The sequence below is a fragment of the Drosophila santomea genome, chromosome 2R, assembly GCF_016746245.2.
Source record: "Drosophila santomea strain STO CAGO 1482 chromosome 2R, Prin_Dsan_1.1, whole genome shotgun sequence".
Classification (NCBI taxonomy): Eukaryota; Metazoa; Arthropoda; class Insecta; order Diptera; family Drosophilidae; genus Drosophila; species Drosophila santomea.
This window is the reverse complement of record NC_053017.2, coordinates 18,207,776-18,324,175: the sequence shown is the minus strand read 5'-3', so window position 1 is coordinate 18,324,175 and position 116,400 is coordinate 18,207,776. Positions and strand designations below refer to the sequence as shown.

At 45.1% G+C, this 116,400-nt stretch overlaps 22 protein-coding genes across 28 annotated transcripts; 16 read left to right on the top strand and 6 right to left on the bottom strand.

The window, feature by feature from the left end:
* Nucleotides 1-2,292: 2,292 nt before the first annotated feature.
* On the top strand, nt 2,293-46,496 carry LOC120444259 (protein Shroom). 3 transcript variants are annotated; one of them, XM_039623765.2, is made up of 10 exons: nt 2,293-2,428; nt 9,633-9,926; nt 20,206-20,441; nt 21,270-21,658; nt 22,174-22,939; nt 23,012-24,008; nt 24,098-24,279; nt 44,030-45,494; nt 45,558-45,815; nt 45,885-46,496. In XM_039623765.2, exons 2-10 carry the CDS (start codon nt 9,720-9,722, stop codon nt 46,146-46,148), a joined length of 4,764 nt encoding a protein of 1,587 aa, XP_039479699.1. In that variant the 5' UTR covers nt 2,293-2,428; nt 9,633-9,719; the 3' UTR covers nt 46,149-46,496. The 3 variants fall into 3 exon arrangements, with proteins under 3 accessions (XP_039479699.1, XP_039479701.1, XP_039479702.1); XM_039623767.2 differs by lacking the exons at nt 2,293-2,428; nt 9,633-9,926; nt 20,206-20,441; ... (2 more) ...; nt 23,012-24,008; nt 24,098-24,279 and adding an exon at nt 26,709-27,254; XM_039623768.2 differs by lacking the exons at nt 2,293-2,428; nt 9,633-9,926; nt 20,206-20,441; ... (2 more) ...; nt 23,012-24,008; nt 24,098-24,279 and adding an exon at nt 36,668-36,903.
* A 324-nt stretch (nt 46,497-46,820) lies between these two features.
* Nucleotides 46,821-50,324, top strand: LOC120445858 (spermatogenesis-associated protein 20). The gene is made up of 5 exons (XM_039626499.2): nt 46,821-47,127; nt 47,189-47,326; nt 47,642-49,108; nt 49,172-49,377; nt 49,440-50,324. Exons 1-5 carry the CDS (start codon nt 46,976-46,978, stop codon nt 49,901-49,903), a joined length of 2,427 nt encoding a protein of 808 aa, XP_039482433.1. The 5' UTR covers nt 46,821-46,975; the 3' UTR covers nt 49,904-50,324.
* Nucleotides 50,325-50,432: 108 nt separating this feature from the next.
* On the bottom strand, nt 50,433-52,171 carry LOC120446470. Its single transcript, XM_039627473.2, has 2 exons — nt 51,799-52,171; nt 50,433-51,629 (listed from the first exon to the last, which is right to left on the bottom strand). The coding sequence occupies exons 1-2, from the start codon at nt 51,859-51,861 to the stop codon at nt 50,850-50,852; spliced, it is 843 nt and encodes a 280-aa protein (XP_039483407.1). The 5' UTR covers nt 51,862-52,171; the 3' UTR covers nt 50,433-50,849.
* Nucleotides 52,172-52,362: 191 nt separating this feature from the next.
* On the bottom strand, nt 52,363-54,858 carry LOC120445809 (activity-regulated cytoskeleton associated protein 1). Its single transcript, XM_039626422.1, has one exon. It carries the CDS (start codon nt 54,765-54,767, stop codon nt 53,997-53,999), a length of 771 nt encoding a protein of 256 aa, XP_039482356.1. The 5' UTR covers nt 54,768-54,858; the 3' UTR covers nt 52,363-53,996.
* Nucleotides 54,859-56,112: 1,254 nt separating this feature from the next.
* LOC120445159 (activity-regulated cytoskeleton associated protein 2) lies at nt 56,113-56,911 on the top strand. The gene has a single exon (XM_039625333.2). It carries the CDS (start codon nt 56,254-56,256, stop codon nt 56,836-56,838), a length of 585 nt encoding a protein of 194 aa, XP_039481267.1. The 5' UTR covers nt 56,113-56,253; the 3' UTR covers nt 56,839-56,911.
* Nucleotides 56,912-57,035: 124 nt separating this feature from the next.
* On the top strand, nt 57,036-59,520 carry LOC120446072 (general transcription factor IIH subunit 1). Of its 2 annotated transcripts, none has more exons than XM_039626850.2 (6): nt 57,036-57,159; nt 57,283-57,551; nt 57,613-57,951; nt 58,011-58,976; nt 59,033-59,208; nt 59,266-59,520. In XM_039626850.2, exons 2-6 carry the CDS (start codon nt 57,398-57,400, stop codon nt 59,389-59,391), a joined length of 1,761 nt encoding a protein of 586 aa, XP_039482784.1. In that variant the 5' UTR covers nt 57,036-57,159; nt 57,283-57,397; the 3' UTR covers nt 59,392-59,520. The 2 variants fall into 2 exon arrangements, with proteins under 2 accessions (XP_039482784.1, XP_039482785.1); XM_039626851.2 differs by having other exon boundaries at nt 57,059-57,116.
* Nucleotides 59,521-59,638: 118 nt separating this feature from the next.
* LOC120446074 lies at nt 59,639-60,919 on the top strand. Its single transcript, XM_039626854.2, has 5 exons — nt 59,639-59,824; nt 59,881-59,997; nt 60,052-60,227; nt 60,284-60,394; nt 60,517-60,919. Exons 1-5 carry the CDS (start codon nt 59,735-59,737, stop codon nt 60,698-60,700), a joined length of 678 nt encoding a protein of 225 aa, XP_039482788.1. The 5' UTR covers nt 59,639-59,734; the 3' UTR covers nt 60,701-60,919.
* Nucleotides 60,915-61,903, top strand: LOC120446073. Its single transcript, XM_039626852.1, has 5 exons — nt 60,915-61,022; nt 61,082-61,198; nt 61,267-61,487; nt 61,549-61,659; nt 61,723-61,903. Exons 1-5 carry the CDS (start codon nt 60,915-60,917, stop codon nt 61,901-61,903), a joined length of 738 nt encoding a protein of 245 aa, XP_039482786.1.
* Nucleotides 61,904-62,077: 174 nt separating this feature from the next.
* Nucleotides 62,078-63,126, top strand: LOC120446627. Its single transcript, XM_039627687.1, has 5 exons — nt 62,078-62,179; nt 62,240-62,353; nt 62,490-62,725; nt 62,791-62,901; nt 62,955-63,126. The coding sequence occupies exons 1-5, from the start codon at nt 62,078-62,080 to the stop codon at nt 63,124-63,126; spliced, it is 735 nt and encodes a 244-aa protein (XP_039483621.1).
* A 200-nt stretch (nt 63,127-63,326) lies between these two features.
* Nucleotides 63,327-64,397, top strand: LOC120444928. The gene is made up of 4 exons (XM_039624929.1): nt 63,327-63,422; nt 63,487-63,603; nt 63,660-64,063; nt 64,127-64,397. Exons 1-4 carry the CDS (start codon nt 63,327-63,329, stop codon nt 64,395-64,397), a joined length of 888 nt encoding a protein of 295 aa, XP_039480863.1.
* On the bottom strand, nt 64,395-65,133 carry LOC120446465. Of its 2 annotated transcripts, XM_039627468.2 has the most exons (3): nt 64,999-65,133; nt 64,856-64,939; nt 64,395-64,798 (listed from the first exon to the last, which is right to left on the bottom strand). In XM_039627468.2, the coding sequence occupies exons 1-3, from the start codon at nt 65,092-65,094 to the stop codon at nt 64,433-64,435; spliced, it is 546 nt and encodes a 181-aa protein (XP_039483402.1). In that variant the 5' UTR covers nt 65,095-65,133; the 3' UTR covers nt 64,395-64,432. The 2 variants fall into 2 exon arrangements, with proteins under 2 accessions (XP_039483402.1, XP_039483401.1); XM_039627467.2 differs by having other exon boundaries at nt 64,395-64,939.
* An 84-nt stretch (nt 65,134-65,217) lies between these two features.
* Nucleotides 65,218-66,084, top strand: LOC120446461. Its single transcript, XM_039627459.2, has 2 exons — nt 65,218-65,515; nt 65,572-66,084. Exons 1-2 carry the CDS (start codon nt 65,315-65,317, stop codon nt 66,082-66,084), a joined length of 714 nt encoding a protein of 237 aa, XP_039483393.1. The 5' UTR covers nt 65,218-65,314.
* Nucleotides 66,085-66,335: 251 nt separating this feature from the next.
* On the top strand, nt 66,336-67,061 carry LOC120446462. The gene is made up of 3 exons (XM_039627461.2): nt 66,336-66,471; nt 66,532-66,630; nt 66,695-67,061. Exons 1-3 carry the CDS (start codon nt 66,370-66,372, stop codon nt 67,058-67,060), a joined length of 567 nt encoding a protein of 188 aa, XP_039483395.1. The 5' UTR covers nt 66,336-66,369; the 3' UTR covers nt 67,061.
* A 91-nt stretch (nt 67,062-67,152) lies between these two features.
* On the top strand, nt 67,153-67,888 carry LOC122756395. 2 transcript variants are annotated; one of them, XM_039627462.2, is made up of 3 exons: nt 67,153-67,294; nt 67,348-67,443; nt 67,500-67,888. In XM_039627462.2, exons 1-3 carry the CDS (start codon nt 67,208-67,210, stop codon nt 67,836-67,838), a joined length of 522 nt encoding a protein of 173 aa, XP_039483396.1. In that variant the 5' UTR covers nt 67,153-67,207; the 3' UTR covers nt 67,839-67,888. The 2 variants fall into 2 exon arrangements, with proteins under 2 accessions (XP_039483396.1, XP_039483398.1); XM_039627464.2 differs by lacking the exon at nt 67,153-67,294 and having other exon boundaries at nt 67,359-67,443; nt 67,505-67,888.
* A 26-nt stretch (nt 67,889-67,914) lies between these two features.
* On the bottom strand, nt 67,915-68,411 carry LOC120446464. The gene is made up of 3 exons (XM_039627466.2): nt 68,328-68,411; nt 68,092-68,269; nt 67,915-68,033 (listed from the first exon to the last, which is right to left on the bottom strand). The coding sequence occupies exons 1-3, from the start codon at nt 68,409-68,411 to the stop codon at nt 67,915-67,917; spliced, it is 381 nt and encodes a 126-aa protein (XP_039483400.1).
* A 238-nt stretch (nt 68,412-68,649) lies between these two features.
* Nucleotides 68,650-69,606, bottom strand: LOC120446463. Its single transcript, XM_039627465.2, has 4 exons — nt 69,324-69,606; nt 69,151-69,270; nt 68,935-69,091; nt 68,650-68,877 (listed from the first exon to the last, which is right to left on the bottom strand). The coding sequence occupies exons 1-4, from the start codon at nt 69,420-69,422 to the stop codon at nt 68,663-68,665; spliced, it is 591 nt and encodes a 196-aa protein (XP_039483399.1). The 5' UTR covers nt 69,423-69,606; the 3' UTR covers nt 68,650-68,662.
* Nucleotides 69,607-69,975: 369 nt separating this feature from the next.
* On the top strand, nt 69,976-70,834 carry LOC120445521 (inactive peptidyl-prolyl cis-trans isomerase shutdown). The gene has a single exon (XM_039625980.2). The coding sequence runs from the start codon at nt 70,098-70,100 to the stop codon at nt 70,671-70,673; it is 576 nt and encodes a 191-aa protein (XP_039481914.1). The 5' UTR covers nt 69,976-70,097; the 3' UTR covers nt 70,674-70,834.
* A 1,412-nt stretch (nt 70,835-72,246) lies between these two features.
* LOC120446034 (diuretic hormone receptor) lies at nt 72,247-79,697 on the top strand. The gene is made up of 12 exons (XM_039626797.1): nt 72,247-72,792; nt 76,496-76,793; nt 77,024-77,222; nt 77,313-77,406; nt 77,549-77,723; nt 77,783-77,856; nt 77,928-78,038; nt 78,261-78,449; nt 78,524-78,639; nt 78,896-78,952; nt 79,016-79,226; nt 79,299-79,697. Exons 2-12 carry the CDS (start codon nt 76,529-76,531, stop codon nt 79,323-79,325), a joined length of 1,518 nt encoding a protein of 505 aa, XP_039482731.1. The 5' UTR covers nt 72,247-72,792; nt 76,496-76,528; the 3' UTR covers nt 79,326-79,697.
* Nucleotides 79,698-84,991: 5,294 nt separating this feature from the next.
* On the top strand, nt 84,992-86,544 carry LOC120446035 (lysosomal aspartic protease). Of its 2 annotated transcripts, none has more exons than XM_039626799.1 (2): nt 84,992-85,877; nt 85,950-86,544. In XM_039626799.1, the coding sequence occupies exons 1-2, from the start codon at nt 85,107-85,109 to the stop codon at nt 86,319-86,321; spliced, it is 1,143 nt and encodes a 380-aa protein (XP_039482733.1). In that variant the 5' UTR covers nt 84,992-85,106; the 3' UTR covers nt 86,322-86,544. The 2 variants fall into 2 exon arrangements, with proteins under 2 accessions (XP_039482733.1, XP_039482732.1); XM_039626798.1 differs by having other exon boundaries at nt 85,938-86,544.
* Nucleotides 86,545-99,707: 13,163 nt separating this feature from the next.
* Nucleotides 99,708-101,234, bottom strand: LOC120446036 (zinc finger protein 239). The gene is made up of 3 exons (XM_039626800.2): nt 101,002-101,234; nt 100,384-100,943; nt 99,708-100,049 (listed from the first exon to the last, which is right to left on the bottom strand). The coding sequence occupies exons 1-3, from the start codon at nt 101,068-101,070 to the stop codon at nt 99,842-99,844; spliced, it is 837 nt and encodes a 278-aa protein (XP_039482734.1). The 5' UTR covers nt 101,071-101,234; the 3' UTR covers nt 99,708-99,841.
* A 263-nt stretch (nt 101,235-101,497) lies between these two features.
* Nucleotides 101,498-103,533, top strand: LOC120446254 (stress-activated map kinase-interacting protein 1). Its single transcript, XM_039627126.2, has one exon. It carries the CDS (start codon nt 101,593-101,595, stop codon nt 103,309-103,311), a length of 1,719 nt encoding a protein of 572 aa, XP_039483060.1. The 5' UTR covers nt 101,498-101,592; the 3' UTR covers nt 103,312-103,533.
* A 6,690-nt stretch (nt 103,534-110,223) lies between these two features.
* On the top strand, nt 110,224-114,716 carry LOC120446266. Its single transcript, XM_039627142.1, has one exon. The coding sequence runs from the start codon at nt 110,991-110,993 to the stop codon at nt 113,601-113,603; it is 2,613 nt and encodes an 870-aa protein (XP_039483076.1). The 5' UTR covers nt 110,224-110,990; the 3' UTR covers nt 113,604-114,716.
* The last annotated feature ends 1,684 nt before the right edge of the window (nt 114,717-116,400 follow it).

The following is a 116,400-nucleotide window of genomic DNA, read 5'->3' as shown; positions in this document are numbered from 1 at the left end:
TTTCGCTTGTACCGTTAAATCTGCGCCACTCTCTTAACACGGCCGTAAACAATAAATTAGCCAAAAGCAGAAACAAAATGCCTCATTAGCACCTGGTTTGCGTGCGATATGCGAGAGCTTTCGATTTAACGGTTCGGTCATGCCCGATAAACTGATTGAGGCCCAATTCGATTTGGCCAAAAGGGTTCAAGTTCGAATTTAATTAGATCCTTTCCTTGGAGCTCAGCCTATTATGTGTCTAACTCTTACTTCCTATTACAATATAATTGAACTACTTCCTAGTTCTAAGAGTTATAAATTATCTTCTATCAGTTTTTCGTGGCTTTGTTTTCGAATAATCCAATAATTTGAAATATGTGTCAGTACCTAAACTGTTTTTCCGTTTCTTATGTCTTAAAATGCCTATATACATATATAATTATCACTTTGTTAAAATCTAAATTATATGGATGTGTATTCCAAAGAAAAATACCTTTAAGAACATTTTTCCAAGAACCTTTGCTTTGAACCCAACCGAAAGGTAGGAACCATTAAAGATTTTTGCTAGTTTCACTCATAATCTATCAAGCCAGTTTATCCCATCGATGAAGATTTATTATACAATAACTGTGTGCTCATGGGAAACGATTTATAAAAACATCATATATGTCGCTTTATCAATCAAACTCTAGTGACGTTTGTCCAAAAATATGTTTCACGTTTTTGATTGATAACTTAGCAGTCTATTTTGGACATATGCTTATATAGCTTAAGAGGTAGAACTAATAAAATATATTTTGGCACTCGGATAACTAATTAATGATGATTTCAGAAAGTATATATAAAGATGATATGGATAATGTCACCCTATACTAAGTGTTTCGGTCGTCACAACAATACTATTTCTGTTAAAACGCTCTATATCAATGTTGCACGAATTAGGAAAGGCAATAAATATTCCTGTTAGCTGCAATCCAAAACGTGCAGTTTTCAAAGAAACACATCGCATTGTTCTAAGATCGTTTTTTGGTAAGGAGTTCAAGTTCAAAACCCCGACTTCGTTGGTGGTCTTGGGTCTTCTGCCACATCTTCTGGTTCTCCTGAGAGCACACACACTTAATTAAAATCGACTTGCGCTGAAAATGAAAAGTGCAAACAGAACATAAATCAACTTTGAGTGAATCGGAATAAGAATCAGATTCGGAATCGGAATCGGGAGTCCTCAAGAACTCAGTTTTGAAAGGCTGGACGCAACGGCCTTGCTTATCAACCGTTTTCCCTTGCTTTCCTCATTCGCTGGCTCTTTTGGCTGTTCGCTCTTGCCACACGATCTTCCTATTCCCTTTGTTTTCTTTTTCGGGCTCACTTTTTTTTTTTTTGGTTTTTGGCTAAGTTGCAGGCCATTTTGCCGCAACAGGTTCTTGGCTCGCTTCTTGGCCCTATCTCTCTCTCTCTCGCTCTCTCTTTCTTTCGCTCTCTCTGTCCGTCTGGAAGTCCGTCAATCCCACTTTCCCCCCTTCCATGGATGAGAACTGGACAGCGGCAACAGGTTCTGAGCGAAAAGAGCCGACTCTCTCTCGGTTGTTCCCTCTGCCACTGAGATAAGTGACTTTCAATACGAAATACAAATATACCTGTTTGCGTTGGCTCTACTTGATAAGAGGCTCTAACCCCCATTATTTAGCACTAAATTTACCACTGGGTCTTAACCCACCTCTCGCTCTCACACGCACACACTCTCGCACTCTCGCAGGTAGAGCTGCAACAACAACAGCTTAGAGGTGTCTCAAGACAGAGATACACTCTTTCTCCGGCTCTCTGGTGGTCTGATTTCCAGCTGGCCGCTTACGTGGCCTAACTGAAAAATTAAAGGTATGATAGACCGGTAAATAGGGATGTAACAGAACGGAAAAATGGTCATGTGATACCAAAATATGGTAGAAAAAACGAGCAATTCTTAAATAAACAAGGATGACCGCTATTAGACGTATATAAAAAGCATTGCCTACTTTTTGGCGAACTGATGTGATATTCATATGGATGCTCTATTTAAAATATTTACTTCTTTAAAAAGTCAAATTTATAATTAAGATCGTTTATATTCATAAAATAATTATCGGTTATTCAGCGTAATTCTTCAAACACATTGTGTACTTATATAACAGGGTAATCGGAAAGTCGTGCATTGGAGTGCGCTCAAAGAGGTCTGCGGCATTTTCGCAATCGCCGAGAGAGAACGAGCCCGATTGGGAGACGCATGTGGCACTGGCACACGAGCTTTGCCTGATCGCGAGTTTCAGTCTTCTTTTGGCTCTCGCACCGTGCAGTTCGTGAGGAAAAGCGGAAAACCCAAGGAAACCCAGAGCGTTGCATGCCCCGCGATTCGGGGCTCGTGTCCGTGTACTGTGTACCTGTGTGCCCGCGTGCTCGTCTGTGTGTGTGCTAGCTTGTGAGTTAACAAAAAATGAAGCAACCGAAAATGATCAAAAAATTAAATGCAGTTTCTACTCAATGAAAATGCTGTGAATAAGTTTAATCAGCTCTCAAGCTCGTGTAAAAACCAGGGGTGAAAAAACAAACAACAACAATTAGTGGCCAAAAGCACGAAACGGCATAAAAAGCGACAAAAACAAAAGGTGTCGTGTAAAAATGCGCCCGAAAAATTACCAAATTCAGCAAACATAAACAAAAATAAAAAGAAACCCGTGTACAAAGATCAACCTTCAAGGCTAGAAGAATTCTTCCGCCATAAAAACAGAGCTTATGGTTTTGCCTTTTAGCGGGTGGCAAGAAGTTTCTTATTCTCCTCCTTCTTTATCTTCATCGTATTCTTCTGCATCTTCTCAGTTTTTTACTTTTCGTGGCTGCTTCAACAAGTTTTTCCCCCAACAGCAGGGATTTTCCAACCAGTTTTTGGCGCTTGCCATTTTCCGCGCTTCAAAACTTCTGCCCCTTCTTCTGCTTCTTCTTTCTTCCTTCTGCAAGTGAGGAGCCGCAGAAAGAGTCGGGAAGAAAGAGCGCCAGAGAGAGACAGGAATATAGACAAGGTGGAGCTGAAAAGCAGCTGCAAATTTGGCATGGGTCAGTTTAGAAGACGAAACCATACCGATCTCGTTTGCATTTCCACACCTTTAACCATAAAACCGGGCATACGAAAATTCCCCAACCTCCCCCATAAAAATAGGTGTCGGGACGTAAATGTTTTGGATTATTTTCGACGGGTGCCGCCAGTAAGAAAACACATTTGCGGTAAGAAACATAATTCATTCAGCAAATGTATCTTTGTATGGTGGTTCGTGTGACCACCAAAGAAATGACATAAGCAAATGCACCAAAAAGATTGAGAGAACTCGAAACTGAAGGTGTTTTCTTCCAGACTTGATTAAGGAGTGTTAGAACTCGGAACAAAGAAGGTTAGGAAAACACTAATGCAATTGAAAAGCTGATAAGGCAGGTAGAGTGAACTACAGAAAAAATGGAAACAATTAGGTTAGTGATACAGAAAACGAACAAAGGTGCTACTAATAGAGGAGAACTTGCATGCTAAGGAAGTTCATTACATGTTAATATATGGTTCGAGTTGCTCTAACAAATTTCATCGTTTCATATTGATGGCAGTTTAATAGGGTTATTTTGAATACATTTTAACACAAGACACAAGTTTTATTACTGCCTTAGTTATTAGACTACCGTTTAATCGACCAACTGGCATGATAAAAAGAATTCAATGTAATTTAAATGCAGAGTTTGGCCTAAATTGGCCTAAACAATAACCGAGGCAGAGGAACCGAAGACAGTGGAAAATTTGCATAGACCACAAAGCTAGGAGAAAACAAATTCTCGAGTGCTAAAGAAATCCGATTCAGATTCTGCCAGCGATAACGGATGATAAAGAGCGTGAGGGGCAGAAATAATAATAATTCAAATCCCCACCGCCCAGGTGACAGTTCTGCAGTGCAATCCAGGGAAAGTGGGCGTTAATCGGCGACTCTGGGAATGGGCGGGTCCCATTCTGGGGGGAAGGAACTCGGAGCAGGCGTAGGGTTTCCATGTCGTTTCCATGTGACGACTTATCAACTGTCCCGTCGGCAGGAGGAGAGGGGCTGGGCTGGGGGGATCGCTTAGCATCAACATCAAATACTACTCAAGAATTTCAAAGCAAACTTGTTTGCTCAACTTGCCAGCGATTTGTGGGAGGAATGGGGGGTTTGCTGCACAGAAAGAAAAGTCCATAGTAGTTGGTATTGAAAAGTATAACTCTAAGATGTTTCTATGGAAAATAGTGATTTATTATAATAAAAGAGTTTTAAGAAAACTTCATAGATTAAACAACACATATAATATAACATATTTGTGTGGTATATTATTGAAATGCTTTCCAAAAACTGAAGGGCACTCCGATTTTTTCGCCGTGTAGCCAGGAAGGTAGGTAGGTGGATCTGGTGGTAAAGGTGGAGGTGGAGCAAAGACCGAGTTCAATACACTCGGCGGCATTCAGTGACGAACATTTGGCTTTTGGGTGTTTTGAACTCATTTCGAAATGCGTAAAATTTGTTTTGTCTTTGGGTCTTTTATGTGCCTGCCGTTGGAAGATTGATTAAATTATAGAGATGTGTTGTGTCGAGCGCCAATTGGTTTGCCGATGATCTATTTAATTAGGAAGGCATACAAAAACATCCGTGGAATGCGCTGCGAGGCGACCTTGCCATATTTGACGACTGGCTTTTCTATCTGCTTTCCACTCGCAGCCTTCTCGAGTCGTCAACTTCATTGGCAACCCGTTTCTGCTTCACATTCCCAGTTTCCTCCCCCAGTTGCCTCATTCCATGGAGAGTTTTATCTTATCGGCCGCTGTTACCGGCTTGCCAGGCTAAGACTAATTATAATCTTATCTGTCACAACTAAGTAGTGCAAACATCAGTGGAACTGTAACCGAAACAGAGCGCCAGTGAAACACCTACAGCTGCGAATTTGGACTCAGATCTGTTCCGGTGGAGTTGTAAATTCCTCACATAATAAGCTGAAATTTCGGGAAAGCAACATGCACAGTGTTTTCCCAAATTTCGCAAAAAAATATGAATGTGTGTGTGCTTGTGACCGCCTTGCCAGCTAAGCAAATAAACAGTGGCAATGATATAGGGGCGAGCACCATCACCAGAGGAATTCAACGATTCCGAGTCCAAGTCTGAGTCCGAAAAATAACTTCCCAAGAAATTGCCATTTCATCATTATTTGAGATAGAACGGAATGTGAGGTGGTGAAGATTTACCAGAGGTAAAAGCCACAACAGTTGTGTACGAAGCGATCAAACTTTCTAAGACTGCGGGCATGCTTAAAGTGAATTTCATAAGCCTTCCAGAGATGTTCGGTCATAAATAGTTGTTTTAAAGATTATTTACTTAAACTAATACTTGGACTTATAACGCTTAATTGCTATCAAAACTACACGGAAATACGCAAGCTACTGCATCGAGATCTCTGGAGCTAACTGCATAGTTTTATTGCAGATCATTTGCAGATCTTAAGTAGGTTGATTTAATATAAGCAAGCTAACTATAGTTGTTTCTAAGATATATTCCAGTATCCTACAGGTATGTTTACATGCCAGAGGTTTATAATATAATAGGTTTTTTTACATTTGTGGGGTTTCCAAGTTTTTACAAATGTGTACAGGCTTTGCATAGAGTGCGAGGAATTCGCTAAGCAAATATTTGTGCTCCATACCACTTGTACGTGTGTATTTGTATCTGCTGTATCCATACAGCAGATACTTTCCACCTTGGGCCAGCATCTCACTGTTGTTGTGGAAATGATAAGCGAAACGAACGACCTTGTTTCTGAAGCCAACGACCTTCGCAATTTACCAAACCAATTACAACTTCCCCGGGCAAACGAGAGAAGTAGCATCCTGCTGCGAGATTGTGATCTGGGATCAAGGATGTGGGCTCTGGGATCCGAAAACCAATGGACGAGAGCCGAAAGCCGAGATCCGAGATCCGACGGAAGTAAGGTGGAACAATTGACGGGATCGCGGGATCTGCTTAGGTAGTTTTCAGTTAACAGGATCATAAACAAATGCCGCTGCAGAGCTGCAGAGAAGAATGAGTTTCAAATCTGCGCCTTCCCTCTCTTTCACGCCGTCTCCTGCTGTCTCTTTCACTCTACATGGGGCATTTTCGCGAGGGTTTCTCGAGCGGTGGGTGTGGGTGTGGGTGTATTCAACATTTGCAACTACCAAGAAGCGCGGCTTGGGAATATCTTTTTCCCATTTCGTTTTCCATCTTTTTGTTATTTGCTGCAAGCCAAGCGCGGCGGAGCACTAAAGAAAGCGTTGAACTTGCAGCAGGTTGCAATTGCCCATGTTGCCAGGCCCTTTTTTGCGGAAATCCAGCGAACGAATTGCATTTAATTGTAAATTTATGCGTCTGCTTCCGCCCCCTCCCATCCCTCGCCTTCTATAATTTTGCATTGCTTTAAACTTAGTGTGTAGTGTGAATGCCGCGCGATCTTCACCTTTGTGTGAATGTTTCTGCAGCAGGTAGTTGTGTGAGAATTGACAAAATTATAATGAGTCGACAGTGTTGAGAGTGCACAGGAAAAAATGTTAGAAGTCTTTAAATGCACTACAATGCATACAATTTAAAATAAACAAAGGTTAACTAACAAATGCAATTTGGATATAAACCAGTTTAAAGTTACATAGGCAAAAAACAGAAATACCAAAAGACTGTACAGCGTTATACTTTAAATAGACAAAATTAGTTGTTAATATGGAACGCATTGCGGTTTTTGTATTTTTGGGTGGATTTTTCCAAGTGTGCCGCTGGAAGCCACCAAGGCAACACCTCCGCCCAGGTACATAATCATAACACATAACCGGGCAGGTAACAGTTTCCATTCATCTTTGCGCTGCTTTGTTACGCTTGTTAGTGGCTGACACCATGGTGCGGAGTACAACTTGGATTTACGACGACCTTTTGGCCGCTTTGCATGCCGCTGGCTATCAGGTATAGGTATATTTATATATCCGGGCAACTCAATCTGGGATCAGTCTTCTCCGGAATGCGACCGACCACCTATGCAGCGGTTAATACTCGGCAGATACTTTAAGCTGATAGGCAAACAGTTTCAGTTGGCTAACTGAAGTGGAAACCGGGGTCACAGTTCAAGAAGAGAACCGAAGGTTGCCACAACAATATCTCTGTGATTTATTGTCCTTTCAAGAGATCCTCGTTGCGGAGATTAAGATATCAGCCGTCAAATAGGAAGTTGTTGAGGTCGTATTAAATGCAATGTTTACTTTGAGCATTGTATCTTCGGGATCTGCCGAACATTATTGCTAATAGAGATCAATGCGTTTCGCTTTGGCGGGGTTTTAGCCAATTGTGACCTCGCCATCGATTGGCTGGCCATAAAAACCCGTTCTGGGGACTCGAACTGGGGAGCTGCTAACTGGAATTGGAACTGGGCACTGGGAACTTGGAACTGGGAACTGGGAACCGACTAGCACTTGGTATTGCTATTGGGTATTGGGTATTTGGTATTGGGATTGGAACTGCAATCGTGTGCTGGGGTGTGTGTGCTCATTTCGCTGGCGCCACTCCGATTTTGCATGTTTTCCGCATTATTTGTTGTGTTTTTTGTCATTTTGCGTTTTGCATATTGACGTGGAATTTTTGTGGCCAGCAAAAGTGTCTAATTTCGCTGGCAGAAATATCGAAAAAACCGAATGGCCAAAAAGCCATCACACAGCAATCACGCAGTGATTTTCCAACGGAAAATCGAAAAATTCTAACCAAGGCCATAATTAACAAATTGGCGATTAGTTGGTGAGAGTTCGCAGTCGAAAGTCGAGGAACCAGGGGGCATGAAAGTGCATTTAGCAATGTCATTGCACTTTTGAAGCTGCTGCAAGCAGATTTATCTACCAGGTACTTTGCCCCCATCCCGAAAACAGGCTTCCTCTTTGGAGGCTTCTTGCTTGGGCCTAGGTCTTCTGACTGTGCACTGGGAGAAATTTAATTGATCCTAGACCTTAATAGTATAAATATTAAAAGGATGTGGATTTAACAGAATACTCAATACTTAAGAACACGCTTTGAACTAAGCTTCTTATAATTCGTTAGCATTAGTTGTTTTTAGTTACTATTTCTTTTAGAAGTATGATTCCCATGAACTAACTGGTTAAGGATTACATAGGATGGAATAAAACTACTAAGACAGAACTTGAAATGCAAAGAACTCGATTCCTGGCAACGAAAGGATTATCTTCCGGCCAGTGTAGCTCAGTGTTCGTTTTGTGTCTGGGTTTGTCAACAGCCTGGCAGAATCCAGTTTTCAGAGCCTAGGAGTCGCTTGGCAGTCCAAGTAGGAGCACTACTCGATACCGATACCAATGGCGATGGCGATGCCTTCCGATGCTGAAACTGAAGCTGAAGCCTCTGCAGTTCCCAATTCCAGTTCCAGTTCTATGGGCCGGCGCAGCAGCAGCTCATAATTATGCATTAAACACTCGAAGTTTACGGGCGAGAAGTGGCAGCTGCAACTGCGGCTTTAATGGACATCAATTTGCATGGAAACCATACAGAAAACGATGACATTTGAAAGAGCCAACTGCGTGGGCCGTTTTCTATATGCTATATGCTATAGGCTATAGGCTATAGGCTATATGCTAAATGTGGCTATATGCTGTCCAACTGAAACGAAACGAAATGCAGTCGCCAAATCGCATTTGAAAATGCACAACAAAAACTTGTTTATTGGCTTAGGCCCCTCGGCGTCGCCTCACTGCATATTGGTATCGTCTCGACTTGACTTGACTCTTCTCGCGTCTCGTGGGTCAATGTTATGTAAACCTGGTTCACTTTTTTTATATATATGTGTATATATTTCTTCTGCTTTTTTTCCTCGCGTTTTACCGCACACATAATACGCTCAACTTATTACACAAAAACCCAAATAACTCAACAAATATTTACGGACGCAGTCAACAGAAATCGATTCAATTTTCCCTCCTCATCCACCGCGAACATGCTTCTCCCGTCTCTTTCTGCCGCCATATAGCCGTCTCTTTCGGCCGGCGTCTATGTGGATTCGTCTTACTGGTTTGGCTGCACTGCATTCCAAAGATGCGAGTTGCGGACCGGACCCGATAACAGATATAAAAGTGCAAAGCAGCCACATCCAACGATCCCAGAGTCCAGCCGCCACGGAAAAATGTCGCCAGACCAAATTAAAATAATTTAACACATATAATTTCGTGTATTTTTCGCTTACATCATAACTCTTGTCAGAAAGGTGGCCGAAAAATGAGATTGAAATGAAAATCGGGCAGCTCTAATCGCACAATCACATCAGCAAAAAACCAAAAAAAAAAGAAGGGGGAGAAAAAACTCAAAAATAATTCCTGGCCTCGTTGCAAAACGCGATAGCCAAGAGCCAATTGTTTAGTGTGGAGTTTTGCATAAATTATTTATTTATAACAATAATAATGTCAAAGAAACTTTTGCTTTTACCCTAAACATACATAAATGCCATAACTGAAACTAGCAATTCTAGCAATTGAAAACGTTCGGACCTTTAACATACAATAAACATAAACAACTCTTTGATACCATCAGCCTCATAAACCTTGTCTGTCTGACCCTTCTCAGAGGTGGCCGAAAGATGAGATTGAAATGAAAATCCGGCAGCTCTAATCACAGCCAGCGATCGTCAGCAATAAGCGAAAGAAAAACTAAATGAAAATGCGCAATCACAAGGAGAACGGAAACGGCTCCGAAATGGGCGAGTCCAAGAACTTGGCCAAAATGGAGCCGGAGAACAACAACAAGATATCGGTGGTGTCCGTATCGAAGCTCCTGCTCAAGGATAGCAATGGGGCTAGCAGCCGGAGCAGCAACAGCAATGCCAGCTTCAGTTCCGCATCGGTCGCCGGTTCTGTACAGGTATGTCTCTCTCTCTATTTTATCCATTTTTCTTCTTGGTTTGCTTTTAATTTTTTTTTCGTTTTTAAGCAACCGGTTTCGGTTTTCTTTTCTCTGACTCTGGCCGCCTGACTTGTGTGTGCTTCTTGTTTTTATTATTCTTGTTAATAAATCCTCAAAAGCGCGCAGAATTCAGAATTCCAATAGCACACGGTCTGAGTCACAGCCCCACAGCCACCAAAGAGCCGGCTTTCGGCCAGAAAATGAAACAAAAGTGAAGGCTCGTACAAAAATCGTCCAATATCGAAAAGCAAACAAATGAAACGAAGCGAAATGAAACCCACGCACAGTGGTTTTGAAGTCTGGGAATTCGATGTTCGATATTCGGACCACTGCAGGTTCCTAATTGAATTATGGGCCTGACCTCCATTTGCATTGCCCAACCCGGGAAGTTTCGTTTTCGATACTCGTATATGTATATGTTACTTCAGGCATATATACTCGTATCCCCATCGCCCCAGCCCTCCAGCATCCACTCTGTGTCACTCAGTTCGAAGAACGGTACATTTACCACTGGAAGAGTTGGGGAGTTTTGTTTATTTTTGGGGATCATGATCATCCGGGGGAATCCGTTGATCGATCATCAGGCGACCACTCCCCATCTTTCCCCATCTTTCCCCATCTTTCTCCTCCGCAGGATGCGAGTTATTAATTGGACAAGTGGCCATGAATGAAGCCGTAGGAATGTCGACTTGCGTGTGAAGTGGTTTTCTCGATGCCAAATGTATGAATGAGTGGATTGCTTCTTGTTTTGGTGCCTTTTTTTCTGCACATGAGATAAAGTATGCGGCGTTTGATAAGGAAGCTGTAGAAATGTGGCCCAAGGTGTGGTTCCGAGAATAAAGCGAAGTCATTAAACTGGTATTACTTTCAAACAGAAAATATGCATTTAAATAGATTAAATCAAGCATGAACAAATATAATTAAAATTTATTTTATGAACTGGCGTTGCTGGCCTTTGAAAAGAAAGTTGCCCATATTTGTGTATTTTTCTCGGCTATACGCTTATTATAGGCGAGTATCTTGTGGTGCCTCGCATAATAGAATAATTACTTTTAATGATTACGTTGTGGCTGCCAAATTCCCAGAATATTTTTGGAGTCTTTCACTTCTCCTTTACGTGCCCCCAATGATCCCATTCTCCATTGGACACACCGAGCCACACATATGTGGGGTTTCGATTCTATTTGATTTGCCCCGTCACCCATTAACCTTAACTGAATTATTTGGAGCCAGGGCCGCTGTGTAATCCCCCCATTGGCCGCCAATCGATGCTCCACTGCTCCACTGTGTGGCAGTGAATGCCACACGTTGGAAAATGGATTGGGTTGCGTCTAAAATGCAAAATAATTTACCAAATTAACGGTACCATTATCAACAGCGACGATCCGATCAATCAAAGTGAATCCGATCAATTAAATGCTGCCTCCGAGCGTGGCACAAAGAATCGAGGAAACCCGAGAAGAAAAATGAGCTATGGCAGGAAAAGATGTTGTGAACAGAATGGAGCAGAATGCTAAGAACATGGCTCGTAGATGATCAGTGTACACTGATACAAACCAGGGGCACCTTGGCGTAATTAATTATCTTGCAACAGACATAAAATATAGAGTTCTTATCATTCTAGAAATTGTTAACACATAACATAAGAATGTCGCTCGTAATTTGTTGTAATACCCCCAATCTTCGTTCCAATTTCCCTCGATTTCTCGCAGTGCAGCCGATCGTGTTGATGATAGCTAGGGCGAAGCTGGAGAAATGTGGCTGAGAATTGGAACAGCATTGACCTTATCACCGAAAGCTCCGTCTGCAGGGGGCTTTTGATTAATCATCTCCATTCTTAATTGTGGCCCCATCTTCATCTTCGTATGCCGATTGTTATCATCACTGCGGCTGTTCCTCTTGGCTTTGCAAAATAGCAAAAGATATGTTAGTATTTTCCATAGCCTTTGGGCCTTACCTGGCCTGGCATAGAAGTCGAAAGAGAATGGCCAAGCGGCGATCGATAGATGGATCGATTCGTGGATCGATGGCTGGATAGCTGTCTGTCGGGTTATTGAACCGCTTTATTCTCGGCCATTTGTAACGTTTTATTTTTTTTCATATTTCTCCATACATTTTTAGCTTCTCCGCAAACGCTAATTACTGGCGAGGCGCACGCTTTAGTTCCAGTTATTAGACCAGACTCCAGCTGGCTACAAAGTACTTGAGTACCTCCAGTCCATTGATGGTGGTGGTGGTGGTCGCACCACAACGCCCCGTCGATCCTCCGAGCTTAGAACTAGTTTCGGGGTCTGGCTCAGATATTTTTGCATCGATTAGGCCACATTCCACGCACCTATATCGCGCCGCTGGGCGTTGCAATCTCTTTGGGGCTATTTATAGCTGCAATCGAATTAATTGTGGCCACGCCCCAGCGTTAGTGCCGGAATCTCTGACAAAACAAACTGTAATGGTAATGGGCCCACTGGGTAATGGATAGAAGTAGAAGGTAATGGCTATGGCTATACCCAATGGCTAGTGGGCAGTTTCCAATGGGCTTGACGAAGGTCGTCGCTGTCCATTCTTCTTCAGCCTCTTCTTTGCTTTAGATGAATGCGCAGATTTCTAAAGAAAAATATTTTGGTTATAGATGTAAAGATTTTTTCCTCTGTTTTGCTTTTTTTTGGGGGGGTTTTAGTTTTTTTTTTGCTTCACTTGGGTCTTATGTTTTGTTGCTTCTTTTTTTTCTGTCGAATCAGCCAAAGCACTTGACGCTGCACTGGAATCGTTTTTTATACCTACCTTCGTATAGTTCAAGTGTTTGTTGGGTCTAAAGCCGAAGCGTGAGCTGATCAAGTTGAAGCCAGTGGGGCACCTTAATCGTCGCTTCATTTCCGCGCAGAGCTTTCCTTTTAGCGGCGGAAATGATCGCATATTTCGCCAAAAGAGATCTCCGCCAGCCGAAGTAGCCCATTGAGTTGCGCAATTAGGGGCGGCTAAGCGGTCTGGGTTACGCCCCCTTGGTTGGCACTCTGGGCGGAATCGGAGGTCTTTACATTTATAAATAGTAAGAGGTGGTCTTTAGGGTGTCACTAAGTGATTGGTTTAGCTTAAAACCTAAAGTTATTAAAGATTCACTTTTCAGGAACAATACTTGGCGCCCCCGTTGGGGCGCTCTTTTTGTTTGATGTTCGTGCTTATAAGTGTCTCAAGTGGGTACTGTTGGATTTATGAAATAAGTTTAAGTTCTAGATATTATAGAAGTTTCAAGTCTTATGTCTAATGGTACAAATTGATTGGATTTTCCCAAGTTGTTATAGCCGATTCTATTGTATAGACTTTCCAAACGTATCTCAGCATCGTGTTCGCCGGCGTTTCCTCAGCCTGTCTTCTATTTCATTTTAATTTCCAATGCCTGTCGAACGCTTCAAGCTCAGCTCAGTTCAGCTCGACTCTTAACGCTCATTAGTTCTCTAAGTCCAACTTGTTTTTCTCACACAACACACACCACACGCCACATAGGAGGCTTCAGCTCTGCAATTAATTAATGCCAACAGTCCGGCAGCAACATAAACAGCAGCAGCAGCAACATCAGCAACAGCAGCAACATCAGCAACATGAACAAAAAGCTGCAACAATGCCGCCTGCCAGCGCTAAATTCTAGCCAGATTCCAGTTAAATTGTTTTGGCTTGTCTTTGAACTCGAACCGCCGGCGGTTTTTAGCTTTGGCTTCTTCCCTTCTGCTGTCGATGGTTTGCATTTTTTCAGCAGAAAGAGAAGAAAATTATAACAAATAATTGTGCTGCTCTTGCGACAGGTGCACAACAACACTCCTTCATGTGGCATTCTGCCCGCCGGAAAAATGTGATGGAAAATTTCACCTATGTCGCTATGCTGCTGCTGACTTAAATACGGATTCGGTGTGGGAATCCATTGTTCCGGACATGGAAATGCCGAGCACATTGTATGCACTTCTTCTGGCCAACGGGCATGAAGATTTCTTTATGAGCGAGCACTGACTTAATTAATTAACAAGCCAAGTGAAAATGCATTGGGCCAGGTGCCGTTGGTGCCGTTGTTGCTCTGCTCTCTTAGCCAACTTCGATTTCATTTTCCGTTGGCTGTGTTTTTTTTTTTCGGCTAGTTCTTGAACCCACACGAGCAAAGAAATTTCACTTTTGTTTCTCCTCCAGCAAAGCGGCAGACAAAGCGACATTCGAGCCACGAAAATTTTGAGGTCAACAGCAAGAAACGGTGACGGAGACGAAAGATACTCGTTCCCATTGCCGGAGATTCATTCGTCTGGTGGCTGTTTTGGCCAAAAGTGGCCGCAAACATTGTGGCCATCTGACGTCTGCGGCCTGTGGAGTCCATTGAAATTCTTGCTCTCATCGAACTGAAACTCTTCGCAATTTAATGCCAACTTAGAAGCCTCGAGCTCGTCAACAGTCGCAACTGGCAACTTGGAACTTGGAACTTGGAACTCAAGAGACAGCTGCCCTTTCGATCCAGTTGCAATTTGGCCAAAATAAACATGATTTGCCATTTCGATTTTGTGTGTTGTCATCCGGCAGCCAGCTGGAGGATCGCATCGGATCGGATCCTCAACGCTGGAAAAACAGAAAGTGACCGAGTGAAAGATTTTCGGCTTTCTAATTGGATCTGTGCCGGGTGACTCTTTTTTGCTCAGATTTTTGTGGTATCTTTGTATCTTGGTATCTTGGCATCGCCTGGCCAGTGGGGCTTGGCTAATTAAGGGTCTCGCAGCAGGGCTAATTATGGCAAATATTTTCCATTGGCATATGTGTGAAAGTGAGTCCAAGAAGCGCAAAATGGGAATCAACATGAACTCGCCGTCTGCTCTTGACTTCATCTGTAGCCCCAGAGTTTTTGGTTGCGCTCCGCTGGTCGAACTAAACTGAACCAAGCCAGACTGGACAAATATATGTATATATATACATATATATATATATATGCATATATGAATTGCGATATGTGTACGTGTTCTTCTGACCTTCTGGAGCTGGCATTCTCCCGCATCTCGAGAACCAGTTGAGTTTGGAGCACTGCAAACAAATAATGCTTCTCATTTTTAAAGTAATTATGTTCAAGATATTTGGGTTTGCTGGAAAGATTCTGAAAGAATCCCATGTGACTAACAATTGTACTTTTAAAGTGAGATAACCAAGTGTTGGTTTTAATCCATTGTTGAGTCTAAAAGTTTGTTTTTTTTTTTTCCTGTGTGCCTGGGCAATTTATTTGTTCTTGTCGCAGGCTCCTTTTGGCCAGGCCCGTTGAGGTTGAGTTGTGTTCCTCGGCTGGCCATGTTCGTTCTTATTTGCTGCACGCCTGAAACTTATCACTGGCCATAAATCTAGCCGCATGCCAAGCCGGGCCATGTCGGCATACCAGACCAGTGGATACGATACGATACGATGTCAGTGGATGCAAGTGGACCAGACCAGACAAGACCAGGCCAGTCCAGTGGATAGCAATGGATCGGAATCGGACCAGTTGCCATGCCATGTCCATTACCAGTTCTCGGCCGATTGGCCGATCGGCCAGTTTCGCCAAAGTTATTAACGCCACAAGCGGCCATTGAGGTCAAGGATGCATCGAATCCTGATCCCCATGCCCATGCCCAGTAAATCCATTCAATTTCACTGCATTGCATAAACTCATTCGCACTAATGAGACTCACCCACCGCGAGCTGCCAAAAATTATTACTAATGAACCGCAGATTCACTTTCATCGGTGGCCCACTTAAAGGGATTCACCGCCAGTTGGCCAGTTGGCCAGTTGGCCAGTTGACCAGTTGACCAGTTCTCCAGTTTCCCGGTTGTCCGATCACTTGACAGCTGGCGAAAGGAGTCGAAATCGAAGTGGCAGACGTCATCGCCGCGGCGTTTCCCCCTCCTTGGCCTCTCCCTCGCCTTTTCCCCAAACTTTCCCCGAAAGTGTGAGGCTCGCCGGGACCTCCGGAGCTCTCTGGCCACTTTGATTTTGTAAAGCCAAGAGCTACGCAATCTGCGGCGTTGGAAACGAGCATAATAAGTATTCATGCTGCCGGCATTTGGACAGTGGTTTCAAAGGAGACATTTCTAGCAGGAAAGTGGGTTAACCAAATACTCCAGTCTTCTGTGTTTTGTGTATGAAATGTGGTAGCTGCCGATCAAAAGAAGATCGAAGCACTTAGACTTCAATTTATGGATTAATATATTTTTATTTAAATGTGCAATTGCAGTTACAACTTACCACAAGACGATCATGAGGTTCAACATAATTCAACCCAATGTGCGACCACTTTTGGCTCGGCTCGCACTGCCGTTTTGTGACTGTGTCCAATTTGGGCGCAGATTGACAGCGATATGCGTTTAATTTGACGATAAATGGCCAATATAGCACGCAAGCCAAGTTGGAACGAAGAGGTTTTGGGGAGGAAAGGACTCGGCTCTTTGGGCTCTTTGCAATTCAATTCTAATGCTCCAAGCCTGCGGGCTTCTCCGTCTTTTTCGTGCTCTCGCCAATTGCCAAATTCAAATCCGAATCGCAGCACGATTCAAGCTCAAGCTGAAGCTGAAGCTGAAACTGAAGTTGAAACTAAAGCCGAGAGGTTGAAGCTGAATCCAAATCCGAATCTGAAATTGAAGCTGAGACTGAAGCTGAGACTGAAGCTTGGCCACGTTGGCAACTGACACGTTTGCTCGCATTTTGATTGCAATTTCTTTTCTTTGGCCAGCCAACTCGCCGGTGGAAAGAGTCAAATTCGTGTTGGCCATTAAAAGCCAGCGACAATGGAAAACGCAAATCCAAATAGCTGTGCCACAAAACCAAACAAAATAAACTCAATCTTAAAAATTTTCCTCACGAAATCATTGTGGCCAAAATAAATGCCAGGCTGAACGGAGACACGAAAATCTCCAGTTGACTGTTGACTGCATTCTCGCTGCAAATTTCGCATCTTTTGCGAGACGAGACATGTGGGCGTCTGTCAATCTCTCTCTCTCTCTCTCTCTGTTCCCCCTCTCCTTCTCTTTCTCTGGCCCTGCTGCCGTCTCTTTCGCGTCTTCGACCAGCGACTTGCTGTCTTTTATCACGCGACAGAAAACGTCTGACAGTCTGACTAACTGACCTTCTTGCGAGGCATGAGTCAAGCGATTCGGCGACAGCCAGCGATACTTCCAAACAAAGTCTGCTGGATGCAAGCTGAAGTGAGCTGACTAATGCCGTACAGTGGAGATTCTGTACGGCCAACTTTAATAGGGAAACTCTAATAGGTTGTAGTAAGCAGCTTTACCTAAATCTAGTATCAACTCTATAGTCTTATTTGAAGAATAACTCACATCTTTATCAAATGCAATTAGAATGCATGGCGTTTAGCTTACGTTGCGTTGAAAGTAACTAAATTTTTACTTGCATATAACTTATTCCATGCCTAACTCAATCATTTGAAATTTTTTAAAAACAAACCATTCATCATTTTTTAGTAATAACTTTAAAGCGCCATTTAAAATCGGAAATGTAACTTGTTGGTTTTCAAATGCGTAAAGCGCTAATAGTTGAATAGTTAATTGTTTCCTTTGCATTTTAAATGCTTATCCCCTGTAAGCATTATCTTTCTTTTGGGTGAATAGGAAAAAAACAATTAGCCCAACGGAAATCGAGTTGAACAAACAAAGAAATGCTTTCTTAAGTAATGTGACTTTTGTCCCGCCAGCTTAGCCACAGGTTTCGCCGGCGGGTTTCCTCTTTATTGATATACATTTAATGGACATACGAATATTACGCATACGCCCAGTTGCCTGCAGTCAGTTACCTTTCCCCAGCAGTTTCCCAGGCAATTTGTTAGGCTTTTCCTGCAGGCCGCAACTCGGGCACTTAGCACAATTCATCAAGTGATTTATTTAACACGAGCCGCGCGTTCGGACGGAAGTTTGATTTCGCCCGTGGCACGGAATCATTAAGAATCCCACTCCAACAGATACAACAGATCCAACAGATCCAACGGATCCAACGGATCCAGCTGTGACCCACTGCACCAGTTTTGGTCTTTGGATCCGCGGATCCCGCTTGGGCCTGGGCTTCATCTCCATTTCCATCCCGGACTTGGGCCCTGGCCATTGATTTATGGTGCTGCTGGAGATGGCGGAGCTGCTCATCCAGAGCGATTTCACATGGGCACACAGCTGTTGCCGATAATTATGGGTTTTGGGCCACAGAGGAGAGGTTTCTCTAGGAATAAAATGGGCCAAATGCCGAAAAAACGGCGAAGGCAAAGTAAAGGGCCCCGTGGGACAGTTGCTGATTTAAATTCGTGTTAGAGAGACAAAATAATTACGGCAATTGGGCAGGAAAAAACCCCAAATCCAAATGAACTGAAATGAAACTGCACGACGATCGAATGACTGACTGACTGACTGACTGGGTGAGTGAGTGAGTGAGTGAGTGAATGAATGACTCCACTTTGAGTCGGATCAACGGAGACTTGGTCTTGGGAACATTCGGCGAGTGGCTCGGAACCATTAAAATTCTTGCCGATGAGCCCTAGGCAGAAACCAGAAACAAAAAAAAAAAAACTAAAAAATATATCATCGAGAGACAGAGTTGCGACCTAAGTAGTTGACCCAGAAAACGATTCTATTGCATATCGGCGAGTGTCAGTCATGTGATTCGTTATTATTGTTATTATATGTATTTGCCATTAAGCATTTATGATTTTCTGATTTATTTCAGCTGCTTTTGTGGCGCCAAAGTCAAAAAGACAATCAGCAGCTGCTGCCCACGTAGCTGCCAACAAAAGTAGTTATACATATGTACATATACTCGCATATACATAAAAATATCGTTGAAAAAACCCTCCACAATACCCAATCGCAATGCAATCGAGACTTCAAGCCAAGTCAGTCAAGTGGCTTAAGGCTTGGTCTTGTAACGTTTCGTTTTCGTTATTTTGAACGTTAGTTTTATTTTGAGCCGACTTATATTTTTACCCATTCGCTATTTCTCCATGTGTTTCGGCTTTATGCTCGAGTATTTACAATTCGATTTGGTTTACGAGAGTCGCAGGCGCAAACATCCAAAAATGAAGTATACGACACGAGGGCTGGCAAGCAAATTGACTTGATGAGTTGATGAGTGGTGGCAAATTTCGGTGGGTAAGCTTGCCTGCGATTGCAGTGGCAATAAATGTTTAACAAGCAAAACAGTGACTGGATTTATTGGAATCACTTCGTCGAGTTACCCATAAAACTTTTCCATTATCTGATGTTTAGTGAGCTATATCATATAAAGTAAAAGTATGGTTTTTAAAGATTATATAATTGACATAATAATTCTGTTGGTATATGTAAGCATTCAGAAGAATGATTAAGCAATGATTGCAATATCAATCTTTTATTGGTAGAAGCGCATTAATCAGTTAATGAATAAACACCCAGCTGATAACGAATAATGAAAGGAAAAGTAAACAATACTAATTAAGGGAAAATTATGAATCATTCTGTGTGTGAATGAATAAGCAATGATTCTAAACAATTAAACTACTTCCTGTTGTGTGAACAACCATAGTAATATGAAACCTCGTAGGGTTCAACGACTTCTATCAATGCATTCGAGAAATATAATAATACGCATTGCATTTTCGAAAACTAAATCCCTATTTACCCAAGCAACAAATACCAGCAATGAACATGTTATCGATCTGTTATTTCTTCGTTACCAAATTTTCGCCCCGATCCAGTGAACTTGATCACCGCCGAATCGCAGCATGAATCACAGAGCTCGAAGGCTTGGAGCCCTGCTCCAATGTGGCTCCATGGCTCCAATCCGCGCTCGCCTTGTGCACACCATTACTTAATCCGGCTTATTATGGACGCTCCGCTTGGCGGCGGTGTCTGCATCCGTCTGAGTTGCCATCCCCTGAGTCCCCATCCCCTCCTGGTGCCCTCCCACGAGCGGCCCCCTGGTTGTGTACATAATATATATGCTTTGGCAACATGGCAAGTTTGGCTATTGCCGCTGCACTTCAAATATGTTTGTTCGACGGCAATTGCATTGGCTGCACTGCAATAATTTTCACTTAATTATCTAACGAGCGACTCCATTGTTGATTCGCCCAAACTCTGGCCGTAATTATGGCTGCGGATCATTTGCAAATGTGAGCTATCCGGTCAGCAGCGGTCACATAACTAATGATTAAACCATTTAAATGCCTCGGACTTATGCAACATCGATTTCTCTTGCCCCATCTCTTGCAGGATGACCACAACAACAGCAGCAACCAACTGGGACAGCTGGGCCAGCACCACGGATCATCGATGGACCAGTGTGGACTGACCCAGGCCGGCCTCGAGGAGTACAACAATAGATCCTCCTCGTACTACGACCAGACGGCCTTCCATCACCAGAAGCAGCCATCCTATGCCCAATCCGAGGGCTACCACAGCTATGTGTCAAGTTCGGATTCCACATCGGCCACGCCATTTCTGGATAAGTAAGTTGTAGCGCAAAGACAGGGGGAATCACTTTTGTGCAGAGAGAAAAATAAGAGGGATTTATAGATAAATCTCTTTAAATAGATATAAAGATATTCCACTTCCTGCTTTTATATTATATTGAACAATGGATGTATATTGTGTATACACACATTTAACAGAACCACTTGATGTGCGATTGTCTATGTTATTTTCTGTGTAATTTTCTCTCCGTGTGGCTGCATTGCAAACACGTTTTCCGCGCACATACTCGCACCAAATGCCGAACGACAATTATGAATTTTATTTGTACACTAAAAAACGCCATAAAAAATTCTTGGTAACGCAGACACATGAGATACATAAGTCGCAGACGGAGCACCGAGAAATAAAACCGAAAACGAGCAGCTTAAGCTCGGCTCTCAAGGTCTTCTTGGCTCTGTCTCCATCGCCATCTCCATCTCCGGTTTTAGCTCTATTTTCTGTTCAAATGGCTGGCTGCTTGTCTATCTGACTATCTGACTATCTGACTATCTGTCCGTGTGTCCGACCATCCGACCATTCGACTATCCGCAGCTATCTGAACTTGCCCCAAGTACCGAAGAGAGTTCGCCGGTGGCTCCATTGCCCGAACCGAAGGCTAGGCAAGAAATTCAAGTAATTGCGGCCATGCGAAAAGCAGAAACCAGAAATCGCAAATTTCTGTAGCACGCAATGATTTGCCAAAAAGCTCGTCTCGGCTTAGAGTTGGAGTTACTTTGACGTTGGCTCCAACTCTAATGCCCATTTCGACGGCTCGTTCTATTTATTATTTCTATTTCTATTTCTATTGCTATTTCCACTTGCAGATTACGTCAGGAGAGCGATCTGCTGTCGCGGCAGTCGCATCATTGGTCGGAGAACGATCTGTCCTCCGTTTGCAGCAACTCCGTGGCGCCTTCGCCCATTCCGCTGCTGGCCCGCCAGTCTCACTCCCATTCCCACTCCCATTCTCACGCGCATTCCCATTCGAGCTCACATGGCCATTCCCACGGCCACGCCCACGCCCACTCCGCCTCTTCATCCTCATCCAGCAACAACAATAGCAACAGCAACAGCAACGGCAGCGGTACCAACAACAACAACAACAACAGCTCGGAGAGCACTTCCTCCACGGAAACCCTCAAGTGGCTGGGCTCCATGAGCGATATATCCGAAGCAAGTCATGCCACCGGCTACAGCGCCATCTCCGAATCGGGTGAGTAACTCGTGCCACGACTGTCATCCGGAATCAGAGTGTCACCACATGTTTAAGTCTACTCAATAACTAGGGCTATGTAAACGTGAACTCATAGAACTCATGAACATTATCCAAAATATTTTGTAAATGAAAGAAAGCCTACGTTCTGAATTGCCATTTCATTAAGTTTAGTTAGCTCTATTTACATTTTTATAATCCCCTCAGTTATATTGCACTTAAAACAAATATGTATATCAAACAACACAGAAACACATAATACTGCGCCCCAAGCATGGACAATCGTGGCCATAATTCGAGTGGGGTCACAGTTTTTGGGGTGAACGGTTGCCAAGTTGCTCAGTTGCCCAGTTGCCCAGTTGCCAGAAGAGAAGGTTGCCGAAAATGCTGGGCGACTGGCGGGCGAACCCCACTCACCCACGACCTTGGCTCACCGTTGGCCCACTTTTACTTGCCGCAACTCCTTTTTAGAATGGCCGAGGACACGCCCTAACCGTTCTCCCTTTCGATTGCAGTTTCCTCCTCGCAGCGGATTGTGCACAGCTCCCGGGTGCCGACACCCAAGCGTCATCATAGCGAGAGCGTGCTGTACCTGCACAACAACGAGGAGCCAGCCGACGACTCGCCCGCTGCGAGCAACTCCTCCCAGATGATGATCTCCGAGGAGGCGAGTGCCGAGGCATCCCCACCATCGGTGCAGCCTCTTCGCATCCAGCACCGCCACAGTCCCAGCTATCCGCCCGTGCACACCTCGATGGTGCTGCACCACTTCCAGCAGCAGCAGCACCACCAGCTGCAGGATCACCAGCATCCGAACCGCCACCACAGCAACCAGTCCCAGCTGGGCACACAAAGTTCCCTGCTGGAGTTGGCCTCGCCCACGGAGAAACCTCGCTCCCTCATGGGACAATCCCATTCCATGGGCGATCTGCAGCAGAAGAATCCGATTCAAAGCCAAATGCTGGGACGATCTTCTGGCCAGCAGCACAAGTCCAGCATTTCGGTGACCATTTCCAGCAGCGAGGCAGTGGTCACCATTGCTCCACAGCCCCCAGCTGGTAAGCCCAGCAAGCTGCAGTTGTCCCAGGGCAAGTCCGAGGCACGCAGCTGCAGCACACCCAATATGGGGGAGCAGAGTCCCACGAACAGCATCGATTCCTATCGCAGCAACCACCGCCTGTTCCCGGTGAGCACCTACACGGAGCCGGTGCACAGCAACACCTCGCAGTACGTGCAGCATCCGAAGCCGCAGTTCAGCTCCGGGCTGCACAAGCCCGCCAAGTAAGTGAATCTCTTCCACATAATTCTAACTGAACCAGTTAACTAATATGCCTGTTCCTACTCATCTATTAGACTTCCTGTGATAACGCCAGCGGGCGCCACTGTGCAGCCCACCTGGCACTCGGTGGCCGAGAGGATCAACGACTTTGAGCGCAGTCAGATGGCGGAGCCACCGAAGTTTGCCTACCTGGAGCCCACCAAGACGCACCGCCTCTCCAATCCGGCACTGAAGGCCCTCCAGAAGAACGCAGTGCAGTCCTACGTGGAGCGACAGCAGCAGCAGCAGAAGGAGGAGCAGCAGCTGCTGCGTCCGCACTCGCAATCCTACCAAGCGTTGCATGTGGAGCGCAAGTCGCTGCCGAATAACTTGAGTCCTATAATGGTGGGCCTGCCCACCGGCAGTAACTCCGCGTCGACGCGGGATTGCAGCTCACCCACTCCACCACCACCGCCACGACGTTCGGGTAGTTTGCTGCCCAATCTGCTGAGGCGCTCCAGTTCGGCTTCCGACTACGCGGAGTTCAGGGAGCTGCATCAGGCACAGGGCCAGGTCAGGGGACCGAGCATTAGGAACATAAGCAGTGCCGAGAAAATCTCCTTCAATGACTGCGGAATGCCACCACCGCCGCCGCCGCCACGAGGACGCCTGGCGGTGCCCACCAGACGCACTTCCTCGGCCACGGAATACGCACCCATGCGGGACAAACTGCTGCTGCAGCAGGCCGCCGCCCTGGCCCACCAGCAGCACCATCCGCAGCAGCATCGCCATGCCCAACCGCCCCATGTGCCGCCCGAGCGTCCGCCCAAGCATCCCAATCTTCGGGTGCCGTCGCCTGAGCTGCCGCCGCCGCCGCAGAGTGAACTGGACATTAGCTACACCTTCGATGAGCCATTGCCGCCGCCACCGCCGCCGGAAGTGCTACAGCCACGCCCACCGCCCTCGCCCAACCGGCGGAACAGCTTCGCCGGAGCATCCACACGCCGCACCGCCTACGCAGCACCACCGCCCACCGCCGTTGTCGCCGCCAAGGTGCCACCGCTGGTGCCCAAGAAGCCAACGAGCTTGCAGGTGGGTCGTCATGCATGAATGATGCAACTACTGTTTGGTAATTGGAATCGAATGTATTCTAAACATTCCCATTATTCTGCCGCCTGCAGCACAAGCATCTCGCCAACGGAGGAGGCAGCAGTCGCAAGCGCCCGCACCACGCGACTCCACAGCCCATCCTCGAAAACGTGGCCAGTCCCGTGGCGCCACCGCCGCCACTGTTGCCGCGCGCCAGATCCAGCGCCCATGACAACGTGATTGCCAGCAATCTGGAGAGCAACCAGCAGAAACGGTGAGTTCTAGTTCTATAGCATCTATGGTAGCACCAAGGGATGCGATCTCTCTAAATCGTACATTGGCATTATCTATATATTACCATTAAATCGTCAACCATCAAGTATAATTTTAGATGCTCAATTAGACATGAAATCATTTCCTATGTGCTGAATACCCTAGTATCTTGTGTTAGACAAGTTAGATATTAATCCAGTATGAGGGTCACAGCCTCCACCAGCTCCGCAGCATCCGTGGGCTGTGGACCACACCCTGGCCCATTGTTCTTGACCTTATCGAATCCAATTAACGCTGAATGGAGTGCGTGGCACGGTAGCCAGCGAGCTTTGCTGATCTTGGCTAATGAGCGGCTTCCTTAGCCGCTTGGCCGTCAGTCAGCTGTCGCCTAATGCTTAATTGGATTATGAAATACACTGCTCGCTGAGCAGCTCGACTTTCGCTTTCGACCCACTAAACCCGACGACCGACTCCAATTGTCAATCGCCAAAACGCCAATGGAGCCAATGGAGCCAATTGAGTAGCCACCTGAGCGGCCACAAAAATGTGTCAACCAAACAACGATTTATGCTTTGCTCCTTGGCGTGTGGGCAGCACCACTGCACCACTGTACCACTGTAGCACAGCACCACCCACCCCACCCAAGTTCTTTGTTCTGATTGTGCTGGTAAAAGCCAATCAAATTGAAAATCGAAATTTATCCGGCCAGCGGCACAAAGGGTCCATTCTTGGCCGGGCCAACGGCATGACATTGATAGATGAACGCCGGTCGGTTCATTAGCGCACCGAGCGCATACTTTTTGCATTCACTGTATGGCATCGCACCCCATTTTCGGGCATTAGATAACTCAAAGCCGCACATTGAGTTCAAGCAACAGTTGCACAGTGGTTGGCAACTGAAATATATGGTTATGAGTCATGGGAATGACTCGATTAAGTCGATTGTCAATAAGCTATTGAGTTTAAAATGGTTTGTCAACCATTCAATTTTAGTCTGCAACAATGTAGTCACACTTTCAATTGAATTTCGCCCACTGTGCCTTGTCCATGCTCAATAATTTCTATGGGCTGTCATGTTTTTTTCTCCGCTGCTCCTTTTTATTTGAGGCTTTTTGTTTTCGCCTTTTTTTATGTGGTGGCTCAGTTGACATCGGGGGAGACCTTTGCGGCACGATTTGTTGCAGCAGCAGCAGCAGCATCCAGCACGAGACAAATATTGACACAATTTGTGGCAAAATTTTTAGGCTGGCAACTTGTAAATGGGCTTGTCAGAGGCTTCGTTTGCCGTTTTAGCCAGGTTCGGGGGTTCAAATGCCGTTCACCGCGAACGTGGCTAATTTGCATTTTGAAAGTTTGGCGTGCGCAAAATGGAGCAAAGGGCAGTCATCGCTTGCATTTCTCGAACCGACTCACCTGCAGCCACTTTTCGAGCGACTTCAATTAGAGCAGATCGCCGAAAAAACAGAAACACCAAAGATACAACGAAAAACCCTGAGAGGTGGAGGTGTGCCATATGTTCTCTTGACAGCCTCTAATTATCGCCTCGGACAGCCGTTGGCCAAAAAATTCGCAAAGTGCAGGCATTTGCCGAATTAATTCCCTCTTTGGCCATTTGGCAACACTCCAGCTAGGTCTTGGCTGTATTATTTTCAAATTAACTGCAGCATTGAGCTGCGACCACAGACCACGCGTCGTATGCGCGCTATAAATCACTCATGCGCCGTGTTGCCAAGGCAGAATGGCAGAAAGGCAAAAGGAACAAGCGAAACATAATGGCAAACGCCAAGCCAGACAATTCAATTTATCCAGCCGCAAGTCGCGACTGTTTCGATGCAGTTGCCGTGATTAGGCGACGTCGCCACGTTTTCAGGCCAGCTCTCTGACTTGCTGGCCACATTTAACAAAGTGTTTGCCATAATTTCTGCCCGCTATCAACGGCTAAATATCGACAGTGCACACAATGATCGATTGAACTTTGCTCTCTGATGACGATGACGATGCAACAGCAGCGACAGATTGGCGATGAGAACATGCCAGTTGGGCCCAACAAAAGGCGATTGAATTTAATGGCTTTTGGGGCTTGGCGCTGGCAGATCCAGTACCTATAATAATAAAGCTTGTTTAATCCGAGAGAAATCTTGATAGTGCGGTACAGAACAGGAATATTACTATACCTTTTATGGTGTTTGCAAGGTTCCTTGCTCATGTCGATGCACACAAATCGTTGCCTACTTTAATGCGCTGCGGTGGTATATGCGCAATGCTAAATGGCAAGCGCTTAAAAGTGTGCTTTACTTTCTGCCTGCGGTTAACAGCATGTTAAGCAAATGTTACATGTTTTCTCCTCTCTTAATATTGGCTCTCTTAGAGTGTGTTTGGTGTGGCCGTGTTTTGTTTTTGCGACTGACGTTGCCGCAACTTCAACTTCAAACGTGTGAAAACGTCTGACGCGTTCGGACGTTCGCGCTAGTTGACGCGTGTGTGAAGATAAATCAATTGCGAATGCCAGCGAAATTGCAAGTTGCTAACTTTGGCAATTAAAAATGTAAAACTCTCGTGACACTTGCCTGCATGTGTATCGATTTCATGTGCTTCTCGCGGCCCCGACTTCCTCATCGCCGAGAAAAATCAAATTCAAAAATTCGAAAAACCCAAAACCAAAATAAGGAAGTTCAGCGCTCGGGTTCAAATGTTGGGCCAACAAACTGAAACTGCATAGCATTTGCACAAATAACTGGCAGACAAAAGGAAGCGAGATATCACGCAAAAGTTCGGTTTATTTTGTTGTCATTTCGAATTGCCATTGCTGCACACATACATTTATCAACAGAAACAGATACAAATATATCTTGCATCTTCGCGTAACCGGTGCGTGTGTGTTGGTGTGCTGCGCTTCCCAAGCAAATTGGATTTCACAATACTGGATACCGTCTACCACTTGAAAATGGTGTTCGGCGGCAAGTTCCGAATCAGAAGGTAAACATTCGCACAACTCAATTGCCAGCCAAGTCGGTTGCTGGTCAGTTATTATGATCTCAGCTGATAACGCCGGCTATTAACGATCGCCATTAGTCAGCCTATTAGCAGGAAATTCTCACAGCTCAGTGAACTACGTTTTTGGCACAGAGAAAAATACGACGTTTGTTCTAGGCGCATATAAAATAAGTTTTATTCGTTTTGCAATTAGTGGGAAGTATTTCAAAACAATCTGGGTTTTAAGTAGCTTTTCTACATTGTCATTTAGAGCTTGCTTTTTTTATTGATTGATCAAGTAATCTCAGTCGATTAAAGTTAGTTTAAAGTATTGTTTTCGCTTGAAAATGAATATATTTCATATAAAATGAGAGAAATCCCCGCATTGCTCAGATTCATATTTAAAAATCTCCTAGTCTCAATTGTTAGTTTTTATTTCATCTGTACGCCAACGGAGCTGCTTGAAACTGAAAACTTGACTTTTAATAAGAACGCGCGTCCAGCGAACGGAGTATTTCAGTTTTTCCCAAGATAAGCTCGTTTGTTAGCTGCATTGCATTGCAGTTCGTCTGGCTTTTGATCTGGGCTTATAGCTTATAGCCAGTTGTTGCCTAGTTGTACTAGTTTGTGGCGACGTTGTCGGCTAACTTCAGTGAAACCATATTTAGCATGCTCAATGCCTAACGTCTCCGCTAATGACGACAGTTGTTGCTGTCTGCACACGGAGAAAAACGATGGCAGTCTAACTTATGGAACAACTTTAATTATGACGCTAATTAGAAAAACAATTGGTTGTTTAAATACACATTTTAAAAGGTAAACAGGGTGTGCACATAATGATAAGTTTGGCATGCATGTTTTTTCGTAGCTCCGCCGCTTTTTTTCTCTCTGTGTGGATCTATGACTTGTCTGAGGCTCTAACAACTTTAGCCCGAGCTGATAAATTTTCACAGCTGTTGTCGCTCTGTGCTTCTTTCTCCGCATTATGGCCATTCCCTTTGGCAGCCACGTAGGCGGCAGGTGCAAAACTGCGGCACGTCTCCTCCTTCTCCTCCTCTGAGTTTACCTTTACCTGCTGCCATGGCAAATTGTCTGCGGAGCGGACTCACTGCCTCCATTTCTATATGTATACATGGTTCATTTCTATTTGAATTCCATTTGTATCGGTGTGACCGAGACACGCGTCATTCGCCATAATTCATAACGAGATCTATTGACATTCGGACCATAAAAGTGCTAGGCGGTGGTTCGCACTTTGTATGGAAAGCCGGCTATCAGTGCAAAGATCTTATCGATTTTATTTATTATTTCTTTTTTTTTTCTTCTGTATTTGCTTTATTTGCTGCATTTGCTGGAATGAGAACAGTGAGGACCTTTGTTTGGGTTGGCAAAAGCGGCTAGAACCGGTTTTTGGCCAAGGAACAGCTGGTGGTTGATTGGTGGCTCAGTCAGTTGGCCCATTTGGCTCATTGGTCACCCCTAGGAGTGGTCGTCGTATCCCCGGCAACTCTAGAGGCCAACAACCCCCGAGGGATGTAATAAAATGAGGACACCACTTAAGGAAACCCTGAAAAGCAAATCGGTTTTACTCTCACTTTAAATACACAAAAACTGTTCCTTTCGAAAGAATCGAACTACAAAGAATATATATATGTCCTTCTTAAGGAAGAATAAGTTTTCCAATAGTTGCAATAGTTTTCATTTGAGTTAAGGTTTCTTTCAGTTATGCAATACCTGTCCAAGGGGCTCCATTAGTCTAACAATTAACTTAGACGAATGGATTGGATTTGCCATAGCCATGAGCACTCTATAAAACAGCAAGAAATTGGAAAAATCACAGAACCCATACAGCTCATATGCCCAAATTCGTCGAGGGTATAAGCCATTAGCATAAAAAAAGAAATAAAATAATATTCAAGTGTGCCGTGTTGTTGGTTCGTTGGTATTTTTTTTTATTGAGGCTTCGCACGAGTTTCGAAATAAACGACCGGCAAAAGAATTCGCTGTCTACGAGTAAAAATTTGTTAGCTCAGCGACGACAGCAGCGAATTTCAGAGTTTCTGAATTTCTTTTGCAGCATAAACATAAACGAAACCGTAAACCGTAAACCGAAATAATCAATAAACATTTTTACAATATCAAAGCGGAGACAAGAATGCTCGATCGATCGATCTTGTTCCCAAGAGATCCGTGAAATCCATGAAATTACTTCGACCTTCTGGCCAACTTTGATTTGTTGTTTGTAGAGTGTGAGTGTGGTGTGTGTGCGGTGTGTGTGGTGTGTGCCATTCGCAGGGCTAAACGTTTATTGTTATTGTGACGGCCTATTCAATAGTGAGCAAACATCAAACAATAAATGTTTATTGCGGCCTGCGTCTGTTTTCATTGCCAATCAAACCGAGTTCTCTGCTCTGCTCTGAATTTATGCCTTGATTTGTTTGTGGTTTCCATTACGAAAGAGCGGGATCTGTGATTTCTTCAATGCTAATTATAAAGGCGGCGGCGACAAATGTCAAGAGTTTTCAATTAGCAGCGTTTTGATTGTTCTTTACACAGCTTTGATTAGATTTATGGGGCTTTCGTCTGCGACGCTTTTCGAGCTCTATTCCAAAAATTCAGGTCGCAGCACATCTTTTGGAAATGTTTTGCGACTATTTTTATGGCTAAATGATCGGCAACAGTTGAACAAACAATATAACCACGAATTTATATACTGTATGGCGTATATAAATTAACATGCTTTCAATTGAGACAACCAACAACAACCAACAACAACCAACAACAGGGAATGGGAATAAAGTACACGCGGCCATATTTCAGTCTTAATAAAAACGTATAAAAATGCCATTTTTTAATCAACGCTGACAAATTGACAATTTGAATAACATCGCCGATACGAGTGGCTTTCACGGAAGCTTCAGCTTCAGATTATCAGAGTATCAATTTGGGTAGCTTCCTGATGAAGAGATTCTCGTAATCAGCAGGGTTCAAGAATCTCACAATCTATCAATCAATCCGGTTTTCTGGCGGGCCCCTCTATTCTGTATTTATGATAATTAGCTGGTGCCATAAAACCAAAGAAATCGGTTAATCGGTTGGCTTCTCTAATGAGCTAGCCCTAACAACGATCAATTGTCGGGGTTCTGTGATTACGTATACGACGTGTAGTGCGTACTAATTGCTCGGCTTCTGGGTCGCCCACGACATGGAAATGGTGTTACCAATAAACCCGTGAAAAGCGCTCCATTATCGCCCTGCTCTGGAACTTTGGAACTTTGTAAGCGACTGGGAACTGGGAATTCGACATTTCCCCGCAGGTGGGCCGGTCCCAAGTGCAGAGAGCTTCGAAGTTCGAACTACAAAGAGCCGCTCCACAAATTGCTGGGGAAAAAGCGTAAAACAAAAGAGCTACCTACGTAGTAAACACGATTGCAATTGTAATACATTTTTTGTTTTTCGTTCTATATATGTGTACAACATTCTTACTTTCCCAACATCTGAAAGTGAACGGGCATTGCGATCGTTACTCATCAGTCGCAACAGAACGCAAAACTGAACACAAAAAGACTGGCTCAGCCAACCATCAAGTACAACCAGCCACATATCTACATATCTGCATGAAAGCCCGGGGGAGCACAGAACATATTTAAACAGATACCTATACCTATACCTATATGTTGTATATAGAACAAAAAGCCAAATGAAGCTAAATGAGTGCGGAGTGACAAAGCCAAATGGAGGTGGAGTTCGAGGTGGAGGAGTTCCCCGGGTGACAAAGGCGACTTCGCAATGCTCTACAATTCAGGCGGAAGTGTCAAGTGAAATGGGTGGTAAATAAAATGGGAATGAATATGGGAATGGTGGCCTTTGTAGAAAGCTGACTTTTCATTGGGCTGAATGAGCGTTGAGTGATTATGAATTTGTCTCTGCTGATGTTCTGGAAAGATAAGTCAGGGAACTGGGTCTGGTGGCTTAGGAAAACATTGATCTTCCCAAGATTATTGTAATCTGAAAGTTGTCATGATGGGACTAACAAAATGTCTTTAAAGGACAGGTGCCATTATCTGAGTGATTACAGTCATAAGTCATAGGGAAAGTAAATTAAAGTCACAAAGTCAAAGAGTGCACCTGTTGATCTAGGCCTAATTCCTTGAGTTTTGGGACCATTTTAGAGTGTGGCATGTGGGCAGGGTATAATTACAGCCACGGTGCCCCTTCCACACAGGGGCAGATAAAGTTGCGGGTTCCCCCAGAAGAATAACAGCAACAGCAACAGAAACAGAAACAGAAGAAGGCAACAAGTTCAAGTCGAGCGGGCAGACAAAGTACCGCAAAAGTCAAACAAATGAGGGAGATATGGTCTATATATACATGCATATATATTCCTATATAGGTGGGGGCACCGCCGATGGGTTGAGCTGATCGGAGTGGAGTTAAGAACATTTGGCGTGTATCTTTCGAGAGGAGGGAGACCAGGTCAACGGATGTGCTCGGGGCTCCAGCATATTTATATATCACCTCGCTACAAGGTCAGAGTCGTGGTCGAATTAATGGCAGCCACAGTCGATTCAATTAGCCACGAAATTAATGGAAAACAAAAAAAATAAATAAGAAAAAAAATCAAGCAAAGACTAAACGCTCCACTAACCTCCGGCTGCGAGCGACTTCCTTCTGAATTCGTGGCCAAAACGAGCCACGCAAATCATTAAGAAACAACTGAAAATTTCACAAATTAACTTTATAACACGAAAATTTCTCGACCGAAGATGCTACATCAGATACCACCGGCCAACACACACACACACACACACACACACACACACACACACACACACACACACACACACACATAAATAAGACAAAAATTAATAATTATGAGCTGAAAAGTGGCCAAAAGGTAAATAAGTCTGGCTTCCTACTCAACTTCAGTTTTTTCTCATTCGGCGGCTACTGTGGAAACCCGATTGGATCTTTGACGACTCCTCTGCAGGGTTTTTGGGCACTTCGATTTTCTGGTTTTGGGTTTTGGGTTTGGGCTTTTTATTTTATTTATGCTTCATTTTTTTTTCTTTTTTTTTTGTCGTTGTTGTCTGGTGTCGTGCACGAAAATTGCTTTGACACAAAAACAATGAAAAAACCTTTTTATTTAGTGGGTCACGCGCGTCATGAGCAAATGAAAACCACTGGGCAGTCAACCCAGTCAACCACCAACCCACCCAGATGATAAAAATCAAAACATGCGCAAAAACCAAAAAACCAAAAACAGAAATCCAAAAAGCCAAAAAGCAATGGAGGCAGTCTGGAAACCGAATTTAAATCGGAGCAGCACTTGGACTTGGCTTGGTTTTCCCGGCTTGAAGCGCATGCTTAAATTGTTTGCCTAATTTGGTTTTTTTTTTGTATTTCTGTTTTTTGCTTGCCCGCAAGTTGGCTCAAATGTATTGCAATTAACATTTTTTACATACAATTGTATATGTAGTTTTGAACGCAACAATTTCTCATCGGCCTGGGAAGGTTTTTTGGCCAATGAAATGCTCATAAAATATGCAATTTGAGGCATTTGCTGGGTTATTTGAAGTGGACAATAAAATGCAAGAAGTGGGAATAGTTTGACAAGACCACGTTTTATTTTGGGTGATTTTTATGGGACATAAGCTGTTTAATTGGCGCTCTTAATTATACCTGCTTTGTGGGCTATGAAATTAAAGTGGGTTAATTGCGCTTCGAGAAAACATTCCATCCTTGTGTTCGATTTTTATACTTCATGTTTATATAAACTTGTTTGAGCCGACTCAAGAACAATGCATCCCTAAACATTTAAAGACTTATCTTCTTCGATTTATAACGATTGTTTAAGGCAAAGAACCTATACTGTATACATATTTACTCAAAGAAATCTTATCGGTCGAACTCGTTTGGATTTATGGCAGCACAGACAGCTGCTTAATAAGTTTATTACTTTAGTTAATACCTTGCAAGCAGCTTGCACTTAGAACTTTGCCATAAATGTCACTCTAGTATTGAACAATTTGAGGAATTCCCCGTTTTTAAGCGAATATTGTGAAATTGCAAAGCGAGCAATACTCGTTACCTTTGCTTATATAAATCCGAGTTGGCTTACTGCGCCTTTGGTTTTAACCACTTTCTGTGGCCATGGCAGGCTCCCCTCTTCCAGCCCGAGTGTTAACGGTCTCAGTGTTAACTTGGCTATTGCCAAAGCTAATGCCCAAGTCGATAACCGCAGTCCAGCGCAATCGGGCGTGTCGCCTTCGCGGCGATGAGTGTCGCTGTCAATGAACTTGGTGGCTAAATTACGTGCCTGCAATTATTCTGGGGACCCAGGAAGAGGGCCTCCGAAAAACAAAAAAAATCTGCATAAATTTCTCAGTTGCGCAATGGGAATGGGAACTCGCTCGATGGGTGTACTTACACTGGAGTTTGTTAACGATTTTTATGGCCATACGTGTAGATCGCATTTGCGACAGTTCTGCGTCGCAAAGAGCCGTTTAAATGGGCCACAAAATCAAAAAAAAAATAAAAATTCGAGCTGATCTGAAATTCAATTAGCGCATGAGACACCCACAGGCCTCGGATCATAATGATCGGAGTCTGAAAACTTAAAAAGCAATTTCGTTTTATGATAGAACTCAAATTGACACCGAAAATGTGATTGCCGATCGCTCCATTTAGACTGTCTGGGAATCTCTCTGGGGGCTGGGAACGCTTTCAAATTTCAAATTTGGAATTTCATTGAAATGTGCGTCGCACTTGGGCCAAACACATCAAAAACATCAAATTAGTGCTGGAGAAATGCGATGCGATGCGTGTGCATTATGCATATTAAATGCTTTCACTTTCGTTTCAACCAGATTAAAGTATCTCTGTATTTTTTGGCAATCGCATATCGCATATCTATATATCTCGATCAGTCGGGCGGCAAATTGCGTGAAAGCCGAATCTCTGGGCCACAATTGAAATGCAAGACGCGAGATGCAGCTATTTCTATATTTACCCCCCTGACTGGCTATATCTAGGTATGTGTGTGTATCTATGTGCATCTGTATATCTGGCCATGGTCAGCTGTTCGTTGACTGATTGTCAACCAGGCCGATACATCGTTGCCTGCCTTGTGCTCAATCATTATTGCTAGTTGCATGTTTTATAACGCAGATGATCACATGTACTCGCACTTGGCATTGCATTGCCTGCAGAGAGAAAAACATCGGGGCACACAGTTTTACTCTATTATTAACTAAACTTCCAATTATTTATAATACCCATAAGTACTTGATTCAGGGCCCACGCAAACACAGCCTTTTGATAACGCAATCAAAGGATTTTCCAAGTTCTGCTTTATCAGAAAAAGCTAAATTACATAGGAAATACACAGAAGAGCCCATACTAGATGGTATATTTAGTAAGATAAGAGTGCTACTTTTTATAATTAGTTAACCCATTTACAACTTATTACTTATAGATGGTACTATTTCCTAGTGAGCTATGAATTTTGTGCAAGTGCGGCGTAACAAGTCGTAGGTTCGTGAGTCTAGACAAAGTCTGAGGCGCTGGCCAACTTCGTGATTGATTCCCACAAATGCAAATCGATGCGAAGGCAAATGAAATGCAATCAGCAAGGGTTTATATATAGGTATCCAACATATATATTCCCTATTCTACTCTGAAAATTGCCGGAGCCATAAGCCAGGGTCATTATTATGCGTGCAAGTTGGGGATTTTGCTTTCGTACGTGGCCATTCTGTCAGTTTGCCAGTTTGCCAGTTTGCCAGTTTGCCATTTTGCCGCCGCCTCAAGGCCAAGAGTCTGTCATTGCGGCCCCCATCCTCTTTTCACTCCCAACCCCTGCAAGACCCCTACAAAAGCGTTAACTAAGCTTTGTGCTGTTCCTCCCGACCACATGACGAATTCAGCCAGCCGGCAACAAAGAAAACAAAGACCACAAATATGCATCGATCGATCCGCTGATCCATCCAGAGACCAGAGACTCTTCGCGGCCTTTTGCGGCCTTCGGATCACGTTCTTCAGGGAAAACCAGCGGTGGAGCAGCTGGAGGAGCTAATGGTGGGGCAGATGGTGGAGCAAATGCTGATGCTGATGATGGGCCTGCAGAAGAAGGTAAACAATTTTCAATCAGCCCGGCAAAGTTGCAAGCGACCAAATACAAATCCCTTGGCTCGCCGACAAACCAATTTGCAATTTAAGCAAATGAAATGCAAACCCAAGCGTACAAATCTCAATTCTTCGCACACACCGCGCATCATAAATAAGAAATAAGAAATAAGGAACAAGAAAATAAGGAAAAGCAAACGCCCCTGACAATCTGCATTCCTCGGAGATATGTGCCCATCCAAATGCAGGGGTATATGAGCATTCTTAAGATCATATATGTATGTACGCATTTTGGGTCGGTCAGCCGCACTGAATAAATCAGAGCAGCCGCATTAAATGGTGGCCAATATGTCAGGCTGGCGTCTAATTTGTTGGCTAATCAGCTGCAGCTTCTCCCGCCAACTGGCGACTGGGAAATCTGTGTAAATGGAACGGCGCCGATGTCAACTTCGCCACATGTTCCCCACATCCCAGCAGCAACTCATCCCAACCCATCCCATCCCATCCCATCTCATCTCATCTCATCTAATTTCATCTCTTCTCATGTGATCCGTACAGAAAGCATCCCATTGCGACGCTGTCATCGTTGCCAAATAAATTGTTTAGCTGAATTATGCCATTTATTTATAGCCACTAAACAGTGTCGCTCTCGTTTTCCCAGTTCTGAATGGAATGTGTTCTAGAACATGGGGTTACCTTCTCTATGAGGACTTGTCCTACTGACTCATTACTTATGAAGGAAATGAACTTACCTTATCGCTGTGATAGCGACACTTACTTTACTGCTGTAAATGCACTGTGCTGTATTAGATGTATTTCATATCATCCATTGTATGGCCATATATTGTTCAGTTAGATTTATTCTGCCCCTATAATTATCTCTTCATTATTTCATGTCCATGTCTTCCTATATAATCACGTGTCTTTCTAAGTTTATTATACACATACAATCAATTTCCATATAATAGAAACTATAGATACGCCTTATAAGTTACAATATGATGATTAGATTCCACCTCCCCGTATCTCATTATTTTTAGAACACAAATAGACGGGAATGGAACAAAGGGTATTGCGTATTCCCATAGGGTCTCACGTTTTTCGCACACACTTTTATCGGTTTGCGTTTATTTTCAATTTGATGATGGCACATATGACTTTATGTCGTCTTCCCTCCCTGTCGCACCCCGATTTTCATGCGCCCTATCTCTGTCGCACCGAATGCCGAATGTAAATTTTCGCATTTTGCCAGAGTTTTGCCTTCAGTTTTGTTTTGTTCAATGAATCGCGTTGTCGCGTCTTTATTTTCGGCCGTTTATTTGATTTATTTTGCGAGGCAATTTGTTCGTGCCCCAAACGATTCGCTTTTCAGATACAGCAACAAAGATACATTATACAGATACAGATACAGATACAGATACAAAGTGCCGCGTGCTCAATTGTTTTGATCTTGCCCATCGACTGGGTTTCTGAACTCGGACTCGGACCGCACAATGGCTCAGTGGTTTCAATGGCTCAACTTTCGGTAAAAATTGCAAAAAAAAAAACCGTCTAGACAAAAAACCTATTATGCAGAAAATCATCAGCGGGAAAAGCTCCTCTGACGTCATGCGCTGGAAAAAAGGAAAAATTGGCAAAAGGCGCCGGTGGAATGCGTGAAAAGATTCATATTCGTTTCCTCGGCCATATGAGTATACGAGTGTATATGCCATATGTGTATGGCTTTTAATTGCAGCGCCAAGTTGGGCCATGCAATATAACCATAACAACCTTGAAAACGCAATCCATGCCGCCGTCAAATCTAGATCTCGTTTTTCGTTATTTTCGCTTGGTTTTATTTTTATTTTGCCATATAATTGCGTTTTTCATTTGCTCTTGGCATTCACAGACTGGAGTTGTGCACGGCCAGAAATTACCTACCTCTTTAGACTATATCTTTCTATTATTGTATATGTTATTTTATCAAAAGCAGTCTCTTCAAATATTTTTTGGGTTAATAGTTTCTGAGCAGCATATGATGTTATACCTAAACGTTTACATCTTTATTCACAAATGACATTAATTTCTTTCTGTGTACTGATTGTCGCTGCACGCGATCAACGCCAAATGAATGCCAAATGTGTTTGGGGCTTCATTTTTGAGTTTTCAGTTTTGTTTTTCCCCCTTAACCAATTTTGGGGCCCGGCCCAACATAAAAATGGAAGACAAAAAGTGATGGGGGATGCTTCCTGTCCTGCGGCATCCCAAAAGCTGCACTGTTGCACTGCTGCAATGTTGCAACAAGTGGCCACGCGGATTTTTCGAATTTTCAATTATTATTATTATTGTTATTGTTATTTTTATGCCGAGTTCGTTGAACATTTCGCAGAGGGGCGAATGTCAATTTCACGCTTTGTTTTTGGCAAACGCCAAAATAAAAAACAGAAAGAGTCAGTGGAGAATTATGTTTATGACGATGGCGAGTCAAAAACGCCCATTAAAGCCACACAAGACCATCATCATCATCATTGCGATCATTGTGATCATCATCATTAGGGGGGAAGACCATCGCGATGAGGTTGTGGATCTTTTATCAATAAACCGTTAATTATCAAAGCGCCCAAATGCAGCAAAACAATACGCGGATGTATTTCTGAATTTCTGTACTTTCTGGCTGGCTTTCTGTCTTTTCTGTCTGTAGTATTTCTGTAGCTATTTCGTTTTATTTTCCGTACTTTACTCATGCAGCTTTGTCTTATCCCCAGACGCAAAAGCTAGGAGTGCCACTCATCCAGCGGCCAGCCGCACAGTCCACATGGGGCAACGCTCGAGATCGCCACGTCCAAGGTTTTGTAAATAACCCGGCCATTGGCAACTGGAGATCGTGTGGGCGTGGGTTGGGTTTGAGTTTTGGGTTTGGGTTTGGATTTGGGTTTGGGTTGAGGTTTGTCAGTGGATTTGGAATGGAAATTGAAACGGGCCTGTGAATTGGGTGTTCCGCTCCACAAATCCTCAGCTTTGGCCAGCCGATTGCGACGCAAATGGCCAAGAATAACAAAGAACACTTTTGGCAATGCCGCTGCTGAAGATCTCTCTAAGAGCCAAAAGGGCGGGCCTCAAAAAAAAACAAAACCTCGGATGAGTTGGCAAGGTTTATCTGGGTGTCTTTTCTTTGTTGGACATTTTGCAGCCTAATAGGAGTGACCTTGTAGAAATACGGTTAGATTCTACCATTGTCATTGTTTTTATGCACTCATTCATTAAGCCAAGTTCTAAAGCTCTGAAAATTCTGAGGCTTAACCTTGTGACGTAAGCGACGAAGAACCTCTTTGTTTATTTAATTTTTGGGTTGACAGGCGCGTGACATGCTAAACACGATGAATGAGCAGGGGCAATTCTTACAAACTGCTGTTTCAATAAACTGCTATCTATATTGCCATCAGAAATCGATCAATCGATTCCGAAACGGTTCGGCAGCACAGCGTGAGAATATCTGAACTCTACGCCCCAACTTCTCACACAAACCGATCCAAAGAGAATTTGCATAAATAATTGCTGATTGATGCAAATATATAGTGCTAGTGTACGCCATGCTAGCCAATGCATTAATTACGCGGAGTTTCGGTTCGATTTCATTGGATTAACCTTGATTCGGATTCCCTTTGTTCTGCCTTACGACAACGATGATCATTGTTTATTCTCGCCAATCTGCGATCATTGTGGCTTATAAGCATAGTGATATATATATGTATGTTATGTGTGCTAAAGGTCACACTCGCAATTAAATGGTCCGAAACATAAACGCAAGACCATTCATCAATCTCTCACTTTCGTTCCGAAAAACAGAAAAACAAGAAACAAGCGTACTTGAAAGTACGCGTATCTGTATCTGTGGCACGTTCAGTGTATCTGTATCTGTATTCGCAGTTCCTGGTGATCTCAGCAGTGCTTAAGATTCCCTATGAAACTGCAGTTCTGCATAGGTGACATCATTTCATATGATCACGGCAATTTGTTGGCAAGTTTCCCGCATCATAAGGCAACACAATTAACGGCTAATGAAGCTTCATGACAAGGCCCTACTATACTTTATTATACTTTATGGTTATGGTGTAACCTAGGAACTTAAAGTTCTCTGGCTTAAATGTTTCCAGAATTCCATCACACTCTCTCTCTCTTGTAGTTGGTTGAGAAATTTGTCTGTTATTAAGAAATTAAGAGCCGCTTCGCATGCTTTTCTTTTCATTTCTTTTCATTTCTTAGCTGTGCTTTTCTTCACTTTTCTTTGCAGTACTTTTCTTTCCATTTCATTTTGTCCGCCGCCGGATCTTGGCTAATAAGTAAACGCTGGCCTCTGCGCTCTTTCGACCATTATCTTTCGCTCTTTTTCGCCAGAAATTAGTTGGCTAAAAACAATGAGAAATCCGTATTCAGGGCAGTTCCTTCAATGGCCGCAACACTTTGGCATTCGACAAACAGCGAGCAGCGAACAGCGGCTTTTGTGTAATATCTAAAACAAAACACAGAAACACTGAAAAACGCAAATGGCTCAAACTCTTGTAGCAACCCCCATCCCGCTCCACCATATCCCCACCATATCCCCACCATATCCCCAACTTTCGGCTGATCCGGCCATGGCGGACGTGTTGCGCATGCGCCCGAGGGCACTACAAGTTGGTCGCTGTGTGTACAATTTATATGCCAAGTGGGCTGAGAGTGAAAATGTCATTGGCAGATGTGTCGCGGATATTAGCAGTGCCCCCATTTACACGGCAAGAAAATCCTATCGAATGTGTACTACTTAGGAGCTAAAAACAGAGGTGATACTACTTACTTCTTTAAAGGTTTTCCCTATGTATATATTATGAACAAAGCTTCATTTGTGCTTCATTTGCTTTATAGCTTGTTGAACTACAGACTTCTTGGCAACTTTTTCTCGTTGTGCACCATTCAATCTGCCACTCCACTTCCTCTGCCTCTTCCACTCCCCTATCAACATCCAGCGGACAAAAGGCCCGCAGTTGGCTGAATAATTTGTTTATGCAAACGCAACTTGGCGAATATCAAAAGTAACCATTTAAAGTGCGGGAGGTGGGGCCTGAATTATTTACAAGCTTGTTGCTGTCGTAGTCCAGTGCGCACACATGTTTCCCCTGCTGCTGCTTGCAACTACTTACTGTTGCTGCCGTGTTCGTGTTGCTGCTGCTGCTGCTGTGTTGCTGCTGCTGTTGCTGCTGTGTTGCAGATGTTGCTGCCGTGTTCTGCCCCCTGGTTGAAGGCATCTTTTTAGCTGTAATTATGATGAGCTGCGGCCGTTTAGCTCACAAGTTAATTACCCCGTTTCATCGGATTCAATGGGACAGGCCGGCCACTTTCGACACTTTCAATGGGGCTGGGCCAAGAGCAGGAGGCATCTGTTGCTATAGCCATTGCTATTGCTGCATTTCCCAAGCCATCTATTTTTGGAGCTTGAGGGCCGCGAGCGAAAAGCGCCATTAAATCGATTTTACATTAAAAATATTGCACAAGCCATCATTGTTGGCGTTGCTGCCAGAATTAATGGATCATAATTATGGTAGCAGCAGCAGAAACAGCAGCAACGGCAGCAGCAGCAACAGAAAAAACCTGCAACAGTAGCTGCGGCATTAGAAAAGAAAACAAGAAACCAAGCGGAGAGGCAAGAAACACAATTGGAGTCCGATCACGAGGCAGATGAACAGATGAACAGGCACAAATTGCTCGAGAGGAAAAGTTTTCGATTCGGATTTAGGTTGCGCGGGGAAATCTGAGGCGGCAATTGTGGGATTCTCCGCCAGAAGGTTAGAAGTAAGTCTTTTTCTTGCCCATTCCCATATACCCATAGCCATTCCCAGACAAAGATGCCCACTTAGCTAAGATTTTCAGTGAAAGAGAACTTTTCATTTCTTTTCTTTTTTCGCTGCTGCGGCTGCTGCTGTTGCATTGTTTTTCCCGGAGTTTTCCAAGAGAAATTCATGGCATACTTTGATGGACGATGATGCGTGGCTGTCTTTGCCTGAAAAGCGGGGGGAAAAAAAACGCAGACAATTTGTTCTGGCCGCAGTGCTGACCTCTCCCCAAAGAAAGCTAACTGCGCTGATGGCCATCTGTTTTGTTTTACTTTTTTTTGGTCTTCTTATATTGTGTTTTGTATGTTGACTTGACGTCATTTTGCGGCAAGTGAAAATGTGTGCGATGCGGTGCCGACAAACCCGTTTTCAGGTTTCGGTTTCGGCCAGGCTTGTGAGATGTTTATGTTTTCAACAACAAGCGCTGCAGCAGCAACAGCAACAGCAACAACAGCAGCAACAGCAACAGCAGCAGCAACAGCAACAGCAGCAGTCGCAGCAGCAGCAGCAGCAACATTTGTTCGCTTTTTTTCGGTTCAACGTGGAGACGAGATGTTAAAAACGTGATTTCCATGCGTCGCCAGCGTTGTCGTCGTTGTCGGCATATTTAAATAAAATACTTTTACTATCAACCAAAACTAGTCAGCCAGCCAGCCAGTCAGCTAGCAGCGGCAAACAGCTCGTTATATTGGCGATCAAAAATTATAGTGCAGCAGTTGCAGCAGTTGCCGCAGCAACATCCATTGCTGCAGTTGCTGCTGCTGCAGTTGCATACGCAATGCGCAACGCAAAAGGCCACTGACCAAGACCTGGATCGGCAACACCACCCAAAAGCCACTGAACCCACCAATTATCCCATTCCAGGCGGGTGGCGACTAACCAATCCACTGTATATATATATATATATCCGATTTGATTCAGCCCTATAGACGAAGAGTTTCATTGTCGACATTGCCGACAGTTATGCAAGGCCAGGCAATTTATCAAATTTTTCATAATTTGCATCACATAACCAAATGGAACGCCCCGCTCGGCTTAATAATGCCAAATAGAGGGAAAGATAGCCAAATATACAAATGCACAAATATACAAATATACAAATAAAATATGCGTTAATTGTATGGAAATGTATTTAGTGTCCGAGCATTTCTTTTGACCCTTTCTTTTGTCATTGTCTTTCGGCCCGCCGCGTATTATTGGGAATTATACAATATTAGCGGGCAAAATAAAAAAAAACCAAAGTTATTTTCGATCTGTGAAGTGAATCATAATAAAGCTGTTGTTACATTTGTGTACGTACATATAATAGGCTTATGTTTGCTAAGTCCGGTGCTTGGATGTGGAATTCTGGGAGATTACAAGGGTTTGTGTTTCAAGGCCTCATCTTGGTCTTATCTATGCTAGCTGTTGGATTACAAGATGGTTACCAAGAGATACTATCAAGCGCCGCTGCAAGCGCAAGTCTTCTATATGTTCTGGAACTGCTTTCAATTAGCTCACGTGATGTCATCGGCCTGATATGCAAATCTATGCTAATGCAACCGCTTCTTGCCTTTGTCTTAGCCAAATTGGCAGTGGAGAAAGAAGAGGCGCTTACTCAACAGGCCGACGGAAGTGATTAAGAAAGGCGAAATGGCAGCATCCAGCCATCTCGCTCTCTAGCTCCATCTCTCCGAAGAAAGCAGTAGGGGGGAGCAATGGGGGAGCGGTGGGGATCTGCGATGGAACTAGACAAAAGACTGTGGCTGTGGCTTATGCAAATGCTAACTGGCCAAAGATACACACATACTACTCGTTCGTCCAACAGCTGTTTTGTCTAGCTAGCATGTGATGTAAGCCCGTCGACTTCCATTTCTTCTGTTTCACTCTGCTCTTAATTTATGCAAATGCGACAACATTTCTTCGACGGCTTTCTTCAGATGCAAAAACACCATAGAAATACCTATGGGTTATATATCATACACACATATGTATGTATACACACACGTGTGTAATGCAGAAACAATAAAGATTTTGGCAACCTGGGGGTGGCGAAGCCGAACGCTATGCGCCAAAAGTCCAAAAAAAAATCTCAACAAAACAAAAAGGGGGCTTTTACAACTTAAAAGCCGAGATGATTGCTATACAAAAACATAACAAATTAGTTTAGCACTTTTGAAAGTTGTCAAGAGGAAGCGGACGTCATACGCCTTGCACACTAAAACGACTGTGACTTTTGCTTTCAGCTTTTCTGAAACTCAAAAACTGAAACATAAAACTCTTTATAATTGCACTGTAAACATTTCACTTTCGTTTTTTATTCCGCCTTATTGTGCCCTGTGTCTTGGAAATCAACTTTTTAGCTTTTTAGCTTAACACACGACGAACTGTCGTCTCTGCGCGTCGTGCACAGAATAATTTCATCGCTCGTCGCTTTCGCCATCATATTACAATAATTTACAATATGTGGGTGCTTTGGCATCCAGATTGCATCGGATTTCGATGGCAACTGCCTGCGACTGCGCCTGTCCAGGACTCAATTAGCATCTGTCCAGATTATGGCCGCCCATTTGCATTAATGAGACTTGCGATTCGGGCAATATTTTCGTTGCTTTTGACTTTTTTCCCCAAGTCGTGGCGAATCGTTCGCTTACTGCCGATGACCCCATGGATGACCCAGGGGTAGGAGGGCACTCCTAAATAGCCTTTAGGTAACTAAGTATAAATCGCGCAACTGTAGACTAATTTAAATAATACATTGAACATAACTAGCCTGCTTCCATTGGTTTAACTTCAGCTAACTCCTTTGCTCTGATATCCTTACAGATCAAATTCGAAGGCCTCATACTTGCCGCGTCAGAGTCTGGAGAAGTTGAACAACACCGATCCCGACCATGGCATCTACAAGCTCACCCTGACCTCCAACGAGGACCTGGTGGCCCATACGAAGCCCAGCTATGGGGTCACAGGCAAGCTGCCCAACAATCTGCCGGATGTCCTGCCGCTGGGCGTTAAGCTCCATCAGCAGCCAAAGTTGCAGCCAGGATCGCCGAATGGCGATGCGAACGTGACCCTGCGCTATGGCTCCAACAACAATCTGACTGGGAACTCCCCGTCGTCGGCACCGCCCCCCTACTATGCGGGTGGCCAGCGGTATTCAACTCCTGTGCTGGGTCAAGGTTACGGCAAGAGTCCCAAGCCCATGACCCCGCAACAATACACGAGATCTCAGTCGTACGATGTGAAGCACTCTAGTGCGGTCACCATGCCGCCGATGTCCCAGTCCCACGTGGATCTCAAGCAGGCCGCCCACGACCTGGAGACGACGCTGGAGGAGGTGTTGCCCACTGCCACGCCCACGCCCACGCCGACGCCCACACCGACGCCCACGCCCACGCCGCCACGCCTCTCGCCGGCCTCCTCGCACTCGGACTGCAGCCTGAGCACCAGTTCCCTCGAGTGCACAATCAATCCTATAGCGACACCGATTCCTAAGCCAGAGGCGCACATCTTCCGCGCCGAGGTGATTAGCACCACCCTGAACACGAATCCGTTGACAACACCACCCAAGCCCGCGATGAACCGTCAGGAATCCCTGAGGGAGAACATCGAAAAGATCACCCAGCTGCAGTCGGTGCTGATGTCGGCGCATCTGTGTGATACGAGTCTACTAGGTGGCTACACCACACCACTGCTAACCAGTCCCACTGCCAGTTTCGTTAACGAACCACTGATGACACCACCACTGCCGCCCAGTCCGCCACCGCCACTCGAACCGGAGGAGGAGGACCAGGAGGAGCATGATGTGCCCGACAAGCAGCCGGAGATCGAAGAACTGCAGCTGATGCAGCGCAGCGAATTGGTCCTGATGGTGAATCCCAAGCCCAGCACAACGGATATGGCCTGCCAAACGGACGAACTGGAGGACAGGGACACGGACCTCGAAGCGGCACGCGAGGAGCACCAGACCAGAACGACTCTGCAGCCCCGACAGCGTCAGCCCATCGAGCTGGACTACGAGCAGATGAGCCGGGAGCTGGTCAAGCTTTTACCGCCAGGTGACAAGATCGCCGACATCCTCACACCAAAGATCTGCAAGCCCACCTCGCAATACGTTAGCAATCTGTACAATCCGGATGTGCCACTGCGCTTGGCCAAGCGGGATGTTGGCACCTCCACATTGATGCGGATGAAGTCCATCACGTCGTCCGCCGAGATCCGAGTGGTCAGCGTGGAGCTGCAGCTGGCAGAGCCAAGCGAGGAGCCGACGAATTTAATCAAGCAAAAGATGGTGTGTATTCCACAGCGATAGTAATGTATTCAGATATACTTATGCCGAACATTTTCCTTTCAGGATGAGCTCATCAAGCATTTGAACCAAAAAATTGTCTCCCTGAAACGTGAACAGCAGACGATCAGCGAGGAGTGCTCGGCCAATGACAGACTGGGCCAGGATCTCTTCGCCAAGCTGGCGGAGAAGGTTCGACCCAGCGAAGCCTCCAAGTTCCGTACCCACGTCGATGCCGTGGGCAACATCACCAGTTTACTCCTCTCGCTTTCCGAGCGTTTGGCCCAAACAGAGAGCAGCCTGGAAACGCGCCAGCAGGAAAAGGTGGGTCTACTCTAGGATTCGAATCCAATAGAATACCATTAACTAAACAAACTTTTTTTTAACTTTTAGGGCGCGCTGGAATCGAAGCGGGATCTGCTGTACGAGCAGCTGGAGGAGGCGCAGCGCCTCAAGGCGGACATAGAACGACGTGGAGTCAGCATCGCCGGATTACTGGGCAAAAACCTCAGCGCGGACATGTGCGCCGACTACGACTACTTCATCAACATGAAGGCCAAGCTGATCGCGGATGCACGCGACCTGGCCGTAAGGATCAAGGGCAGCGAGGAGCAGCTTAGCTCCCTCAGCGATGCGCTAGTCCAAAGCGATTGTTAGCCTGGCCAACAGCAAATGGCCAACAGCAAATGGCCAATGGCTAATGGGTATGGACAATGGGTATGGGCCGATTCGATTCTCCCTGCTGTCAACTCAAAGTTGAGAGCCGATCGAGAGAGTACGCAGGATCGGCCAGTCCAGTCCGCAATGTGAATGTGTATTAGTTTAAAACGATGTGCTTAATTACCACACCCACACTATAATGTATAAATATTGTATGTTCATTTGTGATTTTCAACTAGCTAGTAGGTTAATTATTCTATATATCGGCCGCATAGGTGTAAGCATTTTCTACATAATTATCAAAGCAAAGATATACCGTATGCATTAATAAAAGTATGAAAACTATCCAGCTGAACTTTTTCAATCGAACTGCCTGCTTCAACCGCCTGAAAGTAGGCTACAAAACTTTCGTCTTTGGCAAACTTAATTGGGATTTCCACGAGTGGCTTTCGGAGTTAAATCATGTGCTAACCGACTTCAAATTAGTTATGCTTTCCAGAAGCTGGGAACTTGATTTCAGCCTTATAAAATCAGTAATCTGACATTTTTGAAGTAAGCAAATAAATTAAATAAAAACAAGTTCGTAACAGTTAGTTTAAAATAAAAATAATCGATAAGTGCGCTGAAAAATCGGTTTCGCTTGAAACTGACCACCCGATGGTATCGCACAACATCGCCTTTGCTGCCAGCACTATGCCGATATGCTAAACAATATTAAAAACATTGGTCAATTCGCGTCGTTTGCACACGTTGCAGTTTTGTTGGCATTGGACGAGGTCGAGTGAAAGCACAGCGCAAGCCCCGAGAATCCCGATTCGTTTGCTATGTTCAGGGTCAGGCCGCTCCTCCCCCGCATACGAAGCCACCTGCAAACGACCTTGAAACTCCAAGCAGATACATCGCAATCCGAACCCGAATCCGTCTGTCGGAACCTACGACTCCTACACAACGGTTGTCGTAGTCGCCGCGTGAGCAAGTAAGTCTTGTCCGTCCTGTCAACCACCTGTTTTGACATCCGTTTTGTGCGTGTGACGCAGCCAGAAATTCCGGACAATGGCCACCGGAGGAGAAGCATCCAAGGAAGTGTCCGGAGAGGAGCCCGCCAAGCAGGGCAACCGCTTGGTCGCCTCCAAGTCGCCGTATCTTCTGCAGCATGCCTATAATCCAGTGGACTGGTGAGTAGCGAAGGACTGAGGCATCAAAGTGCGTGGGTGTTATTCCGTCTTAAACCGCGTGTGATAAGAGATAAGGTTGATAAAAATCAAGCACTTGAGTGCTTGAATGCTAATGAAAACAATAATATATGCGTACATATACTAGCACCTGTTACTACGAGTATAACTGGTTTTCGTTACCTTTTGATCTACATTTTGAATTACATTACTTACTGATAAGTCACGTCTCTTTGTTTATTATAGTTATAAACTTGTTATGTGGTCTTAATCTAAATATACATTGACTGTATTCAATTGCGACTTGACCCTTTGCAGGTACCCGTGGGGCGAGGAGGCTTTCGAGAAGGCTCGCAGCGAGAACAAAATCATCTTCTTGTCAGTGGGCTACTCCACCTGTCACTGGTGCCATGTAATGGAGCACGAATCGTTCGAGAGCCCCGAAACGGCTGCCATTATGAACGAAAAGTTTGTAAACATCAAGGTGGATCGGGAGGAGCGACCGGACATCGACAAGATATACATGCAGTTCCTACTGATGTCCAAGGGCAGTGGGGGTTGGCCGATGAGTGTGTGGTTAACTCCCACTTTGGCTCCACTGGTGGCGGGAACTTACTTCCCCCCAAAATCCCGATATGGAATGCCCTCATTTAACGCTGTTCTCAAATCCATTGCTAAGAAGTGGGAAACCGACAAGGAGTCCCTTCTAACAGCCGGATCGACTTTGCTCAATGCTTTACAGAAGAACCAGGACGCTTCTGCTGTGGCAGAAGCGGCGTTTGGAGTTGGAAGTGCTATTGAAAAGCTGAGCGAAGCCATCAACGTCCATAAGCAGCGATTCGACCAGACCCATGGAGGTTTTGGCTCGGAGCCCAAGTTTCCAGAGGTGCCGCGCATAAACTTTCTTTTCCACGCCTACCTTGTCACTAAGGACGCGGATGTCCTGGACATGGTGATTGAAACACTAACTCAAATTGGAAAGGGTGGTATAAATGACCACATTTTTGGCGGCTTTGCTCGCTACGCCACCACTGAGGATTGGCACAACGTCCACTTTGAAAAGATGCTCTACGATCAGGGTCAACTAATGGCGGCCTTTGCCAATGCCTATAAGGTGACCAGGGACGAAACATTTTTGGGCTATGGCGATAAAATCTACAAGTACTTGCTTAAGGATCTACGACATCCTTTGGGGGGCTTCTATGCTGGTGAGGATGCGGATTCTCTGCCCACCCACGAAGATAAAGTAAAGGTAGAGGGAGCATTCTACGCTTGGACCTGGGATGAAATTCAAGCTGCGTTCAAGGATCAGGCGCAGCGACTTGACGACATTACGCCCGAGCGGGCCTTTGAGATATATGCTTACCACTACGATCTTAAGCCACCGGGAAATGTTCCCGCCTACAGTGATCCCCATGGTCATCTCACTGGCAAGAACATTCTAATCGTAAGAGGATCAGAGGAAGACACCATTGCTAACTTTAGCTTGGAGGCGGATAAATTTAAGAACCTGCTGGCGACAACCAATGATATATTGCACGTTGTCCGGGAACAGCGACCGCGTCCGCATCTGGACACCAAGATTATATGCGCCTGGAACGGCCTGGTGCTGTCGGGACTCTGTAAGCTAGGCAATTGCTACTCCGCTAACAGGGATCAGTATATGCAGACAGCAAAGGAACTTCTCGATTTCCTGCGCAAGGAAATGTATGATCCGGAACAGAAGCTGCTCATCCGTTCCTGCTATGGTGTGGCCGTTGGTGATGAAACCCTGGAGAAGAATGAGTGAGTCTTAGATTCCTTGACACATTTTATCGATACTTGACACAGATATATTGCCCGTTGCAGATCGCAAATCGATGGATTCCTTGACGACTATGCGTTCCTCATCAAGGGCTTGCTGGACTACTACAAAGCCACACTCGACGTAGATGTGTTGCATTGGGCAAAGGCGTTGCAGGACACCCAGGACAAGCTTTTCTGGGACGAGCGAAACGGAGCGTATTTCTTCTCGCAGCAGGATGCGCCCAATGTTATTGTGCGACTCAAGGAAGGTGAATGGGATAGATTATACGTAAATTCCTTACCAATAATTAATTTGTTGAATTTTGTTAAGACCACGATGGAGCCGAGCCGTGTGGTAACAGTGTATCCGCCCGCAATCTCGTCCTACTGGCACACTATTATGACGAAAATGCCTATCTTCAGAAGGCCGGAAAACTGCTGAACTTCTTTGCCGACGTATCGCCCTTCGGCCACGCTCTCCCAGAGATGCTTTCCGCCCTGCTGATGCACGAAAACGGCCTGGATCTTGTGGCAGTGGTGGGCCCGGATTCGCCAGACACCCAGCGATTCGTGGAAATTTGTCGCAAGTTTTATATCCCAAGCATGATCATAGTACACGTGGATCCGTCGAATCCAGAAGAAGCCTCCAATCAGCGCTTGCAGACAAAGTTTAAGATGGTAGGCGGTAAAACTACAGTATACATTTGTCACGAGCGAGCTTGTCGTATGCCAGTTACCGATCCGCAGCAGCTGGAGGATAACCTAATGGCATATTTCTTCTCAAAACGTGATTAGATCCGGAAATTTACTCGAAATGTATTTTTAGAACTTCTAGATGTTAATTAATTGTTATTTGTTTGCTTCGAAAGCAAAAAGGAGTTCTCGGAACTACCTACATAGTGTTAAGAGCCTGTTATTAAAGACCCCAATAGACTTGCGCGTTCAGCTTCTTCCATTGTTCAGTCTCAGAGACTGCATGGCTCCCTAAGTGTCTAGAGTTGGTTAAAGTTGCTGTACGAAGGCCGCTCTTCTCATTTTAATGGTATAACGTATGTGGATTTTAAGCTGCAAGGTTCAACAAGTTTTCCCAGCTTAAAGTCTACCATTACCTTCCGTGTGAACGAGAAAACAAGCCTTACAGCGACCAGTAACCGAAATAACCTTATATGTATATGTTCATATAAAACGTTAATAAAGACCGCGGGAGAAAAACATATACTATGTTCTATATACTATGTATATTTGTTCTATATACTCAATTATATTCCTCATCATAAGGGACAAACACAATTCACATCACACCATAAATGAAACTATCGTCGTGTAATCTCTCTTCTCGAATACAACACGTTTTGTGCATTTATTGGAATCGTTCTGTTCGTGGAGCTATCAACCATTCGGTGGTCGGCTGCACCTGCTCCGCCCCAGAGGCGTAGGCGTAAAACTAGGCTTTAAACTAAATGCGTGCCCTGCGCTGCGTCCGCGATCCGCCACCAAACACCCGATTGATTGCAGGAGTGGTGCTGGGATCTCGAAGGCCACGGCAATCGGCGTACAAGGAAACTAAACGTATGGAGAGAACAGCTCGGTAATCGGTAATAATAATCGTAATAATAGTAGTTTGTAGCAATTAAAATAATTTAGTTGAAATTCACATTCATCACATTGGTTGGCCGACCATCTGCCATGCCTCATCCTCAACTGTTGCCGTCGTCGTCGTTCTCGCCGTGGTCTCTGCCTCTCAGGTGTCTGCATCATTGAAGCTCATGGCTGCATCGAAACTATCCACGATGGTCTCCATGCGCTCATGGTGCTCAAATCGAGCGAACTTTCTCGCGAATTTCCGTCCGGATCGCGCGGTACTGTACCTCCGCGAGAAGCGCGCTCGCCGAAAGAAACGGAAGCGCGTGTCCTCCTCCTCCTCGTCGTACTCCGGCGCCGACACCGAATCCTCGTCCGTTTCGCGCAGAAACTCTTTCGGATCCCGATGAATCTTGAAGATCTTGGTGGCCGTCGCCCCGTTTAACTTCGATATGGTGCGCGAGGCATTGAGTATTCCACTGGAATTCGAAATGGAATTGCTGCGGTTCTTAATAGCCGTCAGCCGGTTTGTGATGGACACCACGTTCAATAACTTGGACAGCTCCGAGTCGACGCAGCGCGATTCGCGACGCAGGTTCTTGCCATTCTTTACGTAGATGAAGTGGTTCAAGGGGCTCTGGCTCAAACTTTGGCTATCCAAGGGATGGCTTCCAGCAGAGCAGGTGGGCGAGATGGAGACGGATACGGAGTTGCTGCTGCCGCCGCCCCCGCTGGTCAGCAGAGTGGGCGTGGATGGCGGCGCTGGAGGTGGCACATGCGGCATTGTGTAGCAACGCTGGCGGCCCGAGGCCAAAGTGGAACCCCCTCCCGCCGGCCCATCGTACAGGTTGGTCACGTTGTAGCGGCTCAGGCGGCACAGCGACGTGGACTCCGGTTCTAGTTCCGCCTCCGGGTCGTGGCTGGTGGGCATGTCCATGGCCTGTGCATGTGTGTGCGTGGTTTTTGGCCAGGTTTTTCGAGTGGGTGGAGTGTGGCGAGCGGAGTGCGGAGTGGTGTCGTGTGGTGCGACGGGGCGAAAAGAAAGGGCGTTGTAGCAGCCTCTGGATTAAAACGATTCATTCATTCGCGGACGCATTGCATCCACTTACCTGCAGCAAGCCTTCGACCTCCATGTACTGGCTGTCGGTGGTGAGACGGTGTGTTTTGTGCATCAGTTGTTGATATCAGGTATATTGATTAGGAAATATATAAATAAAGACTGTCATCGATATTTGCTGCAAGCTATCGGGCTGCTGAACTTCGATATCAGCTGGCTTTATTTATATTAGACAATCGGCACCCATAGCACGTCGATACTTGCAGGCGTTATCGGTATTCAGCAAGGTGGATGTGTGACCAGCGCTTTGGCTGGCGCAACAGCTGACTTCTGATTGGGATGTTATTGGTACGCAAGCAAGTCCTGTGCAAATTTGAATCTGATTGGAGCGATTTGAAATTTGTTTTTATTTACAAGCATGAAGTTTGTAACTGGCTTTGAGCGTAAATTCAACACACAGTCAATGTTGTAGTCATTAAAATCTTGGTAAAAAGATTTCTAATTTTTTACTCTTTTCAAGATTTATAATATCAATTTTATTTTGTTTAAGATCAACTTAAAATTTCCTGTAAAAATGCTTTCCCAACCATCCCATCAAATAAAAACAAATGCACAGTTTGGCGAGTTTGGTAGTTTAATGTTTTTCTGGTTTCAGTCTTCAGTCTTCAAACAGTTTGTTTGTTTTTTTTGTTGAGCAAATTCCACGCAGCCACTTGCGGTCTTCCATAGGCCCCCACTCTTGGTTTCTGTGTGGGGATAGCGGGCCAAACTCTTGCTGTGCTTGTGGCCAAGACTCCGGTTGATGGCGCACGGTGCAAGTCTGGTCACCATGGTCCGGAATTGGTTCCGGGTCATATGGCTGGACGCGCCTATGTCATCTGCACAAGTGGCCGGTTTTGCATGGTGGGGGGCGGGGAGTGTCTGTGCCGGCTGGAGGAGCTCGGCAGTGACGTGTCCCAACCCCTGGCTTCAGTGTGATTTGTGTTAGATACTGGCGTGCCGAAACCTGTCGCGAAATCGCTGGGGTCGAATGTTAAACAGCCCTAGGCCCGTGATCTCGAAGAGACAATTTGGCGTGCCAACCGCACGGATGGCGAATCGTTAGCCATCGTGGTGCTATGTGGCCGATTCTTGTTGACAAAAAAGTCAAAATTGGTTGGTTTTTAAATTTCCGAAGAAATTTAGGTTTTGCCCGGTTCACGCCCACTGTAGCTCCACTCGCACGGGGGACATCGCGAAGGGTTGCGACACCGGAAACCGGAAGCAGCCGAAACCGCAACCGGAAACGGGTGGCGCCCGCCTTCGGGGCCGTCGAAGTCCCTCGGCAAAAGGATCTAAGTGGGCGTTCACCGGACGGGGGGTTTTTTGCCAGCTTCACAAAGGACCAGGATCAGGCGAAGGATGAGCAAAAAATTGGTACAAAAGCGATGATTGCCATGTTTCTCAACACAGCGATCATCTCTCTTGGTAGCCAACTAATCGCTGCTCCTCCGCCGACCGGCACAAAGTGGAGCCGGCGGTTGTGAGAATCAACGGTTGTGCGGGGCGACTGGGGATCAAGCAACATCCACTTCGGGACTCGCAATGTCAGAACATTAGATTCGAAGTAAATGGGGGCTCCGTGCCGAGGCACTTCATCCGCCATCTGGTTCGAATTTCACGTTCCTCCATTGCGAATAACCGATCTTACGGACGAAATGCGTGATCCTCAGCCGCTCCGCCCGATGATTCTCGAAATTTAGTTTCAAGTTGCAAAATGATTGTTCAAAATTCAAAGCAATTGAATTCAATTACTTTCCAAATGCTGGCGTTCTGTGCCAAAATAGCCGCACGTCGGCGTGAAATATTATGAAAATAGAGCCGTTTTCGAGGCATTGCGAAGAGCAATACAAAACAGCGTGGGTTTTATGGGTTTCAGATGCTAATCGAGGCTTGCCGGCACGCCGTTTGCCAGTGAGTATGAAGAGTGTGAGATGTGGCTGCTGCTGATGTTGCTGCTGCAGATGTGGTTGCTGCTGATGTTGCTGCTGCAGATGTTGCTGCTGCTAATGTTGCTACTGCAGATGTTGCTGCTGCTGATTTGGCTGCTGCTGCTCCACATCTATTCCTCTCCGGTTGTTGGGCTCTCTCTGGCGTCGATCGGCCGGCGAGGCTAGGAAAAGTTCTGTATTGATGGGCGGCGGCACCAGCGATGAGGTCACCAATGACGGTGGCTGGCTGCCTCTTGGTATTTGGTGGTGTTTCTGTCGCCTACTCCTCCTGCTGCTCCTCGTGCCGATCCTTCTGGCGCTTGCGGCAGTTGTCGAAGGTGTGGCCCCGGAAGCTGCAGTAGGTGCAGCGGGTGGTGCGCTTGGAGCCACGGGTGTTCTTTGATGCGGCGACGAGTTCTTGGTCCTCCTGGTTGTTGTGCTCAATGATGCGGCCCTGTTCCAGCAGATCCTTGAAGGTACGGATACTCTGGCGGGTGATGTGCTTGCGGTACTTGATGTTCAGCAGGCCGAACAGGAGATCCAGTTCCGTATCCTCGTCGTGGCGGCCGCTGGGCAGCTGGGCCAGCAGCGCTCGCTTCTGGATCACGAAGGTGTCAATGGGTACATGGTCGTCCTGCTTGTTTTGGAAGAACTCCATGTAGACCTGGTAGGCGGGCTTGGTGGGCGAGAAGTGGTCGCGGATGAGATCGATGGCATCTTTCCACGTCACGGCCTCCTTACGAACGCCCTGCCACCAGGTGCTGGCCATTCCGTAGAACAGCAGTGAGATGCCCTTCAGGGCGTTCTCGTCGCTGATCCCCTCCAGCTCCTTGTACAACGTGATGTTGGCAAGGAACTCCTCGACCACGTCGTGATCGCGCGCTCCGCCGAAGCTGTGTGTGCACGTGGAGAAGCTGCCCTTGCCTTTGGTGGGGTCTGCTCCTTCGGCTGCAGCTGCCGCTGCACTTCCGGCGGCGCCCACGGCGGCCGCCCTTACCGCTTCGATCAGCGCATGGAGCTGTTCGTTGGTCATCTGTGTGAGTTGAGCCATTTTCGCTGCTCTTTGGGGTTGGGTGACAAAGTTCCTGGTGGTTCAGTCGGCGGACAAAGCCAGTGTAGCGAATGTGGCCGGTGATGTGAACTGAGGAGCTCTCTTCACGCGTGAGGCCTTTTATACCCGCCGGTTGTGAAATTCGAAGTTCGAAAAAGCTCGGCGAATTGGGGAGAGCCAATGTGAGAGATGTGGTCTATGTTTTTGGTTTTGTTATTCCATGAATCATCGCTATACATATAATAATAGCAATTTGGAAGCCGGTAACTATACCCGCCACTGATCCCAAACCTGATTGTAAATATGGCCCAAACTGATAAACAAACCTTAATTTGTGAAAACTGATAGCTCCTATTGTTTGATACAACATACTGAATTTATAGTTTTTAGAGGGGTTTGCCTGCAGATTCTAGGGAGTTTTCCTCAATACATATCATTACATTTTCATGTGAAATTGTTACAATATAAATATGTAGCTACATACATATGTACGTATATCATACATAAACTTAATAATTAAAATTTTATATAAGTTGAGTACCAGATTATGAAAAAAAGATTACCAGCATGATTAAATATGATCAATTGAAAATCTATTAAATTAATCGATTTTTTATTCCTGTACTTTTTAACATATAAAACTGCTCATCTGCTTGTGATTTATGTGAGTTTCCTATAGCAAATAGTTATTCATTGTCGTACGAAATTCAATAAACTGACTGACTCATAGCCTAATTACTCATAGCCTAACACGCAATGGAACATTAGTCGACTTTTTCTTGATAAAAACGACTTTTTGGTGACTTACTAACATGAAAATCATTTGAATGTAATAATATTCTGAATAATCATAACATATCAACAAATGATTTGTGTAAAACTACTGAATTAAATTCCAAATTAAGTTTATACAAAGGTACAATTCCTATGTACATAAACATATCTGACTCTGAACGAATAGTATTTCGCTTTACCTAGTGACATCATTAAATGTATTAAAAAGTCAACAAATGACGTCACTAATTTGAAATTTGTACCCCATGTGAAGTAGTTTTTACAAATAAATCTGAGTGAAAGTAACTAGCATACGTATAATTCCATCAATTATCAAAATGACATGTTTGAATGCCACCTGTTATCTGGGTGCATTATCTATAGAACAAATTCGTGTAAATCGGAATGCAGATAGCAGTAGGGAACCCCCCAGAGAACCAAACAGTGCTCTCCAATTAAACAAAAATGTTAAAGAGAGAGGTATATTTTCCGAAGTCGAAAAAGCTTGTACTCACAAAGTGAGAGAGAGAGCGGAGAGCCAAGTTGCTTTTAATTTCACAACAAACGAAATTGCTGAGCAGGCCAAAATTTGCGCCAGTTGCCCCCCAGTCATCAAACGATTGGGGCTTGAAATCGGATTTGAAGCTGCTCCGTTTCCGGCGTTTGTTTACTTTCCTTAGAACCCAAACAAACCCAAGAAACCGGCGACAAAATGACGCAGATGTCCGACGAGCAGTTTCGCATATTCATCGAAACCATTAAATCGCTGGGGCCGATCAAAGAGGAGGAGCCGCCATCCAAGGGCAGCTTCAACAACTGCACGGTGAGATTCAGTGGCCAGCGGGATCACGATGCCGTGGACGAGTTCATCACTGCCGTGGAGACGTACAAGGAGGTGGAGGGCATCAGCGATAAGGATGCGCTCAAGGGACTGCCGCTGCTCTTCAGAAGCATTGCGGTGGTGTGGTGGAAGGGTGTGCGCCGGGATGCCAAGACCTGGCCGGATGCACTCCAGCTGCTGCGCGATCACTTCTCGCCCACCAAGCCCTCCTACCAGCTCTACATGGAGATCTTCGAGACGAAGCAGGCCCACGGCGAGGTGATCGACTCATTCGTCTGCAAGCAGCGAGCCCTCCTCGCCAAGTTGCCGGAGGGACGACACGACGAGGAGACGGAGCTGGACTTCATCTACGGACTGATGCAGCCCAAGTACCGGGAGAGCATTCCCCGCCACGAGATCAAGACCTTCCGGGAGCTACTTGATCGCGGCCGTAACGTGGAGCGCACAAAGTACTGATGTTAGCTAGGTTACTTATGTAAAATTATTAGGGAAATAAGCGCTGATTACAATAAATAAACCTGTAAAGATAGCCATTAAATATACACTACCTCAAATCAGAAAAATTTAAATCGTTTCAAATAAGCAAAAAGTGTGTGAAAGGCCTATAATTCATCAGCTGGCAGAACAATCATCGATTGCTAAGCATCGATATCAAAAAAAAACATCGAAGGTTACGGGCACGGCACATCGATTGTCGATGCATCGATGTGTTTTACATCCCTAGCCTGACTGAGGTGCGTTGCGTTTTCAGTAATATCGTGGAAATAACGTGGGATTGTGCGTTTCGCCGACCGCCAAATGGGGAAAAGTATCGCCGGCACAGACGACCTACGCAAATACCAGGCGGCACTTTTCCGCCAGCCAAAGATGCTTCTCAGATCGCATTTCATGCTCTTTCAGGTGGCTGGAAATTTCTGGCGTCCCCCTTCTCGTCCTTTCAAAGGCTCTCATGTGAGACGGCTACCGTGGATCTGCGACTGGGACTTCGACTGCTGAGCGCCGGGCGGAGGACACGATGACCACCAGCAGTGAGGACGTGCTGCTCCAGATGGGCGAGGTGCGGTACAAGAAGGGCGACGGCACGCTCTACGTAATGAACGAGCGTGTGGCCTGGATGGCGGAGCACCGGGACACGGTGACGGTCTCCCACCGCTATGCGGATATCAAGAGTGGGTTGTTCCTCCAATCCTTGTTCACCCAGATTTGGTAACCCATATTTTTCATATCCAGCCCAAAAGATATCTCCAGAGGGCAAACCAAAGGTGCAGCTGCAAGTGGTACTCCACGACGGCAATACCTCAACCTTCCACTTCGTCAATCGCCAGGGACAGGCCGCTATGCTTGCCGACAGGGACAAGGTCAAGGAGCTGTTGCAGCAGTTGCTTCCCAACTTCAAGCGTAAGGTGGACAAGGACCTGGAGGACAAGAACCGCATCCTCGTTGAGAATCCCAACCTGCTGCAGCTTTACAAGGACCTCGTCATAACCAAAGTCCTAACCAGCGATGAGTTCTGGGCAACTCATGCCAAGGATCACGCTCTTAAGAAAATGGGCAAGTCCCAAGAGATCGGTATGTTTAAAAAATGTTTTGTCCCTTTTATGGCGCTCTCTTAACAATTGTATTCTCAGGTGTTTCTGGCGCCTTTTTGGCCGACATTAAGCCGCAAACGGACGGCTGCAATGGCCTCAAGTACAACCTCACCTCTGATGTGATTCACTGCATTTTCAAGACCTATCCCGCCGTTAAACGCAAGCATTTTGAGAATGTGCCTGCCAAAATGCCCGAGGCCGAGTTTTGGACCAAGTTTTTCCAGTCACACTACTTTCATCGCGACAGACTGACAGCCGGCACAAAGGATATATTCACTGAGTGCGGCAAGATCGATGACCAGGCATTAAAAGCCGCTGTCCAGCAGGGAGCTGGTGATCCCTTGCTAGACCTTAAAAAGTTTGAGGATGTTCCTTTAGAAGAGGGCTTTGGCAGCGTAGCCGGAGATCGCAACGTCGTGAACAGCGGGAACATTGTGCACCAAAACATGATCAAGCGATTCAACCAGCATTCCATCATGGTGCTCAAGACCTGTGCTAACGTGAACTCAGCGCCGTCAAATATGACCAATGGTACCAATAATGCCAACGGGCCTGTTTCTCAATCCGCCTATACGAACGGTATGAATGGAAAGGGCCAGGCCACGGCCACCGCCACGAAGAGTTCCACCGATCAGGTGGACAAAGACGAGCCGCAGAGCAAAAAGCAACGACTGATGGAAAAGATTCACTATGAGGATCTAGGGGACCCTCTATTGGAAGGAGATGATGATACCGCCAACGGAGAAAAGGCCAAGTCTAAGCAGTTCGAACTGTCCAAAGTGGAGCGTTACCTTAACGGTCCTGTCCAGAACAGCATGTACGACAACCACAACGATCCAATGAGTCTGGAAGAGGTGCAGTATAAGCTGGTGCGCAACTCGGAGTCTTGGCTGAACCGCAACGTCCAACGGACGTTCATCTGTTCCAAGGCGGCGGTAAATGCTCTGGGGGAGCTGAGTCCTGGCGGTTCCATGATGCGCGGTTTTCAAGAGCAGTCAGTGGGGCGTAAGTAAATAGTATTCTTAACCAAAATCATTGCTAACTTAATGATGACATTGCAGAACTTGTACCGAATGACTTCCAACGAGAGCTGCGCCACCTATACCTTTCGCTGTCCGAGCTGCTGAAACACTTTTGGAGCTGCTTTCCGCCCACCTCGGAAGAGCTGGAGGCAAAGTTACAGCGTATGCACGAGACCTTGCAGCGCTTCAAAATGGCCAAACTAGTGCCTTTTGAGGTGGGTCTTATATTTTATTTTCCTTACAAATAAATTACAAAACTCCATATATTTCAGAACCGCGCCATGCACGAGCTCTCGCCACTGCGCTCCTCGCTGACCCAACACATGAACCAGCTGCTGCGCACCGCCAACAGCAAGTTCGCCACTTGGAAGGAGCGAAAACTGCGGAACACCAGGTAGCAAACGCTCAACGGAGGCGAGCACGAGCATCTGCCACACACCTCAAGAACCATTATTATAGACTAGGTTTAACTGTAAGCGTATGCGGAACGCATTGGAATAAAACATTATTTGCAACTTGGTAGGCCAGCCCTGTTTCCATGTCTATTTTTGCCGAATTCTTGGTCTGTGGTCGTGACTGCTGTTACTTTGGAGCATCGGCAGCCTGTGGTTAGTTATGATGGCTACACACGGCCATCAATTAACAGGTCCCGCGATTCTATAAAAGTTGTCATCTTGGGCGCTTGGCGGTTTAGTTGGATGTCAGTTCTTGGCCGCGAAAGCTTAAGGATATTTTAAAGAAATGAATTTTCTGGCATTATCCTGTCTTGTTCTTCTAAAGTTGGCCTGTGTGGATTCCACTTTGATATACCAAACCAACTCGGAATTCGGTGTAAATATTGTATTTGTTTCCATTCCAGCATAAATGCATGTACTCAAAATATTTAGATCTTTATGGCCATATCAGTGCCTCTCAGTTTGAAGAATCGCAATGTGTTCCTTTCGTATAGCTATGAATTCAACTACTACCAGCCCGAGCACATCTACAAGTATCCTCCGATATTGGTGAGTTTTTACAGGCTCAGATTTATCCCAACAAATACATTTCGTCCTGCTTAGATGGGTGACAACTGGGAGGATAGTTATTTGACGTATAATACCACCGGTGGTGATGATAGCAGCAGCAGCAGCAGGTCCTTTCGTTCTGTGGATGCTAATAGTTCAACCAAAAAACGACCTTTGCCGATTATGAGTCGAACCAATTTTTACATAATGCTCAAGGATAAATTGGAAAGGTTTGTTTTATTTAAAAAACTTTGTAAGGCATATTTACTAAAGGAATTCCTTACAGGACAGGATACCCTGCTGAGTCCTGCCTGCTTCGCTTGATTTGCGAAACGAATTCCTCAACACTTGGCCAAGTCAATGGACTCTTGGGCAGCATAGTGCATATCTTGTTCACGTAAGTGTAAGATCTTCTCACTATCTGCATATGCTAATGAAAGCTCAGAGCCCAAATGCTAACTCATAAAAGCGAAAGATATTTTTAGCACCACACTCAATCATCGGGGTTTCCTCTTGCAGACCCAGCAGCTCTAGTGACGAGAATCTCGACAAGACCTACTACCAAGCGGAATGGGATGGCCTTCGGTATGGCGACTGCTCATCTTATGCGAGCCAATGCGAAGAGAATGTATTGGATTTGATATCAAGGCCATTGCACGATGTTCTCAGGGAAGTTCTGGATAGACGAAATGGAAGATTGTAAACTGGATAGTAAATCGGGCGCCTACAGTTTTATCTGCATTAAACCAATTCGACCCGACATCGATTTCCAATTCTTCGTTTTAATTAACAGCTTCTTGGACACGCACCTTTCTTGCCGACTTTTGCCCAAGGCGGCCTCCAGTTGGTTTTAAAACGCTCAGAGTCGAACATCGGAAATTGCTTACCATTGGATATTCTTGAATTTTTTCAATACCATGTACAGAACATTGACATTTGTACCATTTCTTTTGCTTTGTGCCATAATAAATAACCTAAAATTGGTTAAATCTGCGCTACTTTATACCACCAACTCCGAGTATGGGGTAATTTCAACTCAATTGCTAGTGATCTGTGGTCTAAAAATTGATTTTTGACTTCTTAGATATTCATGGCCATATCGGTGCCGATTGGCCTGCCACATCGCAATGTCTTTCTGTCCTATAACTACGAGTTCAATTACTATCAGCCGGAACACGTGTACAAATATCCACCGATCTTGGTGGGTTGCATATAGAGGTTCGCTGCTTGAGTCTTTTGTTTCAACGCTCTGTTCGTCAACATTTTTAGATGGGTCAGGACTTTGAGGACAGCTATCTCACATATCCCACCACGGGACGTGAGGCCAAAGGTCGACACTGCCAGAATTGCACAGATTGGAAAATTGAGGCAAATACAAATAGCACTTCCTCAAATAATAACTCAACTAAAGCAGCATCGCGCGAAAAGCGTGCCTTAACTCTGATGAGTCGTTCGGTTTTCTATGCAATGCTAAGGGATAAGCTGAGAAGGTTGGTGCCAAACTATCAAGGCTATTAAATTAAAATATTCAATAGTTAAATATATTTGTAGGTCAGGGTTTTCCGCTGAACCCTGTTTGCTGCGCTTGATTTGCGATACAAATGCGTCACAACTTGGCGAAGTTAATGGATTTTTGGGCAGCCTGGTTCACATAATGTTCAGGTCAGAGTGTAACTGCCCTTAAATGAAGATCCAAAATCAATCAAACTTCTCTTACTATTACAGTCCCAGCAGCTCCAAGGATGAGCACCTGCCCCACGAGTATTACCAGGCCGAATGGGATGGTCGAGAGCACCAGGAGTGCGCCGCGTATGCCAAAAGCTGTGATCACAACATCTTGGACCTCGTTTCCGTGCCACTGGAACAGGCTTTGAGCGATATTGTAAGCCGACGACGGCGCAAATAAACTGGAGTACTGACCAAGAACCAAACCAAGCATCTTACTGGGGGTTTACCTATCAAATTAGCGGCCACTTGCTGGGCGTTCGCCACGCACTTGTTGCGAGTGCTTAACGTGGATTGCAATTCAGTTGCTGTCTGCTCATCGTGGTGGTCTATCGTCTATCTCTGTTTCGGGAAAATGAATTTGACTAGCCACTTTCTTGGCCTGGTTTTCCTTTTAACCGTCTACCTCGACCTAACCAACTCCTTTGTGGCCTTTACACAAGCCAGCACCCACGGTGTAAGTTCTTCAAGAATTATTTAGCCTTAGAAGTGCACACCCAAATCATCTTGATTTTAGATCTTCGCCGCTATCGCCGTTCCCCTCGAGTTGCCCCATCGAAATGTGTTTGTCTCGTACAATTTTGAGGCCAACTACAATTTGCCCGCAAACTGGGAGAAATGGACAATATTTGTAAGTTTCATTTTAGGGTTGTTTACGCCTATAAAACGCCACATTTGTTGACAATTAACACGCTTTTGTGGCACAATTAACAGTTCAACCAGAATGGGAGTAATGTTTGGTTATTTACCCATCGTTCAAATTCCAGCAAAATGGTCCCATAGAGTCGGAGGAAGTTGTGGACGACACTGATACGGACACTGATACGGATGCGGAGTCTTCTCGGAAACTCGCATCTGATTGCAAAAACTGCACTGTGCAGGAAAATGATGCAGGAGGTGAGGAACTGGAGGACACCACTGAAGTCCAGTCCAAAGAACGCAAAGTTAGATCCTTGCTCACACGTTCGAATATCTATCACATTTTCATAGATAAACTAAAAAGGTTGGTTTTGCTATAAGCTATTATCAATGAAGTCCTGGACATGCTAATTTAGCTGAGTATTTTAGAAGTGGATTTCGAGGTGAATCTTGCTTGCTGCGACTGATTTGTGAGACAAGTGCTGCTCAATTGGACGAATTCAACGGCGTCTTGGGCAGCTTAATGCACGTTTTATTCAGGTATTATTTAGGCATCAACTTATGAACTTCTTATAACTTCTTGAACTTTAAAGTCCCAGCACATCGGAGTCTGAAGAGTTACCACTACGCTATTACCAGGCGGAACACGATGGTTGGAACGGTCATTGCCATTTCTACGAACCAGGCTGTGGCGAAAGTATTCTGGAGCTCATATCAGAACCTTTCGAAGCGATTTTTAAGCATATAGAACGCAATAAAATATAGAAAAAATATACCTAAAATGACTCGTAAATCTGTTACTAGAACACACCATGTGGCCTGAATTGACTGGCTTTTCAATTAGCAACTTTCGCTGCCAGAAACTAGAATTCATTAATTGGATCATCACTTTTAGCCGGAAAGAAAGGTTTTCACATTGGCTTTCCAAAGCGAAGTCTTCAGTTGAATCAGGGTGGTTGGATACAATGGATGGACGTGGAACATTCTTAGTTCTGTTGATTTTGGGATATTTCAAGGCTTCGCAGGCCAAATTTGTTTGGAGTACGGGTGGAGCATCTTCGGTAAGTTTTTCTTGGGTAAGTTTGAATAATGCTGGATAATATTAATTATTCATGACTTGGTTAGCTTTTTGTGGCCATCGCTTTGCCTTTGGACTTAAAGTTTGAAAAAGTCTTTTTATCCTATAATTTCGAAGCGTCCTACGACTTGCCAAGAACCTGGAAAAAGAAACCACCGTTTTTGGTAAGATTTCAATTGATACATTGGCGATCAAACTCAAATCATTTCTCTCTCTAAAGCGACATGGAAATGGCACAAATGATGATAGTTTACTGAGTGATCACCATGGCCATCATGAGCATGAAGACTTCGTTTACGATGACTATTACGATGATGATCAGCACTCTGGTAACAAGCACAAAAACAAAAACAAACACAAGCACCATCATCATGATAAGAAAAAGAAGAAGTCTAAGCCGAAACCTGGTTCTAAGCCACACAAGAATAAGCCCAAGCATAAGCATAAGAAAAAGCACAAGTCAAAACCAAAGCCACCACCGAAAGAGGAGGAGGATGACTACAAGGATTTCTTCCAGGGATTCCCCTTGGATGGCATGGGTGATCCGGTGGGCAGAGATCGTCAGAGAAGGTCACTACTCTCACGTACCAAGTTCTATGAGATTATCAGCCATCGCTTTGAATTGTAAGAGAAACTCCAGCAATTGTCGGCTCTTAAACTCCAATACACTTTGTATATACCTTTCAGACATGGACTTGGATCGGGCGACAACTGCTTATTAAGACTGATTTGCGAGGCAAATAGCTACCAATTGGGGGATCTCAATGGTGTTCTGGGCAGCCTAGTCCATGTAATGTTCAGTCCCAGTAGCTCTCGATACGAGGAATTACCTAAGCGCTACTACGTCGCCGAACTGGATGGTCGGAATGGGAACTGCGGGGGCTATCGACCGCAATGTGAGCACAGTGTTCTCGACATGATCACGCAACCTGTGAAAAATAAAAACAAAGTGCTCTAAAATCCTCCATAGATAGATATTTGTATTAACATCTATTAAGTATTCCGCATAAACATTTTCAGCGCAGCCCATGGACATTTTTTCGCATAGGCCTTGGCCTCCTGGCACATCCTGTTATTTGTTTGCCACATTTTTTCCGGACAGGTGTATATCAAGCGAGCGTACGCACAAAGGCTGTAGAAGAGGGCGTGTCTGTCGCAGGCGTCGCTCTGACGACTCAGCGGAGAAAGCTCCTGGTACTTGCTCCTCACCAGCGATGAACATCTGGCAAAGTTGGACTCATACACATCGATGGTGGGTTCGCTGGAGAAGGCCCGCTCCAACATGGGTCGCACTTTCGCTTGGTTCAATCGATTTCCCTGCAGAACTGAGCTGGCATTAAAAATGCATTCCAAACGGCACTGGATGAGGAAGTTCGCATAATTAACTTGGCTGTGAGATATACTATTACTACTTACACTGGCCTGGGTGGCCGATTTATGACACTCTCTGTTGAAAACTGCCCAGTTTGGCAGGGGCGCTGAACAGCAAACGTGTACATTCTGTAGATAACTATAGGTATATAACTATGCATCGAGGGAATTATTATATATACACTTACCTGCACGGATTTGGGCGCTGCCTTGCACTTTGCTGCCCGAAAGGGAACTATGAAACACAACAAACTGAAGGCAACAAGTATACGCCCCGTCCGCATAGCTAAAGCTTCCACAGCCGAATGATCAAATTTATTGCTGAAAAATATGCTTGCGTGTGGTTAGCAGGGAGATGACATGAAAAGATTGACTATCCTCACATTAACCCACTAAAACTGTGAAGGTCTTACTTTGTAATTTACTTCATTTGGCAGGGGAAAACAAACATTTTCAAAATTGTACGTTTAATTCTTGTCCTGGTTACACAAAGGCAACTCCAAAATGTCTTCGGTGCTGCATCTACTTGGCTTCCTGTGGCTTCCTTTGCTCGTTTATAGTGCCTTGAATGATATGGTGGGATTGCAGAAATGTACAGAGCTTCTGAACACACAAAAGTTGGTCTACTGCTGTGGAAAGTCCTTTCTGGATAAGTTTCTATTCGTCGGCAGCAATTGCACACCGTATTGGGATGACTTTGGTCCTGTGAGTAAGCTTAGTGGATACGTCTCTCAATGTGCTGACAAAGAATCATTCCGCAGTGCCGCTATGAGTGTCTGTATAGGCACTGGCACCTCATGAATCAGGAAAACCAGATCAACAAGCCGGAGCTCTACATGATGATCACCAGCCTCTACAGCCCCTTGAATGGTTACGAGAAATACGGAGCCGCCATGAAGGAGGCCCACGAGACTTGCGAGGCTCTGGGCTCAAGACACGCCGACTTTCTGCTGCTCTACTCCAACCAGGTGTCGGAAATGATGGGCATGGCTTCCTCCACCTGCTTGCCCTATGCCATGCTCCATGCCCAGTGCACCATGGTATACCTAACCGCCAGCTGTCCGCGTGAATACTGGATGGAGGATGCGATGTGCAATGATCTCCAGAAACTGTTGTCCAGTTGCACAAAGAAACTGGACGAAAAGACGAACCTACTCAAGGCAAAAGACGATGGGCTAACGGGCAAAGGGTGTAAGCCGATGGATTCGGAGGGACACCATTTGCTCCTGGCCAGTTTCCTAACCCTGATCATCTCAAAGCTCCTATCGGCTTAGTAATTAGGGATCACCTATATTTGTTTGTCTGGCTTTCAAGTTCTATAACGTTGTAATGATCGCATTTAAGCTGATGAGCTTAAGTTTAATTGCAATTGTCTGGCTCAAGCCGAGCCCCCAATCGGACATGATGTTGGACTTTGACCGCTATAACTCCATCACCATGACTGCACATTTTGAAATCGGTGTTTGTTTTGCTGTGCTCGATTAATTGGAGGAGCGTCACGGAACTGGAGTTATAAAGTAAGCCGCTTGTACCAGACGGAGCTCAGACTTACTAGAATAATGGCCCGGCAAATAGCAATAGCCCTGCTGATCTGCTCATTGGTGGCGATGGCTGCGAGTATTCCCATCGATGTGGACTGCACGCGTCGACAGGATTTCAATGTGAGTTGTAACGTATTATCCTTTATGATCGATCAATATATTGGTTACCTATGCTTTTAGGTTGTCAAGGACTGCTGCGCCTATCCCACTTTTCGGTTTGACCAGTTCAAAAGCCAGTGTGGTAAATATATGCCCGTTGGTGCTCCCAGAATTTCACCCGTAAGTCAAAGCTAATGCCTATCAAGTTGGGCATCTAATGAATGAGTTTTGTTTGTTTTCATAGTGCCTGTATGAATGCATTTTCAATGCGACCAACACAGTTGTGAACGGAGCTATTAATCCCGACAATGCCCGACTCATGCTGGAGAAGCTTTTCGGTAATCAGGACTTTGAGAAGGTCTATTTCAATGGTCTAATGGGCTGTTCGGATTCTGTGCAAGAGATGATGAGCAATCGGAGGCTTCGCCCCCAAGAAAAAGCGGAACAGTGCTCTCCCTTTGCAGTTTTCTATGGACTTTGTACCCAGAGATATGTCTTTAATCACTGTCCATCATCCAGCTGGTCCGGCACTGAATCTTGCGAAATGGCCCGATTGCAGAACATGAACTGTGCGAAACCATCACGTGGTTCTAGTCGTCGCCTACTTTAAAGGCATATAATAAAAATACAAATGTATACTGCATTTGCTTAATGGGATGCTTTAAGTAAATGGGCCGCATTAAAAGTCGTTGGGATATCCGCTTCAAATTGTATATATGAATATTGGGGAATGGTAATGCCGCAGAAGTAACTCGAAATGCTTCACCTGCTGACTTGTGTTCTAGTATTTTTACCAGCTTATCGAGCTGCCGATCCCATTTGCTCCAAAAGGCCGGATGTAACTGTGGGTACGATATTTCAAGGAGACTTGGGATAGTAATAGTTTATACCCTCTAGGCCTTGAAAAACTGCTGCAAGCTGCCTTCTCTGGACCTCTCAAGTTTCAACTCCAAGTGCAGTCAGTATTTGATCAATGGCGCCCATATATCACCTGTAAGCCTACTGATATTCACCCACAGAATTTGCATTTGACTAACCCGATCCTTCAGTGCAGCTTTGAGTGCTTCTTTCAAGCGGCGAAGGCATTGAACGGCACACAGTTGGACTTGGATAATATCGAGAAGATGATGAAAACCATTTTGAAATCTGATGAATTTGTGCACGTGTATGTGGATGGATTCAGGAGCTGCAGTACCCAGGAGCAGGCACTTATTAAGACCCTGAAACGCCGCCGTGTGTCCATCACCGGAAAATGTGGCTCAATGGCCATAATGTATGGTCTGTGTGCCCATCGATATGTCTATCGCAATTGCCCGGATAGGGCTTGGAGCAAGAGTCCCAGCTGCAATGAGGCCAGGGAGTACAACATTCGCTGCGATGACTTATAGTAAATGGGACTATTAAAGTGAAATAAATCACATACTTGCAGCTGCTTTGATCACTGTGTGATGACATTTATTTGGCTTAGTTAAAGAGTACATCCCGCCAAGTGGGCTTTTCTGGGTATCCGAATACATCCTGCTCAGCTGAACAACCAAGTTGGTTCATAGCTTCCTCATCTTCGTGCTGCATATTTAAGCTTGCTGTAAAGTACCTATCTTTAAACTAAACTACCATGCCACTATGAGTCCGACTGCTCACCAAGTTCTTCCAAACTCATGCCCAAACGATTGGCATGCTGCATTAGAGCTTTCATCAGCAGATTGGTATCCACAATTCCATCATGCTGTACATCCTGGAATGACACCATTAAATCCCCGTCCATCTCCTCCGGAAATTCTTCACCAAACGGGGCCACATCGTTAGCACCTTCATAGGCCTACAAGTACGTATGCGTTTTCACTATAATCTAGTAGTAATTCCATGGATTATATTACCTCAGGTCCTATCACAAAGTCCTGGAAGGCAGCTTGAGACCCCGAACAGAACAAAAGACAGCTGACAAAGGTTAACTGGTTCATTGCGGCTTGCCCAATCGAACATCGAACTTTGTCTGATCAAAGCCCAAAAAGCCCAATAAAAAGCAGACGAAAAGTACCCGCACTCGGCAGTCATGGTCAATTTGCTGGCTAATGGTCAACAAATCGAGGTCGGATATTAATGTCATTTAAAAGGCTGGCGACAGATTAAACCTAATGGACAAAACTTTTACTTTAAATGCATGTTTACATCGAATAAATCAATCTAAATGGAGCATCAGCTGCTCAGCTGCTCAACTGCTGGGCAGCGGAACATGGGGCAGTGGATTGCACTGCTCGGCGAATTGCTTGGCCAAATTACAGGGTCTCTCGTTTTTCCACATTTGCGCGGGGCAATTGAGAAAAGTCTCGGCATTCACACAGCTATAAATGATTCCGGCAAAGGGCGAACAGCCATGGGGCAGCACTTTATAGGACTCGATGTTTAATGACTTCATGTGACCCTTGACTGAAAGTAAGTGGGCATAGTGTGAGCAACAATGTCAATGGCATCACACATACGCACCGTTGGCCAGACAGGACTCGAAGGAGCGCACTATGTGGGAAACGATATCCTGATCCCGCCGATGAACGTGCTCTTCCAAGTACTGCTTGACTCTGTCCACTTTAATTTTTCCATTGACCATGGCACCCGTCTCGCGGTAGATGCAATCAGGATAGCACTGCATTATGGGCAGAAGTTAAAGGGATGTCATTTCCTTACTCATTTGCAAATATTTACCAGATGAGCATAGCTGGGATATTTGGAGTTCGCCGACTTTAGGCCACTTACATATTTGTGGCACTTCTGGGGCACATCACCCATATCCAATTCCGGGGTGCGACAGCAAGTGTTGATGTCCTACAAGATTGGGTTTTTATTACAGGTGCTTTTACACGATTAATTCCTCTTACAAAGTTATTGAAATTCGGCGGTGCTGAGCAGTTGAAGGCCGCTCGCGAACAATCCAGAAAAATGAGTAAAAACTTAAAACAAATGGCATATTTATGCATATTTAAAATGTAGTGATTCACTGTGGTGCCGTGAAATAAATAAAATTTTTCTAGCTCGCCGCCGGCCGCTTTATATAGCCAAATTTCGGACCGCTTTTAATGGGCTTGTAATGAAGTCGGGTCGTCTGGCATTGTTGGTTGGTTCAATGGGTCTGCCGAAGGCTGTGCGGCACAAAGGTTGACTGACTGATGACTGGACTCGATGCCACTCGATTTTATTCGAGCAGCGCTCGTGCGTGACAAGAACTGGGGAAATACCAGAAGTATAGTCGTAAATTGGGCAAAACCATTATCGATGCCACATTAACGCTGACTAGAGCCGAGTGAATCATAGAACCGGCAACCAGGTGATGCTCCGTGTAATCCTTTCGCTATTCCGTTACAGCCTAATTAGTGCGGCATGTAATTAATGGCAATGCTGAAAGACGAGACCCCCTTGACACCGAGGTGTTGAAGATGCCAGCTAAGTAATTGTTGAGTGCTCCCACCAACCACCAGCTGTCATGCATGTGTACACTGCGAGAAGTGGGCTTGGAATTCACTGTTCAACAGCTGCCACCTTTGTTTAAATCTACTTTTACCTTGTAAGTAGACGCTGGCATAATCAAAATTTACGATTGCTCGAGTAAGCAATTGACTATTTCAAGAATAGCATATATAGTAATATATCGAACAATGCGCCCCTACAAGCAAGGCGGTTTTGACCGTAAGTCCACGACTCATGGCCTCTTCCATGTGGATGACAACGACTACTCAATCATACCCAACGTGAAGGAGGACCTCTTCTACGTGATCTATCGCAGGGCACAAACTCTGTTCCGGGCAGGAAAAACTTGGATGACGCGTTCGCTTTATCACAGAGCAGGAAGCGTTTTTCAGAAAGCGATTAGCTCCTTGAAGAACTGCAGAATGAGCAGTTTCGAGCAGGAGTGCCAGCAAACTGAACTGCTGATCGGCCTCCTCGAAAACTTGATGGTCTGCTTCAACAAGATGCGGCGGCCCAAGTGCGTCTGCAATGCCATGAAGGACTTGCGCCGCGTGACCAGAAACCATCCTTCGTGGTGGGCGCTCTGCCAGGTGGGTCGTGCCCTCGACGCCTTGGGTAAATACCATCGTGCCCGTTCGTCCTACATAAGGGCGCTGAAGAAACGACCCATGGAGCAGAGCATTAAGGACGAGATTACCAGAATCAGCAAGAGAATCGGCGATATTGAGGAGACTGAGCGGATGCTTTCTCAGCTGTCCATATAACGCGCTTGTTGCGTAGAACTTGTTGCGTAGATCTGAAAATCTACTGAATTTATCATAGATCTAGATGTTATGCACAAGCAATAATATATGATAAAGAATATATATATCTTTATATTGTTACAATGCTGATACATTTATTATAATTTGACTGGAAACGTGAATACCTTTTTTCCAGTGTAACTGTGCGTGTGCGAAAACTGTTCGCTTTTGTGTGCTCGTTGGGTCTTCTGCTCAGTGATTTGCTCCTTATGTTCCCAACCACTAAGCTGATGGCATTTCGGGCATAAAACGATTTCATCGGAGTTCCTCTGTGCTTATGGCAGGCTTAAATGCTGCACAGTACATTATTTAAATGGAGGAAAGGCAAATGCATAATCCGAATGCTAGCTTTTCCCAGTTTCATACTCTGATTGATTTTTAGTTTTCCCATTTCCTCAAGCATTGAAAACCCATTTGCTATTGAATATCGAAACAATGCTGGCAACAAAGCTGAAATGAATTAAAAAACTTTCATGTGCAAAGATGTGAAAAGCATTTAAAAAGAGAAAAATGTCCCCCGCAAAAAAAAAAAAAAAAAACTGAAATGCGTGTGACATTAAATATGCATGAGACAGGACGAACGCTTTAAAAACGGGTCAGAGAATCGGAGAAACAGAGAAACGGGGAGAGAGACTCGAAACAGGACAACGAACATGTCTTTGCTTTTGGCATCGAGAGAAAGCATTTTTTAAATTGGAATTTAAATGCCTCTGAGTGGCAGTTGACATTAGCATTTGTTTGAAAATCAAACAGTTTGGTTGGGGATATATACCCGCCCCCAAAACCTTGTGCCTGCGCCCTCAAAATCCACACAGCAACCCTCATGTGTCGCACGCATTCCGAGCAGCCAGGACATCCGTCTAAATGTTTATCATTGTGATATAAAATTTAGCAGGGCTGTAAATAAAAATGTTGCCCTTGTTTTCGCTACAATTTAATTTCCGACATTTTCCGGGAAACCATTTTCCCCGAGTCCTAGCCATATTGATATTTCAATAACTGTCAGCAGACCCGAGGCGCTGCCACTTGAGATTGAGTTTAATTTGATTAGGCCCACGTGAGAGGTGTTCCGCACGGGCTCCGAAATTCACAATTAAATCAGCCTGCGACTTCAAAGACGGCCTGCCTGGAGTTTCACATCACTATCGAGTCCTGAATCCTGAATCCGGCCGAATTCTGTTGAGTCCTGGGTATCCCTTTTGCCGCATGCCCTAAACAAACAGGCAGCGAAATGCTGGGCAAACATGAGGCTTCGGCACATATTTGCATAAATCAAATAGGTAGATTTTCAGGCATTAGAACTGCAATTGAATCGGTTTCTGTTTGAGGTCCTTTTACCCAACCCCCTTCCCTTCCCAGGATGTTCCACCTGTTGCCCGGCGAAAAGCTTTGGCAACAGCTTGTGGAATGCAGCTTTGCGAGCTTTCCGCATTGTGGAACCCAGAATTGGCGCCTTTTGGTAAGAAGGCGAGGCTTGTTAAGACACATCCTTCGGGTGTCCCTTCAGTTATCAGCGGCATGTGAACGAGTGCGGTTCGCTTCGGAATTTCAAAACCTGCGCAAACCCATTGTGTTGCTCTACAGAGCCGTTAAAGTGGAAACTAATTTTTAAATAATGTGCCAAGAGAGAAATGAAAATTTTAATTAGCAAAAAGAAAAGAAATAACCAATAATTACCACATTAATGCCGAATAACTTTGCAAGTCGATGGCTTTGAGTGATTTGGAAATGTTCAAATGTCGCTATAACAAATAATCCCGCATATAAATGTGCACACAATAAAGTTTGGCCCACGTAAATGGGCGTGTGTCAATAACCAAGGCAACTAGCAAAAACACCAACTCCAGCAAAAATCGCTTAAACATAATCATTTCGCAGCTTAGAAGGCGTTAAACGCATTTAGGACGGGTCAAGTCAGTGGTCGAAAGGACAAAGGACCCGCCTCCCGGCGCTTTTGTGGTCCCCCAGTGCCAGTGTTAAACGCAAGTAATCCCAAGAATTCCAACGCAAATTGTGAGCGTGAGTGTGAGTGGCGAAAGGCATCCCATTCTGCGGATAGAACTTTGACTAGGAGTGGAAGGTGAGCATTTTCAGGATGCAGCAAGAAATTGTGGTTAATTAAAATGCCAGTGCATACACACACGCTCAATTGCTGAACACAATGCCATCGGTTACTAAAGCAAAAACTCTGCGGCTAAAAGAGCCGAGAGTATGGGTATTAGTGGGCAGCAGAGGCATTGTTTTGCGTGTTTGCACTATCGATTGGGTAAATTCCAGCCAGAGATCAGAAATCCCCCTGCCAACTCCATGCACCATGACCAACTCTAATAAACAAACTGCTAAACAGGAAGGACTTGTTGCCATGGCCTTAAGGACTTCCCCTTTGCAAGCTGAGTAAATCTCCGGCAATCTTCGTGGCATTTCGGCCACTTGTAATGCATTAAACCAAATTTTTATTGAGCCAATAAATAAAAGATTTGGTGGCCAGGTTTCGTTTCTTTTGCGGCGAATTTTTATGGTTTTATGCCCCGGACTATCCGCAGGAGTGGAGATCCCTCACGTACATAACTCCAAATGCAGGCGCCTGCACGTGCCACACAAAGGAGAGCTGTTAAAGGCCAGACAATAAAACGCAACACTTGTTGGCCATCGCTGGAGTGTCTGCCCCATCCCATACCATCCCATACCATTCCATCCTCCTGCCAAAGGATATGTGCTGACTTAAGCATGGAAAGTGGCCAGCAGATCAGGCTCAGGCTCAGCAGGAAATGGAAATGGAAATGGCAGTGCGTGCCTGCAAATTATGATGTTGGCTTGTCTAGACTGGGTTTTCCTTATCGGCCACCGAGGAGAGTCCAGAGAAGTTCGAACAATAACATTTAAGCGCCCAAGGCGGATGAATAAAATTAGTAATATATTTTCTCCGGATTACATATTGCCACCGAACATTCCCCTCACTATTCCCGATCGAATTCATTGTTTCCACGCTTAAATGAGCAATTTAATTACAAACTTTCTATACGCTTATGCCTGGGTGCTGCCTTTCCAAGCAGCCTTTGTCCATGCTGCGTATACGTAATGTGCCGCTGGTCTCTTGTGTGGCACGCTTATAAATTTTAAATGCTTTCCTTTTTTTGTTTGCAGCAGCCAGCTTATGCATATAAAATTTAATGAGCTACATTAATGAGAACCAAAAATAGCACTTTTGCCGTGGTGACCTGCCCATTGGCGGAATGTTTGTAAAGGTATGCATATGAGGGCGTAGAAAAGAGCGCTCTTCAAGGCATTTGCAAAAAGTGGAATTTAATTTTTAGTCTGCATATTTTGTTGGATAAGTGGAAAATGAGAACGCCTGCCACTATTCGCACTGTTATTTTGTTTTCAATCCCCTAAAGAAATCCCCGGCGATTGCGGGCGAACATTTATAAGCATTATAGCAGCAGGAAATTGCAGATCCTCTCACATGGTTGGGGGAATAAAAAAAAAGAAGTAAAGGACCCACAAGCAAACTCCCTCCCAGCAATTCCCCATTTTTTGTTGTGTGTCGCCTTTGGCAAATCCATTGTGTGCAATCGTACGAGATTAGATACAATCTTCTATAATAGCATGTGCAAAGAGGCAGAGGAGCAGAAAGGACGATGTGCGGTGCGATTTGTCCGTCTCCTTGCAGCACCATCCATTTCTTATGTCTCCGTATACATACATATGTATTGCTGGTAATGTCCTTTTTATGCCGGCGATGATTCGGCCAAGCTGAATTTGTTTTGCCAGTTTTGCCCGGCGGGCGGACATTCGTCAAATTGGCTGGCCATAAATGAGATTTGTCCATGCGAGCTGTCAGAATGTATTTGCATTCGCACGCCGATTTGAAATGTGTGCTTCTTGGGTTTTTGGGCCTGTCTGCTGAATTAATTGAAATCAAATATGCAATTAGCAGCTACGACGGCCATAATTTAGGCCTGCTAATTTCGCACGACGTTATTTATGAGGTAATTAGAGGCGGTCTTTCGCCGTTCGTTCCCTTTTTAAATAATATACTTTTCAACTTAAAATTGCGGCTGGTAGATGCGGTCCTAACTCATCTGCGTTGTGGTGAGCGTGCGAAGCTGAGAAATGAAGGCAACGGGGCGTATGTGTTATAAGTAAGCCAGTGGCTAATGAACCAGGACCCAAGGATCCAGCACCCAGGACCTTGGCAAACTCCGGAAAGGACGTGCAAGCATGTGCGCCGTGCAGTAATAATCAGCCAGCCTTTGTTTTATGTACATGCATTGCGTTAATTTACGGGTAAAAACAAACAGTAGCAACAATGGAAAGAAAAATACGAAGGCGAACACAGTGGCAGCCAAAAGTGGAGCACCCAAGCTTTGGGGCAGAATTTTCGATTTCCCTGCGGGTTTAATATTTCATGGCTGGCATATTGTGGCTGGAAATTCCTGTGCCAATTAGAAAATCACCTCGGGAATGCGCCGTCCGAGTAAATCGGAAATTCCACCGAAAGTAATTGCTTTGGGTTGGGTATCCTTTTGCAAATAACCATTTTCCGTACAAGTGGACCTAAGTTTCTACGTTTGCTTATGGCTTCGCCTTGCTTGTTTGCCTACTAATGTAGGCAGTGTATTTCACTGCTAAGTGGAAAGTGGAAACCACTTCCGCTTAAATTTTAAAGCGTGCAGATAACTTCTCTAGCTCACTGTGCACAGGCCCATCTACATTTTGAATATATTGTATGCGTGTGTGTGTCTTACTTGCCGCCTGCTTTTATGTCATGCATTAATGTAACGATGCATCATTTATGCCATTTATTATCAGAACATAAATGCGAGGTTTCGCCTCTGAGGCTGAGAACCCAGCCGAACCAGGCCACAAAGGCCACAATCTTTGGCCGGAAGTTGGCTTTTCTAATTTCTATCACCAGCACCCGCACTGAGGTCCTTCCTCCTGCTTTTTATGGGCACATATCAGTGCGGCAAACGAGACCGAAAGGCAGCCTGCCGTTCCGCTGATTTGCTGACGCTTCTGTCCGCCTTTGATGGCAAAACTAATGAATTTTTATGGCACTGGGCCTGTGCTTTTACTTATCTAGCCACCCTGTTTTCCCTAGAAATGGTCTTCGACTTAAAGCCTCCTTGCCGCCGAGTTGGTGGTCCTTTAAGCCGTGTTCGATGTGGGCGTGGCCCCAAGTCGGTGAAACATGGCCAATGCAATTAACGCACACAGGCGAAATGCCACTGGCTGCGGTGAAGCGGGCAGAAGGGTTGCCAATTGAACTTTGCCCGACAGCTTAGTTACAGCCAACCGCCGGGGAATCCCCTAACAATTGAGGGAATTATAACTTTCTGATTGAACGAACTCTGCTGGGGAGTATTATGAATGTGTTGTCAAATCGAAGGGGAAATGGAAATAACAGTGGGAAATAACAATATTTTTGTTCGTATACGATACTATAGTATATAGTATACTAATATTTTACACTCAGTTATTACCAGACAATACTAATATAATATAATATGATAATATAATATAATATAAATACTAATATTTTACACTCAGTTATTACCAGACAATACTAATATAACATAGTATGATAATATAATATAATATAAATACTAATATTTTACACTCAGTTATTACCAGACAATGCCTGAAGATTCGAAAAATATAATGTTTTAAAATGACCTGAAAAATGTTTAAAAGTTACATTTTTAAAGCACCTCAAATGATTTCCCTCCGCTTCAAGTATTTTACAGTCTTTGCCTGAACTTTAAACTGACTTCTTTCAGTACCAGAGATGCCAAGTGCCAGGATGATGTAGAATGAGTGACCACGACCACATCAGTTCGCTGAATGCCAGCGGCAGTGATCCGCTCCTGGATCTGCACAACCTAGACGGCATCGCCGAGAGCGTGGAGCTGCAGTGCCTGGTGCAGGAGCACATAGAGGCCTCCACCTATGGCAACGACAGTGGCCACTGCCTCACCCAGTTCGACTCGATCCTGTGCTGGCCGAGAACAGCTCGCGGTACCCTGGCGGTGCTCCAGTGCATGGACGAGCTGCAGGGCATTCACTACGACAGCAGCAGTAAGTACCAGTGTCATAATTTGACCTTTCCTTTCAATTCCCTAACTTTATTTAAACTGAGCTTTAAAATAGAGACTCCCGCTTAGTTATGTAATTTATTTGGAATTTTTGCACATCCCTTTAAAGGCCGGGAAGGCACTTTCCCGATAAAGATCAAAGTGCATGGGACGACGAGTCTACTATAAAAACTGTTTACATTTTCCGCTGCGTGCGTTTTTGTATTTGACCAGAGAACGCAACGAGGTTCTGCCACGCCAATGGAACTTGGGAGAAGTACACCAACTACGATGCCTGCGCCCACCTGCCCGCCCCCGAATCCGTGCCGGAGTTCGAGGTCATCGTGGAGCTGCCCACCATTATCTACTACATTGGATATGCCCTCAGCCTGGTATCGCTCTCGCTGGCGCTGATTGTTTTCGCCTACTTCAAGTGAGTGCGCCCCTCCCACCTGGTGACCCCGATACCCATTTATTTTTGCCCAGCCCCCCGACTAACCCTATCTATGTCTTTGTGCCACAGGGAGCTGCGTTGCCTGCGCAACACCATCCACGCCAACTTGTTCTTCACGTACATCATGTCGGCTTTGTTCTGGATACTCCTGTTGTCCGTCCAGGTGAGCATTATGACTGCCAGATAATTGCAATTGCTGGCTTATTAAATCATACTCGAGCTCGAAAGGGGAGCTTTCCACAATGAAAGGAAACTATAAACAGGCGCTGGCAGCTTAAAACTAATGGTTACCACTCAATCAACAGATCTCCATCCGAAGTGGAGTGGCCAGCTGCATTGCCCTGATCACACTGTTCCACTTCTTCACCCTGACCAACTTCTTTTGGATGCTGGTCGAGGGCTTGTACCTGTACATGCTGGTGGTTAAGACCTTCTCGGGGGATAATTTGCGCTTTAATATCTACGCCTCCATAGGCTGGGGTAAGTTTGAATGCCCGAGTGTGTGGGCCAGCCCAATTAAGTCTTCCTCCCGCTGACAGGTGGACCGGCCTTGTTTGTTGTCACCTGGGCAGTGGCCAAGAGCCTGACGGTCACCTACAGCACCCCGGAAAAGGTATGTCTATTTTGGGAATGGAAGAGAACCCTGGAGAGTGAGTACGCTTCCTTTTGTTTCCTTTCCGACAGTACGAAATCAACTGCCCCTGGATGCAGGAGACCCATGTGGATTGGATATACCAGGGACCTGTCTGTGCGGTGCTGATAATCAATCTCACCTTCCTGCTGCGCATCATGTGGGTGCGTATGGAATGTACACCGAAAAAAAATATAGGCACTCTAAAAATAACTTAACAGAAGATAGAAAAAGTTACCATAAAACAATTGTTTCAATAGCTCACATCTATTATTAGTTCCTTGAAACACTTTTACGTCTTTAGAAAAATTTTAACAATCAATATTTTTTCCGACTGATAACTGTCGAAAATACTGAGCCAGCTTATCCGCTTGCATCTCGTTCAGGTTCTTATCACAAAGCTGCGCTCGGCCAATACAGTGGAGACTCGTCAGTATCGGAAAGCTGCTAAGGCCCTGCTGGTGCTAATCCCACTTTTTGGCATCACCTACCTGGTGGTGCTCGCCGGTCCATCGGAGTCCGGCCTAATGGGTCACATGTTTGCCGTACTGCGAGCGGTACTACTCAGCACTCAGGTGGGTTTCGTGTGGCAAAGGACAAACCTTTTAGCTACTTCTTTCTAAGGAAATGTTTGTGTGTTTTGCCGCAGGGATTCTCGGTGTCGCTGTTCTACTGTTTCCTCAACTCGGAGGTGCGAAATGCACTAAGACACCACATTTCCACGTGGCGGGACACGCGCACCATCCAACTGAACCAGAACCGACGGTAAGTAGTCGAAACTTTTAAGTCTGATTGTAAGTACACCTAAGAATAAAACACTACTCAAAAAGAAAGGACTGAAAACTTGAATAAGAAACAACTGGGTTGTAGGTATAGCTACTAAAATGGCTTTAATGGTAAACCTATCATACAAACCTTGAGTAAAGTGTGGCAGTACTAGATTTGTTACTAGAAACATCAGCTATCTCTACTAACGTATGTATGTTAACTTTTCCTATGCAATCCTTCTCCAACTTGGCAGTTACACGACGAAAAGCTTCACGAAAGGCGGTGGTTCCCCGCGAGCCGAGAGTATGCGGTAAGTTATGTGGCACTCGTGGCTGAGAAGTGATGGGTTATCTTGACACCAACTCCATTGTAGACCTTTGACCAGCTACTATGGGCGTGGCAAGCGGGAGTCGTGCGTGAGTTCGGCCACCACCACCACGCTGGTGGGTCAGCATGCCCCACTTTCGCTCCACCGGGGCTCCAACAATGCCCTGCACACGATGCCCACTTTGGCGGCGACGAATGCCATGAGTTCCGGCAGCACTCTGAGCGTAATGCCCCGGGCTATTAGTCCCCTGATGAGGGTGAGAACTGAGAACCAGAGCTGAGGAGTAGTCAGCCGTTCGGAGACCTTAATAATCGTTCTCGAATTCCAGCAAGGACTCGAGGAGAACTCGGTGTAGACAAATTCAAATCCCTAGCAACTGCATCTTAAGAGACTGAACTTTTATTGAATTCCACTTCCGTGTCGCAGATCTGCGAGTGCGATTAGTTAGCTAGTACTACATATTAAATGCTGGAGTGCGATTAGCGATGAAAGGACGAAACCAAGTACCAAGCGGAGCAAGCAAGCAACATAAGTTAGTTCAATCGTTTTAAACTGTTAGATGTCGTATATGTGAACAGCTGAGAGCCCCATCACCAACCCAACCCAACCCAACCCAACCAATGCTATGAACTCCAATTGTAGCTGTTGAATGTAACTCAATGTGCAAATGGATTAATTCTCTGTGTAAACAAGAAAATCTAGCGTCTAAATAAATGGTCTATTTACTTCGGAGTACTCGATCTGTGTCTTCTTTTTTTGGGGGGATTATCACTGCGGTTTTCCTTTGGTGAGTTTTCATTGTGGGGGAGATTTTCCTTATCGCCTTTGATGTACTCCAAAAAAATTCACAAGATGTGTAGCTGTTATGGCTACACGCATATATGCCCAAAGTTGACATGGCAAACACATGTTCCGCACTTTTCAACTTCCTAAAAGTATGCAACAGTTTGGCAAGCCAACAATACAGCGAAACGGAACTCGGATCTCGGAACTCGGAACTGAAAACTCTTTCACGATAATCAGCGAACAAAAAGTTTCATGTGCAAAAGTTTCCATCAAAACCGACATTTTATGAAGCTGACAGGATGGAGAAAATATTTTGGCGGCTTATCTTGGCTTCTTTACTGGGAATATTCCATAAAACTTTAATGCGATGTAGAGTCCTAGAAGGTGTCTACTTTCGCTCAGTTACATTTTAATTAATTGAAATTTTGGTTGATTATGAAAAGGCAACCCATAGACGGCATAATTGAAAGCTAATTGGGTCCGAGCTCCACAAAACGGTGCGAAGTTTAATGACTTAATTGACTCGAGTAGGGAAAAAAGGATTGCCGCATTCCTTTAATCTTTTTAAAGGTCACGATTTGGCCAACCTAGCATCTAAATGGCATCTGGCATCTGCATTTAGCGTTTCAGTCAGCTTTCCCTGCTGGAAATGTTATGCTGAATACGTTGCGCATATTTCAGCGTTCTCAAAATTCACAGAAACTACTGCCAGTTGTGCCCCAAAATGCTCATAAATGTTGCATGAAAGGCGGCCATGCAAGTGCAGAAAAAACTAGAAGCCTTGGCTGTTGCAAGTATATTTCAGACAAGTCAGATACCCATTAAAAATACATTACATTTTGTGGATTTTAACTAACAGTAGTAGTAATGAGCTATATTTGTTTATTGTATTAAGTTATAAAGAACAGATTTTTTTAAACATCAATTAGTTTTGATTTCGATGAAAGCCAAGTTACCCCGCGCTTTACAGGGTATACAAATTCCAAAGCGTGGTGCAGATAAAAGCAAAGTCCAGACGAATACAAATGTAAATATTCCACTTCAGCTGCATGCCGAAATAAAAGAATAAAATAAAGATAAAATTTTAATGTGCTCGAAGTATGCACGAAACGCTTGTTCTCTTCATTTAATATGCCGAGATTCCTTTTGTTATTTCCCCTTTTGCATACTACGTGGTTTCATCTATCCGCCGGAAGTGGCGATTGTGGTTGCGCCGTGTTTCCGTGCTTAGCCTAATTGAAAAGCCCAAAGTGGCACTTTAATAAAAGTTCAAGAAAATCAAGTGCAACAAAAACCAAAGCACTCGCAAGCGCACTCCTTGTGAAACTTGTGTTTAAAGTGTGGCAAAGGCGCAAATACAATCACATCAATGTGTGGCAGGTCTCCAACTTCAATGCCCCCTCAACTTTCGAACTTCCGTCAACATATGCGTCGTGTGCAGCCATCGCCGTTGGCGTCGCCTTGAAGATCCTTGTGCTTAAAAACCAGCGACAAGGACTCTTGCCTTCCGTACCTGAAGGACTCGGATAAGAGAAGGAAGTGGCAGCGACGGCAGTCAAATGAGGCGCCACAAAAATGCCAACGCAATTGTAGCATTTTAATTAACCAAATTGTGCGCATAAAATGGCAACTTCAGCAGCGCGCAAAACGGAACTCAATTATAAGTCGCTTAGGCGGCCACTATACATGAAATGAAATCTTTTTCAAAGGGTTTCAGCAGCTGCTTTAATTAACGCCATCCTCGACACTCTGGAGGTGGGGTCATTTTGGAGTGCGGGGTAGAAACTCAGACGTTAACAAGTTGGCATCAGGTCAAAGGGCAGGCGAGCGTAGAAGCGTATTTAAATATGGTGGAACACTAGGTAAATAACACAGAGGTTGTAGGTACAGAAATGGGAATGTATTGATTATGCGCCGTAAAATACACATACCTCAACTTGTGGTTCTCACAAAAGAAACTAAAATAAATAATATAAACCAAGGGCTCATTCAGCGGACAGAACTGAATAAATCCAAAGTAATTATGACACTTTCCATCAAAAGGACTTTCGTAGCACGGCTTTCATCTATAACTAAAACCGCGTCCTGGCATTCAGTATGAATGTGATTTATGTGTTCATTCTGCCTTTGCGGCCAAATCTCCTTAATTATGTGTGGACGTATTATGAATAGGGGCGAACTAAGCGCCTCGATGGCGGCGGGGATTCCCCCAAAGTCCTTGGCCATAAAGTGTATTACATCCGACGTGCCTTTTACGCTCGAATGCCCGTGGCTGGCGATGAGAATTTGGCCGCAGGATGTGCCCTCCTCTCTCATCTGCTTAGTGGTTTTCTGGCCGCGAGGACATTGGCTAATTAAATATTTGCTCTTGTCGGCTTAAGGAATTGCATCATTGTTTTCGGTGGGGAAACTGGCAACTTTGAACTTTGAACTTTGAAACGACTCAGTGGCAAAGGAACTTTAAGCTGTTTGAGTGCAATGGCAGGAACTTGCTCAATTCTCGTGCTGCTGATGGCTTCAAAACAATTTCCAATGGCTGTCAATGCAAGTGGGTAACATTCTATATGCAAATCGAATTGAAACAGCAGCTGCCAGCGAAGTTGAGTAGGTGCCTGTCACCTACCAAATGCAATTAGGAGCATATAGCCATTTTTATATGTCAAGTATAAGGAGTTCTATTGCTAGCTAATTACTGATGCAGATTGCGATAAAACGCCTGCTCTTTTATTAACAGCATCTTATTGCCGAGGAAATCAATCAAAATCGAGTGCAAAGTGTTTGACATCGTTGTTCGCTTAATTGATTGCTTCCACAGCAGTGCAGCACATCAATCAATGCCGCTGGCAAAGCTATTTAATCCGCTTTAAAACGGCTTAATTTTCCCGCTAACGACCGCAAAGTTAAAGTGTGAAAATCACCGTGCTAATGGGTTAAGAGCAAGGCTTAAGGACATTTTCCTCTTAGCCTTATTCATCACACTGCAGTGCACTGTCGTTCATAAGCTGCACAGCATTATCCTTTCAGACCGTAATTCTTCAGAAATGTAACACCTCCGGTGGCATAAAGTTTTCAATTTTCCCCCCACTATTCGGATTCCCGTGGCATTGGCAATTTATTTCCATATTTCAGTTGCTCCATTGACATTCGCAGCGTAGAAATGCATGCCAAAGGATACGAGTTCTAGTGCATACAGAAAAGGACTCGCCGTGTCCTTATTTATATTTCTCCGCTCTGGGCCAAAAACTCGCTTAGGGTTAGGGCAATAAAGTTTCTGTTTCTGTGGCTGTCTGTGCGAAATGCAAAACAAATCAATAAACTGGATACCCAAGTCGCGGGTTTGCCCGCTTTTTGGTTTGTTTCGACCCCACTAATTGGGCCATAAATAATTTAAAACGGCAACAAGTCAGCATGCCGCATATATAAATAATTTTCGGCTCTTCTTAGTCAGCCATTTAAAGAGCTAGACCCTTTTTTCGTGTGTTCACAAATGTACTATAAATGTGTGTAGAAGAGCTGAGTCAAAGTTTCACGTTATAATTGGTTTTTTTGGGCATGTGGAAGCGACTTGGCCTGGACCACATGCCCTGAGTCATCGCCTTGGCCCGAAGTTCTTGGCGAAAACTTTTGACCAGCTGCGGGTTTCGGGTTTTCCTACCATTCCATGTCCACTCGAGGAACTCTATCTCCTTTATATTATCCAGCAGGCAGCAGTTTTTTTCGCTCGACTTTTTCGGTTCAAACCTAATTTATAAGCATCAAAGAATACAAAATGTGCTGCCTGCAATTTCCGCTTTCCAATTTGAGACAGAGTTTACCTTTTTGCCTTGCGGTGGACACAGGTCGAGGAAGCCAAAAAAAAAAGAAAAAAACAAAAAAAAGGAAACCGACAAACTTTTCGTTTCTTTTCGGAAAAATCAACAAGTGTTGCCACACACAAGTTTTCTGTTGGCTCCTGACACTCGGTGACAGCTTTTCAAGGACTTCCTGTCACCGACATGACTTTTGACTTTAACTCTGTAACACTGACGAATTTTTCTGACAGCTACCCGAAATCACAGGCGCAAACTTTGACTTGTCCCCTAACTTTAATTGTGTTTGCCTAATTCAATGAGGGCCTTCTTTGCCTAATGGCGCATAATGCAATTTCAATTCACCCGATAATGTTATTTGCCCGGGGCCAGAAAGTCGCCTTCAATTAAACGGTGCGATCTTACACTCGTTCTGCTGCCAATCCTTTTTAGGCCAGGTCAGAAGCCTGAGACGCCAAGGAAAATGCACTAATTAAATGTGCCGCCAAGCCCCCCGCGACTTTCTGCTGAAAGTAATAAAGCCAAGAAGCAGGAGTAGAAGCCCCGTGAATTGTCATATTCCCTGGCCCATTAGCGCAGGTGTGGCCTGCCATTGACAGCTGGCTTTCAGGACGAGAAGGTCGTCCAGAGAGGTTAAGCTTTTCGGGATTTGTGTCCTTCGTTTCCTTCGTTTTGGCCAGAGGCGCTGTTATTGTCGCATTATCCACACCGGTGGGTTGGCATTTTAATTGGCGCTCATCGGGACGTATGATGGGAAAGGTCTTTGCAGTTTGCTCTAAAACGATATGAACGATATGCGAGATATGAACATTTTGACAGACATTCGCATCCAAGCAATTGAGCACACACATTTACGCAAATGGCAGTGCACGAATGAAAGTGCAATCAAACAGCTAGCCCGAATGGCAGCAAGTACAATTAGAAGACCCTGTCATCGGTGCACACACTTATATTTACTTTCAGTCGAGTACACACATCGATTCAACTGAAACTCAACACCTACAGACGCTTTTCACATTGCATTGAAAAGGTTTTCCTCGTCCTCAACAGCAACAGCAACAGCAACAGCAACACATTCGATCAGAGCTCGATTCCAAACTGCTGCCACACAGACGTTTCACATTTCCAATTACATTTTTATGGAAATTTTTATGCTGCCGGGCGGTTATTTCAATGAATTGGGTACATCGAGTTTTTTTGCGAGTAACATTAAACCTATTTGAAAAGCTCAAGCAATGCAGAGATATATTTCATTGTGTTTAAGTGCCTGTCTGTTTCGCAACAATATTCTATAAATGTGAATATTAATTTTAGCTCCTTCGCAGGGTTTTTCCTAAAGGGTAACAGTTAGTCTTAACTTCACATCTGTAATCGAAACCTGGGCATATGGAATTGAAATATTAAAACACAATTTACTACACAACAAAGAAAGCGTGTGGTTGCCTTCCATTTTCCGCTCAGTGTTGCTTAGATATTTTATTGAGACACTCACTTGCCTGGTTTTCAACTTTACTTGGTTATCGGCTGCTTTTGATAGCATTATGTGGCTGCTCGTTTCGCTGCTTCCGGTGCTCTTCGTACTTCCGGTACAGTTTCCACCTCCGGTCAGTTGCACGCTGCAGCTGTACCGCGTGCCCCTGCGCCGCTTCCCCTCCGCCCGTCATCGCTTCGAGAAGTTGGGCATCCGGATGGACCGGCTGCGTTTGAAGTACGCCGAGGAGGTGAGCCAGTTCCGTGGTGAGTGGAACTCGGAGGTGAAGAGCACGCCGCTGAGCAATTACCTGGACGCCCAGTACTTTGGCCCCATCACCATCGGGACGCCGCCGCAGAGCTTCAAGGTGATATTCGACACGGGTTCCTCGAATCTCTGGGTGCCATCCGCCACGTGTGCCTCCAGAATGGTGGCCTGTCGGGTGCACAATCGCTACTTTGCCAAGAGGTCGACCAGTCACCAGGTGAGGGGTGACCGCTTTTCCATCCACTATGGCAGTGGCAGTCTGTTTGGCTTCCTTTCCACGGACACCGTACGCGTGGCTGGCCTGGAGATACAGGATCAAACCTTCGCGGAGGCTACCGAAATGCCGGGTCCCATCTTCCTGGCAGCCAAATTCGATGGCATCTTTGGACTGGGCTATCGCAGCATCTCCATGCAGCGCATCAAGCCGCCATTTTATGCCATGACGGAGCAGGGACTGCTCACGAAACCCATATTCAGTGTTTATCTCAGCAGACATGGCGAAAAGGAGGGTGGTGCCATCTTCTTTGGCGGATCCAATCCGCATTACTATACGGGCAACTTTACGTACGTCCAGGTGAGCCATCGAGCCTATTGGCAGGTGAAAATGGATTCGGCAGTTATCCGGAATCTTGAGTTGTGCCAGCAGGGCTGCGAAGTGATCATCGACACGGGCACCTCTTTCCTGGCATTGCCCTATGACCAGGCTATACTCATCAACGAATCCATTGGCGGAACTCCCTCGTCCTTTGGACAGTTTCTGGTTCCGTGCGAGAGCATTTCGTCGCTGCCCAAGATCACCTTTACACTGGGTGGACGCACATTCTTCCTGGAGTCCCATGAGTACGTCTTTCGCGATATCTACCAGGATCGAAGGATCTGCTCCTCTGCCTTCATTGCCGTCGACCTGCCATCGCCCAGTGGACCTCTGTGGATTCTGGGGGACGTGTTTTTGGGCAAATACTATACTGAGTTCGACATGGAGAGGCATCGCATTGGATTCGCTGACGCCAGGAGCTGAGCAGCATACATGGGCATGCTGTTTGATGTGCTTCTTGCTTTTCCACCGTCTGGTTGCCATAACACGCGAATCATCGAAATACGAACTGATCATTGTATCTACAGGCGGGCAAATACCCTATACTCACGTGTTGAATTTATTGTTTATTTTGGCTAGTTAGATTATTTTTGTTTAAAACGATTTCAATTATATTGGTATTCCAGATTCCGCCCTTGTAAAGTAATATTAATCACTTCCCTTGCTTAGTAACGGGTATCTGATAGTCGATATTTTTTTTAGGTTAGTTATCCTGTTAAGTTTGATATACCCGCTGCCAAATGCTGTTAGCAAGCTGTTGCTTATTTTGGGCACGTGTACGTCATCGTACTTGAAGCAATGTTCAAGGGAATCCGGGGGAAGGAAGGCAAAAATCAAAACAACATTTTATTATTTTATTACCTGCTCCGCCCTTTGCTGCCCGCCGTGCACTAGTGCCCATGCCCATGCCCGTCGAATGTTGGCTTCCTTCGACATCCCCGCCAGAATTCAGTGTGGGCGGAAGCTAATCAAAAAAATCGCTTGCAGCCAGTGCGCTGCGAGTCGATAGAGGCGCAGGACTGAAGAAAAAGGACGAGGCAATGGGAAGATGAGTTCCTTGGGCGCACTGGGGATGTAATTGATTCCCTGGTAAAACAATGTCTCCTTTTGTCTCTCTCAATTCCCTCGACTGCGGCGCTTCTGGCGATTTTTCTACGCCGCTCCTAACGCAAATGGCTGGCTTTAAAGAATTAAATAAATAGCTTTAAGTTTACGACTGACGCGTTGTGTTTGCGTTTATATTCAAATGCCCAGCCGCGGTCGCGATATCCTTCCGGATACTTTTGAGTTACCCGCGGACTTTTACGAGCTGTCTCAAAAATTGCAAATGCCCAGTTGGCCTCACATCTGGAGGGTAGTTTGAATTTGTAGTGAAAACGCTTTCATTTTGTTCAATTCACGTTGCTTTTGTTGAACATTAAATTACATTTCTTAGTATTAGGACACAAACTCTGAATGGACTTCCAAGAAATACCTGCGCTTCTCTTAAGCTTATATCATCAAAGCACTAATAGTGAGTTCCTAAAGCAAAGGGCATCGTTTGGTTGAAACCTTTATTTCCAATCCGCCCACTTTATAGTTATAAATATATATTTACAAGCAATCTACAATGTATTTTTGTGCGTATTGGCGTCGCTGTTTTATGTGCACGCATCGTTGGCCTTTGCGCCTTCAGCTTTTCTTCAGTTTTCCCGCAGTTTTCCTTCCATTTTTGCTGTATTTATATATGTATTTCTCTTTTTGGTGGCTGCGGCGTCTGTTTCTTTTTATTGTGCCCTGGCACTTTTTACATTGACCTTTCGCCTTCGTTTGCTTTGGCTGGCGGCTTACACGGCCTTTATTGATACTCTCCGGGCGACTTCTTTTGGCCTTTTTATGGCCTCCATTCACTTTCATTCATGGGCGAATTTTCCTGCCCTGCCCATTTGCGGTTTTAAAAACTGTTGACTTTGCCGTCCCTTAAACACCCGGCCTTCTTTTGCAGCAAACTTCGTCTTAAGCCAACCTTTTTAGGTACCCCATAGATGAGGCAAAAATGCGGTGTGAAATCCAGGGTATCCCCCAAGCCCATTGCACTGGATTAAAGGCCTAATCCTCTCATCGAACCTTCATAACTTGGTGCTCAACAAAGCACACCGGATTCCTGGTCAGCATTAGTTGTGCAAATATTCGATAATACTCAGCCATTAGCAGCAACCATTTGCGGGGAACTAAGCTACGAAATAAGGAGCTTTTCGAATGCCTTAAATGCTTTAAAGCCAACCTGGCGATTAAATAAAACGTGCTTTTGGTCCTGGTTCGTAGCACCGGCTTTATAGGATACAAACGGCAGTAGCCATTTAAATGATAAGCCGGCTGACGAGCTGCCAGGATTCTCTGCTGGCTTTTTGCAACCGAGTTGTGCAATGCGAGTTCCTGGATCCTGAATCCTGGATCCTGGCAGTGTGAAAAAATTCAAAGAGGAGGCAGTGCAGCGATGCACTCGTTAAGTGGCCTTTGCACAATCAACTGGGTGGCGCTAACAACTCGGAACCGCAGTGCATGCGACTCTTTGACGAATGTCAAAAGCTGTTTACGTACACCAGAAAGGTCGAAAGTTCGATAAATTATTCGGAAATGCAAAAGTCGCCAGAGAAAACCAATTCGTATCTATATAGAGCAAGGAATTTGTTAAGCATACACATGTTACGTACAAACATTTTGCTTTAAAAAAACCAAATGCATAAGAGCCCCTGGCATTTGGCAATGTTACCATGAAACAATCATCAAATATGCATATGAATAAGTAAATAAAAGTGCAGTATTTGTCGAACTACAAATTTTATTCTTTATGTTAACAAATGTCAAATGGATAAGTGCAGTAAATGGGAATGAATTGAATATGCAAAATTGCAAGAGAGCAGCAAGTAATGTAATGTAAAAAAAATATTAGAATGAAAAAGGTTTCCTTCTTTTTTTGTAAACACATTTTGTCACAGTGTGTTGAAAAAAAATCGAGCCGAATGAAAAGAAAAAATTTTTTAATAAAAATCGGAAGCTCTGAAGAGTGCTCGACTATCATTGATATACATCTAAAGGTAATTGTGAATTGGAACGCGAGGAATCCACTCGCAGAGGATGCCCATCAGAGTCTCTTAACTGGTAGTCAACCAAACGATTACCATGGCGAGGCGAAATGAAAGTAATTGGCCTTACAAAAGCCCTAAACTGAACTCGAATATTTAGTGGCAGCTCCTTGCTGCTCATTTGCCCATGCTCTGGTAGATAACCAAGAGGAGGCCTTCACTGCCAAGGGTCCCAGGGTCCAGATAATCATCACAAAAGGACATCATGCCAGCGCCAGAAACTGGGCAAAAAACCCGCAGAATTAAATCATTCGATAAGATTATGCGTACAATCTCGGGCCGTCAGAATTTGTCCCCAGCCATTACCATGCAAATTCGGAACCCACACAGTGGGATGTTTTTATTAAATTCCTCATGGGCATCATGGCAGCGCAATGTCCTGGCTAATGACGCTCAAAACCGGGCTAATGAGTCAATAAGGCAATAAGGGAAACTGAAGACCCGCCCGTCCATGCATGGCCCAAAGTTGTTATGCCACTTAATTACTTTAATATGACGTTTTGTGTGGTCTGTTATGACAGTTGAGTGCGGATGGGGGCTGGCCGGCCACTCGAACACAGGACATTTAAACTATACCCAGCCTTCCTGGCCTGCTGGGCCTGTCGTTTGTTTAGCCAGGCACTTTGACACCGAGCGAAGGGCATGTGCGTGCCGCCCGATTTGCCAGGACATGCGGCCTGTGGTCAGGACATGCACATGGACATGGACATGGACATGGACACCTGCATTGCCAATGCCAATTACTTTCACGGCAATAGCAATTAATTTCGGGTGTGTGTTCGCAAGCCGGAAAATGAAAACAAATAACTTTAAGTGGCTGCTCCAAGTCGAAGTTTCCCCAGCCAAGTTTGGCAACTATTCCCACATAACATAACTTTGCTGGCATAGCTCAAGTTTCTAGCATGGAACTTTTTCGTTTAAATTTCTTTAGCATTGGAATGCAATTTTGCACAATGCATTCTGCAATGCATTATTTCGCAATCCAATATTCAATCAATTTCAAGTTTTTTCTACCACGGTCTGCCACATTCGATTCCATCAACGTGTTACGAAAAATATTTTCATCCACAAGAAGTTGTTCCAAAAAATAGGAAAATACTAGATGTTGAAAAAACTAGCTAGATAATTTTAAAGATAAAACGCTGTTTAATCAGAATTCTTCAATTAAGAAACAAAGTGTTTTGAGAGCTCAAAGCCAGAGTAAACATTTATAGGTATCAGACTTACTAACATTTAACTGTTTGTCAATTGAGCTGCCTCAAGATTCTTGAGCACTTAAAGGCTGATCTCTATATAGTGGCCGTAAAAAGGACACTCATACGCCTCGACTCGTATAGATGTACTTACACATGTTGAGCGGCTAGATGAAGGAAAACATTATGGCCGGGATCATTTATCAAATATCCTTTGTGTCTGCCAGGCAAACATTAATCTAAGCGTCTGCCGAGTGGGTAACGCCATCAGTTTGAGCACCCATCCAAAACCACTTTCGAAAACTGTTTGAACAGCCCTCGGTGCCATTGAAAATGGCGCTGCCACAATATATTTTGTGTTAAGTAAGATTGCTATTCGCCCTTTCGCCCCCCAACAGGCCGAAAAAGTTTCAGGTTCGGTTTCGTAGCTCAGGGCTGGTCCTTTAGTTTCAAGGACATATGCCCGCATATCCTTTCAGTCACTTGCCACTAATCCCTGGCGGCAGACGCGCGAGAACGCCGTCATTTTTAACACATTACACATACGCCGTGTGGGCCGCGTCCTTGTTTGCCTTGCTGTCGCGTCTTAAACGTTCGATTTGGGCGAAAAACGTGACAATGTTAACGCGAAATTACACTCAAATAGGAAAATAAATGCAGTATAAAGGGGGCTTAGATGAGGGGACCTCTGTCATCTTTAAGTCAGCAACTGAACAAACAATGGATGAGTGAAATGAAATCTGCAGTAGCTTAATGGGTAATAATCGCAGGCAATTATTTGCAGAAAATGGCATTTGGAATTCATTGTTGCACAGCGTTATTGGTGTTCATTAAAAAGTAACTACTCGGCTCAATCCTCTTTAAAGTGTCGTAAAGAGGCCCAAAGTATTCGTAGTATCTCCGTTTCCACCTCTTTGGGTTTTGTTTGTTGTGCGAAAACATTGAATGCCCCGTCACATCTGTCGCTTCCACACAGGCTGTGACATGCATACTAATTAGGGTGTCCCAGGAACTGCCTGGATCCTGGAAGCCAGCTTAAAATGGATTTCCCCAAAAAGCGACGAATAATAAACCTAATCAGCCGTCAAGTCGACTACCGCCGCGTTACTGGCTTAGGGCCAAAATTTGAATTTGAATTTCAATTTGAATGCAAACTGTTTCGAGTGCGACGCAATTCGAGTTGCGAAACTGCTGGCAGTTGGCAGCCGCTAATTTAGCACTTAACCAGCTTGCATTATTTTCCCGTTTTCCCGTATCCCGTATCCCATTTTCCACTTTCCGTTTCCCCCGTATCCAAACCCAATTCCCCAACTGTCCATCAAACAATTATGCCAGCCAAGTGCATAATTAACTATGGGCTAGCTTGCATATGGGTGAAATTTTAACACACCAGCACATCCTTTTCGATGTCCTTCGATTGCATGTGGGTGGCTCTCTCCGTTTTGTTTGTGCAGCTGTCGTTCCAAAAAAGTTTCGTGGCGCCTTGCCTTTGAAAAAGGACATAGTCATTCGAAGTTCGCCTCGTTTGTTTTTTTTCCCTCTTTTTTTTTTGTATTTTTTGTATGGACTGGGGCCCAAAGAGATTTATGAAATCGAAAAACTTGCAACACCCTGGTCAAGGTAAGCAAGTTGTTGTTTGGATTCCGAGAAAGAGAGAGAGATTCATGAAACTAATTGAAATGGGAAGAGGCCTTAAGGGATTTCATTGGGTTAGAGCCAAAAGTTTAGAAAGCGGTCCGTGATTTATAGGCCACAGCCAGCTTATTTCGAGTCATGCATCTTAATGGGTTAACCACAGGCCACTAAACCACTGAAATTCTATTTGAGATCTGCTCAGCAATTCAAATCAAGTGTCAGGCTGCCAAGGAGGTGGGACTGTGGGGCGGCAATGAGTGGCCTGCAGTTTGATTTATGCGCCCTGCACTTTTGACAAAGTGTTTGCCATTGCCATTGCACGTCTGTCTCTTGTCCCATTTCTCCATCAAATGCCAAGCCAGGATTCAGTCAAGTGGGAGGAAAGGAAACTATGAGAGGGTCAGGGAGCGAGGGAATCAAGTTGGCAATGCTCTTCAGCTTACTTATGCAGGACTAACAATATAAATCCACGATCATCAGTTTCTAGTTTCTCTTTCCCATCTATAAAATAACTTTTTCACAACTTGGACAGCTGCGCCCCCTTGGCGTATACGTAATAATGACATGCAATGGAGAAGTATGCTATGCATTCATCAGGGAATTGCAATTACTTACAAGCCTGCTGTGAAAATGGCAGTACCCCTATAGAAGAGTATTGCCTCTGGCAAATGCCAACTTCCGGCTTGCGGCATTGACTTTGCCGATTGCCCATTGTCGAGCCAGCAGCTGCTCCTCCGCTTCTCAGCTTCTGCATGCCGAATCCTCGACTACCCGTACAGTGGTGACTGCTCGTGCATGGACATGAAATGGCTGTGGGAATGGCAACATCCCTACGGTGTTTTGAGTTTTGCGCTTGCCTGCTTACATTGAATTATATATATTTGTGTACACAACGAACACAAAAGTGTGTGTTCTTTTCAAACAAACTCCACCTGAGAAGTGCTGCACGCTGCTGCACAGTGGAGACATTGTGTTATTATCCAGCGATAAGAAGTTCCGGCTCCTGTTGTGTCTATGAAGCGAAGAAAAGAGGACTCCTCTCTGTATGCTGCGAAAGTTTTCCTGCTTTTGACAAGCAAATTTGTTGGACATAACAAAAGAAAACTGCCAGCAGAGGAAAAACTTATTGGTCACTCAGTAACCGCAAAGTGTGTGATGAAAACTGCTGGCGAACTTGCGCCAAACAACAATGGGGGGAATATAATTAGGTTGTTACCAAGTTCGTAGGCACTCTGTTTCCACCGGCTGTGCTGTCCACCTTTGGCAGCCAATTAATGTTCCATCAATACGATGTGCGCCCGAATTAAACGCTGATACAGTCGGCGAACCGCGCAGTGAATTATTTAAAACTGCTAATTAAATTTCCAAACAATTGTTGCACTTAGTGCCCGTAATTATTCTTATTGGTGTCGCCTTGATGGTGCAACCCATTGTGGGCTGGCATTTGCAATTTAAAATGCAATGAAAGTGAGCGTCTAAAAGGAAAAGCGGGTATAAATAAATCCAAGCTGGCGAGGGGTGCAAATAGCCGTCCTCCGGGGAGTCGCTTTGCTACTCATGACCCACTTTTTCCACCCCCGTTTTCCTGCCCATCCCTTTCCCTCCACTTTCCCTTTGCTTTTCCCCTTGGCCCCGAGACTTTTAATTTGTGAAATTTGTTGCAGATTTTTGATGATTTTTGTTGGCTTGCTTTGTTTTCTCCGAGTTGCAGAACGAGTTTTGCAACTGTCGAGGGAATAATTTCCCAGCTATTAGAATATGCAAAGCCCTTCAGATATATACACCACACAGGAAACAATGTCTGGCAACTAAGCTTGGGGTTAAAAATATGTGTTAAATAAAAGTGTAATTTTGGTGTGACTACGATCTGTACTCCCATGTAATACCTAATAATTTGGTTGCCATGACTATGAGTGAAGCTCTCATGAAAGTCCTTTCATAGGTCATGGAAATAATAGGCAACTTTATATCTAGGAATCGAATCAATTCGTATAAACTCAACCGAATTCCCCGGCACTCCAGTGCGTATTCCCCAACTTCATTTTCCCACGACAGGCAATCAAAATCGAATCAAATCTCTGACCAGTTTCCACACAAGTGATTAACTTTGATCAGGCCCAGCAATCAGCGTGTCAGCCATGAAATTCCACTCAATGATAAACGGCGGCGAATGCGGCAGTCATGGTTAAAGTGGTCCTCGAACTGCCACAGATTCATCCAAGCATTTGGCTGGCCATCAAAAATGACAAACAGATTTTACATCGATGGAAATGTTTGATGTGCAAATCCCCAGAGTTTTCGCCACCCAGGACGTACTCACAGGATTTGTGGTTAGGGAAAAGCGATGCTTCGCATTCGTGTATAAATCGTGTGCGAAATTTGTGGAAAGCTCTCTGTGTCTCTCTGCCAAATGGACTCGCATATGTGGCTTCCTGGCATTTACCTCCTTAAAAACGGCACACATTTAGTTCCACATCAGCGGCAGCTGACAATGAATTTCGGGTATTAGACAGACATGAAATATTTGCGGCAATCATCAAAACCGCAATGGAGTTACGCTTTTGATTAGGAAGGGGAAGGGGAAGGGGAAAGGGATCTTTTGACTTGAGGGATGGAGCACTAAGTGTCTGCAATTTCCGGCTGGATATTAAAAACGCGGCAAAGAAATTGAAATGTTCTAGGGCTTACCTAGGCTCTCAGCACATGCGACGCCGGCTTAGGCCATAAATCTTGGCCTAAGCTTGAGCCGAAGCTCATGGACTTGTGGACTCATGTGCCGGGGACTCCTTTCCCTTAATGGACGAAACAAATTTATTTATTTAAAAATATACCCAAACAAAGTGTGCTCTTTGTCATTGCAAAGCTGCTGCTGCTGGGCCGCTGGAAATTTATGCAAACGCAGACGGAAATAGATGGTAAACATTCGAAATTGAATTTTAATAACACAACGCCAGCAAAGGCAAATCAAATGAAATATTTAATGAGACATTAATGCGCCGTAAATTCGTTTCTAATTAGACTCGACTACGCTGGTCGAGTATTTACAATTTTGACTTTTTGTTTTATTTACATCGCCACGAAACGAAGGGCCAATTGAATGGGGTGGATGTCGAATTGAGTGCCTGCTCCAGTTTGGTCTGCTGCTCATATTTGAATATATATTAAATTCGATGTGGCCTTCATTTTAAATTCAAATCAATGGCAAAATCTGCCCGAGAGCAGCCAGCAAGCTAATCAATATTTTTTGAGTGCAAAAGGGATAGGAAACGTAAAGAAAAATACAACAAACACCGAGCGAAGAAAATTCTTTGCTGTTGGAAATGATATTCAGCTACCCAACTGGCATGCATCATAAATAGTTGCTTGCATTTTACATTATTTTCCCATCAACTTTAATGTTTTCCCATTGCTTGCACAGCTGGGCCAATGCGGCGTATACGTAATAAGAACTTGCAGGCCATTCCACAGCCGCAGTACGCAGTACCCAGTACGCAACAACTTCTAATCAAAAAGGCAAACAGCTTGTGCAACCGATGAACAAAGCGTATACCGTAGAAACTTCACCCCACACGGCCGCAATTAGTAGTTAGTTGGTGGTAACAAAGGATACGCCCACCGAGCACTTGCAGAAAGGATGTGTTAAAACAAGTCACTTTAATTGCAGCTACAATCGGAATAAATGGCCAGTACGCTTACGGATTAGCAGGGCAGAGTTCCATATCCGTCTAGTGATTCTGACAGGCAATTAGAGTGCTGGCTGGGAGTGGACTTCAGTTGCCAGTAAATTGAATGGGTCATGTTCCCAAACACTCATGAGATTCCACAGCAGAAAACCATTCAAAGTTTATTGCTCACACGCTTGACCAGCTTTATGCATCCGAGCTTTATATTAAATATTTTTGCACATTCACATCAGGAATTAAACACTTTAGAGCTTAGGAATTCATATCCAACCCGGTGTCCAGCTATAAATAAACGGAGCACAACACAGTATACAGCATGCTAATCTATTACACGATTGCTGAATGTACCCTTCTTGTCGACGGTCACAGGTATTTTATCTACGGAATGGCCAACGAATGCCAGGAGGAATGCAGTAGCTCATCAAATATTTATGACCAGAGAGCAGAAGGCAGACGAAGGACCGGAAGCCCCAGCTTTGCTTTGATATGCAAAAGTTTCAGTCGAGTGACAATCCTCGACGGCCAGAAATTTAATTTGTCTGGAAAAGCGTGTGCGGGGCTTTAAGCTTATGAATAAAATGCATTTAATAACTGCTGACCTAATTTATGCAGCCCCACACATATTTCCATTTGCATTTGCTCAGGTCCTACAGCTTGGGGGCATCATGGCTTACGCTCGGTTGCAATTTGTGCTCAATAGAGAAACGGACAACATTGCAGGAAAATTACAACACATCAACTATTTGGCGTGTGGGACCAACGGCATGTGGCGACATTTTCACTATTTAAACGCACATAAATTTCCATTATCCTGGCGAGGATTTGTGGTCACTGTCTGAGCACGTTCAGCATTAACACTTTTGCCGAGCCGGCAACCTATGCCCCCAAATGGACGGCAATAAAATGGGTAACATCGCAACTAAACAACTAAACAAGAGTAACTCAACGCCTTTGATGAGCCATCATTCCCAGTTCCATCCCGATCAAATTGCATTACTGTCAGCAGCGTTTATTTCGAGCCGTCTGCTGATTGTTAAGTCAGGCTGGCAGACAGACAGAAGTCATAACCAATTCCCCCTTGATTAGGCCCGGTGTTTGTGATGACTCCCAAAATGCCTGCTCTTGGCTATTATAATGGCCCCGAGTGCCGCTGCGGAGTTAAGCCGGTGACACTGTTTGTCAACTAAAAACATACAGTCAGAAATTAAATCGTATACTCAGTTCTTAATTTACATTCGTTTTGGCATGCAATTTAAAAAGTTATTACGTGCATTCCGGCCTCAGAACGTAATATTACTCATACGACGTGTGGACTCATTTGTATCTGAAAAGTTGAATAACAACTTAAAGTTGTCACAAATTGTTTATGAGTTATGCGTACAAACGACACAGGATTTTTTCAGAGTGCATTCTCACACCTAGCGGATAGTCATGCCTGTTAGGTGCTTTTCACATTTCCCAAATTAACCTGGCCGAAACTTCCCTCCACACAGACACACACACACACAGACACACGCACTACAGGCGCTAGTTTAAGCGGCTTGCGTGTTTGACAGGCGGAATGCATATGTGTGCGTTAACCATTTCCATTGCCAAACTGCGGGGATGGGATTCACATGGACATTCAGACAGACACGCCGTCTGTGGGTGTCACGTTTCGCCAGGCCAAACATCCGCTGTGAGTGGCATACGCAAAATACCGAGCAAAACAATGCCAAAACCCACTATAGATAGAATAAATTCGTATTTATGGCCGAATGGGTCGCCTGTCATGGCAATGACTTCATTTGGATAGATACCATTGAAAAGGAGAGCAATCCAATGGCAAAGTTCGGCACTTTTTGCGGCAATAAAATTCAATTGCCCGGCTGGCAAATGTCTAATTATGGCTTATTCAATGGGGGAAAAATAGCTGGAGAAGCTACCAGGAACATGCAAATGATAGCTCCATTGCATACGTAAAACTCAATTACGTGTCAGTAATGCAAGGCGAATTGCGGGTAAAACCAGTTGCAGTGACCATTCCGCCAGCAACACGCATGTGAGTCTCCGTTTCCTGCCACTGACATTCTCGTTTGGCCAGCCACTTGGTGGCCATAATGTGCGGCTAGCAGAGTCTGAGCTGCAGCAGGAACAGCAGTTGCTGCAGTTGCAGCAGATGCAGCAGTTGCAGCAGCAACATTAACGTCACCGCAGCGACACCAGCAGCACAGGAGCAACATGAAAATGAAAAGCAACGACTGCTTGAGCTACATTCTGCGGTTTTTCACACCTTCCGATGCTCTGATTCTGACTTGAACCAACTGTTTGTGGCTTTGGCTTGTACTTGCAAGCCAAATGACAGGATGCAGAGATCTGATAATGCTAATGGTGATGGTGTCGGTGATGATGGCCGCCGGATGGAGCACTTGCCAAATCAATGTGGGATATGCGGGTGGCTCTTGGCTGCGAGTCACACAAAAAATGTCGAATGGAAATTGGCTTGTGGACGGGGGAGTTTTCAGCAAAGGAAAAATCAAGAAAAACCATTGCCTAACCCCAGGCGTTGGTTGGCCTTAATGACTCAACTGCGTGTGCAAAACTGATGATGCTGTTTGGCTTTGTCAACTTGTTTGATTAAAAAAAGGAATGAGCCAGCCCAGAACTCATTAACCTTGGCTGACGTCATAGCTGCCACGCCCCCAAATGCTTGTGCATACTGTGATTCGAGTGTGATTATTTGCATGCTGTGCACTGCTGAGCAAACAAATGGTCATACACACAAAAAAAAAAAAGGGCGGAAAGTGTTTTGGTGGGCAAACGGACCGTTATTGCCACACAATCTCGGCGAGCAAATATTTGGACTGTATAAAAAAGCGCACACACACCACACACTAAAATAAAATCCCCAAACGGCGCATTAAAAAGGGGCGGGGCAGAACAAGCTATCGATTTCATTGAAAAAACAAACCCTGAATCTGCAGCATGAATTTTTTGTACAAAAGAAACTGAAAAGGAACCACAATTTTGCATTTCTCTGTTTAAGAAGAGATATGTATATGTATGCATATATACTTCCCTACTACGTTCAAAAAGGATACAGGAACAACAATAAATGAAGTAATCAACTGAAGTAAGAGTTGTTCAATTTAAACGCAACATGCAGCATTTCCGAGCAATTTAAATAATTTTAATTAAATAAACCTACATCTCTGATGAGATCAGCTTCCTATTAATCAGATGCAGTTCCTTGCCAACTTTACTTGACTGCTTAAACTTATGAGCTGAGATCAGGAGCAGGGCAGCTACCACAATAAATTTATAACAAATGACATTGGGCAGCTTAATAAATGTGGACCTATTAGTCCGAGGCCCCAAGCAGTGACCATTTAAGCAGCCGCATGCCAATTGAACCAGGCGCACACATGCACAGCCAGAAAATGTGGCAGGACAACGATGTGGACATGAAATATTATTTCCCTGTGAGAGCGGAGCAGTGGGTGCGGGGAGTCAGATGTATAAATAGTTTGATTTAGTGCCGCAAAAACGATGACTGTGAAGGCCACAAGGGACGTGGTCAGAGCAAGCGATGGATGCTGATAGCAAGGACTCTGCGATCAATTATTGCTCTATGACTGGTGGCTTGTAAACAAGTCACAAGTCAGGAACGTGCCTTTAATTAGTTTCAATCAAATAGCCGAGAAATCACATGTATAAATTATGGACCCGGCTCTGGCGATTACTGTACCTTTCTTATTCGAACTTTTTCAGCAACAGTGAGTAGTAATGTGACTGTTTGGGCAAACATATTTGTCACATTAATGACGCAAGAATGTTTGCCTGACAAGCCTGGAAAAGGGACAGTTTTACGGCTGGGCGAAATGTGTCATTAAAGCGACAATTTACGCACTGTGAGGTTTCGGGGCTTGCGAACGAGAGAATTGATGATGTGACTCGGGAAAATCCAGCGAATATCATACATATGCTCATAAAATTGCACATCATAAAGGGTGCAGTTAAAACGTCTTTAGGGTCCGTAAATCGACGGGTTAGCCTGAGTTAACGGCGCACGCAACAATGTAAACAGAGATCGGGTCGATTAGCAACTGGGATAGCGGAGGATTCACCATGATTATCTGCATATTTATTGCATTTATTGATGTAATTCAATGGAGAACTATGTTGGCCTGCATATATATTCATATCTGTATATTCAATGCAATATTCTTCACATTCTATCTTCCCGACGTAATCGCCGCTATTTGTATGTTTAGGTGTGAGTTGGGTTGTGTGTTTTCGTGGTTTTTTGTTTAACATTATCGCCATTTCTAATGTGTAGTCTCAATTATGATTTCGTGCGTATCCAGATCCGGCACGGCGAACTTCATGGGCAAATAGTCGTCTGGATGCATGTGGGACATCTGGTTTACCTCCAGCTGAGCCCTTTCGTGGTCCTCATGGCACTTGGTTTCGTGCTTCTCATAGTCAGCGAAGGTATCGAAGATTGCCCGACACACCATGCACTCGAAAAAGCTTCTGAAAATGAAATGCGGTTAATTCGGTAATTCATAACAAGGAAACGTAGAAGGATCAAGGATTGTTTTGAGGCTATTCAATATGTGTAGCATAAGTTAGAACTGTTTGATGACATATATTACTTTATATGTATATATACACTGTCTATACTTTAAAAACGCATATAGTATTGATTGCTTATAAACGGAAATAAACAGAGCTTCGCACACTGAACAGCGCCAAATCTAATCTTAGCCCGTCGGTAATCAGTGCCGAATAGACAACTTGAGGTAGGTCTGAACAGGTTGATCTAATCAAAGGGCACCTTGATCTTCTGCAGCCGGCAAGTACTTACGGTTTCTGCTCCGCCTCGAGCCGTTCTCTGGCAAGGGCGGCAGCCGCCTGGATGGAGGCGGGTACGTCCACATCGACGCCCTCCTTAATGTGCGACTGCAGGTGCCGCTTGAAGTTGGACAGCTGGGTGAAGCCCTTCTCGCAGTAGTTGCACTGGTAGGGCTTGGCGTTGAGGTGGCCTAGCTTGTGCTTCTTGAGGTTGACCAGCTGGGAGAAGTACCTGCCGCATCGCTGGCAGCGGAACGGCTTCTCGCCTGTGTGTGTCATCTTGTGGCGCTTCATGTTGCTCTGCTGGGTGAAGGACTTGTTGCAGAAGTTACAGGTGAAGGGCCGCTCCCCACTGTGCACCGCATAGTGTCGCTGCAGGTTCACAGCCTGGGCAAAGGCTTTCGAGCAGATATTACACACGAAGGGCCGCACATCGTTGTGCACCTTCATGTGGCGATCTAGGTTCCCCGAATTGCAAAAGCTCTTCGCGCATAACTTGCACTCGTAGGTGGTCTTGTTGTGGTTGTGCACCTCCTGTCGATGCAACGTCTGATCCCGCTTGCTCTTGAAGGTCTGCGGCAATGGATAGTGGTTAGATTGGGGTAATAGGAGACATATCCCAGACACTTACTCGGTCGCAGCGCTTGCAGCTGAACTGATTGGCCACCGTCTCGTCGAATTCTACCTCCATGCCCGCCATTTTGCCGTTGGCTAGCACATCGACTCGATCCGATTGGGAGTTCTCAAGAAGTGGACATCGAAAAATGGCAGGTCAGGTGGCGAAAAACTCACTTTAATTAACTTATTCTGTAACTCTGCAGTTTTTCGCGTCCAGAAAAAAGTCATATGGTGGCCCAGAGTGACCGTTTGTCGCGAAAGAAATATACTAGATTTAACGAGTACCGCTAAAACTGGCAATGCACCTGAATTCAAAACAATTACTTCTTTTTTTTACAGATACTTTTTTTTTTATTATGCGAATTACATTTATTAACATACTGTAGATAGCATAAATTAAGTAAATTCATTTAGTAAGTATTGTTTAAACCTATTGTTAGGAACGGTGACTTGTGCCTGCTATTCGTTACCAACCCCAAAAAGTGACCAGTGACAACCGCGATGTTCCATCTCTAGATAATCATAATGCGTTAGTGCATTTTCCCGAGATGCTGAGATAAATAGAAATTAATTTTGGAAAAGCGACTTTCTTTTGTTTACCACCATGGCCACCTACTCCAATCAGCACTGGCTGCTCTCCCACATCCGCAACTCCTTCATATCCACCGACGACACCGGAATGTGCGAGACGGTGATGCTGAGCGATGACATGCCCAAACACTATTTGCGAATATTCGGTAACTCGGGCGCTGGAGGAGATCACTATCATTGGCGACGGTCGCACAAGTCAGCGCCGACGGGGGGCGGGACAACGCCGGAGCGGAGCACCCGTCATCCGGATGCGCCACTCCAAGATGTGGATTTCATTTGCTATCCGGGACTTGACCTCAGCGACGACGAGGAGGACATGTCCACGCACTCCTTCGACATCCAGATGTATCCGGAGGTGGGCGCCCATCGTTTTCGCTCCAACACTGCCCAAAAACTAGAGAAACTAGATATTGCCAAGCGGAGGGCTGCGCGCATAAAAAGTGTCAACTACCAGGAGGAAGTGCAGCCACCGGACAGCGATGATTTCTTTAGACGCAAGGAGCTGCCCCCCAGCAAAGCTGAGACAGCTAAAAAGGAACCGAAAGCCAACGACGATGAGCTGTCAGATGAGGGTGTTCAGAGCCAGCTCACTGAACAGTTGGCGAAAAGTCCCAAGCAAACACAGAATCGCTTCATTGAATTCGCCCGCTTCGATGGCACCTCCCAAGTGGGTATGCAAACGAAAAGGATCAACGTGTTTTTAAATATGCTTCCCGAGCCGGATCGCAACTATCCGTTGAAGATCTGCGTCGTAGCCACTGCCAAAATCCAGGAGGTTATTGGTTATGTCTGCTACAAGACCTCTTTACAGTATCCCGACGTTCCTTTGAAGTCCCTGCAACATTACGCTTTGTATATGACAGAGGATAATGATGATATGGAGGACTTCCCACCCTTGGACAATCGCGAACCCTGCTCTAAGTTTGGCTTCTCCCAACTGACACTCGCAGAGCGTCGGCCATTGGCTCCAGTGACCAGAGTTGATTACCACAATCAGCTGGGCAGCAAATCCATGACTTCCGTGGAGGACAAGACGGCTCTGGACGAAGCGGCTGTCAAGGCACTGCAAAATATTAACCTTAATGGCGGAACTAGTGATCCAGGAGGAGCAGGAGGAGGAGGAGGAGGAGGCGATAGTCCACACGACAATGTAAAGGAGTACGAGAAGCGCCTGCTGAATCATAATGACATGCTGGAAGCACCCATGCATCGTACTTTCCGCCTGAACATCATAGACAAGCGGTTTTTCAAGTCCGATGTGACACTGGGAATATCTGGTGAGAGAATAGAGATTGATCAGTACAAGAATGCCAAGTTCTGGCCGCAGAAGAAGCCCGTATCCACTCCAATTGACTTTGTGGCCCACTGCGAGATTTTGGAGCGACGCCACTTAAAGGCTTTGTTGCGCATCTGGCTGAAGTCAAACTCCTCCTCCCCTTCCTTCTCCACCGGCTGCACTTCGGCGCAGATCAATGCCAGCGTAACCACCCTGAATGCGGGAAGCGGCAGTGCAGGGATTGCCCACTCGCCCAGCAGTCCGGGTCACTCCTCTGGACTTTTTTCCAGCAGCAATATTCGCTTTAAGCACTACGACTTCGACACGGACACCCACACGGCGGAGCAGATCCACAACAAGCTGAACTGCATACTCGAGATGCGATCCAGCGATCTGAGGCGCGAGTTCCTGCTGCAGCGCGATCGGAAGCAGGAGAAGAGGCAGCTGAAGTTGTAGTATTTATTCCTATGGCAGCGGCTGCTGCTCGTGTGCCTAGCAGGCGGGCTACTGCCACTGCCGCTACATCTCCGCCTCCGCCTCCGCCTCCTGTTCGATAAGTTGTATTAGTTGCTAACTAAAGATTGTGTTACACATGTTTGCCTAGCCCGTAAGTATTTATTGAACTCACCTAACTACGAAGCCTGGTCCTGAAAATAAAATTGCTAAAAACTCACTTAAAATCGAAATTGTTGTGCATTTGGCTTCCGCCTAGCTGCTGGCGTTTTCAGTGCGGTTTTGACACGAATCGCGCGCGATTTGTTGGCGTTTTTAGCAGTATATCTGGTTTTTATTTCCGTTTTTCTCGCTCTACCCACGGCAATTGTCTGTAATCAATGTGCAATTAATCGCACAGCCGACCAGACGGGGACGAACCTAACCGTTCGTCGTATTACTGCATATTGTTTTCGGCTTGGAAGTTTATTTTTAGTTTAGCAATGCCAGCGATGAATGGGTTGGGTCTGGGTCGCCAGCCAGCTGCTGTGGAGCAGTCGAGAATAATGGCTAACTGCCGTTAGACGATCGTTGCATGCATATGCATCTGCATCAGCATTAGCGGCGCACAAACTAACTAGCTTGCAGCGCATTCTAAGGCCAAGGTTAGCGACTCGAAATCACGCCAAAAAGCGCGACATTTGAGGCCGTTCGTCTGATGTCGATGATGATGCTGTTGGCGTGACCAAATCGAGGCAACTGTCAGCTCTCGATTTATGGCCAAGTGAATCACACTGCAATGGGGATGCAATTCCCCGAGGAAGTGGTTAAGGTGAGACCTAAATTCAGCATCACTTATACGCCGCATAGGCCGAAAAAAAAAAAAACCAAAAAAGTGACTAACAAATGCCCGCGATCTCAAATGGCCGATAAAATAAAAGGAAAACGCCTATTTTCATGTTCGATATGTCCAGTCAGTTGGGGTTAAATGATTTATGCCTATCTGATGCAGCCTTGACAGAAACTCTGGCCCATTCTTTCGAAAGACAAATTTGAATATCGCAGACAATTTGTCAAATGCATTGGTATTTATAGTTGGGACTGAATTTATTATCGGCAAGTGCGTCGCCTTCGAATTGTTTGTTTTTGTTCGTACGCCGCTACTTCACTGAATTTCACCGAAAGCAGCATAGTTATCAGCTAATTTGCCTAAGCAAATTCAGCAGAGGCGGCTAATTTCGACAAGGATGCGACTGCGCCTAATTGAAAGGCAATAAATGCATTAAAACAGCGACAGCCTTGACATTGAAATTGAATGACAAACAGCGAAAAGTTCACTCGATATGAAAGTTGCCAGGCATTATGCGATTTTATATGCCACATATATGTATATGGTATATGTGGTGTATGTGGTAGGCGGGGCAAGAAACTTGGCACGCATGTGAGCGGATTTTCACTGCGAAAAAAAATGGAAAAACACAAAAGTGAGCGGACCTCGTTGTCAATTTATCAATTGCATAAAATAATAGGCCTAGGCGCATAATTTAATGTCGCGTTTGTTGCCATTTTTGAAGGCCGCCGCGCAGTGCGCACATATTCGTATGTGCGAATATTCAGCTATCTGAACAGAGATACGTATTTCATTCTCTGCGGCTACACATGCAGATTAATCGCTGGAAAATGCATTTTGCGCCTGAGTCACGCAACCGGACCCAAAACTACGATCCATTATGATAGCCGAAAGATACGGCAGCTAAACTTCCAATTATACGTATTGCTGGGCAACTCATAAACGGCATTAAGTTATCACTGATCGGCATACTCGTACGTATACTTAACTTTTCATTGCCTGTACACTTTCAGATTCGCTTCCGTTTTGCGATGTTTGTTTTCCATATGCTGTGGGAACTTGTACCGTGTTCGGGAAATTAATTGAGCTATTATGGCATTAATTTATGGCATACTGCCCAACGGTAACTTGCATGCTGCAAATTGCTAGAATAATTCCACAATTTCATAGATCACAGCTCCCTTTCTGCTTTGTTTTTGTTTTGGTTTTTTTTTTTCGTTCTTTCTACATCAGAAACAAACTGGCAGGCCATAAAAGCTATGTCGGTCTTTTCATTATGGCCACAACATTTTGCACATACCAAAGACCCGGAGACCTACCCACACGGCGACAGGCGTTGTCTGCCCCAATGCGTTGCACGCACCAAAAACCAAAAATTAATACAAAAAAAAATCGGGGACCCACAACTCGCAAATCGCTTGCCATTTTAATTGCACAACTTGGGTGGATTGCGAATTAGTTTTTTTTTTGCCAAATTGTGCCCAGCCCCACACATAAAGAAACTATAGGAGCATTCCAACTGCTTCTTTGCAGGTGAAACTTTAATATAAATACCTCTTAAAGATAATATTACTTAGCACTCAATTGCAGAAATCCTATACTGCTTCAGATTTTTTCTGTTTCTGCACTTAAGAATTTAAGATCGGCTTGCTATTTGGCTTTTGAATATAGGAGTAATAAATGTATCTAGATCTTAAGGCCACTTATGAATAATTTTTTTAGGAGCATTTGTATTAAATACTTGATACCCTTTTAGTGTACTTAAACTACGTAACAAGTAGAAGAAGGAGTTCCCAAACCCATGGGGTACATATATTCTTAGATATCTCATTCTTTCTCGCATCGAGTGCGAGTAAGGGGTATCTGATAGTCGAGCTGCTCGATTACAGCGTTCTCCCTTGCTTTATCTGCACAGCTAGTTATTCTCCTCGAGACATTTGTAACCCAATTCTGTCGCTCGGGAAAGGAGGCGAATGCACTTGGCGATTTCCATTCCGATCTGCGGCGGCTTAATTAAAAGCGTGCTGCACAATGGCCACGCATTCGAATAAAAAATTATGCTATATGTAACGCCATGCCTGGAGGTCAGCCATTCGTTCTCCAACCTGTTGCATCCCCATCCACTCCTCGTGTCCACTTCCAGTCCAGACCAGTCCAGTCCAGTCCAGTCCAGTCCAGAATCGCGGCACAGTCGCCGGCGGCGGAATCGTCTTCCTGCCTCCATCGGCGATAAAGTGTGCTGGCATCAGCCTCTGCCAAGGTCGCTTCCTTAATGAAGTGCCGAAACTTGGGCTCGTTTCGTTGCAGGCACTTGACTTGGAACCGGTTTTCGGGCACCGCTCTCAAGTGGGTGCCACCACCAGATGCAGGTGGTGATTGCCACTTACACGGCGAGAAATGAGTTGTCATTTGCATCGATCATAAAATATCCTTACTCGTAAAATATCCTATCCAACTTGGTTAGGATTATCTTTCAGTTACCAACGTTTATTATGTTGAATTGGCATGTGACTTATTTATTTATAAAATGCATAAAGAATAGGCTTATTTTCTTGCAGTGCTGAGCAAAACAAGCCGAAGGTTGCACTGCCCTTGTCCCGGACCTGTTTCCCCGTCTGGTTTCTGCCACTGCCATCCCGATAAAAGGTTCTGAATTATGTAATCCCGAGCCGCGGTGGAGTGCAGTGCCTTTGTGTGCGGATTCTCATGACCCACTTTTGTGGCCATCCATGCAATTTGCAGCCATAAATCCGTTTAGTCGGACACGCAGGATATGCGATCATAACTCATCAGCATTGCATAATGCAAGGAAAATAGCTGCAGCATTGAACTTGAGGTGAGCTAGGCTGTCGTATTGATGTACTGCAATCTAATGAGCTGAATGGGTGATTAAAATATTTCAGAAACTGCTAGAAGCGAAGTGGAATGAAATGCGGCAAGCTCCATTTGGGATATCTAAGCTGATCGGTGCTGACAGCCAAGTCTGGGAAGTCTTCCCACTCGAGACTCGAAAATCTCCATCTCCGGGGCGCAACTGAGTTTTTCGCGTAGGCTCAACAGCATGGCAGCGCGTGCAAAATGTCAACAGAAGGACAAACTTCAGCTAACAATTGCCAACAATTGCTAATGTGCCCCGATCGCAAGCAGAGCTATAGATCGGCCAGAGCTATAGATCGGTGGCCCTGAACGCACTTCGCCTGCCTCTAAGTGCAAAAAGCAAATAAACGCTAGATAAAGGCAAATAAATGCGTGAACAAAGCACACGAACAACAATGCAGCATAAGGCTTCGAAATTGGCTTTTAGTGGCAATTTGCTGGCTCCCTACATTTTGGTTTTTTTCATTTTTATACTATATGTTACTCTTGAATTGACCTACCTCAAATGCTAGCACTTCCTGGATTATTTGCAGCTTTGGGCCCGCAATCAAACGAGTTGGATTAATCGATCTTGGAGGGACACGCCTGCCCGACAAAGCGGAGGGAAAAAAACCGAAAAATATCAAATCATAATTTTGATTTGTATTAAATAAATCATTTGCCATTTGCGGTCCGCTACCAGGCCCATAAACAATAAAAACTCTTGATTTCTTATTGTTGCGTTGCCAGTTTGCCAGTTTGGCAGTGTGTCAGTGTGTCTCTTACCGCAAGGTTGCAAGATTTTTTACTTTTCGCTATTCATTTATCTTTTTCTTTTTACTTTTGTTTTTTTTTTTGGCAACATAATTTACTTGTTGGCAAATCAAATTGTAGGGGGAGCTCACGCTACAATTCGAAATGAAATGCTTGTCGTCAATTGGCAAATTAATGAGCATTTGATGGCTAGTTGACCTTATGTCAAGTATACGCCGTGTGGCCCGACTCTGAGGGGCAACAGGCAAAGGCACTGGCACACAGGCAGCACCTTGTAATTGGATTGCAAACGTTTGTTCTCGTTCTGTCCCGCCTTTGTCTTGTATAACTTTATCAGTTTTTTTGGGTAAACAATGGACTGGGGACGAGGGGTCGCCCGCTGATGCAACACAGTGTTTCATAAAAGTCAGGCCCACTAAAGGGATTATTCTTATACCACTCGCATTCTGGCATATAAGTATGGCCGATGATATAATAATGCACAACAGCCACAAAGCAAAAGTCGAGAGAATGACGCTGCCAATGCGCCGCATTTCAATGGTGCACTTGAACTTGCACTTGACATGCAAATTGGCGATGCGATAACTGCGATGCAACGAGGATTCCCTCCACTAATGAGTCGCGTAAGCGTGGAGATTGGCGGCATCCATTTCGTATGTAAACGTATTATTAATTATGGAATTTTGTTTACTCAAGAATAATGCTCCATAGAACTGGTATAGCATTAAAAATGAAATTATCGAACCAACTGCAATTCTTTATTGCAAATAAAGTATAAAGAAAAGTGAACAAGTTTTTAAATTCTGTGCTCTTTTCATATAAATATTTTTTGGCCTTGCGAGCTGTGCTTTTGTTTTAGCCTCGTTATTTTCTCTATTTTCTATCAACTGCTATCACCGCGTGATAGTGTGCAATTGAAATAGTGTTTGCCCAATTTCCATGATAAGTCTCACGATCGCCTTGTTGCAAAGCGGAACTGACCTGCAATTGATTGCAATTGATCAGCGGCTCTGGGTTGTCAAGTGTGTAACCCTCAAAATGCAATTTGTTGTCGCTGGCCGCAGCTTCCTTCCTGTTTCCCCTCGGAGATAAACGATAAACGGCTCGTTCTGGACGCAGTAATTGCGATTGCAATAGCAATATCAACAGCAACTGCAACTGCAATTGCAATTGCATTTGAGTGTTATTTTCGTGCAACGAGGTCACCACGCGAAAAGCACTTTCCCAATTTTCAGCCGATCAATGCAAATCGGAAGTGGCAATGTGTGTGCTAATGTCAAACGTGTAGAATATTCAAACACAAACAACCAAACGAGCTGACAAATGCATTGAGCAAATGCAAATGCCGCCAATGTGTTGCTGTTGCATTTAACCAAGCTGCTGCTTTTGTAGCTTGTGTTGTTGCTGCTTGTTTAGATGTTGTTGCTGGCAGTGTTGCTGTTGTGTTTGCAGCTGTTGTTCGCAGTGTTTGCTGTTGTTGTTCGTGTTGTTGCGTCTGCCTTTGCTGTGTTTGCTCGTAATGTTGCTGCTGTGTTTGTTGATGTTGCTTGTGGTGTTGCTGCTGTGTTTTTTGATGTTGCTCGTGTTGTTGCTGCTGTGTTTGTTGATGTTGCTCGTGGTGTTGCTGCTGTTTAAGCCTGTGTTGTTGCTGCAGTGTTCGCTGCTGTCGATTGGTGTTGTTGTGCTGTTGTTGCCGCATTTGTTGTGTTTGCTAGCATTGTTGCTCTTGTGTTTGCTCATGTTTCTCTTAGAGTTGCAGCTATTGTTTTGTTGTTGCTGCTGTGTTAGATGCTGTTGCTCGTATTGTTGCTGTGGCTGCTTGTTGTGTTGCAGTTGTTATTGCCTGTGTTGTCGCTGCTGCGTTTGTAGTTGTTGTTTGCGGTGTTGCTGCTGCATTTGTTGTGTTTGCAAGCAGTGTTGCTTCTGTGTTTGCTCAAGTTGCTCTTAATGTTGCTGCTGCATTTGAAATTGTTGCTCGTGTGTTTGCTGTTAGTGCAGCTGTGTTTGCTGCTATTGTTGCTGCTGTGTTTGCTGCTATTGTTGCTGCTGTGTGTGCCCGGTGTGCCTGCTGCTGTTGCTGTTGCTTTTGTTGTAAATTGTAGTTGTTGCTGGCAACGCAACAAGTTTCGTGTGTGTTGCCAATAAGTTGTCGCTGCCGACGTCGCTGCTCTCGTTCGCCGCCGTCCGTCGAGCACTGTTGTTGCTGTTGTTGTTGCTGTTGTTGTTGCTGTTGTTGTTGCTGTTGTTGTTGCTGTTGCTATTGGCTTTTCGTTGTCGTTGTTATCGTGCGTACTTGGACCGCTCAATAACGCCGCTGTCGCTGGCGCTGGCGCTGCCGCCGGCCGCCTGCTGCTGTAAACACGAAAAAAGAGGCAGAAAAAAAAAACAAAATTGAAACGAAAGCAGAGGGTATTTAACCGACCTCAAATCAATTTGCAATTTCAGTCGATCTCCGCGTTGCAGCGTTGCATGAACTCAATTTAGCCGCGTGCGAAACAGAAAGTTTACACAAGTTCAAGCGAAAAGCCTTACGGAAATACACTTACTTAGGAAACGGGCAACAAACAAGCAACAACAACCAACAAGCAGAAACAACGGCAACAACTTGAACTCGAAAATAACCCAAAACGCAGTCGAAATTGTTAATTGAACTTTTATTTATTAACTTTTGGCAAATCGGTGTCAAGCGCGGCCTAGAAAAAGAAATAAAACGCAAACACAGGCGACCAAAAAACGCCCCAAACAAATTCCAGGCACGTTGCAGACGTTATTACGCAAACGGCGCTATAAAACACACACCAGCAACTGCTGCTGCAACTACAACTACAACTAAAGCAACTAGCAACAGCAACAGCAACAGCAACAGCAACAGCAACAGCAACTAGCAACATTGCCAACAGCAACAGCTGACGTTCGATGAGCGTTTCAGTTTGGATTACAGGCTAACCAGATGCACATCTTGGCCAATCGGGTCTATCCCATGTAAGGTGCAGCTCCCGCAGCGAGCTTTTTCCCACTGAACTTGAAAGTGAAAGTGAACGAGAGAGAGAGAGAGTGAGATAGCTAGAGAGAAAGAGAGCAGAGAAATTGGGAAGAAATTGCACTTGGCTTGGTCAGAAACAAAAGAGAGCAGAGCCAAAAAAAAGGGGAAAGATAGCTTTTCGCTTTTGCTGGAGTGGCCAAAAACATCTCAGAGCATCAGCCAAGGTCGTTCGTTGGAGCCATGAGCAGTCCCATGGATCAGGCGGAGCAGGTGTACGAGGTGAAGGCGCCACATGCCGGCGCAGAGGGTCACACATTCCTCGTGAGTCCCGTGGATCCCACTCCGATCCTAGCACCCATTCTCACCGCTGTGCCCGTGATGAAAGCGCCGGAATCACCAGCTCCCATCATGGAGAAGACCCACGAGGTGGAGGAGCTGGATGATGAGCAGCCCAGCTGCAGTTCCCAGGCGGTGGTGCCACTGTCCTCATCGCTACCCTGCAAGCTGCTCCGCATGCATGCCAGGCGCTCTGCCCAGGCCCTGCTCCACCAGATGGAATCGATGGACTCGCAGCTGGGCAGCAGCAATGGCAGCACCTCGGAGGATACTTCACCCTCGGCTCCCCCCATGTCGCCCACCGATCAGCAACTGGTGGACGTGGGCATGGGCTCCTCCATTGGGGACTCGGACGAATCTTCGGAGGAGGGCGATGAGCTGAAGCCACTGGCCGTGGACAATCACATCATAAACGAGGTGGACTTAACCGAGCGCCAGTCTACGCCACCGGCCGTCTTGAGTGAGGCCAATTTGGAGAAGTTCCGCAAGCACCAGATGGATAACATCTATCTGCATCCCAACTTCACCCTGGACGCTTCTCCGCCTCCCGCGGTCGCACCGGCCAACTCACCTGTGCTGGAGGCCAAGAGAACCCATCGCTCGTTCCTCACCATGAAGAAGGAGAAGGAGGTGGAGCAGCCACAGGAGAAGGAGCAGGAAGTGCAGATGCACCAGGAGCCGGATACCGAACACCAAGGACCCAATGAGATAGATACTCTCGATCCCTCACTCATTCCCAGCGAGGAACTGGCGGCCGAAATCACCGAAGCCGTGGAGTTCTACTTCTCCAACGAGAGCATCCTGAAGGATGCATTCCTGCTGAAGCATGTGCGTCGCAACAAGGAGGGTTTCGTGAGCCTCAAATTGGTGTCCAGCTTCAAGAGGGTGCGCCAGTTGACCAGGGAGTGGAAGGTGGTTGGAGATGCAGTGCGTCGCAAGTCGCGCAAAATCGAGCTGAATGATGTGGGCACCAAGGTGCGCAGAATCGAGCCGCTGCCCAGCTTCGATGAAACCATGCCCTCTCGCACGATTGTGGCCTGTGATCTGCCACTGGACAAGTTAACCATCGAAAAGGTATCGGATCTGTTCTCACCCTGCGGCGAGATTGCCCTCATACGCATCCTCAAGCCGGGCATGGCCATTCCCGTGGATGTGCGCCAGTTCATGAACAAGTATCCGGAACTGCAGCAAAAGGAGTGCGCTCTCGTCGAGTACCTGGAGTCCTCCTCCGCCAGGGATGCCCGTCATCTGAGCGGTCCCTTCCAGGTCTACGAGATGGTGGCGCCCAAGAAGAAAACTGGCAAGAAGGCAGCCGTCATCCAGATCGCCGCTCCGGTGGCCCGCATGGTGGAGAACTATCGCTACTACAACGATGCCAACTACGAGAGGAGTCGCGGTGGCAGCTTCTCTGGCCACGAAACAGTTCCCGATCTGCGCTTCAAACTCAAGCGCAACAACTCGGACTTCCAGCCCAGCTACTACCAACAGACGGGGCCCAGCTACCATGCCAATCCGTATCAGCATTATCAGCCCCGTGGTAGCATCGGCAGCCAGAACCAGGAGATGGGTCCCAACGGTTTTTTCGGCTATGGTCCCAGGCGATACAGCAACACATCGACGATTTCGGCCAACACAGCGGCCGCCTTGGGCGATGTTTCGCCTATATCTTCTGCTGCCAATTCAGGCGCTAATCCGATGGTGTCTGGTATGAGCAATCTGCAGCGCCGCCTGTCCAACTGCTCCGAGCAGAACTACACACCCGAAGCCAATCCATCGATGTCGCGAAGGGCCAGCAATTGCTCGGAAACGGGCGGAGTTCCCCAGCGACGTGACTCGAACTGCTCGGAGAGCTGTCCCTGCTCCAGAAGGGTCTCGGACTTTGGTCAGACCACGGAGACCAGCTACCGAAAGACCTCGGTGTGCTCCAATGGCAGTTGCCCGGGCAACAATCAGAACCAGGAGCGTCGCTTCTCGAACGGATCCATGCAGTTCGAGCGAACCTTCTCGAATGCCAGCGAGAGCAGTGGCTTCTATCGTCGTCCTTCGAACGATTTCAACATCGAGCGTGAGTCCATCCAAACCGATCAGCTGGTGGGTGGAGGAGGAGGTGGCTACCAGGTGTGGCCACGTCGTTATTCCAACAACTTCCAGCAGCTGAGCAGCAAGCTGGCGGCATATGACAATGCCCAGTATATTGGTGGCAGACGCATATCCACGGATTCGGGTTACGATCGTCGCTGCTCCTTCGGATCGGAAGGCTTTGATGGATCACCACGATCTCGCACCGGCAGTTTCCTGAGCAACTATAAGCACGGCGGTGGCGGTGGCGATGGCTACGATGGCCAACCGAGATCACGAACCGGCAGCTTCCTGGACGGATCGCCACGGTCGCGTTCCGGATCGTTTGCCCAGCGCGCTGCCGAGAGCCTGGTACGCACTCCCATGGGTCCAGATGGTAGCAAGGGATTCGGCCAGAGGGCCAGGAAATTCGGACAGGCCATATCGCCCGTGAACTAATATGGGGGGGCATATTGTTGATTAATTTTAGTGGGAGGATGGAAGGAACTCTGTTATAGAACTCCGTTTTTAGAACGGCTAATCGTATGTGAAATTAATGGCTGTACACTGTGATGCTGTTCAACTTGTTAAACGTCCCACACATACACCATTATACACCCCCCCAACACTCCCAACACCCCCGAACACCGTAGCCCAACCTAGGTTAGGAACAGATACCTATAGTTAACGAATTTTTATCACCGAACTTTCCGAGGGGTTTCGTTGGATCACGAGGAACTCTGCCAGCCCTTGATATTATTTTTTTACACCTTTCTTATATATGAAACATAACATAACAATCACTGCCAATAGCTTAAGGAATGCAACACAGAGATATAATTGGTTTGGTAGACACTTAGGATTATACGTAACATAATCAATACATATGATTGACCATTAACCAGTTGATAGAATGTAGCTAGTATATAAGCTTGTGTTTGAGAAACTATAGAATAGAATACGGGCCCAACTATACTCACCTGACTTCTATACGAGTATATGCCTAGAAATATCCTCACGAGTTCACAAAATATTCCTGGCGACTTGTATGCAGATTATAGTATTCTTTTATAGCCTATAAACATTTTTATTTAGCTTGCAACTAGGTTAGATATAGGATTGTCACACACCCATAACTCAAACGGCTGCCATAAAAATCAGTTATAGAATTGCGGCCATACTAAACCAGATGTGAGTAATACGGATGTAATTCGGATTGGAACGAAGAAAAATTTAATTAGATTCTCAGGTCATTAGGTTTAACATTCGAGGGGCAGGCAAAGGTGATTTCCACATTTTCCACCCAAACCACTCGCAATTTTCGCACCCTTTTGCTTTTTCTTTTATTTGTTTTTATTTCCACACTTTTATTAGTAATAATTAATAATTGCATATTTAGATGTAGGAAACTTGGTTGTCCTCCGCCGAATGAAAGAAAAACGGAGGAAACAGCAAAACGGATTATTACAGGAGAGAATAAAAATATTTTTCATTTTTAGCTTTTAATTTCGATTTCTTACAGATGCATTGGTCTGTAGATGCAATAAATTATATTATGCGTGTTAACCACAAATAAACTTATTACAAACAATAAACAAAAAATGGTGTTGCATTTGGTCCAGGGTATTACTATAATTACAACACAATGGTGAACTTGAAATGGAGCTTAGCTAACAAACTTGCTGTCTTTTTGCCAAATCATTTAACGAATCTTGCGCAATTTGGCTGCCCGAAATTGAAAGCGAAATTCGCGCCACTCGAGAACCGAAGGTAACTAGGCCACCAAAATAGTCGACAAAAAATCGGCAAAAAATATTGGTAGGTATATATATAGATATAGTAACAGCAAATCCCAACCAGTCTGCCTTGCCTGTGAAAGCAACAATTTGAATTTTATTGAATAATATTCGTAATTTCTGTCTTCGCAAAGTGACATGAGCGTGACGCATGCGCCCCCAACTCATTTTTTTGATTTTGGTTACTGTTTTTTTTTGGTCTTTTTGTATTTTGTTGTATATCTTTTTTAGGCTTTTTTTTTTGTTTTTTTGGTTTTGGCGAACTCGCCCGCGGTTCATAATTGTTCATAAAGCGGCCGTTAGCATTGTTATTGCCTTGTCTCCAGCCTCTGGGGCTGAATTTCGAGTACTCATGCCTTAATCGTTGCCGTGCGTGCGATTTTTTTGCGGTCCCAAGGTATTTGTTGTTCACTTTTCAGTTGAGTTCATTTTGCTCGATTTCTGTTTCTGTTTCTTTCGACTTCGATTTATTAAACAATTTCAATGGCCATACACTCGTACACTGGCTCGTACACACAAGTGAATGATTTTTCGCACACACGCATCTCGCTGCGCCGCGCCGCCCACAGCAGCCTGACTTTTATACTTTAATACTTTTTAGCTCCTTTTTTTATTAACTTTTTTTTTTTGTGTTATGAAAACCAGTTTTTTGCTTGGCCAGCGCACTGAACTAATTGTCGCACAATTTTTCACCGCGTGGGCAAAATTCAAAAGTGCAGCCAAATATACGATCTAGCCAACGGGAAGCATTTTGTGCGTACACTATTTTGGTTGCATAATATTTTCGTGGGGCAGGATAAATACATATGTATATCGCAATATGCATGCCCCACAGACTCGTGTTGTTGTAATCACATGGCTGGGGTTCAAACGATCGCTTGATTAAGCTTCCTGCAGCTGGGGCTTTACTGCCAAATTGCCGAATTCCCTTTTAAATTTATGCTAATTAAACGTGCTCAAACAGGAACCGAACGCAAACCAGTCGAACTTCTCGCGCTTACCAGAACAACTTGCACTCATTAAGTGAGAGTTCATCTCCAGCGGTTTGGGGATAATTATAAACCCTGTGAATTATCGCAGTGGAATTAGGCATAAATTTGCTGGCAGTAGATAGCTGAGTGATGCGTGTAATTTAAATATATTTACATAAATCTTCTGTGTAAGAAACGTGTTTAACAGCTCGATTTTATTTAATAATAATTTAATAAATGATTTCCTAAGGCACCAGATTTAATGTGTATGTTTCTCTCTGTGCATCACTAACCTTAGACAAGTCTACGCTTTTTTGGCAAGACCGCGCATCCTTGGACGGTCTAAAAATGTCTCACAGCACTCAATGATTTAATCTCTGACAGGCAGAACGTAGAACGTGGAACGTGCCGTGTGGCAAGCCGCGCGAAGCTGCCTCAACCTTGACCGTCATTCGCTGGCGACAGAGTCGCGACTCGCGAGAAGCGAGA

Coding starts and splice junctions, on each gene's coding strand:
- LOC120444259 (XM_039623765.2), top strand. CDS start 9,720: ATGAAAATGCGCAATCACAAGGAGAACGGAAACGGCTCCGAAATGGGC. Junction 24,280..44,029: donor GAGAGCAACCAGCAGAAACG/GTGAGTTCTAGT, acceptor ATATCCTTACAG/ATCAAATTCGAAGGCCTCAT. Junction 45,816..45,884: donor AAACGCGCCAGCAGGAAAAG/GTGGGTCTACTC, acceptor TTTAACTTTTAG/GGCGCGCTGGAATCGAAGCG.
- LOC120445858 (XM_039626499.2), top strand. CDS start 46,976: ATGTTCAGGGTCAGGCCGCTCCTCCCCCGCATACGAAGCCACCTGCAA. Junction 47,327..47,641: donor GCCTATAATCCAGTGGACTG/GTGAGTAGCGAA, acceptor GACCCTTTGCAG/GTACCCGTGGGGCGAGGAGG. Junction 49,378..49,439: donor TATTGTGCGACTCAAGGAAG/GTGAATGGGATA, acceptor AATTTTGTTAAG/ACCACGATGGAGCCGAGCCG.
- LOC120446470 (XM_039627473.2), bottom strand. CDS start 51,861: ATGCACAAAACACACCGTCTCACCACCGACAGCCAGTACATGGAGGTC. Junction 51,630..51,798: donor AGGTCGAAGGCTTGCTGCAG/GTAAGTGGATGC, acceptor ACACATGCACAG/GCCATGGACATGCCCACCAG.
- LOC120445809 (XM_039626422.1), bottom strand. CDS start 54,767: ATGGCTCAACTCACACAGATGACCAACGAACAGCTCCATGCGCTGATC.
- LOC120445159 (XM_039625333.2), top strand. CDS start 56,254: ATGACGCAGATGTCCGACGAGCAGTTTCGCATATTCATCGAAACCATT.
- LOC120446072 (XM_039626850.2), top strand. CDS start 57,398: ATGACCACCAGCAGTGAGGACGTGCTGCTCCAGATGGGCGAGGTGCGG. Junction 57,552..57,612: donor CCGCTATGCGGATATCAAGA/GTGGGTTGTTCC, acceptor TTTCATATCCAG/CCCAAAAGATATCTCCAGAG. Junction 58,977..59,032: donor TCAAGAGCAGTCAGTGGGGC/GTAAGTAAATAG, acceptor ATGACATTGCAG/AACTTGTACCGAATGACTTC.
- LOC120446074 (XM_039626854.2), top strand. CDS start 59,735: ATGAATTTTCTGGCATTATCCTGTCTTGTTCTTCTAAAGTTGGCCTGT. Junction 59,825..59,880: donor AAACCAACTCGGAATTCGGT/GTAAATATTGTA, acceptor CAAAATATTTAG/ATCTTTATGGCCATATCAGT. Junction 60,228..60,283: donor CTCAAGGATAAATTGGAAAG/GTTTGTTTTATT, acceptor AATTCCTTACAG/GACAGGATACCCTGCTGAGT.
- LOC120446073 (XM_039626852.1), top strand. CDS start 60,915: ATGTACAGAACATTGACATTTGTACCATTTCTTTTGCTTTGTGCCATA. Junction 61,199..61,266: donor ACAAATATCCACCGATCTTG/GTGGGTTGCATA, acceptor CAACATTTTTAG/ATGGGTCAGGACTTTGAGGA. Junction 61,488..61,548: donor CTAAGGGATAAGCTGAGAAG/GTTGGTGCCAAA, acceptor ATATATTTGTAG/GTCAGGGTTTTCCGCTGAAC.
- LOC120446627 (XM_039627687.1), top strand. CDS start 62,078: ATGAATTTGACTAGCCACTTTCTTGGCCTGGTTTTCCTTTTAACCGTC. Junction 62,180..62,239: donor CACAAGCCAGCACCCACGGT/GTAAGTTCTTCA, acceptor TCTTGATTTTAG/ATCTTCGCCGCTATCGCCGT. Junction 62,902..62,954: donor TTAATGCACGTTTTATTCAG/GTATTATTTAGG, acceptor TGAACTTTAAAG/TCCCAGCACATCGGAGTCTG.
- LOC120444928 (XM_039624929.1), top strand. CDS start 63,327: ATGGATGGACGTGGAACATTCTTAGTTCTGTTGATTTTGGGATATTTC. Junction 63,423..63,486: donor GTACGGGTGGAGCATCTTCG/GTAAGTTTTTCT, acceptor TGACTTGGTTAG/CTTTTTGTGGCCATCGCTTT. Junction 63,604..63,659: donor AAAAGAAACCACCGTTTTTG/GTAAGATTTCAA, acceptor CTCTCTCTAAAG/CGACATGGAAATGGCACAAA.
- LOC120446465 (XM_039627467.2), bottom strand. CDS start 65,094: ATGCGGACGGGGCGTATACTTGTTGCCTTCAGTTTGTTGTGTTTCATA. Junction 64,940..64,998: donor CAGCGCCCAAATCCGTGCAG/GTAAGTGTATAT, acceptor AGTTATCTACAG/AATGTACACGTTTGCTGTTC.
- LOC120446461 (XM_039627459.2), top strand. CDS start 65,315: ATGTCTTCGGTGCTGCATCTACTTGGCTTCCTGTGGCTTCCTTTGCTC. Junction 65,516..65,571: donor ATTGGGATGACTTTGGTCCT/GTGAGTAAGCTT, acceptor ATCATTCCGCAG/TGCCGCTATGAGTGTCTGTA.
- LOC120446462 (XM_039627461.2), top strand. CDS start 66,370: ATGGCCCGGCAAATAGCAATAGCCCTGCTGATCTGCTCATTGGTGGCG. Junction 66,472..66,531: donor CGCGTCGACAGGATTTCAAT/GTGAGTTGTAAC, acceptor CTATGCTTTTAG/GTTGTCAAGGACTGCTGCGC. Junction 66,631..66,694: donor GTGCTCCCAGAATTTCACCC/GTAAGTCAAAGC, acceptor TTGTTTTCATAG/TGCCTGTATGAATGCATTTT.
- LOC122756395 (XM_039627462.2), top strand. CDS start 67,208: ATGCTTCACCTGCTGACTTGTGTTCTAGTATTTTTACCAGCTTATCGA. Junction 67,295..67,347: donor CCAAAAGGCCGGATGTAACT/GTGGGTACGATA, acceptor TATACCCTCTAG/GCCTTGAAAAACTGCTGCAA. Junction 67,444..67,499: donor ATGGCGCCCATATATCACCT/GTAAGCCTACTG, acceptor CCGATCCTTCAG/TGCAGCTTTGAGTGCTTCTT.
- LOC120446464 (XM_039627466.2), bottom strand. CDS start 68,411: ATGAACCAGTTAACCTTTGTCAGCTGTCTTTTGTTCTGTTCGGGGTCT. Junction 68,270..68,327: donor ACTTTGTGATAGGACCTGAG/GTAATATAATCC, acceptor ACGTACTTGTAG/GCCTATGAAGGTGCTAACGA. Junction 68,034..68,091: donor CATGAGTTTGGAAGAACTTG/GTGAGCAGTCGG, acceptor GGTACTTTACAG/CAAGCTTAAATATGCAGCAC.
- LOC120446463 (XM_039627465.2), bottom strand. CDS start 69,422: ATGCATAAATATGCCATTTGTTTTAAGTTTTTACTCATTTTTCTGGAT. Junction 69,271..69,323: donor CGCCGAATTTCAATAACTTT/GTAAGAGGAATT, acceptor CCAATCTTGTAG/GACATCAACACTTGCTGTCG. Junction 69,092..69,150: donor ATCCCAGCTATGCTCATCTG/GTAAATATTTGC, acceptor CCCATAATGCAG/TGCTATCCTGATTGCATCTA.
- LOC120445521 (XM_039625980.2), top strand. CDS start 70,098: ATGCGCCCCTACAAGCAAGGCGGTTTTGACCGTAAGTCCACGACTCAT.
- LOC120446034 (XM_039626797.1), top strand. CDS start 76,529: ATGAGTGACCACGACCACATCAGTTCGCTGAATGCCAGCGGCAGTGAT. Junction 76,794..77,023: donor CATTCACTACGACAGCAGCA/GTAAGTACCAGT, acceptor GTATTTGACCAG/AGAACGCAACGAGGTTCTGC. Junction 78,450..78,523: donor CGGTACTACTCAGCACTCAG/GTGGGTTTCGTG, acceptor GTTTTGCCGCAG/GGATTCTCGGTGTCGCTGTT.
- LOC120446035 (XM_039626798.1), top strand. CDS start 85,107: ATGTGGCTGCTCGTTTCGCTGCTTCCGGTGCTCTTCGTACTTCCGGTA. Junction 85,878..85,937: donor GCAACTTTACGTACGTCCAG/GTGAGCCATCGA, acceptor CGGAATCTTGAG/TTGTGCCAGCAGGGCTGCGA.
- LOC120446036 (XM_039626800.2), bottom strand. CDS start 101,070: ATGGCGGGCATGGAGGTAGAATTCGACGAGACGGTGGCCAATCAGTTC. Junction 100,944..101,001: donor GCTGCAAGCGCTGCGACCGA/GTAAGTGTCTGG, acceptor CCATTGCCGCAG/ACCTTCAAGAGCAAGCGGGA. Junction 100,050..100,383: donor CTCGAGGCGGAGCAGAAACC/GTAAGTACTTGC, acceptor TTTCATTTTCAG/AAGCTTTTTCGAGTGCATGG.
- LOC120446254 (XM_039627126.2), top strand. CDS start 101,593: ATGGCCACCTACTCCAATCAGCACTGGCTGCTCTCCCACATCCGCAAC.
- LOC120446266 (XM_039627142.1), top strand. CDS start 110,991: ATGAGCAGTCCCATGGATCAGGCGGAGCAGGTGTACGAGGTGAAGGCG.